Source organism: Acanthopagrus latus, chromosome 19 (genome assembly GCF_904848185.1).
Source record: "Acanthopagrus latus isolate v.2019 chromosome 19, fAcaLat1.1, whole genome shotgun sequence".
Classification (NCBI taxonomy): Eukaryota; Metazoa; Chordata; class Actinopteri; order Spariformes; family Sparidae; genus Acanthopagrus; species Acanthopagrus latus.
In genome coordinates this window covers 10,157,730-10,282,729 of record NC_051057.1, presented here as the reverse complement: position 1 = coordinate 10,282,729, position 125,000 = coordinate 10,157,730, and the positions used below count along the sequence as shown (strand labels likewise).

At 42.3% G+C, this 125,000-nt stretch overlaps 9 protein-coding genes across 38 annotated transcripts in view; 3 read left to right on the top strand and 6 right to left on the bottom strand.

The window, feature by feature from the left end:
- zc2hc1a (zinc finger, C2HC-type containing 1A) overlaps positions 1-6,315 on the bottom strand; it is a 9,997-nt gene extending 3,682 nt beyond the window's left edge. Inside the window, exons 1-6 of one of the 2 annotated variants that reach the window (XM_037078494.1) lie at positions 6,176-6,314; positions 5,453-5,526; positions 4,172-4,288; positions 3,547-3,576; positions 707-848; positions 244-386 (exon numbers count right to left, since the gene is read on the bottom strand). In XM_037078494.1, the coding sequence (XP_036934389.1) occupies positions 244-386; positions 707-848; positions 3,547-3,576; positions 4,172-4,288; positions 5,453-5,526; positions 6,176-6,194 (525 nt within the window). In that variant the 5' untranslated portion in view covers positions 6,195-6,314. Of the gene's footprint in view, positions 1-243; positions 387-706; positions 849-3,546; positions 3,577-4,171; positions 4,289-5,452; positions 5,527-6,175 lie in introns of both variants that reach the window. The other variant, XM_037078495.1, reaches the window with a different exon arrangement.
- Positions 6,316-8,082: 1,767 nt separating this feature from the next.
- Positions 8,083-14,673, top strand: pkia (cAMP-dependent protein kinase inhibitor alpha). 2 transcript variants are annotated; one of them, XM_037078496.1, is made up of 3 exons: positions 8,083-8,197; positions 10,506-10,705; positions 11,139-14,673. In XM_037078496.1, the coding sequence occupies exons 2-3, from the start codon at positions 10,555-10,557 to the stop codon at positions 11,213-11,215; spliced, it is 228 nt and encodes a 75-aa protein (XP_036934391.1). In that variant the 5' UTR covers positions 8,083-8,197; positions 10,506-10,554; the 3' UTR covers positions 11,216-14,673. The 2 variants fall into 2 exon arrangements, with proteins under 2 accessions (XP_036934391.1, XP_036934392.1); XM_037078497.1 differs by having other exon boundaries at positions 8,087-8,197; positions 10,528-10,705.
- Positions 14,568-20,015, bottom strand: bco1 (beta-carotene oxygenase 1). The gene is made up of 11 exons (XM_037078493.1): positions 19,861-20,015; positions 19,632-19,760; positions 19,348-19,477; positions 18,845-18,992; positions 18,591-18,741; positions 18,071-18,291; positions 17,698-17,949; positions 17,504-17,609; positions 16,929-17,023; positions 15,190-15,301; positions 14,568-15,038 (listed from the first exon to the last, which is right to left on the bottom strand). The coding sequence occupies exons 1-11, from the start codon at positions 19,922-19,924 to the stop codon at positions 14,890-14,892; spliced, it is 1,557 nt and encodes a 518-aa protein (XP_036934388.1). The 5' UTR covers positions 19,925-20,015; the 3' UTR covers positions 14,568-14,889.
- A 4,255-nt stretch (positions 20,016-24,270) lies between these two features.
- On the bottom strand, positions 24,271-41,299 carry LOC119008582 (TLC domain-containing protein 4-B-like). Its single transcript, XM_037079042.1, has 7 exons — positions 40,886-41,299; positions 37,495-37,664; positions 35,407-35,496; positions 34,964-35,022; positions 34,685-34,779; positions 28,090-28,163; positions 24,271-27,754 (listed from the first exon to the last, which is right to left on the bottom strand). Exons 2-7 carry the CDS (start codon positions 37,647-37,649, stop codon positions 27,436-27,438), a joined length of 792 nt encoding a protein of 263 aa, XP_036934937.1. The 5' UTR covers positions 37,650-37,664; positions 40,886-41,299; the 3' UTR covers positions 24,271-27,435.
- Positions 41,300-44,569: 3,270 nt separating this feature from the next.
- On the bottom strand, positions 44,570-86,000 carry phldb2b (pleckstrin homology-like domain, family B, member 2b). Of its 8 annotated transcripts, XM_037079322.1 has the most exons (26): positions 85,765-86,000; positions 76,762-76,818; positions 76,467-76,590; positions 74,485-74,583; positions 73,682-73,765; positions 66,016-66,135; positions 63,239-63,423; positions 61,690-62,931; positions 58,385-58,765; positions 57,459-57,620; positions 57,182-57,319; positions 55,869-55,997; positions 54,418-54,573; positions 54,069-54,179; positions 53,866-53,940; positions 53,602-53,742; positions 53,082-53,234; positions 52,727-52,927; positions 52,240-52,383; positions 51,921-52,020; positions 50,153-50,291; positions 47,357-47,447; positions 46,991-47,137; positions 46,402-46,621; positions 46,146-46,231; positions 44,570-46,054 (listed from the first exon to the last, which is right to left on the bottom strand). In XM_037079322.1, exons 1-26 carry the CDS (start codon positions 85,795-85,797, stop codon positions 45,914-45,916), a joined length of 4,659 nt encoding a protein of 1,552 aa, XP_036935217.1. In that variant the 5' UTR covers positions 85,798-86,000; the 3' UTR covers positions 44,570-45,913. The 8 variants fall into 8 exon arrangements, with proteins under 8 accessions (XP_036935217.1, XP_036935219.1, XP_036935218.1 ...); XM_037079324.1 differs by lacking the exon at positions 53,602-53,742 and having other exon boundaries at positions 85,765-85,999; XM_037079323.1 differs by lacking the exon at positions 55,869-55,997 and having other exon boundaries at positions 85,765-85,999.
- A 4,380-nt stretch (positions 86,001-90,380) lies between these two features.
- plcxd2 (phosphatidylinositol-specific phospholipase C, X domain containing 2) lies at positions 90,381-98,355 on the bottom strand. Of its 3 annotated transcripts, none has more exons than XM_037079270.1 (8): positions 98,284-98,355; positions 96,746-96,882; positions 96,441-96,560; positions 95,799-95,852; positions 95,533-95,688; positions 94,313-94,423; positions 93,938-94,068; positions 90,381-91,905 (listed from the first exon to the last, which is right to left on the bottom strand). In XM_037079270.1, the coding sequence occupies exons 2-8, from the start codon at positions 96,794-96,796 to the stop codon at positions 91,746-91,748; spliced, it is 783 nt and encodes a 260-aa protein (XP_036935165.1). In that variant the 5' UTR covers positions 96,797-96,882; positions 98,284-98,355; the 3' UTR covers positions 90,381-91,745. The 3 variants fall into 3 exon arrangements, with proteins under 3 accessions (XP_036935165.1, XP_036935164.1, XP_036935163.1); XM_037079269.1 differs by lacking the exon at positions 98,284-98,355 and adding an exon at positions 97,984-98,129; XM_037079268.1 differs by lacking the exon at positions 98,284-98,355 and adding an exon at positions 97,111-97,836.
- A 139-nt stretch (positions 98,356-98,494) lies between these two features.
- Positions 98,495-116,096, top strand: mak (male germ cell-associated kinase). Of its 12 annotated transcripts, none has more exons than XM_037079249.1 (17): positions 98,495-98,651; positions 100,432-100,855; positions 102,304-102,358; positions 102,683-102,804; positions 103,894-103,976; positions 104,372-104,504; positions 104,683-104,854; positions 105,048-105,215; positions 105,808-106,122; positions 106,373-106,587; positions 106,929-107,068; positions 107,211-107,357; positions 108,513-108,599; positions 109,298-109,417; positions 109,714-109,806; positions 110,082-110,257; positions 116,080-116,096. In XM_037079249.1, exons 2-16 carry the CDS (start codon positions 100,752-100,754, stop codon positions 110,240-110,242), a joined length of 2,115 nt encoding a protein of 704 aa, XP_036935144.1. In that variant the 5' UTR covers positions 98,495-98,651; positions 100,432-100,751; the 3' UTR covers positions 110,243-110,257; positions 116,080-116,096. The 12 variants fall into 12 exon arrangements, with proteins under 12 accessions (XP_036935144.1, XP_036935143.1, XP_036935149.1 ...); XM_037079248.1 differs by lacking the exon at positions 116,080-116,096 and adding an exon at positions 110,446-110,920; XM_037079254.1 differs by lacking the exon at positions 116,080-116,096 and adding an exon at positions 101,665-101,812 and having other exon boundaries at positions 110,082-110,920.
- On the bottom strand, positions 110,962-112,737 carry tmem14ca (transmembrane protein 14Ca). Of its 2 annotated transcripts, none has more exons than XM_037079272.1 (5): positions 112,608-112,737; positions 112,029-112,113; positions 111,501-111,602; positions 111,287-111,374; positions 110,962-111,169 (listed from the first exon to the last, which is right to left on the bottom strand). In XM_037079272.1, the coding sequence occupies exons 2-5, from the start codon at positions 112,102-112,104 to the stop codon at positions 111,112-111,114; spliced, it is 324 nt and encodes a 107-aa protein (XP_036935167.1). In that variant the 5' UTR covers positions 112,105-112,113; positions 112,608-112,737; the 3' UTR covers positions 110,962-111,111. The 2 variants fall into 2 exon arrangements, with proteins under 2 accessions (XP_036935167.1, XP_036935166.1); XM_037079271.1 differs by lacking the exon at positions 112,608-112,737 and adding an exon at positions 112,218-112,516.
- A 92-nt stretch (positions 116,097-116,188) lies between the features above and the next one.
- tfap2a (transcription factor AP-2 alpha) overlaps positions 116,189-125,000 on the top strand; it is a 15,536-nt gene continuing 6,724 nt past the window's right edge. The window contains exons 1-3 of one of the 7 annotated variants that reach the window (XM_037079266.1): positions 116,189-116,346; positions 121,430-121,849; positions 123,271-123,322. In XM_037079266.1, the coding sequence (XP_036935161.1) occupies positions 116,314-116,346; positions 121,430-121,849; positions 123,271-123,322 (505 nt within the window). In that variant the 5' untranslated portion in view covers positions 116,189-116,313. Of the gene's footprint in view, positions 116,347-118,087; positions 118,279-119,111; positions 119,727-120,087; positions 120,779-121,429; positions 121,865-123,270; positions 123,323-125,000 lie in introns of those variants that run through there. The other 6 variants (XM_037079263.1, XM_037079264.1, XM_037079261.1 and 3 more) reach the window with 6 other exon arrangements.

Below are 125,000 nucleotides of genomic sequence, written 5' to 3'. Positions count from 1 at the left end.
TACAAACGAAAATGGAAAGAAACCTTAGCCAATATAAAAATGTACCCTTACATGGCACACTGGGAAATTGCTAATGGCAATTGTCTTCAACAAAGTCAACTCAAGTCATTCCAAAAAACACAAGTTGTCTCCTAGTGTAAACATACCATTGCCACCTGTGCATGTGTGTACCTGTGTGCACGTGTGTACCTGTGTGCACGTGTGTACCTGTGTGCACGTGTGTACCTGTGTGCACGTGTGTACCTGTGTGCGAGCAGGTTGCTTTTTCGTATCTCCCGTCTTGCCCTTGTTGGGCATACGGGCATGCTGTTCCTGGCAAAACTTGATGTGTCTGTCAGCCGCATTCTCGTTGAACCTCCGCTGACAGTACGGGCACTGGACATAATCTAGAGACAAAACAGGTGGTGAGAAAATATATTGGGATTTGCATCTACTTTAAAACCGCTACAGTGGCACAGATCCTGCATATAGACAATTGGAAGTTGTGTTGCATTAGGAAAATGTGACTATTTTTTGTATTTTTCTTTTCTCTTACAACTGTAAACATTAATATTTCTGTTAGGATTCCACATTCTGAGGGAATACCATTCACTTGGTCAATAATGTTTTCTACTTTTACTTACTTAACTGTGGCCCTTGTTAACAGCTGTTTTTTTGCAAATATATACAATATTTGAATACACTCTCTACAGGAGCTAGCCATTACCTGGGTCATAAGTAGGAGGAGGAGGTGGGGGTAGTGGTCCTCCATCCTTAATGACCTGACTGACTACCTTTGCAGCCCGGATGGTAGCGATGAAGTCCTCATGTTTCTTGCGCCAGTTGGAAGGTTTCTTAGGAGGTTCTGCCTGGCAGGAGGTAACACAGAGTAGAAGACCTGTTACACCAGCCTGTTTTTTTTTTTTTTAAACAAATTTTCGACAGCTGTTGCTGCTCTCACTAACGCCATTCATGCTGCCTTTTTTAAAAGCAGGATGCTTGTGCTAATATTCCGCCACTTTGTTACTTATGAAAGAATGAATTAATGAGTGTGCGATTTCGTTCCGCTTCTGATCCATCAGCAGATGCAGTAACAGTGCTGAAGCAGAGGTGAGCCGACTCGTGTGAAAGTAAGCTGGCAAGCCGGTCTGATGCCATACAGTCTGACAAATAAACAGATCCTTCACTTATGAAATAAAAGAGAAATGTTGCAGAACCAGACAACAGTAATGTGGTAGCGGTCCAGATCTTTCCTGGCCAAATCTTCAGTGAATGTCTCCCCAAAAAGAAAGATCCTTCTCAACGACTGAGAGCCAGACAGGGACCCTTATAGGGTGCTGAAGTTACCCCCTTCTGGAGTCCCTCATGGGGCCTTACTTTAGAAAAAATACATAAGGTACTGAATGGAGAAAAAAATGTGCCATGAACTACTCTACACATATGATGTCTTTCAATTTAAGAGATATATTTTTCAGGTCAAGAAATTTGCAGTTTGATAAATAAAGTAAAATACCATCTAGTTTTGTGTTATACCACTTGTCTTGCTCAACACCAACACGGCAGCCGACATATTACAATAATTTTGGTCATATTGACAACTGCAGTTACATGAAGGATAGTCAGTTTTGTGAGTTTATAATATACAGGACCAGCTCTACAATAAGTTACAGGTTTTGGTGATCATTCAATGAGACTGTTGTCTTTGTAGTCTGGGAATCGCCTTTTAAAAACCACAAAGATCAACTGAGGTAACTTCCCCTCTCAGTGTATCTAAACTCCAAATCATTGTTATTTATTTTCTTATTTCTCTATTATTATGGCCTGGAAATTCCTGTTATTTAAGTCATTGCTTCATAACTAATTAACTGTATTTCTATCAAGACTTGATATGTTGAAAGAAAAAAAAAGACAAAAACAAAACAAGCCCCCTGTCTTTCCATGGTTGCAGTCTGTGTGTTATCTAAAGCTGATGACTTCTGACAGAATTAGTTCACTGGATGTCTGCTGAGCTGCTCCTGTGGCAACATGATAACCCTGCTTACTTCCTACTTCCTGCAATATACGGTTACAGTCTTCAGTTTGGTCACTGCAACTATTTGTCTGACAAACACATATCGTTTTGAGTGTTATAAACCTTATTTACTTGATTCCCTCTAACCACACACTATCTACTGTATATTCCTCATTCTCCAAGTCCTTGACTGCATGCTGCGCTACATACCTATACATACACAGAATATCACATCCTAATGATGTGGTACGGAGAGTGTCACAAAACAAGTTGATGTATGTTCTGTGTATGCCTCCAGTGAGGGGATAAAGGGAGTGTGCTGCAGTTACTTGAAGCCAAGAAAAAGAAAGATTATATCTATTTTTCTGCTTGCATCTTCTTAGGAGGGAATTCCAGTATTGTTAAAGCAGATATCCTCAGCTGCCAGCAGTCAGATCCACCAGACTCCATTTACAGAAACAGTAACTTTATCACAAAGCAAAATAAAACTCACCAAAACCATGCTTGTTCATCTTCCCACAGTTCCAACAATCACCAACTCTGGTTTGGCTCAAATTATGGTGTTAGACATGAAAACACTGGGAGAGGTGCGGACGTCAGAGAACCAGCAGGGCAAAAGCCAGAATATTTTCCTATCTAACACCGAGGATTAAGGGCTGATTTTGACCATATTAGAGCTGATTGTGAAAACAGTGTAAAGAAGAACTAAGACATTTTTTCTGAGGTGTTTTGTTATAAATGGAGTCTGGTGGATTTGGTTAAATAGGAACTGTTGGTTAAACAAAAAGGATCTTATTCTTCAACAAAAAGGTCCGACTGTGAGGGAATCCTTTCTGTAACTGTGTCAGACACTCAGAATAACAGTCTGAGCCTGTCAGTGGCAAAAAAGGCACTAATTTGGTAATTTGGTGTTTAAAATTGCCCTCATTGCATTGCTGCCATTGCAGCCAGTGTAGCGACCGCTGGCTGAGGCGATCACCTTGACCAATTCCAAAACTTTTGCATGTTAGTCATTTTCATATTAAAATATATGAACATAGGTCCCAGTTTTAAAATTACACTAATCAACGTTCAACAACTGCCTGGCAAGAACTTCGAAGTGGGCACAAAAGGATGAGCAAGTCTTGGCTACTCAGAGTCACCTGCTGTGTGCTGTGAGATTTCTTGACAACCCCTATGAAGGTGGTGCCATAAATAAATCTCTGATTTTAAGAGGAATTGCCAAAGAGTAAGAGAGTCTACGATAGGTTCAAAAGAATCTGTGAAGCTTTCAATGACAGACAGTGGTGAGAGAAAATGAATATATAATAGGGAATAACTACTTATTGTTAGTTGTGTATTATAGGAAGATAAGGAAAACAAACACAGCTTCAGTGACTTTTAAACTACTACCACCTCTCCACCCTATTTTAGCCAATGTTTCAAGCAAGGGAACTCAGTATTTATAAAGCCAGAAACAGTGAATGAGTGCCTCTTGGGCATCAGCGGTTTAACTGTGCCAACTAATCATGTATACAGAAAGAAAGGACAAATGAAAAAAAGACGAATCAACTTACTTTTTTTTCTGAAGAAGATGAACTTTGTGACTGAAATACAATTAAGAGTGTTTTACATTTGAGAATAATCTGCCAACACAGAACACTAAATGACCTAAATGGAACAGCAAAGATTAAAAACATGAGCTGTTCACCACAGTAATGATCATAGGCTTGGGTAAATTTCAACAGCTGATTCTTTTCTGGGTTCCAGTGATTTAGGTTGAAATTAATTACAGCTACTGTTCAGATTATAATGCCATACATATGGCAGCAGCTCTGCTGTTCTGACCTGTGTGCCCAAAAAATCTAATAGTTCTAAAATGCACTGTCCAAAGCATTACTGTAAGTATTTCTGTGTAGATATGTATGTGAATAGATGAATGGATTAATGGCTTTAGATTACAGGTGGATGGGCTATTTTTATCATGAAAGTGAAAGCACCATAAGTGTATAAAATTGTTGAGTGACAACAATGTTTTGGATAACATGTAAAATTCAGCTTAAATTCATCAGATCTTCCAACAGAATAACCAGACTGACATGTATGTCTTTGAGCAGTTGTTTTCCTCCCATTAATAGTCAAATTTAACTCTCTTGGAATTATAAGTTTGATTTCCAACCCCCTTTTAAGTTGAAGTCCTACCTTTGGTTTGATAGGCTTGAGCGTGGGGATGTCCGTTCCCTCGGCTCTCTGTCTACTGGAATCAAAAACTTTCCTCCTTTTGGTCGCTGACTTTTGGCAAATTTTAGTATGCTTCTCCTGTAAAAAGAGCAAAACCATATGCAATGCACAAGGACTGTACTCCATACATCTTATTTCATTCCCCATGCTCTGGAAACACATGCCATCATCCAACTGCCATTATCGTGGCTGTCATTTACATTCAATCACATTTCAAAAATATTGTTTTTGAAAAGGGCAGATAGCATAACAAACACAATTTCTGTGACATCAGCTGCAAAGTAACGAGTGCAAACATTTCTTTCAACTGAAATCTAACTGAGAAACTACTTTCAGCATTCCACTGAATGTTGCATCTCACGGTTTCAAACCTCTAAATGTAGACAAAAGTACACATCCCCACATAATATACAGACGCTAACAAAGAAATCCATCTAGCCATAGTCAGCTAATGAGTACTTATATAAAATCATTAGTGTGTGTATTTGCATTACTATAAAACAATGTGTTCCAGTTACTGAAATCAATGTAGCTTTGATGTGGCAAATCCCAACGGTGCATTACATTTAGTCATGTTAAAACAGTGAAGTTGTGATGATGGGGAATACATTGTTTATAATAAAAACAAACATTATAATTGTTTTTTATCCATCTGTAAAAATGACTACATAGGCAACCCCTTGTACAAAATGTGTTACTCCATTATCAATCAATTATAAACAAGTCAACAGTGCATATCCTATCTTGTTGTTATAAGAGGCTTCGTTGAACTTGCTTCAAAATGCACACACAAACCCAGCAGTTGTTTTCAGTTTCATACCCTGGTGATAGATTCTAGTTTATAGCAACCATTATCTACAGTCTGCATTCCCAGGTATAGATTTAAGAACACATTCCAGTCCAACAGCATGTCCTTCAAATAAGACAGTCTAAAATCTTTCACAGATTTGTTAACCCCCCCCCAACCAACCCCACCCCTTATAAAGAGCCCATCACAATGCCCTACTGGCTATTTTGATTTTAGTTAATGACACAAGCAAACAGCTGATATCTTGTCAGCTGACAGTAACTGTGGAAAATGCTGCCACCACAGCAACCCTTCAACAGTTTTAGTTGAACTGAATCATCTTCAAAATGCCTCTGCTCATACAGCCCTGTACATTTCTTCTGGTTACTTCTTCATACCTTCATATCTCAATTAATATGTTGGAAACGACAGAAGAGAGCTTATATTCTTTTTACCAGGACTTTGGGGAAGAAAGATCTGTTACAGATGTGGCATTGAAGCAGATCCTCAGCAGGAGGAGCCTCGCCTTCTGCAATAATAAGACATTAAATCTGATATTAGTGAAGGAGGTTAAAAGTCACGGAAAACAGAAAAGTCGGCATTGAGCTGACTACTCCTGTCACACTGACACATCTGTCGTGTTTAGTCAAACATGCATGGAACAATGCTCTCATGAACTAACGTTATGTTTGGGGCATTGTTGGGACAATGGCCTTACGTTAATATCATAAAATTAATTCATTTTACTCGAATTCCATCAATAAATCCCAATTGCTTGAAACCCGCAAGTTAGTCAACAGAGTGCGAGCTAATTTTACACGTTGAAATACTAGTGTCGACAGTACTATTCAGAACAATTTGTATCCAACTGTGCCCTGCCGTCCTAACGTTAAGCTAAATCATGATCATTCGTTAGCAGCATGCTAACACTGGATAGCTCCTGTGGCTAACGCAGAGATCACACCCATACAGTCAGCGGCTAGCTTCATCCTTGGCCCTGACGTTTCCTAGCATTACTTAAGCTAAATCCCAAACAAAAAGGGAGGTCGCTGTCAAAAACTGGCAAGCTGAAACAGTACATGATTCCGCCAACTTGCAAGGACAAATACAGAGAGGTTGTGAGCCCGACGTGTCTACAAAACAGCTCAAATGAACGCCTGGACGGTTGTTTCTCTCACCTTCAAATTCTTCCATCATTAGGTTATCTCTTGTTTGATGCTGCTGCTGTTGTTACAGGCGGCCAAACATGACCGAGGAAGTGAGAGCATTCATCGCTGTGCACTTCCGGCTTCGTAAGAACACAAAGGGGAAGGTCTGAAATTGTGTGGCATTTCCTCTTTTCCTATAAAAAAAAAATAAAACAAAATAAATATGACGCTACCCATGGTATGCAACAATATGTAGGCTCTCTGACAGTGTTGTGACAAGTACACACGTTGCTTGGCAGGTTTCTTCTGTACGTACGCAATCTTGCCAAGTTTTATGTTATATGCTTTATATTACGAGCAGTTTCTCACGCGTTTCCCTCATTTAATGCATCAGCTCGATGCTATGCTATATAATTAACGATTCGCGTTCTGTTTGTAGGCTCCTGTATTCATGCGACGTTATAATTCAGGTCTAACAGACAGTGGGTTTCGTAGGCTGGAATTAAAAGGGGTTTATCTTGACATTACTGATCTTTGGCAACCAATAGCAACGTGATTGTCTGATGCCGCTTCATGTGCTAACATCCGAGCATTTCATTGGTTGTTACTGAGCCGATCGTGTCAGTGCAGTGTGTGCTTTGGACAGTGGTGGGGCATGGGAGGCAACCCCTGTCTCTCCTATTCTCCAAATATGACCAATAAGGACATCACCTTTGCCATTTTTATATTAATAAGCACATCATTTTATGGAAATCTAGTCAATTTAGGTGATCCAAGGGTCCAACAAGTAGTGAAATAAATTGAAAAATAAGTAACAGCCTATCACATCCAGATAAAAACGAGTAATTATTTATGATTTTCCTGATGAAACAGAAAACACACCCATTGTGTCCTACTTATGATGGTATTATTCAGCTTTGCAAAGTCAGTATGTATACTTTCCGCACACATTACAATGTGAGACCAATTGAATTAAGCCTTTTTCTCACTTTACTTTAAATTGTTACTTTCTTTTTCAAATTTGACAGTAATTCAACTGGAGTGTGCCCCCTTGTTGCCTTTGTTTGCCCAAACAGTAGCTGAGAGGAAGTTCCCAGTTTGGCATATTGAGCACATGTGTCTTCTCAATGGAGTAATTCAGAGCCAGATGCTACGAGACCACAGTGAATGTGGGAATAGATAGCCTCTTTGCCTTCATCACAACACGATCACTGTTCTCACACTGACTGTAATCTCTCTCTCTCTCTCTCTCTCTCTCTCTCTCTCTCTCTCACACACACACACACACACACACACACACACACACACACACACACACACACACACACACATACACACACACACACACACACAAACACACAAACAAACAGAGAAGACATATACAACAACTGCCCTGTCTGTTCATCTGACCTTTTAGCTTTCATTGAAAATTGTTAGGGTAGTATTCCTTCTGGGTTTATCTGAATGAGGAAACTTCTTTTAGAGCTTCTTCTTTTCTCCAACCACATGATTGGTAGCTTTATGATAATAAAATCATAAAAGCCATCATCTTATGTATTCGTATCCAGCACTACATTTTCTGGGTATAACTGCAACATACTGTATATTATATATATATATATATATATATATATATATATATATATATATATATATATATATATATATATATATATATATATATATATATATATATATATATATATATATATATATATATTTATTTATTTATTTATTTATTGATTTATCTTATATATATTTATTATTATTATTTTCATCAATAAATATATTGATTTATATTATCAGAATAGATAAATCAACAACTGAATAAGCACTTAATTAATTTCAAATGCTGACACAAGCCTCACACTATTACTCCACAAATAAGGGCTTTATTTTGAAATGTGTACCCGGAAGCTGTAGTGGGCTATACTGGCGTTAGCTTGACGTTGGTAAATCCTCTTTCGTGAGTGGAACGGGGAATACCGAAGTGCCATTCAAGCTGATGTGATTGACCCCTGCGAAAATACGGAAGCCCTTTAACCCAAACAGGTACCCTGCTGATTAATATAATAACGGTAGGACTTGTCTGGTGGTATCATTTCTGTGCAACGATAATGATTTCCATGCAGGCTGCGTTTACTGGCACTGACTGAGCTCTGTGGGGGTCTGTCAAGACAGAGAGGGAGAGAGAGAGAGAGGCATGCAGGATGGCTGTTGATTTGTTATTGCAATTAGTGTGAACACGTTGATCCTCCTGCACCATTAATGGCATGTCTTAAAGAAGAGGATTATCAGAGGACTCCACTGCAGACGACTATACACTCGCTCTTAATGGTTGATAAATGCAAGAGGACATCAATTATTAAGACTATTCTTTCATAAAGGTTTTCAATGGATTAATGACAGCGCATACAGGCACAAGGCAAGGGCATTTGATAAATTGTTTATATAATCCTGTTATAATCCTATAGCCCATAGATTTAATAGGATGCTGTAGAAATCACACAAATCACAACAGTCAGTCACATAAATTGTTTTGAAGTATTGTTAATATTATATTTAAGAATATTTTTTGTACTCTTTCTAAATGGATGTGAGGGAGTTTTCTGTGTGTGTGTGTGTGTGTGTGTGTGTGTGTGTGTGTGTGTGTGTGTGTGTGTGTGTGTGTGTGTGTGTGTGAGAAACAGAGAGGGTGTTGGGCATCCTTCCCAGTTACGCCCAGGCCACCTAGAATAACACTGGCGTAAGTTCACTGGACTCCATTCCTGCACTCCTCTCACCACTGCCACACTCATCGCTAATTTTCTGTTTGGCAGCACTACAAATCGAATGGTTGCAGAGCAGGAGCGGCTTAGTTTGTTTTTCTTTTCACTTTTTAGCTATTGACAGAGAGGGCAGAGCCCCCTGGCCTGTATTATTCGGCGATGTGATCATTTGTTTGCTTGCAGTCTGTGTGCTAGATGTTTTGTTGTTTAGGCCAGCTGAGCTCTGGTTCCCACATGGGAGCAAAGCCACAAGGGCAGCTCAAGCATGCCTCTACAAGAGCAGGACATGTACTCACACATGCACACACACAGTGACACAAACATGCACACACGCACAGCTGATGTTCCACATCATGGGTGCAACAGTGTGACTAAATTATGTGAACAGTTAAATGAGTATTTCATAGAATATGAGCACAGGAAACGCATGTCAAGAATCGTCCTGTCATTTTCAGTTGCAAATGTTAAACATTAAAGATTTTGTGCTTCATGTCTGTTGACACATGACTTGGAGTGCTTGTAAGGGCACTTATCATGCAGATCTTCATAATATTTTCAATCCCAGCAACACATTATTGACGATGACTCAGCATCACTGTTGGACTCCGAGGTAATAACACACATTCCACGTTTTCATATTCCAAAACAGTCATCTCGTGTCTCTGTTCCCCCACGGTGAGTGCGTGGACAACATCTGTTGGGTCTTGCCCGTCTTGACACCATTTTGAGAATGACAGCTGAGTGGGAGTGTGCTCGGATGATGACAGAGCAGGAGTCCAAAAATAGCCATGGTCAATCACAGTTTGCACGGCTCTGGAAATAACCACAGATGCATGTGGGAGCTGAGGTCATTGAAAACGTTTTGTTTTTTTTGTTTTTTTACAAATTTCCCTGTAAATTCCCACAAATTTAGACTTCGAAGTTTCAGGGAGACTTGTTTTTCTTTGTAGTCTTCTACATGATACAATTGCACATATTCAAAATGGATAAAGCTCAAGAAAAAAAAATCTGACTGATGGATTTTAATTAGTGAAAATAGGGCAGGGAAGCCAGAACCTGTTCAGTGCTGAAGGGCAGATTGATACAGGGCGTTAAATGTCAACAGACGGGTTTCACCTAAATCTCTGCAGCAACACAGCTCTGATCACGCTCCATGCTTGCTCCAAGTGGGATGACATTTGAATACAGCACTGTCCTCCCTTGTGCCATAATTACCCCTCTGAGTGTGTGCTTTTTGGCTACTGTATTGCACCAGTTCAAGAACACCCTCAATTGTGCTTTCATTCCGTTGCCCAGTTGTCCTCCTGCAGTATTTTGTTTCTTCCGTGTCACTGGTGTCGCCTGTACCCTAGACTGAGATTAAAATAGATTAATCGGGGATTAGGTCATAAGATAAGAGGAGGGAGGGATGTATTGAATGAGTGCATGTGTCACTTTCTTCACGTCAACACAAACCGCGGATGCATCCATGTGCGCGAAGCTGCCCCGGACAAGCCGCTCAAATTCTCAGCGTCTCTGCTATTCTCCTCAAAAGAAAATGGGGCGAGTGTGCTCATTTGTGCCCTTGTGTGTCTGCGCGCACTTGTGGTAAGTGTGCGCCGCTGTGTGTTCCAGGCCCTGCTATGGTGAGCCGCGTTAGCGATGACGGATGTGGAGGCGACCTATGAGGACTTCATCGCCTCTCGACGGTCCGGCCGCAGGAACGCCATCCATGACATCCAAGCAGCCGCTGGAGGGCAGGGGCCAGCCGACCTGTCGCAGAGCCTGGCGCAGCTCAACATCAACAAGTCAGGTGAGGGGCCTCAAGGTAATCACAGCACATGCTTTCACAGTGTCCACGGCAAACAGCTAAATATTGCCTGGTGTGTACATCTATGTATTAAGTCAAAAAAATGTCCTTGATGGCCACCGAGGGAGAAAGGGTATACTGAAAATGAAAGCTGAACTTCACTCATAAATGTGCTTTCCTTGATATCACTTCACTTCGCTGTCCAGAGTCGTGTACGTGCACTAAAAGGAGACTTGTTTTTTATAAACTGATATCTTTATTTCTCTAAAAAAAAGTCTGGGAACCATTAGTTTATGAATCTTCTTCTTCTACCTTGGTGACTTCCGTCCCTGCCGTCTTCCGGGTGACCTGCTCACTGAATCAACCGTCCACTTTTGCATCGCTGACTTGGTACTTGCGCATTAATCTGACTGTTTGCCTCTCTCTTTTATGTCAGGTGATGAGAGCGAAGATGCCGAGAAGAGCCAGGACTCTCCAGCTGAAGAAAAGGAGACTCAAGCTGAGGGCAGCTGAGCAGCGACGGGCTGCTGACATTTGGGAACTCAAACAGCCCCTTCTTCTCGTCCACCTGATCCCTGAGTGCTAGGCCTCTCTGTCTGGCCGGGTAAATCTAATCACTGTGAACAGACACAGCAAAATCCTCTCCTGCCACCATCCAGCCATCAGGAAGTGATCCCTATGGCAACCACAGCGCAGTTTCCCTTCTGCACTTGGGGTTGTTCCAGTTTCCTTAAAAAGCCTCCTTTTCTCACTGCCTTCCCGTCATGGCTGCTGATGCGGGATTGGATGTGATGCACGACAAACGCAGCGTGACGTCAACAACCACAACCAGCCTTGTGTGACTGACAGTGGTCCTGAGAGGAGTGGAGGGAAAAGAGGCCGCTCAGGGTTTTTGGGGCAAGCTTAAGTGTATCCACTGAATTAAAATTTTGTCTCACCCCCCCACCACCTTCGCCTTGAATCAATCTCCACTGATGTGGCTGAAACTCTTCCAGGGAACTGGGGACAGTGATTGGATACCTACTCTTCCTCTGCTCCTCTTACATCACTCAGTGCTCACTTTTTTTCAGTATCCCCTTTGGATCTCGCTCTATCCATCTATTGGACTTTGTGTGAGCTTGCTGGACATTATCTCACAACTGCACCCGAGTGTTTTTAACGTGACGCTGAACATCTGGGTGGAGGGTGGCGTTGTGTGTTTTGTTCATACTGTCAGGTGACATATGGCAGATTTGCTTGGTACTGCTTAATTTACGACATGAACATTTTGCAAGTTTGTATGCAGTGAGTCACTGAATTAATGAGTTAAACCTTCATTATGAGGTTGATATTGTAGTTATTCAGGAACTAAATCTGTTTGGTTATATTATTGTATATCATATTTAAAGGTGCAATATGTAAAACGTTAAGTTCAGAACATTCAAAAATGAATTTTAATCAACAGAATGATCTCTATATGTTGTGTAGAAGAGATATCTGCTGAGGTTCACATGCTAACCAACTAGCCATGGGTCTGAAAACCTATTTCTCCCGCTGGCCCAAATCTCCTGTACAAGCGGTGTAAACACCCACACTCCTGTCATGGGCCAGCTAGCTGCACGGCTAACTGAGCTAATGAGCTAACAAGCTACAGACATGGATGCATAAAATAAAGACAAGATACTCTGGTGACATGTTGCCCCTGTTTGAGTGGGGGATGAATTCAAGGTGGCCATTTTTTATTTATTAATTCTATTTTTTTTTTTTTTTTACATATTTCACCTTTAAAAATTCCACTTGTCTGCAGCTGGCTGGGAAGTCTTGAGCCTTAGTAGAGTGTGATGGAGAGATGGACGCTGGAGTGTGTATGTGTATGTGTGTGTGCGTGTATGAGGATATGGTTCAAATGTGGTTTACAGTGGATATTGAGATAAATGATTGATTCCCTGCTGGAAATTAGGAAAGTTACGGGACTGATTGTGCTCAAATACATTAGTGTGTTATTTATCATGTATTTGTGATATTTGTTTATATTAGAGGTATGTTTAATACCTCTCTGTGTTACGGGGTGTCCGTGAGAATGATGCTGGGATTGTGCAGACTGCTCATGACTTTTGCATTTCCCCTTTCTCTCGTCAGTCAACCTTTTATTTTTACACCCCCCCCTCTACTGTGATGGTTGCTATAATACACTGCCTGTTCCTGTTGTACCAGTCAAATTTATGGAAATGATCTCTAAAACTGGGACAACCTGGGATTCATATAACACTGGCACAATGGTGCATTGAAAGTAAAGGTGTCGTGGGCTTTTTCTACATTGTATTTAGAGGTCCAGAGGAGCTCATACACTGAATCAGGTATCAGTGTGATTTAATGACCGGCACTGTTGCACTGCAGGCACCTAGAGCTCCCACGATCACGTTGTATCTTCCACGTTGTTACAGCTCATTCATGTGTCATGTCACCCTGTTGTCAGTGACTTTACTATACAATGCCCCCATACTAAGTTTTGTAACCTTTGTAAGTGTTGATGTGCAATTAAACCTCACCTGTGAGAAATGGTATCGAGTCAGGACATGCATGGTGTTCTGTGGACAGAGGAGAGGGCTGAGTAAGATCATTGTCTCCCTCTAGTGGAAATGTTCCACTAAATGTTAGTATCTATTTACTGATAGTTAATAGGTCATTCCTGCTCTATACTGTTGGATGGGATGTATATTGTAAATGTTGACCCATGTGATAGGATTGGTACTCTACAATCACAGCTTACTAGTTAAAGTATAACTAGTACAAAACAAGCTATTTACCCATTAAGAGGCACAATGAGGATAACTCACTTCCTAGTATGTAGGGCAGCCTCACTGGCCTTACATCATTCCTTAGCTACTGGAAGGGAGACTTTGAGGGCGCTTTATCTGAATCAGAATCAGGTTTATTGCAACATGGAATTTGACCCACTGTTCTGGTGCACAACAGTAAACATCCCACAATGCAAAATTGCTCTGGCAGGGTCACAAGCCATCTAACCCACCTGCACTCTACCCATCTGTGTCACGTGGGCTCAGTTTTAGTGGAGTTGTCCTTTAAGGAATCCAGCCATTCTCAATTTCGTCATTTACCTCTAAATAATGTAAAATGAGTATCGTCTCCAACGTGGAACGGAGAAGATAGGGACAGCTATGGTCATACAGCTGACTGAGATATGGCAGTGTCATGGGCTATATGTGTCCCGTGGTCTGGCTACCAGATCTGGACTTTGAATCAATTGCTCACTGCCAAATGTAAGTAGGTTGTGTGGCTTGTCACTAGGCCAGAGCAAGTTTTGCCATGTGGGAGAGCGAGTTAAAAATTTGGGATTGATAAAATGAAAAAACAAGTAAAGAATTCAAAACTGACAGTTAAGTATGATCGAAGAAATACATACAATATACCTAATCTCCACTACTGTGATCTGACTGCACCACTGATATTTTCACATCTGTAGGGAGCACATGAAGAACACATTATTCTAATCATTCTATACATCTGTTTTTATTAAGCCTTTCCTGATTAAAATAGATACTGTGAAGTATAGGCCTATGTAATGTAACTGATAGTATAGTGCATGTGCGTAGTTGTACAGGCCTTCATCACAAAGCTCACAAAGCTGCAATGTGCCAAAGATAAAGCAGGAGCAGATCAAATGGACTTTGCATAAGAGTGAACTTACTTATATATACAGGCTAAGAGTGATAAGACATGTGTTCACGTGCTTAGCCAACAGATGATAAAATGTACTGATAGACTCACTTACAGAAAATAACTATGATTGCTTAACTTAACTTCTTTATCTTAACTTCTTTTGAGTCACCCTAACTCAAGAACTCGAATACATCTTCAGCTTGAATTTCTTTTCTTTCTTTTTTTTTAATGAAAAGGAGGTGCACAGGTACAATAATGACCAAAGCAGTACAATAGAATAATGGAGACTACATGACAGTAATATATATATACAAGCATAAGCAACATTTTGATCCATACGAAATCAATAAATCTGCACGTGTCTTAATAAACATCTCAAGAAAAATCTGTTACTGTTCACTATGAAAGAGACGGGGAGACATGCATGAATCCACGCACGCCCTCATTGCGCTTTTGTTTAAACTTATTCAAACAGTGTCACGTGCCAGACAGCACAGTTTTTTGGGAGGGTGTTGCGGACACGCTGGCTAATTTCCTTGTGGGATGAAAAATCCATGCACGCCATTTTGCAGCTCAGCATTAATGTATGCTCGTCCTACTTCTTTAAATGTTCTGCCGTCAAGAACCACGATGAAACCGGGCTTGCCTGGGTTGACAACTGTTGCGAGAACCACACCTGCAAATAGAAAAGGACAAGGTGTTATCATTAAAGATGTAATCAATCAGTGGGGGGGTCTTATCTTTTAAGCCCGGTATCCCTGAGAGTTTGTACCCTGGCTGATATATAGTATCGTACATGCACCACGCACATCACACAGTATTCTCACCATCGTCCTCTGACTCTCCATTTGGTCTGGGGATGAACACAGGCTCTGATGGCCAGCAGTTTTCCTCACTCCAGTAAACCCTTTCCTTGGTTTCTGTGTCCAACTTTGCAACCTACAATAACCAAAAAGTTAGAAATGTTTTAACTTAGATTGTACAAACAGGTCATAACAAAGCATTAAGGGTCCCATCTTGTAGAAAGTGAGTTTTCCATGTCTGTTTGCTTGTATAGCAGGTGGCATATAAAACACTTTATAGGTTTCATCATGCTCAGTCCATGACAGCACAGCCTCATTCAGAAGCTGTCAAGACTTCTGTAAGGTTCTTATGTCCCAACTAAACAGTCATCACCCTCTGCCATGCCCCAGAACAGTTGCAAAAACACCAACAGAGCTGATGCAAAAGATGGTAGGTGCTGCCTGCTCAGGCACGTGAGAGCTGACCAATCAAAACAGGCTGAGCTTTTCAGAAAGGGGGCCTTAAAGAGACAGCAACGTTTAGACAAATTAGTCTTTTTAACAGTAAGGCATGTAAAGATTATCGAGCAGCTGATCAAAGTAAAAACTCATAAAAAAAACTCTTTTCCTTGTATTAGGTTGGCTGGCTTTAGTCAAAGTGTTGGGTCAGCGTCACTGATCATTTAGTAACCAAGGAATTCTTATTCAGCAGGAACCCTGTGCTTCCCAGTACCACTTAAAGTTATCAATCAATATAAGCTGTAGGTCTTTGAAAAGACACACACACACACACACACACACACACAGGCACAGGAATAACAAGCAGACTCCACACTTTGCTAAATTTAATCATCAAATGACTGCAGTTTTACTTTTTCAGCACATTTAAGTCATATTCATGTTCCTCATTCTTGCGGTCGAAAGGAGATGTATAATAAGTAGTGGGTGACATTATTGTGTCACTAATGTCACAAATTTAAGTTCTTATAGCAAATGTTTGTTGGGAATAAAGTCATTTATTGATTACATTTAATTTGTTGTTGAGGAAACGAACAATAAACGTGCTCTAGGTCAAGTCTGACGTAAATGTGCAAGGTCTCATCTTCCTGAAGGAAATCCTAGCAATAACTTTCCTCAGCATGATGTTTACCTTTTCCTTTTGGTCATCCTGCCTTTTATTCACCTGGGTATAAAACTGTGTAAAGCCAACATCTAATCACCATTAAAAATTTCAAAGCTCTCTTATGTTCTCGGGATTCTGCGTCAAGCGGGAATGATAAACAAAATCGAATTGTTTAAACCAAGACGTTTCCTTTTTCCTTCCTCTTTGCGGACACTTAGCATCTGGACCGGATGCCGTGAGATGCAGAGGAAGCTCTCTTTCAAAGTAAAAGAGCTTTGTTGCTCAAAGTCTGACTTAACTTATCGCTTCTTTGAATTGTTTCAGATCCCTAAATGTATAAGTGCACCCCATGGAAAGGATGTGTGGGTATTAGAGCCAGAGCCATAAAATGCATTGTTGGTGCAATTAGTGATTCAGACATTAACAAAGTGTCCTTCTGTTTTGCCAAGTGGTAATTCTCAGTTCTGCAATTTGCTTCCTACCTCTTAAAAAAAAAAACAATGCAACCAGGAACATCTGTTTCCCAATTGCCCTGCATCTGAACTATCTGCTCTTCAACAGTCTGCACGTTCCGGGTTTCTCGTGGCTAACAACCATAATGAGACTGTCAGAAATCACAAGAGGGATGTTCCCACTAATTTAACACAATAGGTAATGTTACCATTTGTGACAACGCAGAGTCCTCCACACCGCTTCCGTAGACAAACCGGTGCTTCTTGCCGTTGAAGTCATAATTTATTCTGGGTAATTCGAAACCTGGTGGAAATGTTTTAAAAAGACAGAATTTTGTATGTGCACAAACAAATCAAATACTCTTAAAAAGTGCAATGTTGGTTGAAAATAAAATTATTGACAGAATAATATCCATGTATTGTATTGCACATCATGTTAGCATGCTCACCAGCTAGCCACAACCTGTTCCTGGTAGCTGCACGGCTAAATGAGCTAACTAGTTCTCCTACAGTTGGTGGGAGTTAGCATTTAACCACAATATGCTGAGTCCTCTTTGTTTTGAGTGTGAATATCAGTTTATACGTCTGTGAATGTAGCTGGTCTTTGCTTGTTAGCTGAGTTAGCCAGGCAGCTAGCTGGACCTCCAAGGGAGTGTTGAAATTAACCCCACTTACACAAGAGTTTTGGACCGGTGGAAGAGAGAGGTTTTCAGGCCTGTGGCCAGCTGGTTAGCATGCTAACTTCAGAAGATATGTCTTCCTGTTAGAGTAGCAGTGGTTTTACCTTCACAGAGCACCTCGGCCTGGCACAGCAGTTTGCCTTCTTTCTCCTTCACAGCACTGGCTGTTGTGTATTTGAGTTTCACCAGGTCCTCTCCAACAGCAATGCCCTACAGACAAAAAGGAAGTGTTAAGCATTAAAGGAGACATCTTCTTGAATTTCAAGATGAATAAATTGATTAAAATAAAAAATCCTACCTTGTCTGAGTGGATGGGAAGCGCAAATCTTTTGTAGCCTGGTTTAGAGTAGGCATCGTCGTGTGTGTTTGTATTCAATTTGCTCAGGAAGAACATATCGTAAAGGCCTTTATCTTTGTAGGCGATGACATCGAAGACCACATGACCGTCATCCTCGTATGCGTTCACGTGATGGTAGACGACCATTGATCCAGTGTAGTACTTTGTCTCGACCTCTTTGCCTGTCCTTCTGTCTATCAGGTGGATCAGTGTCTGTAAAAGAAACAGAACATTTAGATGACGGCACAGCGTGACACTAGGAGAGGAAATTAAAATCTACAGTCCATCATACTGGTAGACTCAGAAACAGACACAGACAGCAGTGATCCCTCACACTTTCATCGGGGCAGTATTTCATGCAGCTCGCCCAGTTGACACCCCTCATGTACGCAGTGGCCATCTTGAGGATGTCCAGTTTCAAAGGCTGCTCGATGAAGACGAAGTAGTTGTCAGTCATGCCGAAGCTGTGGTAGTAGCTGGGCGTGAGCAGCGAGCGGCAGGGAATGGAGCAGACCACCTCTGCATTCTTCAGCACAGGCACATTCTTGCCTTTGTCTGAAGGTTTAAAGCAAACAACAACAGAAGACATCAGTTAAAGACAAAGACACCTATTTTGTCAAAACATTTTATCAATATTTTTTAAAAAATGCATCAAAAGTTTCAGTTAATCATTTGCACAGGGCATTCGAACCCTCTATAAGAAACTCTGACTATTTAATACCCAAAAGGTAATGTGACATGTGTCGGTATCTGAAAGTAAACAGTTATGAAGATGCATTTAAATATTTCTGTTCACTTTCACAGAATGAACTAATCGACCCAGGCACATGAGCCTCCTGTGCTGGGGTTCATACCTTTCTCTGCAACAGCAGGGACTTTGAACAGCAGGTATTTCGTCTTGCCCTTCTCTGCTATTGAAGTTCCCATGTTGTAAGCATTGCCCTCTTTGTCATAGTGTGGATGGGATGAAGCCAAGTTTACCGGCAGGTACTTCAAGTAGTCCACCTGTGTGAAACAATTCAGCAACTTGTGAGTTCTTAAATGAAAATGTTTCATTTGAACCAGGTGTCAATAGGGAGATCAGTTCAAGAGCGGCAGACGACGTTACCTTGTCCTGAGTTTCTAGGGTCACAGGATCAATTTTGCGGATGTAGTTGGTTTCAGAGGTGGCAAAATAGTCGTTCCCGTATTTGATGAAATTGCTTGCCCCGTTATCGGTGAAGTCAGGCACCGTGTGGTTGAGAAAGGTTATAGCCCTGAGAAGAAGACAGTTTTAGGAACGATCAAGCAGCCTGACTTCCTCACAGTCGGAGTCCCCTGGAAATGTGTGGGTCGTTTGCAAAGCCACAGCAGTCAGGAAGGTGAACAGCAGGGGCGTTTCTCCATCACAAAAGACTAATTATGCTAATACTGGAACACCTAGAAGAGCTTTTTGCAATGTTAATTGACTAACACTATTTATTTCTTGTAAAGTGGTGTCATTCAAGTATCACAACTAAATAAGCTGACACTACTACAGTAGTTAAATAAGAGGAATAAAACAATCTTAAATAACATATATTAATATATAATATAAAAGAGCTGGTCTGATTAAATTAAGAGCACGCATACTTGAAAATGAAGTTCTTGCTTGGGTCTGGGTATGCCATTGTCCCCATCTCCGACACCACTATCCTGTTTGCAGCCATGTTAGCCTTATAGGTGTCACTTCTAAGAAATCTGCTCCTGTGGGTCACTTCACCTGTAAAGACAAATAAAACTCTTTAAATTTCTACGTATAAGTTGTCTTTTTCAACAAGCTCTGCTCACTGACACTGTTACAGACCCGCTGTTAAACTAACAGTCAGTTTCCTTATTTTGGGAGAAAAGTTAGAGGTTAGAAATACAAAACCAACCGTCTTTGAAGTTGAAGCTGTGCATGATGGCCATCCCATCGAACCAGTGATCGTAGCTGGTGTCCCCGACTGAAAAGATGCCGGGGCCGTTACGCAGCAGTGTGCCTTGTAGCCAGCGAGGAATATTCCCTGTGTGAGAAGAAACACAGAAAAAAAAACATAAAACACACAGCTATGTCACCAAGACAGTGCATTTTCTTGTTCATTCAACAGTTAAAACTCAACCTACCTTTTACATCTGCCTTAGAGGGCTCCGGCCTCTCCTCTGCGTTCTTGGAAAAGTCCATGGTCATGTATGCAGACCAAGTAGTGAGGAACAAGCAGAGGTGTCTGAATAAATACTGCAGGCCGACAACAGTGGAAACCACTCCCCTTAAAGTTCCACTGTGTCTTAGAGAGGGAAGGGGGAGGGTAAGAGGGTTGTTAGAATCTTATCTCTCATATTAACATATCTCTCTGAGCATAGAGGTGACTGTTCTCTGTGACGATCTCACTGAAAATATGCAGCCCAGCTCAGTTCAGAGAAAAAGGTTCAACTTTGAAAGCGTACTCTGAGTCAACTACCGACTGATAATTTCTTATCCGTTCCGAGGTTACTTGGAAATTTCATTTATTCAGAATAGGAAAACTGACTTTTCCCCCCAAGATCATGTTTTGTATGAGCCATCTTATGAAAAATGGGATCAGCCTCCCCCTGTTCTCCTACACCACGCTACAAATCTGACATCATTCTGAGCAAAGGACAACATGTGAGATTCATCAAACTGGTCCTGAGTGATGGTGGTGAACGTATTGTTTTGCCCCAGAAAAGTGCAGAGCTTCTACCAGCCTCCATGAATTTACATGTGCATGGCAACAGAAAAAATGTGTTCTATCTCATATCAAACCACATCTGTAATACATGCTGGTCTGATTTAAGGGGCTACATGGCTTAACGCCACCATCTGTACTTTCTCTTATGTGTTTCGTTTAAGTTTTTTGCTTTCTACTTTTCAGATTTAATTGCTTTTCATTGGGGCACTTGTTAGCAAAATTCATGGTTCCAGTTACCACAGCAAGTCGTCCAGGTCCTGAAGCAGCAAAACAGCCCCAGACCATCACACTACCACCACCATATTTTACTTTTGGTATGATGTTCTTTTTCTGAAATGCTTTGTTACTTTTACATTAGATGTAAAACTTTTGTCTTGTCAGTAGTATTTTCCCAAAAGACGTAGGGATCATCAAGATGTTTTCTGGCAAAAGTGAGACAAGCCTTTATGTTCTTTTTGCTCAGCAGCGGTTTTCATCTTGGAACTCTGCTATGCACGCCATTTTTGACCAATCTCTTTCTTATGGTGGAGTCATGAACACTGACCTTAACTAAGGCAAGTGAGGCCTGCAGTTCTTTGGATGTGGTTGTGGGGTCTTTTGTGACCTGTTGGATGAGTCGTCGCTGCGCTCTTGGGGTAATTTTGGCAGGCCGGCCACTCCTGGGAAGGTTCACCACTGTCCCATGTTTTCGCCATTTGTGGATAGTGGGTCTCACTGGATAGACTGATAGATCTCAGTCACTTCCTTTCTCATTTGTTCCTGATAGCTTTCGAGGATCCTTTGGTCTACTTCATTTTGTCAGATGTGTCCTATTCAAGTGATTTTTTTGACTGAGAACAGGTGATCAGCAATCAGGACTTGGTGTGACTAGAGAAATTGAACTCGGCTGTGACAAACCACAGTTATGTTTGAACAGGGGGGCAAACACTTTTTCACACAGGGCCATGTTGGTTTGGATTTTTTTCCCACTTAATAATAAAAACCTTAATTTAAAAACTGCATTTTGTCTTTTCTTGTGTTATCTTTGTCTTATATTTAAACTTGTTTGATGATCTGAAACATTTAAGTGTGACAAACATGCAAACAAATTAAGAATTCAGGAAGGGGGCCAACAATTTTTCACACCACTGTACATTGTCAAATTCAACCTTTGAACATTTGAACCATTTTTGCTTTGTGTTTACCTCTTCCAGCACCTTTGGCTTCTCTGACTACATTTCATAATGTGCAATTCACTTTTATTGATGTGTATCAGTTTCTTGAGTTGAGTAACACTGCCTAGATATAGTGTTATTGAATAGCCTGGTTATACACAGCATGAAAACAAAAAATTGGAACTGATTAGAGTCACATTCCTGCCAGGAGTTTCATTGTGAGTTCATTCTGATCTTAGATCTTAAGCAGTTTCTGCTAATTGAGGTTTAAATGTTACTTTAACTTACATCACTGGATAGCATCCTAACCGAATGTAACCCTCTGCTTTTTAATCCTTCGCTATCAAGAACAGGTTTTATTGTGCTGAGTTATTTTTCTAGGAAGGATGTGCGATGTTAGCGTAGCAGTGCTGGGGTTGAGTCTGTTTGTTCCCCAGAATAGCAGGCATAACCTTGACGCAAGTGTACCTGTCCTGAGATGGCCGGAGGCAATTTGCAGGTTACGTCTTACCTCTTATCTATCGGTGCTCAGCGCTGCTCTGATGGTCCAGTTTTCTTATCAACGCCAAACAAGTTCCATGAAATCATCCTCAAGCCCTGACAATAGCAGCAGCACTTTGCAGAACTCAGATCTCCACCCACTCAACCATCAAGACATGACACTTGTGAGAATTTCACTAAAGATTAATTTCTTCTATGTCATTAACAACTTGTTACACAAGGGATGCTCCCCTTATTTATGAGTGCTGCAGTGGCATGTTGCTTCAAAACTTTACTGAGATTGTTTGAAATATTAATTGATACCTGACTGCTGCAATGGGAGCGGTTCAGTCCCAGATATGTCCCTCTTGGGCTTGCTGAAAAAGTTACGGCCCTGTCTTATTCCACAATCAAGAGTTATGTCCACTGACAACTTTTTCAGCTTGAGATCAACAGGGTAAACATAATCCCTAGTGGAGGGAAACATATAGTGTGGTGCCATAAAGTGTTAACAGATAATATTTCAATTAAAGGTTGAATGGGTACAATAAAACAGTGTCTAATAAAATGACCTCTCTTTGTGTGTGTGTGTGTGTGTGTGTGTGTGTGTTAAAGGGAGCCTTTAAGACAACAGCGCCCTTCAACCAGAATGAGATGTTCAGTCCCCCGCAGAGAGCATGCATCTGCTCTGATAATAGTTTTGTACTTTGATCACTCTGAGGAGCCAGACCGTCATGAAAGTCATGAAAAGTTACCTTCTCATTATAGAGTATTTGAAAGTCAATTTGAAAAAGGGCCCGGCTGTCTGTGACCGACAATCAGATCACTGGATCCAAAGTCCCCTGCTGCAGTTAAATAACCACAGCATGCACTCAGTAACACCAGAGAAAAGTTACTGTCCTACTGGATGCATTGCTAGATCTGCTGTAGTTTCGTCGTAGCCACGGCTTGGATTTTTACCACATTATTCACACTATTCCCGACTAATATCGTGGCGGTTAAAATGTATTAACAAGATGAATGTTAAAGTGACTCAGTCAAGTGAAAAAAAGGCTGTTACATTTCAGCATTAAAATGTAAGATTTTTTTGAGTACTTCTGAATGTGTATAAACTTCATCCACATTTCTAAGGCGACACATAAAGAAAGCACTGAATCACAAAAAAAAAAAAAATGAAAAAATGAGAAGGCACAAAATAATGTTGTGTATTTGCAGTAAAATATAATGAAATAAAACCTGAAATACGACACTGTGGTGGGCAGGTGCACGCTAATGATAAAGTGAAACAACTGTAATGTCGACTAGATTATGGACATGTGAGAAGTCAAGTCAGGGGATATCTGTGTCAAAACATGTCAGACTGATACGCTGTAAAGCTCCAGCAGGGCAGAACAGTGTGTGTCTGGGGTTTGGGACTTCCTCCACTGTGTCCAAGGACTGTGTTTGGCTTGCAACCTGTTCATCAATAAAGATTCAATCTTCTTCTGAGTGTTTATTTTCCTGTGTTGAGAGAATCCATACATGATAACACTGCCCTCTAGTGGCTAATGTAAGGCTGTTACGGTAATGACAAAAACTCATGCTGCTCTCTTTTTCTTTTACATAACTGGTTAACTGTGACGAAAATGAAATCACTGCTGACCATTTTCAGGCTTGCGCTCCTCCACTCAGCGCTTCCACACATATCTGCGGGCAGGAAATGTGAGCAGCTGGAATGCAAGCCAATTATTGAAACATTCAAAACATCCAAAAAACACCTCCACTGACTGAAAGTTGAACTTGTTAACTGAAATCAGGGAGCAAACTGTGCCACTGTTTGACAAAACTGAACTGGTTACAGTGTGTAGCCATGGAAGTTTTGTCTGTTGTCAGCCGAAGCATTTCACTGTAAGCTTAATATACTTTACTCTTCTGGACAACTTGGAAAATGAATACACCTTGTGAAAACAATGTAACCATGTAAAGTGGGCATAGAGACTTTGTGTTAGGAGGTGCTTTATTGCTCCTGGTGACTTGACAAGTGTTGTAAAATAGAAAAGGAGCCAGAGTCAGTGCAAATATGAAACTGTAGCCATTAATGACATTGTAATGATTAGATGTTGAGGTCATGGCAGCATGAAGAAATCCACACCTAAAACAACAAAGGCTGATTGAAGGAGCGAGACAAGTCAGAGCCCGAATGACGGCCGTCACGTGAGTTAATTTGGCATTTATTGTAAAGAACAAATGTAAATGTAAATGACAAATATTTGCTCTTCTCCATTACATTCATAGAATGTCACTTAACACTCCACCGACTCACATCGCTCCACCATACAACATTCAGAACAGAAACACCAACAGCAGTTTAACTATCTGACAGCAGCAGTGCGCGCTCTCCGTTACCTCAGCATCTGCGTTGTTGTATGTCTGCCTCTTTTGGATTAATAAATTAAAGACAATGGTACGCATATAATGCAGAATGCTCGTACTGTGGCAAACTGTGTTGATTAGTATTCAAGTATTCCCTTACCGATTATTTCTGTGCTGGATATTATACTATTATCTGCCTTGTGATGTTGTCACCACATCGTCGTCAACATCATCATCATCTGCGGGTTACATTATGTGGCATAGTACAAGAATAACGTTTATGTAGTAAACATTATGTACATGTACTAAGAAAAAGAAAACGGAGAACAAAATCTACCTTGCAAATGTATATGCTTTTTTTTTTTTGTTTACAGTGCAATCCCCATGCAATACCACATGCAATTATAGAGGGTGCATGAAGAAGAATATTGACCATGCATGACCTTGTCACACAGAGCCTCCCCCCTGGTTCTACCAGAAGTGGCCTGCCGTCCTGAGACCCTCACATGATTTCCATTTAACTCCAGTGAAATATTACATCAATACAATATAACATCCTGACTCTTTTCTAAGGTGTGAGAGAGTGATATCCACATGTAATGTAGATGACATGCGCCCATGTCAAGTCTGCCCTGTGTCAAGCATCCTGCCTGCAGTCCAAGGTGTGGCTGAAAGCAACCTTTCACTCTGACCAGAACACACTGGGCTGAGCAGTGACTAGCCACGGCATAAATGCGAACAGAGTCCGTCTAAACCATCAAATCAAGTTGGCACTGTTGTATGCAAATGCTCATGGGTTTAAAAATGGAAGTAATGGCTTAAGCACCGGCACAAACACATAAATCTTTGACATTTTAAAGCCATAACAAAAACAAAAGCACTAAAATCAACCAGCCTTAGAAAGCCTCTCGCTTTTACATTTGAAACTGATCTATCACAGAGGCCAAACTACCACGTTAGACAGGCATCAGACATGGAAAAAAACACACTAAGTAAATCACCAAATAATGACACATTTTTCAGTACAGTGAGGAGTTTCAACAAAATATTCACTGTGCAATCATTTGTTTGTTTTTCTTTAAAAAGGCAACAGAATCAAACGCTGAACATAGAAAGGCGCACCCTCACAAACTAGCCATCCCCCGTTTCCGTTTCATAAATCATTTGACAGAAGCTTTTGATGTACAGCTCAGAAAGGTACATTTAGAATGAAAATTCAAGTACATGTTTCATAAACCATAAATGAATCGTGACTTGACTAAATTTGATCAAGTGATATATTTGTCTTTAAAAACCTCTGAACGTTTAGATCAACGTGACTGCGTTGCCATGTCCGCAGCATCCTCACATCCGTCTGATGAATAAATATGGGAGAGCGCTCCGTTTACCAGCTGGCTGGAAATCAAACGTAATATGAGACGGAATCTGTCACAAAGTTCTGAAACAGGTAGAGTGTTTCGAACAGATATTCAACTATTACCATCTGAAACACTGATTATTATCTTTGATTTGACATGAGGCTCAAACCTGCAGGAACACGCCCGTTCTGTTTTCAGAATGAAAGCACTCAAAACGTGTGCTGAATTGAACTGCCTGGCTAAAATTCCTTCACTGAAAACACACATAGCAGCATGAAGCTGGTTGGCAAACGTTGCCCAGGGGTAATATTCGACAGTTTGTGACTGAAAAGAAATGGAGATATCGTGGATATTCTTTGAACCCAAGGTCAACAGCTCTCCCACCGACCCTGTATAAATACACATTTCAAAGCAGCTGCTCTTTCTCCGCACTCTGGATCGGAAAGGTTTTCCTATGACGACTTCAGGTCGCTTTCACCCCTGAACATGCATTGCACAATGTGAAATAAATATAATGCTGGCTCCCATCAAACAGCATCAACAAGACATCTCTGACAATTTTCCCCATCCTGTGAGATATCAGGCTGTATACACATCAACTTACGAGGGGACTTAAAAAGCTATTGCCATCTGTCGCCTTGATATTTCTGTGAGGAAAATTGACGTTCTTGCATTGTTTAATCGCAGCGGACACACAGCATTGACATTCAGTTTCCCTTTTAGCGTGTCTAAGGTACTCTGTACACAAGTCTCCTTTTCATTAAAGACAGTTCAATAGTTTGTATCTGTATGAATCTATTTTGCCTCGACGCCAGCAAGACAAAAGAAAAAGGACTACATACAGCGTACTGATGCCCGTTCAACCCTACGTTACCTAAGTTAATCATTCAAATGCAAAGTAAACCAAGAATCGCAATATTCTGATTAAAGTCTCAAAAGGCTGGCTTTTTAAATGAACCTCTTAACTGAATGACAGTGGGTGAGTGTTGAACTGATTTATCTGCACTTGTTCGTCTCTGTGATTGCACTTAACGTAATCTCCTCTTCTGTCAATCAATCCCTGCAAATTATAACTCAAGATCTACTGAGGAAAAAGAGACCCTCTCCTCAACAGGCATGTGACAATGATTTTATGGCACTGACCATCAATGAATCACTGAATGCTTTCGAGGTCTTTGCTGCGTCACCCACGTCATATTTCATCACGTTTCATTCCAGGACCCAGTCGACAGTAATAATAGAATAAAAAAACATTTCAAAGTCTTTTGTTGAGCACTACGTACGTAAAGAAAGGTAAACTTTTTGACAATTTGTGGTTGGGCTAACAGTCCATTGTCCCAGGACGACCTCTTTTGTGTAGTGATAAATTGTTCGAGAGAAAAATAACTGGCCATGCACACAGAGTATTGCTAAGAGGTCATTTCATGGCTTAGGCATGGCCTGTTAAACAGTCCATCTGTACGTCTCAGTGACTGTGCCCGCGTTCAAAAACAATTTCTCAATTTTCCCTCATTACATTCGGTCCTGTGATATCACTCGTCCCACGTGTGACTGGCGACTGTCCGAGCTGCTGCTCGCCAACGCACTGAGAGTGACATCATGTTGTCTCTGTCGTGGCATTTCCTCACCACTGACACCCTGGTTCCCTTAATCCGTCTTCCCATTCTCCTGAGGTGTGGCGACTTTGCTCCGGCGTGCCGAGCGCAGCACTTTGTAGCAGCCGCGGGCAATCTTATGCATCCACATGATGTTCATGACGTCCAAGCAGATACTGGAGCAGATCCAGGCCACGCGGCCACCCCAGGGTACCAGGTAGAAGGCTTCAGTGCCGTAGACCGCGTACATACGACTGTAGTAGACTGGCATGACAGCGATGCGGACCATGAAAAAAACGACTGCCATGGCAACGCCGTTTGCCATGTTGGGCCGGGAGGACTTGGGGTAGCCCAGTACCTCAAAGAACCAGCTGAAACACAAAACATAGTTAAGAAACAGAGTCTAGCAGCAATAAAGGAAAAGCTGAGGAGAATCATGAGTAACTTGACACTTGAAAGCTGTTACGTGACTGTTCTCTAAGGTGCATTCAACTTCAGCGTTATCAAGATAAATGGCTTAAAATAATCTCCCAGAACCAGTTTAACACAAAGAGAACATGCAACAAGCGGTGGATTCATCACGTGATTAAAATGCCTAACAATCAGCACACATTCTGACATATAATCTTAAGAAATGCTGTAAACTGAGCTGCAACCCTGAATGTAAAGACCCTTAGCCCGGCTCATCCGTAAAGCAGGTACGTACCGCTGGTTCACACATGGTGTAGAAAACTCAGCAAGCAGACGGAAGTTAGCAAAATAAGGCAACATTCCTTGGCCCTGGAAGAACAAGGTAAGAACAGGAAGACCACAAAACATGAAAGGGACAAAAACAAGACACCAAGTCATTTAGATCGGCCTGCTCCTTGGAGTAACTCAGTAACTAAGGTACAGCATGTCTACAATTCAAAGCATCTTCAGACATAACTAAATCACATTTCATTTTTCAAGAAATGCTTTTACAGTGTGGGGAATTCAGGTCTAAAATTAGATTAGGTCCTCACCAAATATAGACCTATTTGGCAGATTTAACAAAAGAGCCCTCTCCTCAAGGGCACACAATTATTCCTTCATGTTTTGTGTGCCAAAATTAGCCCGGCCGTTAATACGACATCGTAATGATTCATTCTCTTCATTTATCGGGGGCAGAGACTCATCCTCACCATGGGAAGAGCATAAAGAGCTGGTGATGTGTAAAAGAGCAGGTGTATTGCCTTAGAACATTTGAGAAGCCATTTGTTCACCTTTAAGGCTTGTTGACACATTTGACTTTAAATCAAAGGGGTTCATCCCGTGGGGGGGCCACTGAACTAATCAGTTGGATTATCTGATATATTGTGTGCTGAAATTTTGGCTTGAGTATTGCACACAACCCTCTTCATACTCTGAAGACCATAGCTATCCACAGGAAACTTAATGAAAACTAAACTTTAGATTTTTTAAGCTTAAGTATTTTGTAACAGAACGAAGTGTGACTATTTACAAAAACCTCAATAAATCCTGCTCGGGGAACCGAGTATCAACCTCAAATGTAATGTGGCTACATGACCTGTAACTCTCAGCGAAAGCACTTTCTGTATAACACAGGTATGTTCAGACTTTATATCTATTCAGGTAACATTTTCAATCTTATGTTGTGACAATGCTGTGATCACAGTTTGGTTAGGTTTAGACAAATAAATTACATCTTGGTAAAGATAGGAAAACTTTGGGCTCCAATTGGAATGTCTTAAAGAAGTCACATTATGTAAATTTCCATGTTCATGTTTTTATTTGGGGGTCCTTGTAGATTAGGTGTCCATACTTTCATTTTCAAGAGGCTCATTATTTTTCCCATATGGTGCATTGCTTCCCAATCTTTTCACACTGTGTCTTGAACACTCCATTTTAGCTGTGGAGTGGGACATCTCATGTCTGTTCAATCTTTGATGAGAGCTGCACACGCACATTACAAGGGCAGGATGTAGCCAATCAGAGGCAGAGTAGGGCGGGGAATGCCAAGCAAGGTGGTGTGATCCAAAGACTTATAATTGATCCAAAACAACACCACTTCAGCTGTATATATTTTATAAAATACATAGATATACATGTTTATATAACACCTGTTACATAGTGATGGACACATGCAAGGGTTGTAAAGGCTTGACACCAAACCAGGCGGTTCAGGCAGAGCAGGAGCAGTGTTTTCTGTGGGAGAGAGTAACTCTCTTTGGCGTGGACTTTGGGCTTTTTCACTTAGCAGACCTTTTACATTCATCGAAATGCTCCGTAACACAGTGCATGACAGGCAAAACCTCAAAAAGCATAATGTGACCTCTTTAAGACATTGTGTAAATGATTATAAACAGGTATAAAGGTGCAAATACGTGGTTTTCTTCCTGTTTAAAAACTATAAACTGCTGAACGTCAGGTGCCCTGATGCAATTTGAACATATGCAGGCTTGCGAATTGCGTAAACTGCCAACATTTTATCCTGGCAACTCCTGACAAGGCAGGCATCTGGTGAGACAGACACTAAATGGCTTTGCCTCACATTAGGTGTCTGAATATTATAGTAAATTGGCAAAAAATATCTTATCTCATCTACCTCATAAAAACAAAACAAAAACACAAGAGGCGACATGCAAAAATGTCCCATAACATGGAGCATTTTTGCAGTTATTAATATAATAATCACTTCACCCAAGTGTTAAGGTAATAATCCCAGATGCATCCTTACAACAGACCATATACACACTATTGCTATCTCACACTTTGAAGAAAACCATACTGTTAGACAATTTACTACAGCAAGGTAATTGAGCAGATACCAACACAGCACAGGCTTATACATACTGTACAACCATACATACATTCAGCCAGCCGCTATTTAAAGGGGCAATCAAAAGCCATGCAGAATAAAAAGCACAGTGTCTAACTGCAAGACCAGTAATTGTTTAGGAGATCGGGGCCTGAACACCATGTTGTTTTGGGTGTGAGATCACCTTCAGAAGGTTTTATCCACCTTGAAGTCGGAGCTAAATCATAGATGCTTCATTAATGTGACTAACAAGAATCAGTAATGCTACCTGGTCAGTTAAACATAAAAACCACCGATAGTAGTTTTGGACCCGGACAGAAGCCACTTTGGAGCCTTTAAGTGATCCTACGACAAGATAAGCAGCCATGGCTTTGTTTCAATTCTGCTTTACAAAACAGCACTTCATTCAGCTAAATACAGTGAAGAGGATCTTAAGACCGGGGCGGAGTGGCAATCAGGACAATTGGGAGTTTTCCCAGTCGGCCAGCCAGACGATGAATTTGCGCGAACTGGTCAACAGATTATTCGTGTCATGGTTACCCTGCACACTATCTTAAGCTTTTCTTTACTATCTTTATCCTATTTTTCTAATTCAGGCGTAACAGATCTTTCATGGTCACAAATTAAAAAAAAGAAAAAAAAGACCTGCGATTTAACTCGTTTGTTTGCTCTTAAATCGACGTAGAATGGAGCAAAGCCTCCTGGGAATGGGAAATGTGTTTATCCAGAGCCTATCGCTCTGCATTTGTCCAGTGAACCGATTGCAGGTCAAGTCTATTTACATAAATGTAGGGGGATAAATGAGTGGCCCCTCTTTTTGAAAGTTGAGGGATTTGCATTGTTGCTTGTTGAATGGAGGGCAAGAAGAGAAAGGAGAAGAAGACGCCGATGCTGGAGGGGGATGCATCAAAGTGCTTGAAAATTAAGGATTTATTCCAAAATCAAGCGTCAACGAGTGCTGCAGGCGATTTGACAGATTTCATATTTCCGTTAAGTAGTTCCCAAATGTGCAGACTTGCCTGGCGTTAGAACAGATGTAGGAATTCCACTTAAAGAAACATGACATCATCTGGGTCTTTATCCAAATTAAAAAAAATAGATTTAATATTTTAAATTGAATTGGCGATACGGTCAGAATTTTCCCGGTGGATTTCTGCACCTGCATTAGACCAAGACGTTTTCAGGACTCCCCATCTTAAACACTGGTGACCTGGCCAGCCTTTGCTAAATCAGCTTTGAACATCAAGCACTCAGACTGAAATAATGATGTCAAAATTGCCATTAGCCAAATGAATTTCAATTAAGTGCACTCTGAATAATAGCCTTACAGAGACTGAGTGCTTGGATGCTTATCTTAATTTTAGGTGCAAAATTAGATAGTTTGACTTGTGTGTTTGAAAACTGATCTTGTGTTTAAGCCCAGACCGTATGAATTCAGAACTGAAGTCAAACCCACAAATTAAGAAACAAATCACAATATTCAACTATATTCCACAATAATTCAAGGTTATTTGGTTAGTGGCCTGACTTTCTTTTTTTACAGCATGTGAGAGCAAGACTTACCGTCAGAGCTGAAACAAGAGCTGGTCATTGTAAAATACTTACTATGTGACACAAACAGGGCACATCTGCATTTCACTGTTTCTACCATGTGATGGGAACCTTACACCTAGCATGAGCATGCTAGTACCCCTAGGAACTGGTAAGTCCATACTGTGACTGGGCATCGTATCTGCTCAGTGCAACACAACAGCAATAGCAGCAGACAAGACAGGAATAAGGAAGTTCCCCATCTAGATCGAGACCTGCTCTGGGTTTTTTTTTTTTTTTTTTGAAAAAAAAAAAAAAAATGACACACAACCCTTTTTTGGTAGTTTTTGCATGACACAACCCGACTTGATGTTGGTAGTTTTTGCATGTAAGGTTTGAAGAAGGGGCTATTTATGTTAAAAGTCAGCAGAGGACACAGAGACAGACAGACAGATATATTAGAAGAAAAGAAAAAAAAAGAAAGAAAAGATGCAACCACGATTGGAAGCATATAAGAAGCAACACTTACGACACTGAGAAGAAAGCATGCATCTAGTATTTACACAGCAGTTATTACATTACGCTTCCATTCTTTTATTTGATTAAGCTATACTTGACGGTTAAAAAACACACACAAGACAGATTACTATTCTGTTATAAAAAAATAATCAGACACTGACTTGTACACTGTTTTCACCATGACATTAGTGACTGACTAATCATTAATCAAAACGTGGCAACAGGCTCATGAAATTAAGCTGATTTGCATTTATATCCTAAATAATAAATCAAATTCTTAATTCGGCTGCGTGCCTCAGTGTTTAATACCAAGTTGGCAGAATTCATTGTGTATTTGACATGAATACCTCCACATAAAACACACTCAACACATTAACTAATAAAGAGACTTTGACAAAATACGACAGAATTTGACTGGGTACAAGACCAAATCAAAATGAAAATGACACCAAGGGTTCGCCAATTTGATCGGTTTCACCTCAAAATGTGATGTGGCTACGTCTTATTCCTACCACGCGAGGGGAGGGAGGGGGGGGCTGGGGGACTAATGAGGAGCAACCATTCTGTTATCCCACATGAAGTTCACATCTAGTCTGAGGAAACAGTCGTGAGTGTCCAGTAACAGTATGGCCTACTTCGTCTCGTTTACCTAACAGTGTTCGATACAGGTGCTTGCTCTGGTTCTCTTGCTGACAGGCTGGATTTACAGTCAGTTATAAACCATAGCTTATTTACAAGGATGTGACACTGCTTTAATCTTGTCCTTTTTTGTTTCAGACACAGAAAGGTGGACCTCGTTAACAAAGCAATGAAGACAGACATAATAATGGATGCCAACATGATTTTGTGTCACATTAAAAAGGAGAAAAAAAAAGAAAAAAAAAACCAAATCCGTAAATCCAGCCAGTAACGGGGGTGTAGATGGGGTAAAATGAAAATTGCTGTTGAACTAAACGTCCAAAGTGCTTTACAGCTGTTTGCCAAGATTGTGTAATAATTTGCCAGAGTATTGGCATATCAGTGGGAAGCATTTAAAAAAAAAAAAAAAATCCAAAATCCAAAATTAGTTTCAGTATGGGGACTCAGAGGCAGAGCAGCGCACACTGTATGTCCTTCAGCATTTTCTTTCTTTATAGAAAATACAGAACATGTGTTGAAGGGAACTCTCCGTACGTTTGCTTAACTAAAATAAATCTGACTTTGAGGACAGTAACAACAGTAAGTCCCATCAACAAGCGCCTGGCTATCTGGCGATGCACCTGGGCTCGTGTGGTTGACATTATCTGAGCAGCTTTGTGTAGTTTTTTTTTTTTTCTCTCGTCGGTCGGGACAAGTGTGAGGAGGAGAAAGAGGAGGCAAAACTAGAATTTGGCACAAAAACAGACAGGTGGAAGGTACTGTAGATAGGCAGGTGAGTAATTAGAACTGTTTGTTGGCATGCACAGTGACAAGAACAAAAGGAACCCTGTCTGTGTAGAAGTGCCAGCATGCACACAGTGGTTACAGTTAGGCATTCAGCTGCGCTAAGCTTGGAGAGGTTCAGCTTACGTCGGATTCACACAACACCGAAGGGGGTCAGTAGAACAAACAGAAAGCACAGAAACTGTAAGGGCAAAGGTGAGGGGGGGAGGGCAGGGGGGTCGTCAGCCAGTACCATCATTGAGCATTCCATGCAAAAAATACCATAGTCATTCATTTCTATAGTAATTATCCACAGATCCTGGCGACCTAGAGGGTTTCAGATCAAACCAAGAGTGAACAGCACTGCCCAAAGACACCGAGTACATACAAAGATAAAGGCCAACTGTATTCTAGCGGTGCAGCAATAAGCAATGAGTCACTAATTTGTTGCGAAATTAGAATGGGGCCATACCACAGGTGATTTTTGCAAAAGTGATACACGACACCAACGCAGCTTTCAAACCTAGAGGCTGAGTTGGCGTCTTCAGCAGGTCGGTGGTGGCGGGGCCTTTGCACGGAAGCTCTAAACCTAAACAACACACTTACTTGGAACCTATGTTAACCATGGTTGTTCCTGCAGCCTTGACCACACCATGGTGACTTTTAAAACAATACGATACTTACACATGTAGATGACGCTGAACCTGGGCAGGCAAACAATGACACCTGCTCGAATGTACAATCTTTTATGGACGCTGATCACTGTAACTCACTAAATGCATCTTCTTTTGCCGCTTTTACTGAGAGCATTCAACCCAAAAAGAGTGGATTTTAAAACACCCATAAGGTTTCCTTCCACGCTGTGTTTGCTGACCTTGCCTTGTGCATATTTACCTCGCCTACAGTATATAGGAGCAGCATGGCTGCGTGGGGACGGTCAAGGACACTTGTTTAAAAAAAAACTCAACTTGACAGGACACAGCTGTTCACCCTTGGTTGTCTCCTTCCCATCTTGCCTGCACGTTCTGCTATTGGACAATAGGGCACTCACCAGTACATAGTAGTAAGCATACAACGCTGCCAGATGGTGAACTACAAAAAACTTGTCGCCTATCGCCTTCCAATAGTAAAATATTAGCAGCAGATCTGGAAAACAAAAGCACAGAGGAAAAGGGAGATAACACGTTATTGCCGCAATCAAAACAATTAAAAGCACAAATAAGAAGGTCAGAGTGTCCTGAATCAAAGTAGTCACCCTAGCATCAAGATAACATGCATGTTCTTTTGGCCTCACTTCCACAAACATCACTTGTGTGTGTGCTTCCCTTACCAGATATGAGGTAGCCTGTTGTGATGGCAACATTAGTCTTCACCAGTGTAGGATCCCCCCTGTTGAAAAATAAATAAAGCACATTTGGTTTGACTGGGTTTGTTTGATTAAATTCTAAAGTCCATTAGTGTAGGTGTTGAAGGTCTCTGACGTCGGCAATGAGAGCTGGGATCAAAAGGGAAACTCAGGCAGGAAGCGGAGCGCGTCCGAGGTAGCGGGGGAATTCACATCCGCGTCAAGATGACGCTCAGGGCCACATGTGCCGAAATGTGTCCCAAAATTGGCCAAATGCACTCGTCACTATCCTCCATCTACCATTTAGCATTTATCATTATCTGCCTTGGAATTAATCCTAAATTAGACTTGTTAGACTGTATACAATGGACCAAAAGCACTCAAAGTAAAAAGGTTAAAAAAAACATGCGTTGTAGCCGAGCTCTCACCAGACGGGGTCTTCATTGACGGCATCGTCGAACAGCAAGATGTGGAGGCAGAAGATTCCCACCAGCAGCGCGTGAAACGTCGACACCGTCCTGAAATGAAAAACAAAAAAACAAACAGCCCGTGACGATCTGTTCCCGTCATGTAACGGCAGATGCTGACACGCGTCAGAGATTTTTCTGTACGATAAGCATGCTAAAAAAGGACTGGAGAACATTTATCTTTATTCATGAAAAGTGCCTTGGAGCCGCTCTGGATTTTTAGCCCTCGCAGTGAATCAACTGATTGCCTGTCAGGGAGGCACACAGATTCAGACCAATTAGACTAAGAGATTAAACACTGCTGAAGGGTCAGGCAGAGCGGCGCAGAGTCCCAGTCAGTCATTAAGGCAGCGAGACAGTCCAACAGTTCTCAGCGATCAGTCAGGAGGACAGAGTGACAGCCACACCGACTGTAAGACTGTTCAAATGGGATCTGTGAAGTCACCGGCCTCGACGGGAAGTTCCCCCACCACCCCCCCGCCCCCCCGCAGCCTGGATCCATCTCCACCAATCATCGGTTTTCATTTGCTCATAAACCATGCGACCATTTCAATTTCACAAGCGCTCTCATGAGTAATAAAAAGGAATATAAGAGAGAATTAAAATGAGTGATTGATGCTAGTTGGACCGGGCTGGATCTCTCCGAACACTCCGCGCCCACTGGACATCCAACGGCCTTCAATCTACGCTAGAGCTTTCACCGTTCCCCGCGGTGCTTAAAGATCACAGCAGCCTGCCTGTCTGTCTGTCTGTCCCTGTCCCCGACGACACAAAACACACACTCCGTCGTTCTGTTCCCGATCTAGTTGTTCTCGCCAATGTCTGCACTATTCCCACAGCAAGCTCGCAGATGACAGCAGATGACACTTGTTGTCTGATCAAACGGTCTAGTCATCGGCACGAACATGGCGGCCCTGAAGAGTCCCCGCTCGTCTGTTCGTTTTGACTGATGAACTGTGATGACAAGACGTAAAGTTGATTAAATGAGACAAGGGTAATGTGACTGTTAAAGGAAGAGGTGAGTTAACTTGACTTTTTATAAGCGTACCGTCGTTGCAGATTGACATGAGAAGTATCCTGCACAAGGCGCAATCAGAGGGGAAGCAAATAAATCGAATCATTTGCTAAAAAACTGTGATATCATCACTGTTACAACTTTAAACTGGGGATCTCTTTTATACTGATCGGACTGTTTGTGCTACATGATGTCAGATGAAACTGTGAACATGAAAAATGATGCCATACTAAAGAGGAACGACCGCAGCCGGCACGAAAATGGGGTCGTGAACAACATGCTGATATGAAGTGGCGACGAAGGCCGACTGTTGCCTCTGTCCCAGACAAAAACCTGCACTTGAACACACCGCAAAGACCACAGCTGATGGCCAACAAACTCATATGTATAATAACTCTCCATGCCACCAGGTAACGATAGTCTGTAGTCGTTATTCGAAGTTTTTTCTTCTTATTAACTGATTTGCTTAACTGAGCTGAGGGATTTCGCTCTCAGACGGGCTCTGGACTACGTTCAATCAAGCCAAAAAGCCACAGACAAGGCCGACAAGGATCCGGACACGCTTCAACAACGAGGGACATAGACGCTCACCTCCAACCCTGACAATGGCGGACAGCCGACTGTCGGCCAGCTGTGTCAGGGCCAGAGAACAACTCCGTATTTTTGTTTATAGATGAACAGTTTTCAGGGGTCGAGGATCTGTAAAAACGGTGTAAAAAAGGTTCTACTATGTTGGTCAGAGACACAGCACTTCTTGTATGTTGAGATGATAAAAAGGCTTGAAAAGAAAAAAACAACAATCCATTCAGTTTCCAGCATGCTGCCGGCATAAACATTGCAAAATACACAGCACAACCGACTAGTGAGTCAGATACTAGTGTCACAGGAAATATGTGGGCCGACTGTCGGCGCGTATCTTTGGAACCAGCTGAAACAATTCCCCTCTGGGCACCACCAGCGTCACACTCGCCGCTGTACATAAGCATGTGGCAAGATTCAGACTCGTCGCGAAGCGCGAGTTCACTTCAGGTCACCTTGAGTTCCATTCCACCTTCTGCTTGTCGCTGAGGCCGAGGAAGCCGGGGCTGATGCGCGTGGACATCCAGGGGCTGACTTTGTGGAAGAGCCACTGGAAGGTGAGGAAGCTGGTCACCGAGATGGCGAGGATAAGCTGGCTGAATGGGTCCATGGCCACCCAACCCCACTGCGAGAGGACGGAGAGAGGGAAGGGAAGAGGTTAGAAAAGAAGACTGGGGAAGTTAACCAACAATCCTGCAAAAACTCAGAACCACATTAACGAAGGCGCACGGACAGATTTATGAACGCATTTTGTGATTTATACACAGATGACTGCACAAAAATACTACTCAATGCACAAAAATATACAGAAATAGTTGTTTTTTATTTGTTGAACCTGCATTTACAAATCTCAGCGCAGTTCTGTGAGGGTTTTCATGAGACTTCCTGCCGCAGCTTGACGCTTTTGTCAACCGATGCATTGACTGAGATGCGACGCGCAAGAAGAGAATTTCATTATCGCACGCCATGCGGTCACACTCAGACGGGTGCCTCGATGCACGCGTTCACAACCTTTCAGCCAATCAAAACGAAGCCCCGGCTAGCTGTCAGCTGCGCTCTGATCCACTGGGCGGACGACTGCGAGGCTAGCCAGCACGATGGCTGAGGAAGGAGGAAAGAGCTACAATGGGCACTTCAAATGTGTTTTTTTATTTAGTCACCCATCATAATTTCCTTTCATTTGAGCCAATCACATGAGCGTGGATTCAGTCTACTCTGCAATTACAACACAAAGTCAAGGATTCCATATTCCCTTGGTATCGCTTGACACTTTCACTTACCGGACCAGCTGGTGTCGTCGCTATCTGGCGTCCTCTGACAGCAACTACGATCCGTCAGGAAGAAACACACCTGCCACCAACGGCTCAGTCAATTTTTAACTCCACTGCTTGAGGGGCGCTACAAATTGCAAGGAGTTTTTTTTTTTTACAAAACCCTGTAAACCTATCACTTCATGGGTCTACACGACAGAGGAAATGAGGCTCATGTGTCAAGTGTGTTTGCCGGGACTAGTCACTGTGGTTTCAGCTCACACAGCTTCTAAAAAAACCACACACACACCTACTTTCCCAGGAAGCTCTGCAGCAAAAACCGTTATCTATCATATCTGTGCTCACCACAGAGACCCAGTCAACTGCAACGGGAGAATGTGCTTTTCCCCCCTCCCTGTGTTTACTTCTGTTAAGTTGGTCCAGTTTGTGCTTGATTTAACGACGACGCTACACGTTGATTTATTGCACAGCTATAATAAAAAGGCGAACATCTCGGTTACTTTTTTCTTTCTATTTTAAGGGGTTGTGGGAGACTGGTGCCACAGCTCCGCCGCTAGAGCATCCCAAACGGGCACAGGTCAGCCCTGTGTTGGAAAACGAAAGTGGAACATGGGCGCGCGGTATGAGGGGTGATCAGTGTGGGATGGCTCGATAAAATCCATTTCATATATGTGCACAATATAATCCCACATCTAGGCCTGTGACGCGTGGCACAGCCCTGTTCCCCAAAAAAAAAAAAAAAAATCCATTTGTCATATCAATATTAATTACGACTGAAAAAGTGAGCGTTCTCTGGGAGGCGGGAGGAGAACCTAAATGATCGGCTCTGTGCGCACGTGGGCACGCTGCCAGTAAATGTATGTCAGAGACAGGGGCTCGCTGCAGCGCACGCCGCTTAACTGTTTTATGAGTTATTTGCATGTCGGCCTGATTTGACTCTGTAAGAGGCCAATTCAGTTCGCTTTAACCGCATATTTACATCTCCAGAGTGACGTGCCGGTCTCCCGGCGCATGCACACAAAAGCTACACAGTCCCCGGAGCTGTGGCCTTGGTGATTTTATACCTTGCCTTTGTTCCTCTGTTGCGCCACAGAAATGCTTGAGGACAGAAACAGCGCACTTCACTGAGGCACTGTAGCCAAGAAAGAGTCACCGGGGAACAAAAAGGCCAATTCTACAGAGTCCTGTCCTGTGATGCATTAGTGGGCAGTGAGCACCACTACTTTAATGTAGCATGCTGAAAGGCAAAAAGACTTTCTGTGAGTGGAGGGACACTCAAAGAGAGTCCATACCATGACTTTGACTGGCGTGATCGCCAGGGGCTGCCTTTAGCCATTCTTACAATGCACAGTGTGGGACTGTTTTAGGTATACACACACACACACACACACACACACACACACATACGTTTGCTTGCTGTTCGAGCCATGACGGACCCTGTTGTCAAGGGCAAATGGTTACAAAGGTCGACTTAAGGATACAGACAGGAAACAGCTGAAGCATAAATGAGAACACTACTGCTCGCATGAAAATCAAGACACTCGTCGAGTTGGGTGCATTTCTTCTTGCAGAATTTCAAACACTTCATAGTAAAACAACACATTTCGGCCACGGTTCTTATGAGTTGTGTAAGTCAAACTGAGGGCTGAATGGGAGGTGACTACACGGGTGTAGGGGAAACCACAGAGCAAGAGGTAGAAGATAACAACCTGCTTACACACTTCCTGGCAAACCTGTTAAGCTTTAAGAAGCCTGGCCATTATAGATCTGTGCTGATAAAAGCGAAACTTTGGCTCCAGCCAAAACGCGTGCTATTATTCTGAAAAAACAAAACAAAACAAAACAAAAAAGCACACAAGACATTTCTCATGAGGCATACAAGCAGATGCCAGCCTGTAAAAAGTAAATCACAATATGGAAAAGGTTGAGCTCTAACTCCAGTGTGATCCAGGGCCCCACTGATTTATCACAGTCCCAGCCACTCAGACAGAGAGCAGCATGTTTGGGCCCGCCTTAAGGATAGGCCTGGTCTTAATATTTTTTTTTTCCCTGGGAAGTGGAGTCCATTTCCACAGAGCCGGGCTAGAAACAGGTTTCTTCCTGGAAGACTGTTTTGAAATCCCATGTTTCCATAGCCAGTGGCGCGTTAGGTTAAAAATGCGCTTGCGTAAAACGGGTGGACCTCTTTTTTGTTGTTGTTGTTGTTTTTGTTTATACGCCGAAGAACGAAACAGACACCCTCCCCGGGGGGAAAAAGAACAACAACAACAACAACAACAAAAACCCCAACAACTTCGCTGTGTGCATCACCGGACAGCGTTTTCAGAGATGCTCCGCCGAGGCAAACATGTCACCGACCGAGCACCAGGAGGAATACGGTGTATCACGGGGCGCGCGCAAGGCCAGTTCACGCCGCAGTGCTTAGCCAGCTGCTGTGAAATGTGTTGAAGGGAGAGGAGAGGAAAGGAAAGGAAAGGGGGAGGGGGTCAAAAAATAAAAAAATAAATAACACTGGCCTGCTCGTGTGTGTGTGTGTGAACGCAGAAGACGATCTAAGCTCCCGGATCGCACTCACCTTATGACTTTCATTAAGATGATTTGCCTCCTCACTCCCTCAGCTGGCTCTGGTTTGCAGGGGTCGCTCGCGACGCCGCGTACGTTGAGCCGGAGCCACGGCCATGTCGAGTCATTTTTGGATAAACAAGAAGACAGCCCGCCTCTTGCTTTGCTTTGCTTTGCTTGCTTGCTTACTCAACACACACACACACACACGCTAACAAGTTGTGGGGGATGCAGCGGGGCTGGAGCTCGGTGCCTGTGCCAGCTGCTTTGCAGCGTTTGCCGTGAATCCCATCCAACGCCGAATAACGTGCATAATTGCAGCGGTGCGGATCGTGCAGCTCGACGCTCGATTACAGGAATGATGGAGAGAGAGAGGGCTGTTGTTGTTGGTGTGTGAGCTCTCTCTCTCTCTCTCTCTCTCTCTCTCTCTCTCTTTCTCTTTCTCTTTCTCTCCCCCCCTCTCTTTCCTATAGGGCTCAAATTACAGCTGAATTCTTAAAGACACACACACAAACTCTCTCTCTCTCTCTCTCTCTCTCTCTCTCTCTCTCTCTCTCTCTCTCTCTCTCACACACACACACACACACACACACACACACACACACACACACACACACACATGCACAGTGGTGGTCTGCCCAAGAACACTCGCCGTGTCTATTTATAGCCGAGGCTTGTTGAACTGATCGGGCTAAATCAGAGAAGATAGCCCAGTGAGCCAGGCACACTGCAGCCCCAACCGGTCTCACAGTCTGTATGAATGAATCTCCCCCGTCCCCTTCTTTGCCTTATTCCCATTTATTATTTGTTTTTGCCATATGTAATATGTGTCTCATACACACGTACACACTCTGCACAGTTTATTCTCCCAGATGCACAAGATTATTAGGCTACTATAAGAAGCTGTGAGTGAGCATCAGAGGCTGTAAACATGCTCACTGGGTTCAGTCAAAGGGATTTAAATAGAACAAATAAGATGGCAGAAATGAAGATATAAATGACAGTAAGTAGCTGCAGCACGGTGCTTGGCCCTTCCTCGGATAGTGCAGTGTCCATCCATGAACACTCCCAGGAGGCAGATGATGGATCAAATGACCAGTGGCTACACTATAAAATTACATCTCCTATAAATCGAATGAGCGAGGCCAGTGTATTTGCAGCACAGAGATGTAAATCATTATGAGCTGATTTGCTCGTGTGCAGACTAAATCTGCGAGGCCTCGTGTAAACCAAAAGTGACTGTTATTGGTCTCTTTCATTGTGGGCAATGTGGGCGCCAGGTTTTGTAAAAGGAAGAAGAATGCGTGGAATGAAAATAAAAAAGGTATCTTTTGTTGTTGGATGTGTCCAACAGTGTTACATGTGTCCAGTGCAGACCGGTGGACTGCTTTTCAAATCCTGGTGCCTACATTTCCCACAAGGCAGCTTAGACAGTGGGTGACATCACTGGAGGTTATATTCATCAGATAACACGCAGCCTTCTCAGGAGCCACAAAAGACTTATACAACTTTGTTTTACTGCCATGACTTGCAGGGTCACTCCCCAACACCTGTGAATACAGTTTAATGTGTAAAACTGGTGGAGTTACCCTTTAACCTTGAGTTCCTCACTCCTGGCATGCATTGCTCTGGCAGCTGTGCAAGCAAGAGTCAACATACAGCACATTGATTGCTTGAAGCATTTGTTGACAGTCTAAACTTCAAAATAAAAGCTTACCATACATAACCATCACATACAATTTAATTCATTACATTTCTTTTTCCCGATACATCCAACTAGTGACTAACTGTACTGGGTCTGTTGAGCTGAGAAAAAGGTTAGTCATGGCCAACAGTGAGAGAGGGGGAGAAACAGGAGCACTGTGACTGTCTGAAGCATTTGTTTGAGACCTCACTGTCATCGGACCAACCAGGAAATCTAGCGTTCACACAAGCAATATAAAGTAGCTGATGCAAATATGATCTTCAGTAAGGGTGTAAGCGAATGAACTCTACGTTCAGTGTGTGGCGGAGGACTCCTAACACGTTTGCACTTGCGAGCCGCACTGGGAAAAGTTGCAACAAACACTCGCTTGTCACTTCGACCGCCCCCCTCCGTGCTATTCTGTGCTCGGAATGCATTCTGGGTAACATGTGAGCTCTTCAGAGCAGTCAGAGGAGGAACCCTCTGCACGGCACGACACGATTTTCAATGAATAAAAACTGCATGAGGTCTATCATTAATGAATTATGAAAGCGTGGTAGTTACAAGTGTTATGCGGATATTATTTGTACGTTGACTTGGATAATCTCTGAGATTTGGGGTCTAATTTCTTTTACGTTTATGTTTGTATTACAAGCGGTCCCTTGTTGTTAATACAACTTTAATTACATTTCGCTGTGGTTTATATGTGGATGTAGCCACGGCTCCCCACCCTTCCTTTCTCAAATACATATTTTATTTACTAAAACCGCAAGGCATGATGGGATTTACCAGCCAGCACAAGAATCCGCCCAATCTGAGGAGGAGTCTTTTTATTTTTATTTTTTTATCGTGTGTCTTTGTCATTCGCGTCATTGAAACATCCAACCGTGTCAGTGAATGACGTTGCACATATACAGTAGCACTGTGCGACAGTTTGCACAGGTTGTACTGTGACATCTGAGGCGGCTGACAGTACTCACTTCTGCCACGCAGCGGCGCCACATCTCCATGTTGTTGTTGTGTTGCCGCACATGTTTACAGGCCTGGCATAGACATATAAAGAAGTGTCTATTACTTCAGGGTCTTTGTGGTTGTACAGCATGTGACAGAATGATTCAAAACACAGACATTATGAAAGGTAAAATATATTTTTATTGTTCATATGGAAATACAAAATTAAGATACATGCATTGGTAATGGCATAAATACAGTAGGATCAACATAAAACAATTATTATATATATATAAAAAAAAGATAAGCTCATGGAGGCCACTGTAACAGTTCATTTTGTTGTAGTAAAACAACCATGTGCTTCTACATTTTAAAAAAAAAACAGATCATTTTGATTTACTGTACTGAACAAAGAGGTCAAAGCAAAGAAAACCACATATACATTATATCGCATAAACACGTAGGTACTTTGGTCAATAAAACAAAACTAAAAACAAGATGATACATGCACTGATCAGTGGACTGAATTATTCAGACGTGGTATGGATATACAAAATAAAAGCAGCTTTAGTGATGGTCAGTACTAAATTAGTGGTAATACGAGCAATACAATGAAAGCTAGTGGACCAAAGCAGCACAATAATCAGTCAGTTTTGGTGACGAAAGGCCTCTTACGTGAGCGTGTGTACCATAGAGTTTTTTTTTCCTCTTGACACCTTAAAAGAAAACTTAATCCTCTTTCTCATAAACCACCAAGGACCACATTAGTGTTCACTCACCACAGACAGACAGTTTGGTATTTAGAACATAGATAAACGTAGCTCTTAAAAATATAGATATATGCATGTCAAAATACTGTCGCGCAAAATATGATATAAAAGGCACGGACAGGAGTTTTGGAACTGATAATAGAACATTACTGTCAGAGCTATTTTAAAACTAACAGCTTAAAGACAAAATGTACAAATATCACGATTCTGTGCCTTCAGCCATGTTTCCTCGTGCTTACTTCACTCCGGACACTGACCATGTCCTAGCAGTTGTGAGCCTGAGGTGACACCATTGTAAAACCAGACCAGCAAAACCTTTTTAAAAAATGACTGATAAATCACTGATCATGGAGTGTATTATTACACCGCATTAAAAGATTTACATGACGGGTGTGGCTTGGCTTATTAGCGTCAATCACCATGTAAGAATAGCACCTTGGAGCGTATGCACGCAAAACAGGCACTTCTTCGGCACTTATGTGTCTAAATTCACACGTGATCATTGGATGCATGCATGCACATCCATGCACACACTTAAGACCTGAGAATGCCACAGTAACGATACAGGAAATTGCAACCCGGATTCCAAAAAAAGTTGGGACGCTGTGTACCTGAATAAAAACAGAATGCAGTCATTTACAAACTCTTGCTTTACAAAAAAGTGTTCCCAAACCCATGTAGCTATATCCTTTATACAATCATGTGTTTCACAAAGTGGATGCCCCTTTCATAACCAATCTTAATACTATCCCGTGCTACCAGTCAACCTGTTTATCTGTCAAATCAGGTGTTTTTTTATTTGAGTATACTGTGTTGGGATTATTTTCAGTTTCAGAGTAAATTTCAAAAAGGATTTGAAAATGATCACATCCTGTTAGAGTTTTTACACAGCATTTCTTGGAATCGGATTGTAAATGAAGATGGAAAAAAAGAGAAAGAAAATAGAAAATTAAAATGTTTTGCCTAACTAACTACTAAATTAATAATATACATTATTATTATGTACACAGGAAATGGTCGAAAATTAAACCCATCGCAAATTGACCACAAATTCATTCATGACATGTATAAACTGTTTAGGCTTTGTATGCCAATTCAACCCAACTACTGATTCACTCTTAGGTATTCTTAGTTGATGTTTATGATGACATAGAAAGAGTTCCCCCCACATAAAACAATCATTTGTGAAAAAGCTCCTCATGTCTAGAGGTGAGCAGCTGGATCGCGATCTGCTCTTCTCTCTGTTCACATAAAATTAAAGTCAAGTAAACATTTTTTTTAAAAAACATTAAAGTCCTTTTACACTTGAGCAAAACCCATGAGTTGCACCAGGGCTCACTCCAGAGCACAGTGGTGCACCATAGCATGCTTCAGATCTTTTCAATTGACAATTTTGCATGAATGAGCCATGTGTGATTGTTAAACCTGCCCCTCTTGCAAATGACGCAGATAAATGGTTGCAAAGTTATATAAAAGCTGCTGTCCCTAAACAACAGGAACTATGTTCATTCTTCAGCATTGATGGCGATAACATCCCACCAGACATTAAAAAAGTCCAAAGAGAAAGAAGGAATAGAAAAATGTAGTCTTTAGAGCCGCAAAGAATTGAAGCACGGAGGCAATTCCTGCCCCTTCACTACACCATGAACTGGGTGTAGCCCTCAGCACCTGTGACGATCACATCCATCCAGATCCTCATGGCCTCAGGAGAAGGAGCAACCATGTAGTAGACCCTGTCATGAGTCTTCACACTGAAGGTCAGGGACGGGTTTGGGCTCTGAGGAGACAAAAGGAGGAATTTCATCAATGAGGATACTCGGCTTGAAGATAATAAAATCATACTTTCAAGACAGGAGTTGTTGACATGCCTTATGTGCATTCTTCAAGTGATCATAATACACTTCTTCAATTGCTTGGAAGTAGATGACTCCTTTCAGCTTGGCTTCATGCTTATCTGCAGAAGATATAACAGATGTTATTTATACAAATGTGTTTAAATGTACCGCTGTATGTTCTCTTTCATCTATATTCATTAATACGTATCTTAAATAGACGTATAACATAGGAAATACACATTAAATAATCTTATATATAGACGCATGTTTGCAGTTTCTAAAGCCCCACCTGCATAGTAGGAGAGTGTGCGTCGGTTGCGGTCGAAGACAAACCAGCGCTTCTTCCAGGTTTTGATTTTGCCTCCCATTTTGACCAAGTAGCCACGGCACGTCTTTTCAGAGATGGACAAATGGAAGCATGTGTCTGTGCTGTGGCCCGCCGACTCAATGTGAGCCCGCAAGTCGAAGTCGTCCTTTCGCACAGGCAGGTACCGTGTCAGTGGCCGGGACTGGAGAGAACAAAAAGAGCGAACGGGTTCACTGAAGAGGGAATGTATTTATAATTTCTTCTGTGTTTATATAATCATGCAGATGTATATCATATGTTAAAATAGATTCAAGATTCTTTCTTCAGCTGCCAACATTTGATGGAGCAGGCAGGAGAACAAAGGTTGATGGATGAAGCTTACACATGGAACAGTCAGCACAGTCATGATGGAAACCATGCAGGAAAGTGTGCATGGAACATACACAAATTAGCTACAGGAACAAGATGAAGTGCTTTTGGCAAAAAAGTGAAAGGTGACATAAAGTTCAAATTTTTTCCCAATAAAAATTACATGTTTTTGTTGGGAGAAAGATTTTTTTTCCTGTCCTACCTGTGCCCTCTGTTTTTCGCGCAGTTTCACTTCGCGCTCGATGAGTTTCTGACGTCTGCTCGTCTCTTCCTGTAGCCTCTTCTCCAGCTCCTCCCTTCTTCTCCGCTCGTCCTCCAGCGCCTGCTTTCGCATGTCCATCTCTCGCTCCTAAAGGATTAATGGAAATTGTTGCAAAGTTTTAAAACACACACTCATAGAAATGTGGAAATTGTTATGAATTGCCAACTGTCTTTGCTAAATTTGTGTCTCTGCTACTTTATGTCTGGGGATTCATCACATCATTCATTCTTTTATACATTTGTTCTGTTAATAAACTGTGGGAAAAAAAGATAAATCACTGTGATTATGATTTCATTTTGTAGAGACCTTGTGTTCGAGGAGACTTCTCTTCTCCATCTGGGCTTCCCTCAGCAGACGCTCCATCTCCTCTAGCTTGGCCACATTTGAAGTACTGGCACTGCAGAGCACAAGCACACACAACACACATCAGGAAAAATAAAAGAGGCAGAAACCATTCTTCTTTTGCGAAGAGACCCACTTGGCACACAGTTTTGGAAACAAACAACATATCATCTCTCATGTGGCTGAGCTTCAAATACATGGAAAATGCAATAAAAGTGAGCAGCTGCCAAGTTAATCAATTAAACCTGCCACACCGGCAGCTAGCATGACGAACTGAATTCAGTCTGACTCTTCCATGTGTTTTTCAGGTGTTACATCTTCTATGTATGGGAGTTATTGCTGAGGTGGTGGAGTAAATAGTCTAAAATCAATCTATCTTTGAGAAACAAGCCTCTCATGAGTGTTAAGTGTAAAGAGAGAAGATATGCACACAGTCCTGGCTTTAAGTCTTCTGTTTAGCATTCCAACAAAAAGGCTACACTCTCCTGAGGATACTGCTAATTGTACACTGTTTATGTCTGTGTGTGCACTGAATCAAAGAGGAAATACATTAGGAAAGGAAGCCAAAATAAGGATTGGGCCATCTCTCTTTCCTCCCTCTCTGCTGTATCACTGCCTGTCTTCAGTGTGAGCAGCAGCTCTAGTTAAACTTCAGGTCTCCCAGACAGCAGATGGTCTACACATGATATGCATTCTTGACTGACATCACATGGACGGGACCTGGATATGGATATGTTTGTCATGTTTTCTTTTTAATTTTCTCGCTCAGTTTTCCTTTCTATCGTTCCCCTTGAAATCCCTGCACACACAGACAAAAATTCTCTCTTATCCGGAGCCAGGAGGAAATGGATACCCAATGTTGATCTGAGATGATGTCACAACATTGTTAAGATGAATGGTACACATTAGACTCAGTCTAAACAAATCAGGAAGGAAAAGGGGTGCGCGAGAAAGAGGTACGGTACCCCGGGTAATCATAAGGAGAAAAAAAAAAGGATTGGGGGGAGGATATGAAAAGATGAAAAAAAAGAGAGAAAACAGAGTGGAAATGATTTCCCGCTCTCTGGTCATTCTTGCTGTTTTAATTTGCCTCTTTCATATAAAATCACACCCCAACTCTCACTCCATATTCTGCCATGTTTTTAAACAGAATATTATCAGTTTACATACTAGTGGTCTGGATGTAAATATTTTTGCAGGTAGGTAGCAAGTTCATTGTCACTGTCATTATAAAAGCCCCAAGCAGAGATGGAAAACATCATGCCATCCAACTTAACAGGTGGATATCCTAACAGATCATCATCGATAAGCTGACTGATTAGTTCTCATAATTAAATCTGTTAATCTTTTTGTACCCCAATTTCCCAGAGTCCAAGGGCACGTCATGCAATTCATTCATTTGTCCAACCAAAAGTCCAAAACCCAAAGACTACTAATTTACCATTATAAATAAAAAGAAAAGAAGCAAATCCTCACAATTAAGATGCTGGAATCGGCAAATATTTGACCTTTTTGCTTGAAAACCCTTTTGAAACATTTAAGTAATTATCAAATTAGTTTAAAACAAATTTTTCTCTCGATGGACTCATTGAGTAATTGCAGAATCACTTCAGCTCTAATTGAGACTCCAGCTAATCTTGCACCACACTCACATTAGATTACTAACATGAACATTATTCCAGCCTAGCTCCAACCTCACTCAAACATCCATCCTCTCTGCCATTATCTTACCTCAATCGATGAGAGGGAATCGCACTCATAGTCATTGTAGACCAGCCCAGCGCAAAATTTCTATTCACGTTTTAATTAAGAGGAACTTTACTGATCTTTGGCAAACACTTGTGTCTCCTGAAAACAGGACACATTGCTCACAAGATGACAAAATCCAGCTCCATCATAAAACTATGTTTGTCCTGCACTGATCCAGCTTCCACCACAGACGTCTTCCAATAAAATCTGAGTCGGTACAACACAATCCAACTGGATCCATACTGAGGATCAGAAAGGCAGTCTGTTTCCAGGAAAACTTGCACTGCAGAGGTCAATCTGCAAATGGTTTGGGACTGCAGAAACAAGACCATACCATTCAGAGAAACAAGAGGAGGGGAGACAAAAGACAGATGCAACCACTGGAAAAAGGGGAAAAGTAAAGTGAGCACACATGGTTTCAGTCTGGATGGGGGGGTGGACCCCCAAACGTACCTCTGCACTCTCACCGCTTTGCTCAGTTCATCTGAACCTGAGGGGATTGACTGTGAACACACGCACTCACATGCACACAAGCACACACGTCTTCCGTAACCTGACCCTTACAACACTAATCAACAGTCCCCCTTAACTCATATAACACACACACACACAGTTCTACACATCTCATTCTCCAAGGAGGGAGCATGAAAGGCGGGAAACCTCCACACACTTTTTACATTAAGTCACTTTCTACTCTCTTTGTTTGCCCCTCCACATCCCCTTCCTTTCAGTCAAAGTTTCATATCATGAACACAAAGGGACCGTTGTGTGTTTTTGAGTTGTCCGTCTCCTGTCACATTTAAACTTTTCAACCTGTCTTTAATTTGATGTTTTCACTGTCTGTCAGTTTTTCTCCCACTCCAAATAATCCAAAGGAGTGGTGAAAGAAGCACTGAGTAATTGTCCTACACATAAATTTCACATGGAAATATTCAAGCTAAACAAATGTTTTACTCAAGTCAGAAATAAAAAAAAAACACAAGTGTAGATGCAAATGCTTGCGGTGCTTACCTGGAGACATTGTCAGGTGAGCAAGCAGAGACACTGGTTTCAATGGAGTCAGTGCTGTCCACACTCATTGTGTCAAAGGCCTGGTCACGGTAATCGAGGTAGACGTTGGTCTGGGAGGCTGCTCTGGAGCCGGGCTGACCTAAAAACACAAGCACACACAGAAAGAGAATAGAGCTTCAGTAGCGACTAACGTTACTTCTTCTCATCCACAAGTGCACAGGTTTGTTGTACCTGTCTGTGTTTCTCCATCTGGGACAACAGTTTGCCCAGGTGGCTTCAGTTTTGGATCACAAACCCCCGCCACTGTGAAATGCTCTTACACGCCAAGTGAAAAATAATTCCACACCGTCTCTCGTTAAAAACGTGTCCAAATAGTAATGCTTTCAAATAACTGTCCACAAAATGAGTTCACGTAGCACAACAAAGTCCAAAGATGTCCTCAGAAGTAGAGGGAAGTAGAATGTCGACAAAATTGCAGGGCAGATACTTAAAAGAGAGACTTAACTGAGCCTCTGGGTACAGGAAGAAACACACAAAAAACCCTGATACCATCTGCCCCATGCAGCAGACCCACCCATCTGATGAGCCAGATCAAGGGACCAAAGGGACTGAGGGACCAGATACACGTGCCAGTGTCCGGGAAAACTAAAGTGCTATCACAACACAAGGCGCACAATTTTCAAAATACTGGGATCAACTGTTTAAAAGTGCAACAGTTGGATATGAAAGTCTACACATAAGTGATTACACTTAATTTTTTCATTCAAAAATACCACAAATGGAAAAAAGGCTGAGCATCCTTGAAATAAATCCATCCTTCATCTTTCAGCTAAATCTACATTCAAAACCAGATATCAGCGAAGACCCAAATAGAGGGAAAAAAGATCAGAGTCTGTGCCGAGGAAAGAGCAGATTTCTTAATGATAGAAATAGGTTTTTGCCGTTTGTGATAGGAAACTGAAAATAATTTACTTGTGAGTGGCTTTTTTCGGAACAATACTATTCCAACTAACAGACTAGTTTTCAACTTTTACACTCAAACCTGCACATCTCCTAAATACTCACACACACAAATACACACAGTACATACACTCTACAGCATTTGATGGAGCAGCCCTGCTCTACTTACATTCCTCCACTATCTGTACTACCAGATAAACAAATGAGAAATTTTGTAATCCAACACAACACAACAAGGTACTCACACATGCGTGCACACACACACACACACACACACACACACAGGTGCAACCTCTAATGAGAATAGATGTTAGCTTCAGGGTTCCCACGCCCTCTTAAACATCAATTACATTTACTGTCCAGGTCCAGTTCCCTTAAATTTAAAGACCCAACACTGCTTAGTTTAAGGATCTAATCTAGGTGAATTACTGACAACACTGAGAATTTTTAGATTGAGAAACAGCAGAAGCTTTACAGAAGCTCACAAACAACTATTAAAAAGACATTAAGAGGCTTGAATGTGTGAACTGCGCTGTGCTACAGTGATGGCAGGAAACTGTGGGAGACACACATGCAGACAGCAGAATGTGACCTATTTACTAATGTTAAGTAAATACAATATCATAAGAACTTTCAATGATCCATGTCTATTTTCAAAAAGGACTTGATTTTATTTCTTTTTTTTTATTTTTTTTTTTACCTCAAATTAAATGTATTTCATTGATTTCAATGACCCATACAAACCTGTAGCAAATGAGGTGTATTTTCATGTTACAGTCCAGAGATGAGTGTGAGTGTGTGTTTGTACCTTTATGCAAACGTCGAGGTTCAGTGTCCTTGTTGGATAAGGAGAACATTCTTGGAAGAATGCTGCCACAACTTGAGCTCTGTACCAGTGGCTGATGGGACTGTAAACGACCAAAAAGAGACCAAATCATTTTACTCTCAAGTTTTAATAATTAAAAGAAATACTATAACGTAATTTTTTAAACTGAAGCAATGTATACTATTAATATAATATTTATAATATACAATACAATTCAATGTCTAGACCAACAATAGTATCACATTCAATCATTTGGATTGATTTGTGTCACTCATTAAAATGACCGTCTACGTGTGTGTACCTTGTTTGGGAAGCTGCGCCCCAGTGTTGCACACATGAAGTGAGGGGTCATGGCAGGTGTGGTTTTCTTCCTGGGTAATGTGTCACTTAGATGGGAGCCACCATCTCTGTCAGACCTCCTCCTCTCTTCCAGCAAGCGGAATTGCTGAATAAACACAAACATGCCAAAACAGGGTCAAAAGATATAGACGGTTAATTGATTATTCACTACATAAATTCAGCAAAACTATCCAATTAATTTGGAAGTCACATAACACTGCCCGACTTCTTTAAGGAAAATGTAATGAGTTGACGTGCCTATCGATTTTGACTTTACATTTAGATTAGTCACATAAGTCGATATTTATTTATTATTTATTCTAATTAACACAGTCAATAAAAGCAACTGTGTGAAATGTGTATCTGGATTCTACATAATGTGTTTGTCACATAAAAATAAACACGCACATAGTTGCACACACAAACAGGCACACACACACACACATTACCTGCCTCTGTCGGTGATGGTGTTTTTTGACAGGAAGGGGAGGTGGGGGAGAGTCAGGCAGAGGAGAAGGGTCTCGATATGACACCATGTTCTCTGGCCAATGCACAGAGGGTGCTTTGGGGAGGGGGCGGGGATTTAGATGAGAGGAAGAAGAAGAGGAGGAAGAGGAGTGACAGTCGGCAGGTGAAGAAGAATGACAGAGCTTAAAAAAGAAAGAAAGGAACACTGTCAGAAAAAAGAAATAGTGCAGGACGAAGGAGGGAAAAGGAGAGAAAATAAAAAAACACTCTTTCTCACACACATACACTGTTGCTAAACTACACACGCAATCCCTTAACGCCACTATACAAACACACCTCATCCTCTGGTGGTTTGGGTTTGTCGCCGTCAGGGGAGGGGTTTGTCTCGGACTCGGGAGAGGCATTGGCCAGGGTGGGGTGAGAGGTGGGTTTAGGCTCCCCTCTAAGCTGTGAGTAAAGCTCATTGATTTCACTGACTGTGACATAGCCCTGGAAAAGTATCATGTGGAGAAATAGAGGGGAGAGAAGGGGTGAGGCATAGCATGAGGTGATTCAGCCATACAAAGATGTTATGACAAACTTGAGAATTAGTTGTTAGAATGATGGCACATCTGGTGATTTTAAAAGTTTCAAAGCAAAAACAGTCTTCACATATACACAAGTTACTTAGACAGTGCACTTTTATCATTCCGTGAGTTAAGTAAACAGGACAATAGACATTCTTAAAACAACAATAAACTGAAGAGGAGAGGAGGAATGAAGGATAGGAAGGAAGGGTGAGATGGATTTGAAACAGACTACCTGGACAAAGAGGAAAACAGAAATGGGATGTATTAGTAAAAAAAGACAAGAGTACCTCAGCATTTTTGAGGGAAATAGAGGAAAAGAAGGAGGAGAGGGCGCACAAGTTGACTGGAGGAGGAGAAATTGTGGTGGAGGCGGAGTCACGCCAACAATCGTGTAAAGAGTGACATACATCAGCCAGAGAGGCCGTATCCTAGTAAGCAGAGAAGGAAACCCCAGCGATTAAGTATGATGAAAATCCTGCCCACGTCAGTCTGATGGAGTTCAAAGAGGACAGCGCTGATCTTCCTCCCTGACAGCTGTCAATCAAACCTACCTCTCTTAGCGTGAAACCCCGTCCACCAGTGAGTTCAGCATATTTTCTTTCCAGCATGGTGAGGTTTTCTTTCTCCTAAGGAGATACAAAAGAAACAAATGAAACACAATACTAAACATTTTAATTATTCTCTTATGTCAGCTGTGTACACAGAAGCAAGGTTGGCCACATGCACAAACATGCAAATGTGGGCATCTTCGTACCCTTTGCAGCATTGCCTCAAGGTTGCTCCTCTCCTTCAGGAAGCTCTCTTTCTCCCGCTGAGCCTGCTGGGTAATCTGTGCTGCCTGCTTCTTGAGAGTCATGAGTCGCTCCTGTAGAAAATGCAAAACAAGCTTTCAACATATTTCTGGCTCACTTAAAGATCCCATGAATAACACTAGTGCAAAAGCTACTGAGAAAATAACGTTGACATCCTTTCCAACCATTTTAAGTAGAGATTCAACTGAAGTAGAAGATAAAACAGGTTTTGTTTCACCATAATACCTCTTAATACCTCTCAGGCTGCACATGTATGCACTGTATGCAACACATACTGCTCCAGACCATTACCTTGCGAGTGACAGTGCTCCGCTGGTAGTCTGCGATCTCCCGGAGAAGCTGCTGTGTGTGGGTCTCCTTTTCCTCGTCCTGTCTGCTCTCTCGCTCCAGCTGCTGGAACTCCAGGTCCTCAAAACGCTTTGTCTCCATCTCAAGCACCTCACAGTCCTGACAAACAAACACAGGAATACAAGAAACAATGCCCAGGTAAACGAGCAGGACCAAGGAATACATGTGTAGATGATACATTCATCTACACATACTTTTTGCAGTTCATACATTTCAGAAACATGCATGATGCAGACATGGAGGTGAGAAAATACCAGTAGACCAGAAGATTTGTACTCAGAGCATACACAGGGATTGAACTGCAGTTAAATACATGCAAATGTATTAACTTGACAAAACATTAAGATTTACATAAAAATTACAGAGTAAAATATTAGGTTATTTGGTTCAGACATATGGTGATTGATGCTGCATTGATCAATTAATTAAACAGACAAACAAACAATAGACAACATGTAACAGATAATGTGTACATGCAAGTGTTCATTAACAACCTGCAAATTATTTCTGGTATGGCGACAATAACATTGTAAAAATTCAGAAATATGCAAGCAATTCTGTATCAAAAGACACGTGGTCATCCCAGAATACACCGACATAGACAAAGCATACCAGACACACACTCCCCTGACGTTTCGACACCCCTTAAACATCATGCGGACTGTTACACCAAAGCATAACCAGAGTCTGAATAAACATGCAACATGTTGCATTTTGTAAGCTGTCCCCCAAAATACAGATGATTTAAGTGTTTCCTCTTCAAGAAATAAACATAATGTTTTGTTGGACGATACCAGCGCACCCAGAGAACCCATGCATGTTAGGTTAACTTGAGTCTCTGAACTGCCTGTGGGTGTGGTTTTGAGTAAATAGCTGTCTATCTCAACATGGCAGTGCTGAAATACAACAGGCTCAATCATTCTGATGAAATTAAGAGATGTGCAGACATAGAAAAGAGTTAGACAGAGACACGAGAGAACATGAACCAGGTAAAGATCAAAGGTGGAAAAGGGGCAGAGAGCTCAGGAAAGAAAATGTGGTCACATGCAAATCCAATTATACGAGCATCATTTGTCTCTTTCTATGTCAGTCTCTTCATGTTTATGTGAACACCTGTCTTCATATATTGATTGTTTTGATTGTCAGTGTTAATATGTGCACATATATCTGCATTAGTTCTAGATTTCTCTCTGCAGTATACTAAGTATACTTGCTTCTAGGCTTGTCTACATGTTGCATTTAGTCATCATGGATTCATTGGTTTACACACTCAAGTAAATACTGTATCTTCCTGTGTCTGTGAAGTATGACTGAGTGAGAGTATGTGTGTGTGTGTGTGTGTGTGTGTGTGTGTGTGTGTGAGTGAGTGTGTGGGTGGGTGTGTGTGTACTGACCCTGGCCAGCTGCTCCTGCAGGGGCTCCTTGGTGGCCTCAGGGCAGCTGTCCAGCTGGGAGCGCTGCTCACACACAATCTGAGCCAACCTCTCTACTCTGCCCCTCTCTGCCTGCAGCAACTCACACGCCTGGCATACACACATGTGCATACACATAGACGCACATACATGCCCGCAGAAACACGCAGGTACACGTTTGTTTGTGTGTACATACAACGGACACAGGCACACACACACAGGACAGAACAAAGAGAGGATGGCAGCGTTAGTGGGACTGGGGTGCCACAGTTAGTCACTACGGCGACCAGTAAGATTAGCATGGAGGGAGGGGGAGGAGACAAAGCTGGGGAAAATATTTGATCAAACAGGGATGGAAAACTGGGGAGGAGAATTAAGTAGAAATGGAGGCATGAAGGTTGTTTAAATGAGTTAATCCCCTTGCCTTTCGTCTGTTTAGAAATGATTGAGGGTTTGATGAGAAGGGATGGTCAAGTAGATTAATGGTCCTCTCTAAAAGTAACACAACAAATACAGACACCCAAAATCTGTGCAAGCACTCAACTTTTTTCAACATTCAGGGCAACACTTAACAATCTGATTGTTCTGTCTTTCTCTCCCTCTGTTTCATTCAATATCATGACGCAGTTTTATCATATACACTCCAGATGAGGACAAAGTGTGCACACGCCAACACACAACAAATTCAGTCTATTTATCCACTTACATTTTCCACCCTGTCGATGATACCATATATTGGTTTAAATATAAACACATACACACACACTTTCCTACAACCACGGTTCTCCCACAGGAGTGTGTGTAAGATAGGATCACTTGGTGACCGCTGTACCCCGAGCAGTATTAACAGATATATATTTGGACCAGAGACAGCATGAGAAGGATTAACACCTACCAGTTAGTCACATGACCCCTAAATGTTTGACAGTCTCAGAGCAGCGTATGCATTTTCAATGCCCCATGCTACCATACACCTTTGGAGGGGAAATGCATGTTGCTGGTCAAACCCAGTGTTTATGTCTCAAGAGTATATGGTAACGCAACACAGTATAATTCCCCTCTCTTCCCTATATCAAAATAATTTCCCAGCCCCTCAGCAAAGAAACTCAAACAATTTGCAGAAGATGCATCATAAAGCCTCTTGGTCTGTGAATGAATGCTCTCTGCATTTCAAGTGTCCTCTCATCTTTTAACCCACAAGTATGTTAAGTGTCAGTCGCTGTGACATCATGAATCCCTGTGAGGCTTCCCTCACACTCTCATTGTTTATCACCGAAGCGGAGCCTGTTGAATACCTTATCTTTTTCCTGTTGGGACTTGGTCTCTAGGTCAGCCATCTTGTTGTGAAGTGCTTCAAGAGCATCTTTTTCCTGTTGGAGAGCAGCAACCTCTGACTCCATCTCAGCCTCCACCAGAGCTTGCTCAACCTCCACCTTAAAACAAATACACACAACATTTACATACTTTTATCAAAACCTATATATAACACTACTAAATATTGTCTGATTTTCATCTAGAATATCATTAAGACTTTGACATATTTGTTGCAGCTTGTGTCTGTCCTCTCTTTACCTCTCGGGCAGATTCCTCCACTTGATTGTCCAGCTCTTTGATCTTTTGCTCCACCTCCTCCATGTTGTTCAGCACCTGGATTCTCTCTTCTTCCACACGCCTCACTTCCTCCTCCGAAGCCCTTACTTCCTGTCCACGACGACGAGCTGCATCATCTAAAGCCTGGTAACAATGTCATCGAAACAGATAATCACAGATTGAACCACTGTTAAGATGTAGTTGAAGCTTATACTGGAGACTCACTTCCATCATTTGTTCCCTGCTAGACATTCTTATCGAAAAAAAAATATCAATATCTTCTATTCTAGCCTCCTAATATGTGTATGCAAATCTCTGTTATTTTACACTGACAAATCATAAGCAGACACACCCACACACACGAACAGCAGCTGTTGATTCTAAATGGTAACACTTGCCTGCACTAATCTAATAAATGGGCTGTAAATATCTCCCATCTGTGTATGTGAAGGATGTGTATATCCCTGTCACTCTCATATTTTGCAAAAATAACAGGGAGCATAAACACTTCGCACATTAATCCTGATTAATCTTTTAAGAAGCTGACTAAATTCAAAAGGTGCTACTATATGAGTCTTGAACTCTTTTCATTCAAGAGATGTGTATGATGCTCATTTCAACTGTTTACTATGCAGGATTTCCTAATGATAAATACAATGATAAATGTGTTGTGTTTGGGACATTTCTGGACATCTGACATTCTGGAGAGATATGTAATTATTGAGCCTCATTCCCAGGTTACTAAAGTCGATTCTTTGGATAGCCCAATGCACTGTTATTTGACAACCTAGGAATTAGACTCAACACTCATCTATCTTTTTCCAGAACTACTTATTGTAGCTGGTGTAGTAACTAACAGCGACAGCAAAACACAAAACATGTGACATTAGCAGAGCACTCTTTTGTACCTCATTGGTCCTCTGTGTACGTGGAGACGGTGAGGGGGCGAAGCTTCGCAGACTGACAGCAGGTGATTCTGCCCTGTTATCTCGGTGGCCGCTGCTGCGCCTCCGTCGTACCTGTAGATCGTCATCGTAGTAACCATTCTCTGATCCGGGAGAGGCCATGTGACCATTCCCCATTGTTCCATTGATGGCCGAAGAGTCCGAAAAGACGGATGGTGTGTCGTCATCGTCGTCGTCATTCAGTTGAAGTTTCTCGAGCTCCTGGTTGATCTTCTGGAGATCTGCCACAGCTGAAGTGGGACTTGTGGCCATGCCATCTCCATCTCTGTCAGCCCGGCCCAGCTCTGAACACAGGGACAGGATGGTCTCCAGCCGCTGTCGCTCCTGTGGTAAGCGCACATGCATAGGAACACACACATACATGTATGAGTTACAGCATGTAGAGGTGGCATTCTTTATACTGTTTTCTTGAGCAAGATGTTTAAAAAGCGCAGTAATTTAGGTTGTATATATAACATTATAAGGCAATAAAATATTAAACAGACCACAAACAGATCATTCACACTACCTATTCAAACACCTATTTCATATTTATTCTATCATTTTATGTGTATTTTTTCCAGTTGGTTAAAATAATTGCACAAATCAAATGTTGTGTTATCTTCCATACTAGAGTGAAATGAACACAACAGCTCAGCTAGAATTATTTCTTTCCATCATAAAATCAAGTTTCCAACGCTCAGGTTACCTGAGGAAGCATTGCAGAAGTCAATCCCTCGAGTTAAAATGTCCTTGTGCTAAAATACTCTCTGTACCATCCTCTCTTGTGTGGAATGTACATGCTCTAGGTTAGATACCATTTGAGTAATCTCAAAAGAACATTTTCTTCTCACTAAAAATCCCTGGAGCAAGAGAGCCCCTTTCCACAGTTCTGCCTGCCCGATCACAGCTATATGGAGAGCTACGGTGGCCACAGAGAGTCAAAATACCCTCTCACAGATTCAGCAGTAACTTCTCTGGAGTGAAAGGTATGTAAGCTGCACAGCAAGCCTGTGTAAGTAATATTAGAGAGGGAGAGGAGGGACAGAGGTGTGTATGTGTTTGTGTGTGTGAGTGAGAAAGAGAGGGAGCAAGCTAATGAGAAGGCGGACAGCTGTCAACTATGATCGGAGGTGTGCACTAGAACAGGCCAGGACTTCAAACGCAGGAATGTGTCCGTGTACTGCCACTGTGGAAACAAGACACTTTCCAGGGAATTGTGATCCAGGAAGGAATCTGAACCAGGTGAAGTTTGGACTACAAAAGTCTCGAGACAGTAAACTGCCCATTTAGGAAAAGCCTCAGAGAATGACACATAGAATATTTTGCCTATTATTTCAGCTATCAAATATAATGCAGCATAATCTAGGCAGGGGGAAATCTCTTTATTCTGAAATGATATAAAAAAAGCATCTATCTATCTATATAAATGAATAAATAAATAAATACATAAAAAAATCAATGGAATCATCTTTTGTATATGTGTGAATAAAAACAAACATACACGCCGCATTTAAGTGTGTAATTTGAACCAGAGGCTGAGGCAAATCAGGCCTGTGTCGGTTTGTCACCTTGTGCTATTCTAATAGACACAAGCCTCTGTGGAGCCCTTATGGTAATCAGCTGTCAACTAGAGAGAGACAGATGGAGAAAGAGACAGGGTGAAGGAGACAAAAGACACATCGAAGAAGAAACGTGAGAGAGAAAGAGAGACAACCATGAAAAGACAGTAAAACAGTGGAAGGGAGTGTGAGGAAATAGAAGAGAGTAAACCAGTAGGGTAATAAGAGCTGGTACTTTGGCCTGACACATTCTGACTTCTCCACCTCTATAACTATGACTTCTCGGTCTCTTATAAGTAGCAACCATTACAGCTGCAGATTCAAACTGTTTATTTATAGTAAAAGAGACTTGCAAACACGGATTGGTGGAATATAATAACCAACACACCAAACCCCACCAAATGCATCTAAACTGTTAATCCTAAAGTAAATATGTAATGGGTAATCTCTGCTATTTTTTTAATTTATCTTCTTTTTGTTGCTGGAAACATCCCTAAATAGCTGTTTATGCACACAACTCACAGCATCTTGGCAGAGTGAGACTACATATTTCCTGTACTACCACTAGAGGGCAGGCAAGGTTAAGACAAGATTTTCCAGAACTTGCTCAAGGATTTAGGAGATACTGCTAGTGACTAACTCATTAAGTCCAGCTCAAAGCAGTTCATAGTTTTATCATGTATTATTCAGAACTATTATTCATAAAATGTACAATCAATCACTGTGACAATTAATTATAGACGCTTAAATCAATGTTTGACTGAGCAATAAAAACAATACAAACAATTAAAAAATGTTGTAAATCAAACCACATCAAATGCAACACTATGTGGGTTAAATCAATCTTCAGTGTTGAGTAACTGGATTGGCTCTCTGAACAAAGCAGGAGAGGCAGGTCCACAATATTCCACTTTGCAAATGTAACTGCAATCCAAAATATGTGGAGGCTAGCTGAGCGCCACAGTGAAGCTTGGGAAACAGTTTGGTTTGTACATCATCCAGAAAACTATTTCTCACAGTTACACCACCAGTTCAATTTGCAGAACATGGCTGCGTGATAAAGAGAAAAATAAAGAGAGAAGGATTGTGGGATTATGAGTCCAGTCGTCATTATATGTTGAGCATCTGTATGTTTGTCCACCTGCTATGCTATGAGTCTGCTCTCTAATCTTCTTGGTCTCCGTAACCAGCATCTGACTGATGTGTTCTGTGGCTTCTCAGTGGCCTGTACCGCACTGGGCGGACCTCCAGATGACTGACATAAACACATAGCACACTTACACAAACACACACTATCCAAGCACGGGGTTAAGAATAGTCCTGTTAGTACGGGCTAACTGCCAGAGCCATCTGTTTAATGGTGAACCTCACTTTCACTGTGTGAGTGTGAGGCATTCCTTAACTCATTCCATTTCTTGTATGTACTTATGTAATTGCATGTCTATGCAAAAGAACAGCAAAAACCTATATCCCTGTCTGCTTTCAATCATCTGAACAGCGACCAAAAGTTAACTTGTCCATATTCTGCATATTTAACTAATTTACACACAACACCATGGAATGCATTCAGTATGCAGGTTATGTATACAGTGTCATTTGATATAAATGACAATATGTTGCTATAACTTAAAAAAGCTGATGCTGGAGACATACAGGATAATTGCTGTCCTCTGTTTAACCCCCATGTGCAAACACACTAAAACTCACCAGTCTCTCCACCTCCTGCTCACGGAGTCTCTCCTCTTTTTGGCGGTGGTGGTAGTCGGTCAGCTCCTCCTTCCCACTCAGTGAGCTGATACTCCCCCTTCTTTCCCTGAAACCCCCCGGTGGGGTCACTCCTGCCTTTCCAAATGACTGCCTCCTTTCCCCCAGCCCCATCCCAGGTTCCAGCCCTGCCTTCCCAAATGAAGACCTCCTTTCTCCAAGTCCGAGCCCTGGGGCAGCAGTGAGTTCCAGGCCGACTCCTCGCCTCTCCTTCTCCCCTAAATACAGCTCCATTCCCGGGGAGACTCCACGGCCAGCCTGCCGTTCCATTTCTGGGGGGCTGGAACTCGTGGAGCTGATGGAGCCCACGGAGCTAGTGGAGGTCAGGCTGAGTTTTTTGGCGACACGGGGTGAAGAGGGGCCTCCTGCCCTGGATGGGATGGTCACATCAGGTGGGGCAGTTGTGGAAGAGATGGAGGGCGTAGTGGGGGGCAAGTTCTTAGGGGTGGAGAGGGAGATGGACAGAACACCTTCTCCCTGGGTTGTGGCCTGGATTTGATTCCTGTTGGAGGAGAGCTGGCTGGAGTTGCTGGAGTTACTGGAGTTGTGGTTGAGGTCAGGGCTGGCATTCTGGCTGTTGTAATGATCTTTGCTATATTTGTAACCCCCAGCAATGTCGGATCGCCGCGGGGGCAGTGTAGACAAACTCAGGACACCGTTGTTGTTGTCACGGGGAGATGGAGAAGGGCAGAGGCGCGGCAGAGAGCGGCTGTGCCCTCCTCCTGTCAGCCCACTCAGCGAGCCTGCTGAGTATTTCCTGGTTCGACTGCTGGGCAATGGCTCTTGGTTGCCAAAGCTACGGCGGCCAAGGCGGGGGCTTGATGGCATGCTGGCAGCACCTCCAGCTGAGGGAGCGCGGGATGAGGAGGAGGGAGGGGGGAGAGAGAGGAGGTAGCTACTGCTACCATCGACGGAAACAGAGGAGCCTCCACCATTCCACGTGGACAGTAAAGAAGAGGAGCCTGGGTTGTGCATCCGTCGGCTATCACTAAAGTTGTCCTGGTTGCGACCGGTGGAGATGCGGGAGGACAGAGAAGAGGAGGGGTCAGATCGTCGTCCAGGGGAAAGAGGGGGAGCAGATTTCAAAGACATGGGCGGACGGTCTGTGCCATAGAAACGCCGTGCCTGTTCCTGGTAGGCTGACGAGGATGTGGCAGGACTCGTGATAGGCGTGGTTGGTGGAGACTGAGAATGGACAAAAACATATTTCACCATCAATTACTTATATGTGTTATGCTATCATCATGCAATATAAAATATAACAGAGGTAGATATGTGACAGAAACAAGAGCATTGAGTAAATCTGGTGTTGTCAGTTGAACACTGCAGTAGCCCCAGATAATGGGTAGACCCTGGTTAGCTGTGTTTGGTTTTGTGGATAATAAGTAACTCTGATTAGCCCTGTTGAGCCCAGGATAAACATTCAAGCTAACAATACTGACTCTGCAACCCTTGTTAGAGCGGAATAATAAATCTTAAAATGATGGCTGACCTGTGTCACACTGAAGTAGGAGGGGTTGGCATTCCCGTTGGCTCTAAGACTGTTCTCCAGGGCAATCTTCTTGCGCTGCAGGGTATCCATCAAGTCCCGGAGCTCAGAGGCTGATCGCATGCCCCGAGCACTGCTGGTGCCGCCCACCACTGCATGGCTATAGTCGCTGCTAAACTTCAGGTAGTCTGGAGATGGGAGAGAAAAAAAAATGGGGCAGAAAAAAAAATGATAATTTTGGAAAGTGCAGACACACAAATACAGGTGAACATTAAGACAAACAGTGAAATATACAATATATACGGGGAAACAAATATGGAGTAAGATGAACGGTCATATTATGATTAATCTATCAGATATTGTGATCGTAAAATGAGTCACGATTTTAGTGTATATGATAATAATGCATTTAGTTTTACATAAAAAATATCATTATGTAATTCAGTGCAATATGGGTGTATGAATAGATGGCTAGGTATTACATTACATCTTTAAAGTTTTCAAATCAGCAGGAAAAGAAGGGAAAAGAAGCAAGTAAGGGAAGGGTGAAAAGTCATCAATGGTGGCAGATGAGAGAGAGGGAAAAGTTGTGTATGTACCTGAAGCTGCAGCTATTCATACATTAGGTAATTGGCAGGACAAACCCAACCAATGCAATCCACAACTGGCGGCAAATCACCAAGAATAGGTTTCAGCTCACACACAATCACACACTGCTTGCAAATACAGTCTCACACAAAACCATCCATTAGATCCAAGACAAACATTTTAACTCCAATTCTAGCTCAGCTCCTCAGAGTAGGATTTGGGGAAATGAAAAAGACCACATGATATTCTGGAATACCCTCAAGAGGCCCCCCGCCCTCTCTAAAGCCTTTATTTAAAGCCGTTTCAGCAGTAAGGGGGTCTCTTTTCCAAACCTCAACTGAGTCAGGTTTGACTTCCTTCCTGCTAAATCTTACCAAAACAAATGACCCAGAACTATTTTTACTTGGTTAAATATTGCTGAGGTTAGCAGCACTCTTTTTGACAAATAGCACTGGTTCCTTTCTGTGCAGGATTGCCCCCAAAAAAGCCTCCCCAAACGTTATCCTGTTATTTAAAATACAGGTAAAAACACCAGCAATGTGGGAGAAACATGCCCAGTTTTTTTTTGTAATTCATCTGTGGCTTTATGTGGAAAGGAAAGCTATTACAATGTTCCAGCTTAGACCACCCAGTGTTTAACTGTCAAACACACCCACACACACGCACAAAAGCTTTCCTATAACTGACAACTGTGGGCCTGCCTGAGAGAAGCACACACATGCGTACATTTGCCAAGAGTGTACATGTGTGCTAAAGAATATAAGCAGAAGAGAGAATATTCAGCTACACATTATAAAAGTAAGTAGAGTAGCTAGCTGAACATAAGCCTGTGTAAGTAAATGTCAAACCTTACATGGTGGAGAGAAATGGGGCAGAAAATTAAAGACATCATAAGATCCAGAAGCACTCACACAGACACACACATGCAGGGTGTTTGTGTCCATACATGGGCAGATTTATACCGTAGGCTTGGCGTGCTCTGACTATTCTCTTCTATGCCCAGCTCCTTTCCCTTTGTGCTGGAGTCCTTACTTTAGGTGCGTGTTTCAGAGTGTGAGTGTTGGCAATCAGGAGCATAACGGTAAAGATTTTGGCTGCCTGTTATGGAGAGTTTGCTGAGTGTGTGTGTGTGTATGCGAGAGATGAAAGTTATTTCTACAAAAACATCCGAGAGCTGGAAAAGAGAGGAGTGCATACCTTACATATAGGAGTTTAAAGAGCAAGTACTCCACTCACTATGACACACACACACACACACACACACACCTTGCTCAGAGCCCGATCAATCTCAAAGAAGACTCCAGCTGTATCACCAAGGCACCAGATGACAAAAACATTCCATTATGCTTCAAGTTTAAGCTTTAACATGTGTGTGACAGTGAGAACGTATGTTTAGGAAAGATATACGAGAGGCCTGAAAGAATTACCTGCCCCCAACCTCCACTTCATTCTCTCTGACACACACTCAAGACTAACACCCAAATCTCACACACCTGTCTGGGCCATGTTATCTACTAGTAACTTTACCCTGAGATCCCCATCAGGGGATAGGAGCAAATATTTTTACCGGACAGATGTTAGGGGAATAGGCTGATGAAGAATTATAGAAGGGGAATACGTGAAAAGCAGAAAGAGCAGGGAGGGAGGTAGAATAGAAGGTGGTAATGTGGCAGAACAAACGCAGAGAGGAGGAACAAAGAGAAAAGGGATCAAGTGCAGTTCAGGGGTCAGGAAAGGGGTTGACCACCACACAATGTGTGAGTGTGTGTGTGTCTCAAGGTCCCAACACCTTTTTCAAAGTCAAATTTGAGCATTTTCGGGGTGCATTTTCAAGCTTTTCGTCAACTTACATAAGAGGTAAGTTTACATTTTTATATACATATTTCTCTCAATAAGATTATTTAACTTCATCACGTTGATCCAATGTTATTGTGCTCTAAACAATCACATTCATGCTTTGTGAAATCTCATGCTTCAGAATGTGTGACCTGTAAGTAGACTTGACATCCTATACAATGTGCCTGAGCCAGCACAAATCCAATTTATTCTGAAGGTAATGCAGTTACAATTTCAAGCCGTTTCAAGCACACATCACCAAAAATGTAATCACTTTTCAAATGCTGAAAACACCACATTAAACTGAAGCATTTTCAAGGATTCCCAGCCACCAACAGAAACCCATTTGTGTGTACCTGTGTTGTAGGCCAAAGCGGACACGGGGCTCTTTTGAGGAAGCATGCTCTTCATTCTGCTGGCCTCCTCAGGATGGTTAAACCGGAAGAAATAGGACTTACCCAGACACAGGGAATAACCTGGAGAGAAAACACACATAGAATGTAGCATGAGGAGAGTAGTACAGTACTACTGTACTGATCAAAATGTCACTGTAAGAAGTAATCCTTGGCATTTGTGCGAGTGCAACACAAACATCAGAAAAAAACTAGTCCATGTGGGCATACATATTAGGAATAGATCATAACTATTGTGTGAAGAGGCAATCGTAAGTACAGTATTTAATCACAGCCAGACACACACTTGCACAGGCTAGTGCACAGCCAGGCCACAGTGTTTGCTCTGGCCATCAATTAGGCTGAGAGGGCCAGGTATTAAACAAGATGTCAGGGTCACAACCTCTGTAATACACACAGCCAGCCACAGCTGTCCAAATACCTCAGAAGGGAGAGAGAGACAGCAGTGCTGCTGCTGACACACACACACACAGGACATCTGATGCAGGAAAAGAAATAAAAACACCACACTGATGCACATTTTGAGAACCGGATGGAAAGCCAGGAGAGCCCCTCTAATTTTTCTGCCTTACTGAAGTGTAATGTCTTTGCTCTCTCCATCAGGCAGAAGGTTCAGATAAGCATTACAGTTAACCCCCCACAATGTTAGCATGTGTGTAAAAGGCTAAAAAAGCACCTCTTTAATAGCGCTATTACAGCTCCATCAGATTCCTTGGACCTGAAGTCAGACAGAACCACTGAGGCAAGAGGGGGGATAGCGAGAGGGCGAATGGAAAAAGACTAAATGGAAAAATGTCAAAACTGTTTTTCTTTCTTTTCCCTTCTCTCTAATTCACATCTCTTTTGCCCTTTTCTTGCTCAATCTTCACCTAAAGTCCCATTTCACAAACATCTCCACTTAAAAGTCGCTTTAATAGCCAAATTGGAGATTATGGTTGATTTTAAAGAGGTGTCATACCTGTCTAGACATTGCTTTAGAGTGCCTAGAGAGCAGAGGGTTTTTTTGCCTTCAAAGCTGTAATTTCTCAGCATGGAGGGGGGGCCGGAGTGAGGCTGTGAGGTGGAGTGAACACCACACACATGAAAACAGTGTAAGAAATGTTTAGTCTACACAGCTGGACTTTGAACTTCTCAAATATATACTCATGTAAACACTATCTTTCAGATTTTGGTGCAAACTGTGAAGCCGTGGCATCATGACAGAGAGATCAAAAGTTATGTGTAAAAGGAGAGAAATACACAAACACACACACACACGGGTCAAAATGAAGGCAAGCATGAGCAAGAGCTAATAATATGTGTTCCTCTTTGCCAGACATGAGTAATGTGTGTGTATGTCTTCAAAAGGGTGTGCATACTGTATCTCTGTGTAGAGGGACATGTCTTATAACAGTGTCTGTCTAATGACTCACAGTAACACTTGGTATTTAGCACAACAGCAAACACAAAGGCATGTGCACACACACACACTTTGCAAGCAGCAGTCAGCTCTTGTAAAAATCTAATTTCCTACCCTCAATAGCCTCACCATGTGCCACCTTTAAAGTGGAGGGTAAAGTGTGTCGGCCTGATTTGTTCACAGCACCCGCCCCCGCCCTTCTTTCTAATTTCCTCTCAGGGCTCCTCATGCAGCTAACAAATAACTACGAGCTAATCCTCTCCTCCTTCCCATCTTCACCGTAAACAAACACACGCACAGTGTGTGCATTTGTGAAGGAGAAACGCCTTTTCCAGAAGGGATGCGAAAAAAGGAAAGAAGGATTGAGAAATGTAGAACCTGCGTTTTAAGAGATACAATCTGGTGATTTAACTTCCACTGGCTCAGTTATTACAGTTCTAAAGAAAAGGACTAACCTCTTCCTGACCCTGACTCCTTAAATCCGTCTGTGATACAAATACAGGCACAGCATCCTCCACATCCCATCAGAAATGTCTAATCTTAACTGCTTGCACACAGACTAAATTTATGGTAAGTCTGCTGTCCTAAATACGTGCACACAAACACATGCCCACTCCCCACATAACAAAAACGTTTAATTTCATTCACGTGTTTACCAGCAAATTGAGTTAGCCTCCCATGTTGAAGGTCTACCCCCCCAACACACACGCACACATATGGACAGACCCTATCCAACAACAACAAAGCTGGAAATTAGTCTGTATATACATTTATAGGATAATTTAAAGTTTGCCATCTACAAAGTCAGACCTCAGAGCCTTTGAGGACACAGATGTACGAGCCTGTATCATGTCTGGAGCCAATTTCTGTTCCCATGTAGATCTGAGCGAACCAAACTACACTCTTACCACAATGTTATGGAAGAGGAAACTCAAAACTGTTTCTTTATTTGGTTAGCATAAGTGGAGGAATTGCCAAATTGAGAACGTTAGGTTAGTATGAAAAATAAACCAATTACAAGGATCCCATGTCGATGAAACACACATATCTGCTAAGTGGTCAGGTTTTGAGAAGTAATCACAATCCAGAACAGTCAGGAAAAAGAGTCCTCATCTGTCTTTATCAACATGTCTTAATTAATTAACTGGTTGCCTTCAAATTGTTGCTTTGATCCCTTAAATATGCTAGGTACTGGTAGCTGAATTTACTCATTCATGAAAAGATGCATACACACACACATCCCAGTGGGAGTGTAAATTGGCCTCAAAAACCACAAATTACCCTCTCTGGGGCACAAGGGTCCAGCAGTCACATCATAAAAAAAACAGACTGGTCTTTCTCAAGGGAGTCGGTGCAGATTGTTTCAGTCATTCGCACACTTTCTCTCTATATCATACACACAGGAACAAACACACACACACACACATTCAGATTAGAGATGCAGTGTTTCCTCTGTAGTAGATCTGTAGCAGCGGTGGCAGGGCATAATTCTTGGTATATGTTCATGGTCCATGTCTGTTCAAGCACCAAAAGTGATTGCAGGAACACTATTTATATTTAGCCATTTGATCATGAATTAAACATTTAAATATATATTTTCCCATTTTAGCGTGCTGCAGTTGTAATGTCCTCACTATATCAGTCCACCACCCCTGAATGGATATAGAGGAAACAGCGTGATGCACAGTATTGGATTTTTTTCAGCCAATACAGACAACAGATAATTACCTGCTTCTCATGGCCTGCACCATTGAAATAACCAATAACTTCATAATTCTGTTCCTAACTTGTAGTTTGAGCACACATAAGGATAAGAAAGGCTAAGATGTAGTGAGCAAAGACAGATAATATTCCACAGCACTATGATGATCTGTTCAGAACCTTTGTAGAACATTATACAAAAATAATACCCAGACTAAATGTAATGGATACACCCCCACCTACTGTATCCAGGTGTACAGATGCAGCACTTGTGGAACTTCTGTTTTGTGCTCGAAGCCAGTCGTAAATTTATCTCAGCAAACTCCATTTCTAAAATAACATTAGCTACTGTTGCCATGCTGTTCCACAATTCACATGCATTATACAACTTAAACTAATCGTCTACAGGCTTGCACAAGCAACAGAGAGGTCTCACGTTTCACTTCACTTTGCCATCCACGCACATATGGCCAATAAAAAAAGTGATTAACATATGTAAGACAAATTGTAAAAGTTGTTACAGAGTCCCTTTGAGTCAATGAGAGCAATTTGGCTTTGTATTATTGTCTCCATTTATGAGCTATGATTTCCCAACACAATAAATAACTTATGCAATTCCTATAATTTATCAGCCCAATATATACCATGCCTCACTAATCCATATGCAAAAGCTGGCTCCAGACCATAAGCTCAGTCAATAGATATCTGCGCTACACTCTATAAATCAAACCTCATCCACAAAGAATCACTACATGAACCCCCACCCCACTTCTCTCAAGTGAAGGTTTGCAAGCCTGGGGACAACAATGGTCAAACACTGTTAACAAGCTCTAATCTACAGGGAAGAAAGGAAAGAAAGCTTAAAACAAACACCATATAAACTGATCACAAAGGACATATGTCTCACTTCTCTGGTTTATAGTGTAAGATTTTTTTCTGAGCCCAAATGTGCTGGAGGCAGGCAGAAGAGAGGCTTGTGAACACAATAACATCCAGGACAATGAAGCAGGTTTTGTGGCCAGGTGTCAGGTATCCTGCCCACTGTGCCTGTCCTCATAGCCATGGGCTGCTTCTTTTTGTCTCGTGCAATCACACCAGTCTGTGAACTTGACAGCAAAATGTGTGACCCTGAGGCATGCACACCAGGGTTATTTACATCTAAAAAGGTGCAGGCAATATGCTAAAACAAACAGGCTGTGCTGGAACGCCTACACCATTTGGCTGCATGTAAGAATGTAACTTTCACCACTCGGTGGCTTGGACTGCATTGAGAGGCAGCACTGATTTCACATCTGCTCTCCTGCTGACACTAAGTCATGTGGAGCTTCAGTTTTCTACTATTTAAAGAAAAAAAAAAAAAAAAAGCAAAGAGGCTAGGTCAGTTCAGTGATATCAGCCCAGTGCATTTGCATTGTTGACTGATCTATAGTGACAGATGGTACTTCATTAGTATTTCTGGTGGACCCCATTGCAGCCGATTAGAGGGGTTTTAGGTTTTTAAAGGAAACTCAATATCAGTTGCAAAATGCTGTTTATGTAAGAACAAAAAAATAATCATAAAAATTGCCCTATCTGGTCATTTAAATGTCAGATACAACAAAGCTTCAAATACCGGGAGGCAGATATACCGATTGACGGAGATAACTACCAAATCCACGATTGGGAACATTGTCCAAACTGTTCAATGAGCATGTGACCTACGTTGTGCTCATGAAACACACTAGAGAGGTGGGGGTCACCGGTTTAGAGGTGAATCGGCCATCACTAGCATCACAGAGAAGAGGGAAATAAAGAAAGAGAGACAGACAGGATGGAGTTCACCAAACACAGTCATATATGTCAGCGTTACACACTGTCTGGGGAAGTTAAATACAACTCTAATGTTACTTTTGTCAGAAAAGCTAGCTTAACAAATAAAAAAAAAAACATCCGTCACAAACCTTTTGAGTCCCATTCAGTGAGCACGTATCACGACTTCAGCTTCTTCTTCTTAACGTCTGACAAATTATCATGACAAGAACTCGGGCTACAAAAGTCACCTAAAACCAAAAATTGAAAAAAATAAAAAATAAAAAAAAAATACTACTATTTATCTAGCTCCGCTTCTGCCAGTGTCTGTGTTGTTGTTTTCTTTCCTCCTCCTCCTCAGTGGGAAGCCTCCTCTCCCGTCTTCACTCCGTGTGGAAGAAAGTTGCTTGAATTACCATCCACAAGTCTGAGTGCCGGACTGTACCAACTGCCGGTAAAAAGGGGCGAAAATGGGCAACATTTACGACGGCGAACGATTCGGTTACTGTCAAGAAACATAAAGCCGCTACTAACGGTTTAGGACTTGACAAAAGTAAGGAAAACAGAAAAAACACACGTGCGACTAATCAAAAAACAAATGTAAACCAACCGCGCTGACCCGCGTCACCCCTATCTGCAGATGGTAGGTTCAAAGTCTATTAGACAGTGAGGTATTTGGTAGACGCCCCCTAAGCTTTTCTTTGTCTACCTACCTATTTTCCTTCCCTTTTCTTTGAAATGTTTTGGACCAGTGAAACCCCAAACCAGTAGGAATATAGGGGCTGAACTGAAAACCTGGTGAAACTGGTGATTTCATTATATTGAAATGACAACCTAATTCATTTAGGAGGCATTTAAATTGATGTCTGAGACAAAACAAAAATAGAAAAGGGGAAGGAAGGGGATTTGAGGTATGCCAGACAGACTGGCCTGCTGAAGACAACGTAGAAGACTTTCTAAAGGAAATAAGTCAGTGTAAAGCAAATAAAAAAATCTATGGTACTTTGCCCCCTCAGTTTAAATCAGGGGCAGTCTGTCTGGCTGCTTCTTTCAGATGCTTTGTCATCTGCAACGCACCATGAACCCTCTTACAGCTACTTTGTCTTTTTATCTTGTTTGCTGAGGTGTATGTGATAGAGAAAGAGAGGGAGAGTGCTTGTAGTGGCTGTGTTTTGTTTGGCAGCAGGATTTGCATTTGCTTCAGACTGGTGTGAATGCCGGGACATGGAGTTTTACACGCAGACTCCATTAAAATGCAAACTGAAGAGCAGGGTTAGTTCTTCTTTGTAAGAAGAAGAATGAATGAGAGAGCCTGCAGTGCCTATACTGCTGGTTTTCTCATGTTCGCTCTTGTTGCCACACAATGATTTATACTGTCATCATAGCTGTTATTACACTGTATGAACACATCACTATTCAACAAGTGACTTCCATCTGTTCTGGTGAGCTAACAGTGATGCTGATGTGATTCCAGGTCAGGCTCAAAAGTCCCAAATACAGAACAGATCACTTCCTAAACATAGCTAATCATCTCCAGGCTGCCTTACAGTGTGTGTGTGTGTGTGTGTGCGTGTATATGTGTCTGTGTGTCTGTGTGGTTAGACTAACTCAACCCAGAGCATCCGAGGCCAGTGGATATTCTTGAAAGATGTTCACTCTCTCTCGCTTTCTCTCCATAATTTTCCAAACCATGCCCTTTTGACTTTTTTTTTTTTTTTTTTAGCCCCTTTTGGTCTTTCACTCCTTCTCTCCACCCCTGCTGCTTCACAATGTCCTGACCTCGTGTGTGTAGACACAACCAAACGCGGTCAATATTTGAATCAGCCAGGCACAGCTGGAAGATAAATAGGCCTGTCAATATTTAACTCAAAATGGCCAGGCCACACGGGGCTCAATGAAAGGGAGAAAAGCGTACACAGAGAAAGTTGGAGCCATGGAGAAGGAAAAGCCGCTCTTGCAGAGGAAGGAGCACCAAGTGGAAATTGTTACATAAGTCAAAAACAGAGAAACTGGGAGAGCTCTGCAAATGAAAAGCGGAATTTGAGAGAAGGGAGAAGAAAAGAGAGGAGGCACAGACAGGAGATAAACAGATCAAGGTACTGGCAGACAGAGAGCAGACAGGCACGTGGACAAGGGTGGACAGGAAGATAAGAAAGGAGAGACAGTTTTGGGAGGCTACGCTGTTTGTATCTAACTTTAATTCCATGAGTAGTGTATCCTCTGCTGTTGCTGGAAGCTGTGACTCACTTGCAGCTCGGTGTTCCAAACCACTACGAATTAAACCGAACCAGAGCACTACATCATTGAAAACACATACACAAACATGTGGAAGTGCTCATAAACACACACACACGCACACAGACATACACAGACCTGTGCATTTCATGCGAAAATACACACAAACATACTGCGCACCCTGTTGTTTCTATGGAAAACGTCAGCACAATGTTAACTGTACCCATATGACTCATACACACACTGAAAGGAATGCAAGTTAACCAAACCACAAACTAACCACTCTCTGTCTCTCTCTCTCTTTCTCACACACACACACACACACACACACACACACACACACACACACACACACACACACACACACACACAACTGACTTATGAAATTCTGAAAATATGCTCACTCCATGCAATTAAGTCAACGTTCATTCCACTTCTTTTATCGACCAGTAGGTGGCAATGTATCAAAGCTTGTGTGTGTCTTACCCTGTGTGAGTGGTGTGGGCACAGTGACCTGCACTCCATCCAGACTGCAGAGGTGATCACAGGGGTCCAGGGTCACCACCCCTCCTGTGTCGTAGGTAATGGTGACAAAGTATAGGATCAGTATACCCTTACAATTTGCTACATCATCACTTAAAGGAAAAGAGTCTCCCTATTCAAAGAGCTAATTAACTACAAAATAGATTTTAATCACAACATTCACATAGAACCGTGCTATTTCCGTCACCAGTACAAGGCTCTAGTCTGGATGCTCAGAGTAGTAATTACATGTGCTGAATCACACAGGAACAAAAACAACCTCAAGAGCGTAATCAATCACTCAGCTTCTCTCGGCCCCTTCAAAGATCATTTTCTATCGTTCACACAATACACTGACAGTGCACCGGAAGATTTCCAGCTTAATAGACCGGTTCCATATTTATCTCTAAACTTTGTTTTGATTGAAACAACTGAAAGATTAATATAGTAATTCTAACTGATTCTGTTGACATTTTGTGATAATAATTCTAAGAAAACAAAAGACTTATTACATACTGATGAAATCTGGCAGATCCACTCTGTTGGAGTTTTGAAAAATGATTTCAAATATTGTAATCTCACTTCGCCGGCAGATTTGCTACCAGTGGAATTTATGTTACTTTTGGCTAGATTATACACCAAACTAAGGTTAAAAGCCTTGGTGATTAAAGGAACACTTCAGCGCTAAAAGGGTGAGAACTGAACTGTTAACTCAGAAGCTTCCCAATATTAAGTATTCATTGTGTAGAAAGTGAACTGACATCAACCTTCATTGAAGATGAGACAGTGCTCTGCCTCGATGCCAGGCCCCTGGATGGTGATGTCTTGCGGAACGGGCGCATCTTCTCGGCCTATGCGGGTCACCCCTGTAACGTCAAGCAATACATATGTGATCATCATTAAAAAGAAAAATGTAATAAATATATTCGACCAAACACTGACCCACATGTCGCCGTGGAAACCTTTTAAACTGTCTGTTTGAACCATATGTGTGGTCTATGATCCACACTTTAAAGGGCAGCTCGAGTAATATGAATTCTAACTGGTCTTTCTTCTTCAGTAGACACATTGTGAGGAAAAACAGACCCTCAGTTCTGCTAAAATGGCTCGTACACATTGTTGGCATTCCTCACGGAAAGACACGCCAAGCTGGAAGATTGTGAAAGCGCGTGGAAATGTGTTACGGTCTATGCAACGAATAGTAATAGTCATAACTATAACAGGCGTCCGGGCTGCTTTGAAAAAATCCATCCGTCGGCCCAAATGCTTACCTCTCAGTTTAATGCCATCCACTGTGTTATTCTGTAAAACACGGTGTTCACAAGTGGTTAAAATCACTTGTATCCCTGAAGGAGAAACTAACCACTTTGTCTGCAATTTGTTATACTGGCTATAGCCTAATTTAAAAAGCAAATAAATCCATCCAGTTAAAGGGCAGTACATTTGTTTCACTGCACTGCTCTCATGGCCGAGAGGAGGCAAAACAAAAAAGTGTCTGTCTTTCTGCATAATGAGATCTCTGTGATCCACACGGGACATGTTAACTCTGCAAGTGTGTGCGAGAGTCGCCAGTGTTCTTTTCCCGCGAAAGGACACATACTCACCGACTTTCACCGCTTTTAATCTGATGTCAGTCCGTTTGTATTAGTATTCCATCTACTGTCTGCGGGCTATTGAATTTTAATCAGCTGTACAAGCATGTCTAACTTTATCGTGTTGTAAATCTTAATATCTTTGCTGCCATTCCTTCGCTATCATGTGTTTGGCCAACTAAGTGGAATAATAATAAAGCTATGGCTCCTGTGGTTTGCTGATGTGATGAATGTATGTGTGTGTGCATGTGTGTGTGTGTGTGTATGAGAGAGAGTTACTGAAGGAGAAGGACACCTGTGGGTGGCTGATGATAGAGAAACTATAAATAATAACTATAAATACACTGCCAATATGTCACCATAATCATCCTGTGTATGTCCGCAGTCACATTCAGTGGATTATTTACGCCGGTGTTTTGCTTGATGCAATTTGTTGAATGAAAAAAACATCTTGAACTGATCTGAAAACTGCTTCTCCAAGGAATAGTGTCGATTTCAGTTTCGTTTTAATGGTATTGGTGCTCTCTCTTTGTTGCAGTAGACAGTATCATGAGACCGTGCTTTGTGAGTGGTCATTCCCGTTTTATAGCTGTTTGGGTTGGCGCAGTGTTGTCCTCATTTTTTTGTAGGGATAACTCTGCAGCCAGTCCTTGCATTAGCCAATAAGTGGAATTCGTTCAACCCCCGACAACAATAAAAATAAATAACCAACAATTTTGGATGTAGTCACTTGTATGAATATGTTTTCAGTCCGAAGGAGTCTTGTGGGAGGAAGTAATGTTGGCTCCTTGTCTTGACTCTACTGCGACCAAGCCTAGAGTATCACTTTCCCCTATCACGCGCCTCCACCTCTCCAGTAACCATGGAAATGAAGCCATGGGTGGGAGGGTGGGGAAGTAGAGCGGGAAAAGGAGGGGGAAACAAAGCAATCAGGGAGGAGACTGCAAAGAACTGCTTTCAACACAGGTGACAGTTTTACATGACCTGAGAGAAATTACATCCTTGATCCTGGGCGTTGGGAAGTCAGGGAAAGATGAATAGTGACTGTATGACCTGGTAATCCTAACCCATGGAATACCTGTGTATGTGTGTGTGTGTGTGTGTGTGTGTGTGTGTGTGTGTGTGTGTGTGTGTGTGTGTGTATGCGCGAGCGTTACCTTCTTTCAGTGGCAGCAGGGTGATTGCCACACTCAGCCTCCCGCTGCCCAGGCTCACCAGATGTGGAGTGGCAGTCTGGACCTTCAGCCCCTTCCCTGTGTCGATCAGGTCCAGAGGCGGAGACTGCAAGCATTGGTCAGAGTTGAAAGGTCATTTTCACACACAGTCTATTTTATATCAGTATATTATTCATAGTGGTAAATCTAGAAAAAGCTGAACCTTGAATGTTGAATTGTTTTGGATTCATATGGCCAACTACCTTTAAATAAAGACTTTTGGAATAAGACCTCTCACCTTGGGTTCAATTGGAGACATCTGATCCGACTCTGGTTGGAACATCATCTCAGAGTCCTGCAGTTAAGATGGAGAGAAGCGAAATGCACCTCAGAACACACACATAATAATGTACTTTAAATGAACTGATTGTATTTTATGTTCTGTTTTTTGTCCTTATTTAATAAAAGCTAAATATGTTAAAAAAACAACAACAAAAAAAACAGACTAATGACATTGCCAGGTACACACATATGAGACTACGCCTCATATGTATAGCTACACTCAAACACCAAACACACCCACATAAACACCAACAAACGCATGCAAAGAAAAAAAAAAAAAAGATCAACTGTGCATTGCATGCCCAGCTGCTGCCACATGAGAGGAACTCTCCGTGTGAAAGTGTTCCAAGGGGAAAATACCACTTGGGAGTGGGAGGAACTGATAGGAATGTTCCATGAAAACAGAGTTCCCACGAGTTGTTGGTAATGAATGCACTGCCTGGTGCTTTGAAAGTGTGTGCACGCGTGTTTTTCAGCAGAGCCAAATGACAGCAGTTGACAGCGGTCAACATCAGTTGCATGATATGCATGGGGGGGGGGGGACTGTAAAGCCCAACAAGGCAGTGTGATGGTGATTTTGGGCTTGGAAAAAATAGACTGACTTAACTCGACTTGTATGTCCAACATTTTGGTCCAGAGTAATCCTGAATAGACGTCAAGATAGTATCTTGACGTCTATTCAGGATTACACAGAAATTAGACATTCATGGCACCAAGATGATGGTTCCTAATATTTTGATAGCCCCTCTGACCTCTCATCTAGTGCAACCATAGGGCCAAATGTAAGAGTTGATGAAGTTCACTGAGTTCATTCATGCTTCCCAGAGGAGACTTTGGAGACTCCATCAGCGCTCCTCTTGTACCATTGGTCAAATGTCAAAGGTATGTCATAATGTTAATAGTAGATTGTGCTGATTACATTCCTGCTCCCAAAGAAATTAAACTATTTGGTTTAGCATTTAGCATTAGCATTAAGCGTCTATCTCAGGACATAAAGTGAAAAGTAAAAGTTAACGGTGGTAATACAACTTTCAGCCTCTAGGGTTCCCTAGAGAGGATTTGATGAGGTGACCATACACTTTTTAAAACATGGACATATACATTGTGAAATTACCTAAGGGTTTCTGAAGAGCCATTGTTATGATCAATGGGGCGTCTCCGGCAGCTGTTATACCTCTACATCCTGTCAGTGCCTGGCTCAGCTTACTCACGGCTCATGGAAAAATGGGCAAAGAGGTGGAACATGGGTTGAGCTCAATTGAGCCGAAAGACCTCTGGTTGTGGATAGTTAGCTCAATAGCTCGCATTAAAACGTCCAACCTCAGAGCTGAAATAAACATGTTTACAGCCTCCAGCCATGTTTATTTCAGCTGTAAAGTTGGACACTTTGCTATGGGGGTCTATGGGGGATTGACTCGCTTTTAAAGCCGCCCTCAAGTGGCCATTAGAGGAGCTGCAGCTTTTGGCACTTCAATTTTCAGACCCAGAAAGTTGCAGCTTGGTGATAACTTGGATCTTCCTAGTTGACAGTGGAGTCCAAGATAGAGATAAAAAAAATCAAGTCAAAATCTTTAAAGGGCGGGAATAAGCAGGAAGCGATGAGAAACTACAAAGAGTAACGAGCACGATAACAGGCGGTGAAATCAAAACTGCTTTAAAGATGCCTGTGTGTTTGAGTAAACACACTCAGATCCAGTGCCAAGGACAACCCCTGCACTACCCTACAATTCAATACAGGAAAAACAGTCTCGCTTGTATTTACGTGTGCACACACACACTCACAGACACAAACACATGCACACACACCCAGCTGGATGAGTGAAATGCTTCTCACTAAAGCAGAGATGATTACAGTATTTGGGAAACCACCTCAACCACATTTCCCTTTCCACATTCTGTCATCTCCTTCCTCTCTTCCTCCTCTCTCTTTTTGTTATACCCCCCTTCCTCTATGTTATCCCGTTATAATCCTGTAATCATGATCCACCTCACACAGTTTTTTACCACAAAGATCGTATTTGTTTTTCAATACTTTTCCCGTCCTTCCTATGCCTCTAAAAAGCTCACTTGTGCTCTTTCAACTGTTTTCCAGCTCTCCAACCTCGTTGTCTTCTCTTCTTCCCTCTCTTCCCCATCTTTCTTTCATTTCTCCTTTCCCATCCTTCTGCCTTCTTCAGTCTCACTCTCCTCTATTTTCATTTCTTCCTCAAGTCACAAGCAGAGGAAGCGCAAATCAAAGCCAGCCCATTTCCTCATATACCATTTCCTCAAATTCAGCGCCAGCTTCCTCTCTGAGGTCACTTCCTTTACAGCTTTAACACCCTTACTGCCTTTAAACTCTCTCTCTCTCTCTCTCTCTCTCTCTCTCGCTCTCTCTCTCTCTCACACACACACACACACACAAACACACACACACACTTGCTATTCTTTGCAATTCAGTCACCCCTGTAACCCCTATGAGCACACAAACATCCACAAATAAAGTCACGCATCAGCTCTTTTTGTTATCACATGTAGATATGAGGCCCCACATTCCTGTTGATTTTTTTTCAACACTAGTGTAGACAAAGCAAACACACACTATATGATGACAACATCAGATGGACAAATGCAAAGGTGCTCCAGGGCCCAGAGGGAAAAAAGGAGGTCATAGTCTAAGTTCAGAGCTGAGAAGGATTGCTTTGAGTTTAATCACAAGACTGTTCTCTTTCTCACCCCGCTTTCTTCCTGTATGTCCTCTCCCACCTCCTTGGCTCTCCCTTCCACCATACAAAAACATAGTTTCTTTTTTATTTACTGATTGTTTCTTCTCATTGTCTCTTTCTCCATAGCCCCCACCCCCCACCCCCCTTCTTCTTCTTCTTTCAGCAGGTGAGCTCCAGTCTGGGCAGGCCAAGACAGGTCTTTGGCCTTGTTGTGCTCCAGTTTAAGCAGAGCAGTGAGCTGTGTCAACCCCCCCGTCTAGATTTTCAGATTTCAGCTCTGGTATCCTGAGGGGTCTACACAATCGGCAAGCATCAAAACTGATGCTATCAGGGCCACTGGACTAAAGTGCTAAAGTATGAGATTACTGGATAGTCTAGATAGGTTTGCAATTTTAGAGAAAGTATAAAGACGTGCTACTATTTTCCTAGCCTTCATGGCTGCTCTCTTCAATATCCCAATATTTATAGAGGATGGAATGAATATGAACGGGCTCTCTTGTTGTGGCTAACCCACTGAGAATTATCACTTAACTCTGCGATACACCTCAGCTCCATGGAGGCTTTTTGCATCTTTCAGCTCACTGACATCAGGCAGAGCCACATAGTTTTTAAGGAGTTGGTGGAGACCAAAACTGAGCTAAAAGAGAGTGAATACTAAACTTACATTCATCAGGTGGCCAGAAACAGGACTCGAATGAACGCTCATAATGCTCTGCGTTATGTGTAAATAGGTAATGTGTGCTAACATGCTCATAATAGCAACTGTAAAAGGTAATGACGTAACATCTTAAAATTGTATTTGAAGTTCGTGGGATTGCCAAATCCAGCAAAGCAGTTTTTGAACGGCATATCCCGGACAACTGTGGATTTCAATCAGGCAGATTGGCATCCAATAATAGCATTTTAGCATGCTAAAATGTATGGAGACTGTATATAATTAAATTTAAAAAGGAGAAAAGAGTACTGATCTTCTTTTTATTTCAGTTTTTTTTACAATAATGCTATTGATTGCTCAACATGGTCTACACAGAGGTGTTATCATGGAGGACATTATGATACAGCAACAATCTGATCCATTTCTTTATAGAAGATTCTACTAATTTTACTTGAACCACATGAAAACGTCACTGAGGACGTCACTTTTTCCACTGCAGACAGTGGAGTCTGATGTGTGAATATTATGTAATGAGTAATTATTACAAGGTTCTGCTGTTAACCCGCAAAGAGCCAAGACTGAACTGTCGCCCAACAATAAATCTAAATACAAAAATAGACAAAACTCTTCACTTCTGTCACTGGGCAGTCTGGGAAATATACAGTAGGTGATCAAAATGAGGCAGACCAAGGGAGAGAGGGGAAGTACACTTCAGCATTTCACCACAAACTAACTCCTGAAATGGAATGATATGAAAGAGTGGGACAATTTTCAGAGGTATTTATTTTTCCCTTTTATGGGAAAGTTGACCAATGGAACGATAACCCTCGTGGGCAGGCCTGTAACACTGATTCCAAATCTGTTGCCCTAAACCTGTTGTCCTAAGCCCTTTCAATAATTGAAGATTAGCTGAAACAATGTCATAAAAACACAATAGGACACAAGAAAAAGAAAAGCACAGGCACTACAATCTCTCTTTGATCCCATCTGTAGAACAGCTGAGTCCCCCGAAAAATGCCCAGTTTTCACTGCATCTGGAGCCAGACGTGGAGCTACAGGGAAGGAGAGGAGAACATGAGACAAAGAGTGATGGAAGATGGAGAGAGGACTCATAAAACCAGGACATGTCCTGCCTTCGTTCTCTGACTTTTTGATCTCATCCTTTTGTTTTCTTCATCCTCGCTTTTCTTCCCTCTGTCGAGTCCCTTTGTCCTCTTTTCTGTATTTCCTCTGCATCTGTTTTGTCTTTCTCTCTGTTCCAATTACCCTCTACATTATTGTTTCTGTCTGTTTCTGTTGCAGTCTGCATTCTCAAAGCCATATGTCCAACGGCTTAAAATGCAGCTGGTTTGGAACAGATTTTGTTGGTGCTAGCTGGGATGGTTACACCACTTGCATATGTCCATTTTGATGCAATAAAACCTGGATTAAATCCTCAATATGGATTTTTCCAAATTAACATTCAGAAGCCGCTCATTTGCAATGCTTGAGATGTTCTTTAAGATATAAAAATTTTAAGATAACATGTGACAGACATTATCTGGGTTGTCCTTTTTTACTTTTAACGCAGATATTTAATATTGGCCATCTGCTTCTTAAGCACATGTGGCAGCTTTATTAAAATATCTTCCACTGCCCTTAGGCTAGAGAACATTTCCAGGCATGCGGCTCCTCAAAATGATATGAACTGTGGTATTAACCAACCAATGTAGATAACGGTGGGGAAAAATGATGCACCAAGCTGTGTTTAAGGTGACTACTGAGCTGACAGTAGACTTGATACAGAAGTAAAATTTGGCTAGTTCCATGCAAAAAAGCCACTTTGGCAAATACAGCTGAGCACCACGAGTTCCTTGTGCTGGGGTGTGTGCAAATTTACTGGCCTGGTCCATTTCTTTGGACAGTGATAGGCTGGAATTGCTGTGTTTGAATATGTTTTTATTTCCCGTTCCAGTTGCATATATTTCCATCTATATGCATCTCCTAATGAAACAGTTTCCACGCTGGTTTGATAAGCCTTGACCATGTTTTGTTTGCGTACAAAATATGTGCTTGTAGAGGATTCATTAATTAATATCAATTTAGTTAATGCACTTGCATTTTACAAGTCTGCAAACCATGGATGCATTCAAATATGCATCCGTGACTGACTGTCATGTCATGAGGTGGGCTGGATGGTGGTGGCGTTGCTGGTGCCGGCTGCCAGGCCAGAAAGTTTGAAGTGGTGTTTCAACATTTGTGAGTGTGAGATGCCAGGACAATTTCCAGCCATGTTTTGTTGAGATGGAGCCAGGTGAGCTAACCCTAACCAACTACTTTTTGAGCCCAAACCAAACCAGACCGTCAGGACAGCAACGTCGCAACATAAAATTGAAAACTGAACCCAAAGAAATGTAAAGTTACAGCATAAAGAACTGACTGAAGAAACCTTCAATCTGTCTTCGCCTCGCCGTTCTCCTCTCTTCTTCATTATCTCTCTCTTTCTCCATCCCTCTGTCTCTCACTAACACCCCCTCCCCTTACATTCCAGCATCACCCTCTCCTCCTCCCACCTGACAAAGCCAGCATTGTGTCCCAGATGCTGTTTAATATGGAGTCCCTCTCTCTGTGTCCCTCTTATAGAGCAATTCATATGGCTAAATGGGGTTATCTTCCTCCCTTCCCTTCACCACGCTGTGTCCAATAAAGTCTCCAACAGAGCTTTAAATTAGTTTAATACACGCTTTAAGGATGCACACACACACACACACACACACACACACACACACACACACACACACACACACACACACACACATACACACCACAGGCTTCACCATTTCCACACACACATGCAGGGCTGTGCTTTTGGACATACAGCTCTTCTCTGTCACTGGTCTACATAAGAAACCCGGGTGTATGTGCGTCTTGTGTGTGTTTTGCTGAACACTCTGCAAGCTGATTAACACAGCTTGACCTTGAAAAAACCTTCACTCAAACACAACAAGCATCCACCGGCATTGTTCTCCAACTCCAACTCTCTCACACTCCTGTTCTCGCTTTTTTTTTTTCTTTTTTCCATTTACCGAAATGCAAGATCCTCGCAGGAAAGAAAGTCTATTGTTATTGCAGCTGACTCAAAGTTGGAGGAAATCTAAGTTGAATTTCTATCTAGGGTGTGTGTGTCTTTTCGGAAAAGCCCAGATTACCTTCACCGCCAGATGCAGGGGATCAACTGATGTTTGGGTTTCTGAGGGGCCGGATATGACAGGGAGACAAGGAGGGACGGTGAATTGTTCGAGGGACACAAAACCCACATTAGAAAAACATAGCTCACATGGGTTAACTGAGCTGTGGCTGCTGGATAGACAAGAACAGAGGAAGGCAGAGAGATGGACTTTGAGATAACAAGAGAGACTAACGGAGCGTGTGGGGGGGAAACAGGAGACAAAAGAAAAGGAAATGGATAAAAACGCAGACTCAAGAATCCAGAGATGAAGTAAAAGAGATTAATGTTGGACTGAAAGAAAAAAAAGTTCCCCACCACTGGCCTCAAAACAAAATGTGATCCTATACTGCACCAGAGACAGAGCCAGACTTCTTCTTCTTTTTACCTTTTTCAGCTGACATATACCTGGTGAACACATAAACAGTACTCCCTCTGGAGGAAAAGCAGAAATGGATATCTTGGCAACAAGAGCAGAGACAAAATTAACTTCTGCACAGAGAAAAAAAACACCCTTATCTAAATCTACGTGTATGCTCACATACCGCGTATCATAATGTTTTCGTTCTGGTATGAGTCTAGCAGCTGATAACAGTTTTGGTGTCCTTGTGACAGAACAGTTGCGTCCTCCTGGTTTCCACATCATGACACGGGCCAAGTTGACAGGCGGAATGGTTTTGACATTAGCTTAGCATTCTGATGGAGGTACTGCTGTCGCGAAACCAGGAAAATGCTTTTTTTCTCTCTGTTTGCGGGGAAGCAACATGTTGTGCTTCAATTAAATCACAGGAATGATTATGCAGATTCCAATTCTGAGTCATGGAATAATTTAGGTGCACTGGCTTGACTCATACCACAGATACTCTCTAAGTTTGTGTCAAATGAGGGATGAAGCTCGTTCTCCTTCACACACCTACATACAATATCCTACCACAAAGAGTCAACCAACGCAATCCTCTGATTTGTCTTCAAATAGGCCATATAACATCCCTGTGGTGCGCACTACTGGTGTACTTTAAATCCAACAACGTTCAAATGCTCAAAAACTGTTGTCATAACTGATTACTGGAGAATAATTATGTCAAGATAAGTCCTTGATTTAGTAAATATTCCCAAACTATATTCGAGTTGACTTAATTCAATCATTTGTTTTATCTCAGCTAACGGTGACGTGCCTCGCTGTCTCTACTAAAGGACGCAAAACAAAGATTCCTTTCACAACGCGGTGAAGAAATCTGGGCTCTCTGAAGCTTTGTGAATTCATTGTCAGTTTGGCTCCTTCACTTTACTTTATTTGACTTGCTGCCATCTTGAAAAACCTTGCCCAACACTGTGACGCTGATGGTGTTAAGACACTGTGTCCCTTTGTGCACACAGAAGCTATAATCTGGATTTCGTTATTTACTTGGAAACATTGATCCACCTGGAAACACACTGATAGAACTTTGCAGTTTATTTTGGGTCAGAGGTGGAAGAGGTATTCAGATCTTTAACTAAATACTGGAATGTAAATGTAGATTTTTACATTGATATCATGTTTTTGGATACATATTACTGGTGCATGAGGTTGCAGGCTACAGCTAACAATGTTAGGCAGGTAGTTTTATCTACAGCAGAGCATCATTTTCTATAAGATCACCATAAGTTTGGTGTGTGTGCCGACCTGTGAGAACCATGTACCTCTAGAAAGTCAACTTCTAAATGAAAAACGATTGAAAAACGGCCCGCTTTCATGCATTTTCCAGCTCATCCTAAGTAGTTCATTCACTTTACGATCATTTTCAGCTCATCATCAACTATTCAATTTTTTAAATGACCAAATTTGGAGATACCACGGCTTTCACTGAGCGGTATGACACAGAGTGATCTGAGAAAATCAGTATCAGCTGTCAGACAAGTGTAGCAGATTAAAGAAAAAAGAACAATACTTCATACTCTCTGAACTGTGGAGGAGTAGAGGTACAAAGTTTCTTAAAATGGAAATATTCAAGTACCTGGAATGGGGATATCTTGGGTCAAATTGGCAATGTTATGATAAACAGAATAAAGTGATAAAATTCAATAATAAATATGGAAATATTCCAATATAACTTACAGTATAATGCACCTTTGCTTAACAGGGGGTTTTGGTTGGGTGGCCCAGAATCAAACAGAACTGTCTGTGTTTCATTCAGTGAGAAAGAAAGCCCTGGAATTAAAGTCGGATCAGATTGAGCTTATCGTTAAACAGCTCACTTGAGAAACAAACACGGCAAAGAACAGCCTGAGCTGCGGATTTAAACACCGCTCCAGACTTCAAGCAAACGTCCCTGGTCGAGCAGCGCGTAAAAGGAACATGTTCGAGCTGTCACAGAGCTGTCCACGAAGCCGAGCGCAAGACAGAAAGGTGCTCACCATTAGAGAAGCGGGACAGGCCACTTCTGTCATCGTGCAGGAGACAGGACGCTCTTACGATCCTACAAATCCCGGAAATCTTCTGACACTTCTCCCCTGTGCGGCATGTGGGCGCCTGGGTATAAGACTTATAACCCTCTGACACATTCACACACGCACAAACAGACAGACGCACACAGACGTTAAAAAAAAAAGAAGAAAAAAAAAAAAGAAAAAAGCCGGCGGCTCCAGCCAATCGCGACGTGCGGAGGAATGTGGCAACAGCTGGAAGTGGAGCTGGAGACTGGATGAGGGGAGGGAGGCTCTCTCTCTCTCTCTCTCTCTCTCTCTCTCTCTCTCTCTCTCTCTCTCTCTCTCACACACACACACACACACACACACACACACACACACACAAGGCCTAATGCGCAGGTGGGAACAGACCACCCTACACTTGACCCCTCGTTCTAAACGAGAGGTGAAGCCTTTAGGGTGGCAAAGAGAGGGAGAAAATGGGAGAGGGGGACAAAAAAAAAAAAAAATAAGAGAAAGAGAGCATTCTTTTCAGGCCCACTTGGCAGCAGTGATAAGACACCAGATAAGAGGCATGTTCAGCTAATGATATTACAACAGGAATGCAGACAAGTCTCCATTCACAGGACGCGACCCAGTCCTGACACTGTAGGACTGGAATTAATGGGTTTATGGAGAGAGACAAACTGGGAAGAGTTATATAATGCAGCACAACTGGGACTAAGTCATGGTGTCTGAAATTGAGCATTAAGCTTCCATTGTGAGAAAAGAAAAAAAACCCCTGTGATGATATTCAAAGGGTATATGTAGCTGTATTAGGTGGTTAAAGGATAAGTTCACCCAAAAAATGAATATTCTTTGATGGCAGGCGAGTGCTTGCCAGTGCCTGCACAAACAAGTACAAATGTCACTGTTAGAGCCACACTTTACAAGTACACTGGGATGATTGATAAATGGGTAGTTAAACTCACAGCCAACAGTTGTTTTGTAGTAAACAGGATTTGATGAAAACTCTACCCACTCGAGAGGGATATGCTCCAACAGACAGCCTAAACAACCTACACATGAAAACACAACTATTTACCAGGATGGCAATTCATAACTTTATTCCATCATGCATAGCCTTTATATTTCTACGGGATGAGCTATTTCTGTAATTATATCCTACAGCGTACCTCGGAGCCCCAGGGGCAACTTGACAGGCCCAGCGTGAACACACCAATTTGCCCACCGGAGTGTGAAGTTGATTAGTTATACAGGAAAACAAATCAAGATTCTTACACCGTTTCTGTGCTTCCACCATGAAAACATACCGCAGTATTTATATATGCCCGAGATAACTTATCCTTAAAAAATGTTGCTCCTTCTAATGCTGTACGTGTAGAACTGTGGGTATCTGTGCAACGTGCTGAGCAGCTCTTCGCATGAGTTATGTGCACCATCTGAAAAAATCTCAGCTACATGCGTGTACGGTCATGCATCAGTCTGAAGACATGGCGAAGGCGCGAGTGGATGGCAGCGGTTTCTGCACCGGTGGGTTATTTGGCGGAGGTTCTCCAAAGCTCATAACAGAGGCTGCACACAACAACAACACGCATTGTGCAGAGCTATAAAAAAACAGCCTTGTTCATGCATAGTTTTGTTTAGGCTATGCACACTGAGCGCAACTGAAGACTACTGCATGATGTCTTCTTCTAGAAAATGATATATGACACTTGAAAAATGGTCCTCTTGTGAGGACTGAGGTCGGGGGGATGTAGCCATGCTCATAAAAGCACATGCAAACACATGCATATCCATGGCAGCAGGATTATCTTATCTCTCGGGCACCGCAAGGATCTCCTTGTGGATAAACAGGAAGACAGCTTGTGCACTTTCTCCACAGCTCCTCGGCTCTCCGCGACGCCCGGTGTGTGTGGTTATCTACCAGCCAAGCTAGTCAGTGAAGGTTTTGAAGCGGGGAATCTTCGACTCGCATCAAGATCGCAAAGCCAGCTGTCTATATTTTGTTATCATAAGGATAAACATTCAAGCTCGGGAGGAATGGAAAATGAGATGACATGCATTAGAGGCCAGACCCGTGACGGAATAAGCTGATCGAATGCCGTCCATTACGATACATTTGTTTTTATCATTACCGTCAACCGATGCAACCAACAGGTCCTTATCTGGGGGTTTTTGTGGTTGTTTTGGGTCTTGACTCGACATTTACAGACGCATCACTGGAGCCAAAAGCCTTCAGAAGAAAACCGCTGAATGTTATCGGGATAATTTCCCCTGAAAATCATCTGGCTGTTCCCTTCAACTTCCTTTCTTGTCAAACGTTTCCAGGAGCTATAAAGCTATTATGTCGCAATGGGTTGCTTGCTAGCATGAGAGCACTGCCAAGCTCTCCCAATGACATCATCCCGGAGAGCCCGTGGGGTTTTTTGAGAGTGTCTGACAGCATTCCCCGGGCGAATTCCTCTACTCCCATGTGATCCCAGGAGGCTGAGCGGGAACTCTGGGGCTGTTTGGAGAGGGATCCCACCCGGTGTAAGGAGGAGATTCTCGGACATGAAAGACAAACCCTGCATCTTACTCTTTCTAATGGGTTTCTAATGGCCTAATTTTTTACGGGTTTAACGTAATCTTTCCAGACTACTTCAGAGCAATAACCAGTGAAACAGTATCCGAACCAGTTGACGCCAACGCTCCCTGACAGCTCATTTAATCTCTGGAGATCATGACTGTTGTAGGGCTTTGAGGATTCTAGGTGTTAAAACTATGAACGCACGCGTTTTTGGTAACATCTTAATGACAGATAATTGGAGGACACTGACACCGATTGTGGTTTACAGGTAAGCAAGGTGCTCTTTCATCTGTTCTGCAGTGGTCTGGTGCAGTGCCTCTACACGCTTTCTCACCCCTCATCATTCTTGCAGGGGCAGGACAGTCATAAGGTACAGTGTAATGTGTTTTTACAGCTGTTTCAATGCCGTAGTCATCATGGTCTAAAAGAGAGCACTAACTAAGCTCTTTCTAATGGATGTTGTTGACCTGGACGACTTTGGTCACTGACATCACCTAACACCAGGGATATAGCCGTGGTTAGATGAACACAAACTCAGTTTACTCACAAGTGTGTTTGCAGAAGAGCAGCAGTGATAAGTGGTTTTCCGAGACGTTGCACATCTTTATTTACCACCAGCACACCACGCAGGCGAAGCACAAGTGTGTGCGAGGCGACAGTCCCGCCAATGAAATGTCAAAACATGTTTTCCCTTATTAGAGACTGGAAACTGCAGCATGTGTTTTGGCTGTGATGCAGCCAAGTGAAGTCTGCCTCTGATTTATGTAGCAAAAAAAAAAAAAAAAGAACAAAGCTGCATGGACCATTTGATATAACTGAGGAGGGGCGTGACGTGTTGAAGCAAGGGGGCGAGAAATCACAAAGGTTTAAAAAAAATTAAAGCGCAGTCATGGATCTATTTAGAGTGCGGTGACCGACAGGAGCAAAAATAGTTTTAGAGAGCTGTGTGTTAATATTTGCCACATCTTTCTGCAGGGAGCGTTTGAGGAATATTAACAGAATCTTAGCTGCCACAAATGCAGCTTTATGACTTTTTACAAGCTTGCTGACGTCTGGCGAGAGAGCACGCTTGTCCTGTTGTCTTCTCCCTCGAAACCTGGGAAGCCAAGGGGGATTCAGTGGAGAGAGAGTGAGAGAGAGGGAGAGAGGGAGAGGGAGGACCAATCCAAACAACAAAGGAATGCTCTCCATCACTCGGAGCTCCTGCTCTCCGCTCTCCCATTTGCCTGCTGTGGTATGCGTAATTACTCGACAATTAAAGTGCCTGTAACTGTGAGTGTGTGCTTGGTGACCACGCTCAGCCATGTCAACAATGCGGCCTGGATGGAACAGTCAATTTCACACAAGTGAGTCAAAGGCAGAGGGCAGAGTTGATATGAAAAGAAAACATTGTTACTCTACTGAAGGGGAAAAAAAAAATAATAATCAGCTGTTCCGATAACTCTTCTTCTCCATTTTGAACTTTCTCCTTCTTTCCTCTCCGCTGTGTAAATCACTTCTGCCGTCCCACTCGTTCCCTACTCTGACCGCAGGAATGCAGCAGCGACTGTCACTGCACTACTGTCTGTTATGCATAGTAATCAGTGGGTCCATGAGGCACACACACACACACACACGCAAACACACAAACAGGAACACACACAGATGCAGAGTTTAAAGAGTCGGTGCAGACTTGACACATGCCACACGTGGTCATATACTCTACCCTGAACGCTCTTCTGTACATTCCCACACATGCTTTTTACTGCTTTCTATTTCTGAACAACAATGTCAGTGAAAAAATACTGAGCAAAAATACTGTGAACACAAACATTCATAGACATGTAAATGTATGGTTATGTGTGTTTTATGACATTTGTGACACATATTTGGCTTTCACTCTGCAATTTCCTCCTAAAGGTGCCACTGTTTTTAAACTATACAACCAAGCTATGAGTACAGAGACAGTGTTGGCACAGTGGGCTCCTCTTCCATGCCTCTTGACTTTGCTTAAGATAGAAACAAAAATACTGCAACCCTACTATTATTGGAATGAGTTTTAAAAAAAAAACCCAGATTTCGCTCATTTAGCACATTTTTTTAGCACAAGCTCTTAAATTCTTTTACAAAATATTGCATTTATTAGGAGTCTGTACACCAAAGATTTGTCCCAATCACCTTTCTTTATAATATCTATTGTGTAGGCAAGTTCCAACGAAGGCAGTACCTAAAATACCTGTACAGTACATGAAGAATTTCACAAAGCAAAAGGTACAAAAATAGCTAGCTTTAACTATAATTTTAAAAACAACCTGTGTTGTGATCAGAACACTGAAAAACAAAAGGATAACATTTGTCACAGCTGATGTTGAAACCATAGAAGTTAATCTCTGGGACTGTGGCGGCTGTGACTGACCTGTGCTGAATTGTAATTAGACAGCAGTATGTGATATATTTCCAGATTTCACCCACACTTGAACGTAGGAAAAGGAATCCAGAAATGAAGCCATCCATGGCTGTGGGATGACTGATGTGACCTTATGATGATTATGGTAAAACAAAAATGCCACTGGGCATTCCCTGTGGTCTGTGATCTCAGCTGCAGCTTCTTTCCGTCTTTTTTAATGTTGTGCATGATGCTGCGGCTGACAGACTGAGTCAGTTGATGAGTTCCCATAACTATGAACTTTCAGAGCAGGAATGCTCAACGTATGTCCAGTTGACAAGGGCATCTGGCCTACATGAGAGTGCTAGGAGGCCCACCAACCCTTTTCTCATTAACAGTTAAAATAAATTGATTGATGGTTTGACCCATTCATACATTTAGTGTAAATCTCTACACCTACCCTCACTGACCTAGACAGCAGAAGGTGGCTAAACATAGCTATTGTTTAATAACCTTTGAACTGCTAATCCTAATGTGCTTTAAAACTTATGCGAAGTGGAGTTCCTCAGCTTGGTATTAAACGTCTTGTTTGGGCATTAAGGGGCTCCATAACGATCATGATGATGTCATCACGTGCTGTAGCACTCATCTAGAAAACTCACTTAGTTTTCTTCTTCTGGGCCATCACTGAAAAACCCCATGGATAATTTCATGATTAATGCCCGGAACCTGCTTAGGAAAGATGTGGACAAAAGTTCACGTGGAAGTCTTGAACACTCAAATACACCTTTTTCAATTAAAAAATCTAAACTTCCCGTGGTTCTGTCTGAGCTCACAGTATAATGAATTCATGTTATAAATCATTATCAAACCAAACTTCATAGAATGCTTTTCAGAAACAAATTCCCAGTACCCCAGCATTACGTAACAACTATAACCCAACAACGGGGGAAAAATCTACCAGTCCGAACTCCCTCCTCCTCCTCCATCCTGCAGGTCAGCACACTGCAAGTGCTGTTGTGCCGACATGTGTCATCTTGCTTTGTGTCCCTGTTCAGACAACAGCAGGTTGTTCAGTTTGATGACGATGTTGGCAAAGTCTGTGAGGTCCACAAAGTCAGAGGTGATGATGTTGACCCCGTCCACCCCCGGCCTCTGGGCCTCGACCCAGGACATGATGGTTGGCAGGTTTCTGGAACCAAAAGGGAAGAGTTTGTATTAGATGGCGAAACGAACATCCTGTTACTTACATTTGAATTGAAACTGATTCCCTGACCTCGCAAGGGATATGTCCCGAGCCAAGTTTCTGTCTCTGTGAGGTTTATGGTTATGGCTATAACGTTGCTAAAGTCTGCTCAGATGTTCCTTGGCTGAATATCAAGCTATCAACCAAATTTCATGAAAAGATGCTGATAAGGATTTTAGATACAGCATCGTGATGTTGGAGAAAACAGATCCGACTGAAGAAAAGTGAAAGGGAGTGATGTTTGTGTCTGTCTGTCAGTGGTCGACTGGCTCGCCAGTATTGTCTCAAAATCACTGCTTTGCATTCAAAACACTTTCTGTTTTTGGTTCTCGGCACAGACGCACACACATGCAGGCAAACACACACGCCACGACTCTGTCGCCGTATCACTTCTAACACCCTAAAATTCTCCACTACGCTTGAGCCGCCAGCAGAACAAAACCAGGAAGTCAGAATGTTTAGCCAGTGGTGATAAACAATCCCATTTCCTTGGAAGTGCAAAATTAGGCCACCTCCTGTCTCGCCAGAGCGTCCCTTCATGAGTTTTATACGCCAGTGACGGTGGCTGTTTCTAGCATGTAAGGGCTTGGTGGGTATGTACTCTAAGTCAGGATTTCCTCTGTCAATTTCCACTTCAATCTTAGGCTCAACGAGCGAGATGGCTGCTAACGTTTGTGCAAATAATTTAGTCCTTTCTTAGGAAGTAAGATCTCTTATCTGTGAGATGAAATGTGTTTCTGTTTGATCCCCTATAGTTTGGATATGGATAAAGAGGATTAAAGCTAGGGGTGGTTGTGGCTCAGCAGGTAGAGCAGGTTGGCTAGTAATCGGAAGGTCGCTGGTTCAAATCCCAGCTCTCCCGGGCTGATGATAGATGGATTAAAGCTAATCCTTACTGTAATCAAGTAAAGTGATAGAATATTGTCATAAAGATGCATGCATGTTGTAGTTTGTTAAGTTATACATATTTGAACACACTCACCCACATTGGACAACATTCTCATAGGTATATGTGTGTTATGATGTTGTGTAGCTGCGTATGGGGTTATTCTGTAGCACCGTGGTGTTACTTGCATGTGATTTAACGAAGGTAAACACACACTGCACTGTAGCACGGCACAGCTTATTCATGGTTTTCCAATTTATCTAAAGGTCCAGTGTGTAGGATTTAGTGGCATCTAGTGGCATGGTTGCAGATTGCAACCAACTGAATACTCCTCATCTCATCCTCACCTACGGTGGCAACTAACAAAAAGGCCCACTCATGAGCCAGTGCTTGGTTTGTCTGTTGTGGGCTACCACAGAAGCATGACAGATAGGAATAGGACACACACCCTTTGTAGAAATTAAAGGCTCATTCTAAAGTTATAAAACACAATAATTCTTAGTTTCAGGTGATCATACTTTAATTAAGCACAATAATGATTGTTAGATTACATATTTTTCAATAGATCCTCATAAATCTTGAACACTGGATGTTAAATATACTGAAGAAGTTTTTCGTACAGTATAGATAAGCTGTGCACAACAAATACTCTAGGAATTGCTTGTAAAAATTCAGAGCTAAATGAAAGAGAAGGATTCATTAAAATGGCTTATTTCTATTACATGCCCTGTTTTGGTCTTACTGAGCATTCAGCGCTGACATGAAAACAGGTCCCCAAATTCTCCTTTTCCCCTGTCATGGCCATGTGCAAACCTGGCAACCCTGCAGACATCTACTGCATTTACTGTACTGCCCTCTACTGGTCTCAGGTTCGAGAGTTGAGCACGAAAGTAGAGGACGAGATTTGAAGATGCAGGAGCACATGCACTCTCACTATTTTGACAAAAGCAAGTTGTACGAAAAAACTAATGTTTTAAAACCAGCAAACACATTTGCCATACCAATTATCTAATTTTATCCATATATCTAAAATACCCCACCACACCCTCCTCAGACAAAACCTCCCCAAAACACCCATATTTAGTCACTGACCTCTCCACCAGGTAGCTACGTAGCCCCCAGACCAGGCCCTTGGCCACTGTGTTGACCCTGGGTGTGAGGATGGCCTGAGACACATGGAAGGAGCCCTGCTTAGCTCTTTGCTTCAGTGTACTTTCCAGGAACTAGACAGGAGAATGTCAAACAAAAACACAACAGTCTAATGTAAATCACCCCTTCATGTGAGATCTTTGGAGACATAACTTTGTAAATAAGATGTCTCAGATAGAAAGAGCAAAGCGGTGAAAGGAAAAGCAAGGACAAGATGCATAAAGAAACAGTGATAATGAAATGAAGCGAATTAGATGAAAGACATGTGTGCGCGTTCTGGTAAATTGTTATCACAGCCAGGGTTTGAACGTTTCTGACCTGTAGGAGCTTGTTAGGCTCGGTGGTGTTGGCCCAGGGTGCAGGGATCTTGTTGCCAGGCCACATGACGGAGATGCCCTGAGCTGTTGGATGATGGTAGAACACAATCACCTGAGGAGCGAAGAATAATGAAAGTTGTGAGTAGGTATGTTCAAAAGGCTAAAGAATGAAAGCTCACTGTAGAATCATCCACAGCCCAGCATTAACAGCATTGTCTCATTGGAAACACAGACCTGAATATCCCAATGGAGCAACTGTGACAATTTTGTTTAAATTTTATAAACACTTTTGATTCGTCTACTCTTTTTCACAGTGATTCAGCAGTGAAACAATGAGAGTAGTGACTGGGCTTCAGTGCACTCTACACAGTCTCTCCCTCTCTCTCCTTCTCCCTTGCCAACTAAGCCAGTCACAGATTAGGGTCATAGGAACAGGAATTCAACTGATAGTATTGACACAGGCAGGCACCTACAACCATCCCGACATGACATTAAGATGCATGTCAGCATGGCTTTCTCCTTTCTATATATGTAATATATCACAATATATATACCTTATTACTTTTCTACCTTTTATTTTTTTATGTTCCTTTTAATATATTGCATTGCTTTATACCCTGCAAAATAATCTCTTACAGATCGTATAAGAACAATAATTGTCTTGGAAATTGTGAAAAAATGAAGACTGTGTGAGACCTGTGCAGGATAAGGATAAGGGTGCGATAAGAAATGTAAAGGAAGGGCAGAGTGAGAATGAGAGAGACAGTTCAAGCAAAGGGAGAGAAATATGACGGAAAGAGAAAAGGAAAGTGCGAGAAAACAAAGCGTAAAAGGTAAACGCCACGAAAGGAGGGAGGCGGCTCGGTGTTAATGGGATGATGCTCACCACTAATTCCTGTCCAGGAGAGTCACAGGCGACAGGGATTACCTGACCACAGGAGTTAAGTGGGCCTTCGGATAAACTCACACCTGCATTGCTTTTACTCGCCCGTGTGTGCTGTATGTATATGCACATATGCTGCATAATCAATAGACAGCATTCCCTAGATGCTGATTATAATCTTTTATCTCCTGCAAAGACTATAAAATCCAGGTGGAAATAGCTTTCTCTGGAATGATTAAGGAGTTTTTATTGATCAGAGATCACTGGAGTCTCTAAAAATGGGTTTGATGAGCAGTGCTCTAGGTTAGTCCACTTTCCCCCGTGCGTTCTGATGTCACCTGATATTTCTTGGCCCAGAGGTAATCCAGAGTGATGGCCTCCACTGCACAGTTGTGACAAAGCTTGCTGCCAAACACCTCCTGGAGCATGGTGATGAGGTGCACATGATGCTCCGGGCCCATTGCATAGTGGTGGTTGAAGTCTAGAAACACTATCTAAATCAATCAAACATCCAAATCATTCCGTGAGTGGGACAAAAAGATCCATCTATAATAACACTAACTATTTGTTAAAAAAACCCCAAAAAATCCAAATGGCGTCCCACCTCTTTCCTGTGTCTGCTTAAGAAGGAGTTTATTTCTAACAAGCCGTCCTGAACCTTCGGAGGAGAACAGATGGAGAAGTTGGAGGTCATTTGTACTGATGCAAAAAGGCTACTTCTCACAGTCTTAGTCAGGATTTTAAAGCGCCAAATGCCTCACCGACGAGTGGAATTCAAAACACCATTACAATGCGGCCATGAAATAGCTCACGACACGTGCAGTCAAAAACTGTGTCATACAGGGAACAGGAGCATGTCAGGATGACCCATTTCAGAGGAGGGATGTTTACAACCAAACTCACAACCTTTGATCCCTGTGCACGGCCACCTCCACCCCATGACTAACAAACAGCATCAGCCGGGGACTAACAGCACAATACTGAGAAAACAAGACCACTGTTCAAGTTCCTGCTGTTATACGAGACAAATTAAACTAGAAACAGCTGAATGCGCTGAAGTATTTGAAGCAACGTTTTGATCATTTCAGGACAAGAGACATCGGATCTAGAAAGAGAAGAACATTCACCGGTGATGTCAGATTGTAGCAGCAGGTTGTAATACATGATGATAAAGTACAGAGAGGCATGCACAGTGGCCACAGTGATAAGCGTTTAAACGTCAGAGAATATTTACTCCACTGCTCACCTTGTGGCCGAACAGGCCGTGGATGAAGTAGATCTCATTTCCAGCCTCGCCTGGTTTGGAGGAGACCCTGAGATCAAAGTAGCGGATTCCTGCATCCAACTGCTCTTTAAATGTCAGATTCTAGGAACACACACATTGTGTATTATACATCACACCTGGCAACACAATGCAACACATCTGTTATTGTGTGAAATGCACATACATCAAAAATCTGCCCAGAATATGTCATTACAAACGTGATCTATAAACTGCCTGGCTCCCCAGATGGTGGGGGTTTGGACACGGCACGGATCTGAGCTCAGTACCTGGGTCATGGACCACTTCACCATGACTTTCTTGGCCACGACGCTGAACATGGTGGCCAGGTACTTCACAAATGGCTTCTGGTCGGGGCCCACAGGAGCATTCACGTCCACCCAGTAGGTAAAAGAATCGTGAGAACCTGGAAGAAAGAGGATGGTGATGACAAGTGAAAAAAGAAAGAAAGAGCTGATCTGTATGTATATAGCCTATTTTATTTGATAACATGTTCAATATATGGCGGTATCAATATCACATTCTTCCCAGAATTGTAAATCTGCTATCCTTTCAGGGGTATAAATCCAGGTGTGACGGACAGATGAATGCGCAGCGGAGAGGCCAAACATCTTTACGCACGACGTCCTCTCACCTGGCACGGCGAGGTGCTTGAGGGGCATGGCACTGAGCTTGGGGGGGAGCGAGCCCATCCAGTCTGCATTGACATTGCCGATCCCCGCCGGTCGGGTCTTCATGTCAGAAACAGCCTGTCGGCAAACCGCCCCCCTCAGGAAACCGCCCTCTGGTGCAGACGCAGTCCCGGTGCCAGATTCCCGTGCGCTCCCAGCAGGCAAAAACTACCACGGATCATCCTGTAACGTCGCTGTTGATCTTTATAAAAGACAGGTTCAAAAGGCCTTCCGACTACCAGATCGAGCGTGACCCGTTTCCTCGCCCGGTTACCGGCGGGTTACTGCACGGCGTCGCGGTGCGCTGCGCTCCAACCGACATCCATCGACAAGACCGGCGAGTGACTAACGACGCTGATAATCCTCTTAGAGCACAATTCCACTTGTTATCTCCCCCTTCTGCTGCTTCTTGGCTTAACCTGCCTCGTGTGTGTGTGTGTGTGTGAGAGAGGACCACCCACTGGACACACGCAAACACACGCACAAAAATAACAGGGTCGTCTCAAAGTGGTCTTAATAGCACGTTTGTCGTGCTTCACAGTCAGCAAAACGTGACGTGTAGACTGTACGGATGAATGCCTATGCAGCACTAATCAGCTCATGTGAATCATCTCATCCATGTGATGGAATGACACAACTATCTGTCAGTGCTCTCCAACAGGCTGATTCTCAAACTCCTGTGTGTTCAATCAGGCGCACTGATAAACCCTATTGGTGAGTTCATCACTTTTGTTACGCACGTTGCAACTGCTGTATATACCTGAGCTCCCTGTTACACATATTCACTTATATTAAATCATATTATAATATTCAAGTAACTTTTTGTTTTTCAGTACCTGAGATGTGTGTGTGTCTCCACAGCTGGCTCTTTGTGAATATATATAAAAAAGCACAGCTTCATAGCTCCATCTACCGGTGCAACACGTGAACTGCCACTGTTTCCAAAGAGGTTGTAAAGTACAGAGGTCACACTCCGTCACTTTTTTGTCATCCTGAACAAGTTGTGGATACTGTGGGAACAAATGACAGATACCTACGTACCTGCCGAACTATTTATAGAAAATGTAATTCAGAATTTGCTGTATTATAGAATATTAGCAAAATAGAATAAAGAAGAAATAATGAATAAATCTCACTTGCAGCTGTAGTTCTCGCTTCATGTAGTTCAATTTATTGATTTAATAATATAGGAACATGTTTATGGAGCTAAAATAACAGAATACACTACTTCTGTCAATCGTCAAATTAATTTATCAAAATCAACCTCAGTTGAATGCAGGTTTTAGACTTCCGCACTCCCACAAAGCATTGCGCTCGCACGCACCGCTTGTCACCTGGCAGGCGTCGCGTTTTTTTGTGTACGTTTCCATGGGAAGCAGTTACACACACACACACACACACACACGCCTCTGGGTTCAGATATTACGCGAGTTTTATCGGAACAAACGTCGTGCTGTCAGCTGGCACAGACAGAAGACGAGGAAAGGAGCTACACACCTAAATGGTGAGTTTAAAAGTTTAAGAGAAAGACGGGGGGGAGGGTGAAACAGGTCTGGACTGGACGAACATGGCTGAGGAGCTGAACTGTCAAAGCTGACATGTCAACAGCAAATGTTTCTCTGTCCCATCTCACTTTTCTGATAAACTGCACCGTGTGTTTAACAGAGGCTAAGCTACTTCACCAAAACTGTTATTTTTGCAGTTAGGTTCGTCAGTCACTGTTTGCGTTTCATGGATATATCCTGCTGTGTGCTGAATGTGTGTGACAGTAGACTTATGGGAAACAGAGTTTACATTTACATAAATTATGATGATGAATTCATCTTACTTTGTCTCCCCCCCACTGTCAGGTTAGTGTCCACGTGTGTTTTCAATAAAATTAACCTTGGGTGGCTTCCTAATGTCATGTGGCCTGGCTACATCTTAATTCCCTTTAAATCCCTCCACAACAGATTGCCATATGTGAAAGCTGAGAGCAGGCCAGCAGTCCGCTGGCCGGCCTCTCCACTTGTCCCGTTGCTTATTGTTTCAGCGAGACTTCAGTCAAAAAGGGTTTTGTTTAGAGAAGTCATTTCTACTTTGCAGGAGAGGGGAAGAAAAGAGGAGTCTATAAACAGTTTGCAGAAAGGATGGCAAATCTTTAAACATTTACATATTTGTAATTGTGCTGATGAATCGCTCATTAAGTCAGAGTCGCAGAGCTGGAAATTGTCTTTGGATGGGAACTCCTGGCCCCATTCGGTGATATAAACACTAAGCTCATTTTGTTTAGCGGCCCTTGGCTTACCTGCACCTAAATACAGCAGGTCAACACTCAATGATACAGATTCTACTGACTCACCACACGCATGGAAATAGCTGACGCCAGCTCACACTCCAAAAGGTTAGGCTTTCATTTCTCATTATTTGCAAGCTCAGGTCTTTGACAGTGCGCCACATTGAACTGAATGAGATTTTACCCTTAAAGATGATGGAATATAATGTCTGGAATACATTTGGATACTGTTATTGCATTGGTTTTACCGTTGAAACTCTGAATTTGTGAAAGCTATATATTGATTCATATTCAATTACTGGAATGTTATGATCTGTGTTTTTTGGGCCATTCTTTCTCTGGGTCTTCCAGAAACTGCACAAGCTCTGGACAACTCAACATTAATCCTCCATGCAAAAGGATAAAGCTTAAAAGGTTTCAGGAGGGCTTCCCAGTTTACGCTGTTGTCTCTATTAGACATGAGCATGATGTGAAATAAATGTTGATCTGACACAGTATAATTTAGGAAAACAGTTAGAGCAGCATGTCGTAATCTTAAACAAAACGGTGGACAGCCATATTTTTAGGAAGACCAAGTATACCAGTTTCACCTAAGTCTGACAACTGCTTTGTTTTTGTTGCTATCATTTCTTAAAAAGTCCTGAATGTACAACATAATAATGTGATGGCTGTGGCCTGTGTCAGATCCTCTTGCCAGGCAGGTAGTGGATGCCGGTCAGCATGATGGTGATGTAACATCCTATTTACATCCCTGTAGGCCTAATCTGCCTAAGGCTGGCTGTGTCATCTCCCTTGGGTGGTCATGTTGGAGCCTCCTACTAGTGAGACACACACCTAATCCTCCTCACGGACGAAAAAAACAAGAAGTGGTCCTCGCTTACATTTGTTTTCAGATCTCTTAGAAATCTTTTGGGGGGTTTTGAGGATCGGGTAAAGCTTCAAAAGGCTGTCCGATTTATTGTATTTATAGTCGCTGCTGCTGATCTGCATGTCTTTTCTGTCACTGAAGGATTGCAAAGGCACAGTGTCAACTGTTGGCTGACCTACATCACCAGGATCCAACCTTTCCAACAAGGGATCAGGCGCTGCAAGATGAGTTTTGAACTTAAAGAATCGGTGAGCGTCGTCACATACTGGCCGGCTGACAATATTTCCTCCTGGGTAAAGAAGGACTGAATTCTTCCTGAGAGGCTGGTGCAACGAGGACGTCTCTCCAGCAGAAGGGGACAGGAAATGGGAGAGATAATTGATTGATGAATCAGCGTTGTGTTCCCAAAACTCTTTTTATAAATAAGGAAAGTTAACAAGCTGATGAAACCGTCTTGAGAGATGATGAATCGTTACACCACCCTGAGACAGCTGGGTGATGGCACCTATGGCAGTGTGCTTATGGGGAGAAGCAACGAATCTGGAGAATTGGTAGCTATAAAGAGGTGAGGATATGGATTTTTTTTTTTTTACTTGTTTTGTCTGAATATTTAAAATGTTGCATCTCATTGTTAGAGTATGGCAAAACCGACATATAGATTTTGTGATATAGCTTAAATGTCGTCTTGTCTAGTTTTAAAGTCTGATTTACATTAAATTAAGGTTATACAATTCCATGAACCTATAGTGTTGACTGTTTTAGTTAACGACATTCGTGGTTATTAAACTATATCAACTTATCAACAATCAAAATCTCTCAAACATGGCTTTCAAACACTTGACAGATGTAGCAAGGGTAGGCATTTTACAGTTTAAAAATAACTTTAGTGTCTAAAATGACACTAAAATAGCGCACTGATGTCAAACATTGGGAATTTAATACATATGAATTACCCAAGCATCTTTTACTGCATTTAAATCTTTCTCAAAAATTGTTTTCCTACCTGCCCACATCGGACAGCATGTACAGTTGTACACGATACTGATATATCTATGATCCGTATGATCGATATGTTGGCCTGACTTGCACCAATAATAATCCCCAAAATATCATCTCATTATTAGGGCAAGAAAATATAAAAATGCTATAATATAAAAGTATTGTATACAAATGTTGTGATTATTCTATTATTATATTCTACTACAGAGAGTATGTCATGTCTTTTAGGGTCCATTGTGTGGTATTGGGTGGCATCTAGTGGTTGCACTGGATAAAGATCATACTAATAAACAAAAGAAAATATAGGCCAAAGGCTCCTGGTTTCCGGCCATCACCAGGGCAAACAAACTAGCTTACACGCCTTTGTTTCAGCAGCATGGCAGCAGGGCTCAATAATAGATGAGAAACCGGGGAGATGCGTCCACTGGTTGATCATTTGGTTACCATGCAAGACAATACATGCGGTGACGGTGAAAGGGAGTGAAAGTACAAGGAGTGTGTCGGGTTGCTGACATTGTTGAAGGTACGACTGAAAACTGGCAACAGCCCAGAGAGGAGAAACAGATATGTGCAAGTTCTGTAATTCTTACATAATTCCAGATGGAGGGAGACGTAATGCTGATCAGAGAAGATAAGTCATCCTAGACGTGTTCCATATACCAGCACGTAGCAGCACACACTGTGATAAAACTTAGGATGGAATACATTGTCTGAGTAATGATATATGTTACTTGATTCAAGTAGGAAAAATCATGATCTAGTTTAGAGTATGAACTTACTTCATTTTCGAATCCAAAGCTTTGGCTGCTTTTGTTCTTCCGATGAAATGAACTGAAATTCGAGACGCCTCATGAAAACTGAATTATTGATGGAGACATACAAAGGAATTTTGCAAAGATAGGAACTCTACTGTATGTCAGAGTTAACATATAAGGCCTGTCTTCTATTCTTTGGTTGATGCAAGTATGATCCTTGCTCCAAATCAATGTGCTGTTTTGATTTTTTTGTTTGCAGAATGAAGAGGAAGTTTTATTCATGGGAAGAATGTATGAACCTGAGAGAGGTGAAGGTAAGGAGGGCGATACTACGGGCAGGTTATGGGACATTTTTCTGCAGCAGAACTTCTAGTAATTGGCAACAGCAAGAGGCATGAGATGAGAATCAAGTCAAATTTTCCTTGAGAAGTGATGCTGTGTGATTTAAGCAACAATGTGCACCTTATAATTATGTCTCTTACAAACTGAAGCTAACTGCCTGATCAGTATTCCTGCTCTCTTGTACTGCCTGATTCATAATTGCAAACATTTAACATCATTGTATGACAGTTCTATGTTTATCTCAGTTATAAACCTGCTATTACATTCCTACTTTTTCCCATAATTTGTCACACCAGTCACTGAAGAAGCTGAACCATGCAAATGTGGTGAAGCTGAAGGAAGTAATCAGGGAGAATGATCACCTCTACTTTGTCTTTGAGTATATGAAGGAGAACCTCTACCAGCTTATGAAGGACAGGTGAGAAGATTAATGTTCAACAATGCAAATGTTCATACAAGGTGTATTACACTGTAGTCTAGTTTGGCCATTACCACAACACAAAGTTTACAGATGTTATCATCTGGACAGGAGCCTTCCTGTTGAAGCTTGAAACATGGCCAGATTAGAAACATGATATTCTGATAGAATTTGAATGATCTGATTGGATCCAATGGTTTTCAGTGAATCACATTTCTGTCACCATGCTCTCAAGATGTTGCACTTGCCCTGCTTTTGGCTCTCCCTTACACCCAGCTGCCATTGAAAAACACCACCTCTGGGGGAAGCTCTAATGTTTTTGCTAGTTTACAAACCCCAGGTGTGTTCACTGCACTTGCTTCACCTGGGAAAGACATAAAGCAGACAAGTCCAGGAAACGCCAATGTTTTTCAGCCAGTCAGTTTAGTGACTATATGTGTGCCTTGTTTTTCTAGAATAATATTCCATTTAGTGTATGAGTAGAAAGACCAAACATACTGCTGTTTATGTAATCGATGCTAACATTAGCAGGCTCATGAGAGTTCTATCAATTCTATGTTTACAGAAAAAAGTTGTTCCCTGAATCAGCTATACGAAACATAAGCTTTCAGATTTTACAAGGCCTGTCATTTATTCACAAACACGGTAGGTGTGCCGTGTTCCCTTCAAGCCTTGGAACTGAATGATAGTGGTTGCATGCTGCAAGATTCATTTAATGATTATTCAAGTCTAATAAGAAAACTGTAAAGTTGTGAAAGATGGAATATTGCAACCAAAGTCAGATGACTTGAAATGAATCTTGTAGTCTGTGAACCTTTCATGTCTGCCTCATCTACTGTAACTCCTTTTCTGAATTTCTATAATTAACAGATGTGTGGATGCTTCATATGTAGGGATGCATGTTTTAAAAATCTTACAGGAACTCAATCATACATTTGGCATGTTTAAATGCACAGAACCCACCCAGGCTTCCACACATTCAGAATGCATGTCCTCTCCAGGTCTTCTGCTTATTTTAACTGCTTTTCTTTCATTTCTCTTTTACCTCACTTTCCTTACTTTCCTGTCTCTTCTTTGCTCTGCTGCTAGAGAGAACAAGATGTTCTCAGAGAATGAAATTAGGAACATCCTGTTTCAAGTGCTATCTGGGTTGGTTTTTGTACATAAGCATGGTAAGAGGCCCTACTCTATCATTCTACTTAAAAGTTGCATGACTTTCCAGTTGTTGGTTGGAGTGTGTTTGATATTGTAAAAAGTCTTTCTTCCTGTGTGCCTACTAGGTGTAGTTATTAGATATGGTACATTATTTTATAATAACTTTATATCTCTAAGCCTTTTTATACTGTATATACAGATATGTTTGAATTTAATTTCACTAAAAAAAAAAAAAAAAGATGAAGTTGGTTGTTTTTGAAGTCTTTTCATCACGTTACATTCAAGCCGTATCTACAAATAGCTTCTTATGCAACTATTTTTAATTAGCATAATACATTTTAGGAAAATATAATGCCACCATTCAGAGTCCCCATCAAAAGCTGGCTTGAGCTTGGTATTAACCTCTCCACAGGTTTCTTTCATCGAGACATGAAGCCAGAGAATCTCCTGTGCATGGGCCCAGAGCTGGTCAAAATAGCAGATTTCGGACTGGCCAGAGAGATCCGCTCGAAACCTCCTTACACAGACTACGTATCAACGAGATGGTGAGAGCACTAGCCAGGCATCAGTAGCCATCTAAAACACAGAAGAACACCTATGCATCATTAAGAATGTGCTTGATTGCTTGTGAGTTCAAGCAGAAGAGAGCTTTCGCAAAATTCACAATATAGTGAACACAGTATAGTGTATAGATTTCTATATTTGAGTGTGTTCTCTGTCCAGGTACCGAGCTCCAGAAGTCCTGCTCAGGTCGTCTACCTACAGCTCTCCTATTGACTTGTGGGCCGTGGGCTGCATCATGGCAGAACTCTACACTCTCAGACCTCTTTTCCCTGGGAACAGTGAGGTGGACGAGATCTTTAAGATCTGTCAAGTCCTGGGCACTGTCAAAAAGGTGCGAAGGAACTGAATGTGAAAAGGTGGAAATGATTTAACTTCAGTCATTAGAGAGGGTTGTATCTGTTATTGTCCAAACTTGTCATGTGCTGAAATAAATTGAAATGAAATCCTCAATGATCTGATAATTTAAAGAAAATCTGTTGACCTGAACACAGTAATGAATAACCATGTCATTGTCTGTCCCCTAGACGGATTGGCCAGAGGGTTACCAACTGGCTTCTGCTATGAACTTCCGCTTCCCCCAGTGTGTGCCGACCCACCTGAAGACCCTCATCCCTAATGCCAGCAATGAAGCAATTGCCCTGATGAGGGACCTGCTGCAGTGGGACCCCAAGAAAAGACCGACTGCTGTACAGGTAGGCAAGATTGAGCCTCACGGTGGGTTTTAAAAATCTGAAGTCAAGGCTGGCACTACCTTTCCTGAGAGAAGCAATGTCCATGACAGTGTAGCACTCACCACTACATTCATTTTTAAAGTTAGCTGTGGTGCAAAGATTACATTATAATTCTATTATTAAATTTAGTAGTGCTTCATTCCCTTTGCCACTGATAAATGTTCTACCTCTGCTGGTGTGCTCTGTTTCATACGTGTTATGTACCGCATCACCAGGTAGTAAGATATAATTTACACCCAGGTGAGAGGGATGAATCACCCTTTGAGCCCTGTGTAGGAAACACCTTCTCAGCATGGGTGACAATGCTTTTCCATCCTCTGCTTACACAACTCCCAGGGTGCGATGCACATCTGTTTGGAGTTTGGATTAATTCAACATATGTACATACTCATTAAAAATCTGTAATTATTTGAACGGAGTAAAAAAAGATTTGAACTTATACAGGGTAAAAATTCCTTGACTCCAGTGTTACGGAGTATATATGGTGAATAGAGAAAGTACAAGAGAAAGTTTCCTGAATAATAATCTGCATTCCTGTCTTCTCCCTCTTTAGTCTCTACGTTACCCATACTTTCAGGTGGGCCAGATCTTAGGGCCTCGACCTCAGAGCCAGGAGGTAAAGAAGGTCCAGACCAGGCCTCAGGCCCAGAAGCAGGCCTCAGAGTCCAAAATTGAACCCCAGCAGTCTTCCTCTGATTCCAAAGCGTCTGCATCCTCCTCTAGAAATCAGCATCAGCATCAGCATCAGCATCAGCATCAACATCAGCATCAACATCAGCATCAACATCAGCATCAACATCAACATCAGCCTCTTCAGCAGATCCCCCTTCCTCAGACTGAGAGTAAACCAGCAGGCCTCAGCCATGCAGTGAGTGTCTTTATACAAATCAGACCCTTTTTTATTGTATTTATTATTTATCATGCAGGAAGGCCATCTTTACCATACACACACACACACACACACACACACACACAGATATATATATATATATATATATATATGAAGGAGTTCGACTGTTAAAACAATAAAAGTAGCAGAAAGCTAGAGTTAAGTTAGTAAGACAGATTTGATCAATTATAACTGTTTGTGTGGGTGGCTGTTGCATTGTCTTCTGCAGAAGGTAACATCGCTAGGCAGTGAGAACACAGTTGGTGGTGGTGGTGGTGGGATGGGGGCACTGAAGAGTGGCCGTCGTCGCTGGGGCCAGACGGTGGCCAAGACCACAGACAGCTGGGAGGAATCTGACCCCTCGGAAACCGCCGCATCCAACTCCAAGAAACCCAGCCTGGGGAACGCAGAGGAGGAGAGGAGCCTGAAGGAGCACCTCCCACAGTAAGTGCTGCAATGTCTGAACAGAAATGGATTGGCAATTTGACAGAGATTTAAGCATTGAGACTGAAGTTTTAGTTTTTTTTACTGCATTGCAGTGTACTAAAAATGTGGTTTAAATGTAGCCGTCTCAGGCATGATGCATTATTTAAGTTGACTCCGTTATTTGAGTCATGAAGCGTTTTATCACTGTCAGTTTATAAAATCATTTGTGAATGTACATGCAGTGTTTCTGATGTCTGTCTCAGGGCATCAACAGGAGTGGGATAAACAGTCAAGACATTGTATGATTTTTTTTTTTTTTTATTGGCACAGTCCTTTGAGTGTTTGGTTTCTCTTTTCAGGCCTAAGGAGCAGAAACCCCTGTACTCCTTCAGCACAGTTACTAAGTTACCCAACAATGTTAAGATTGGCCAAATCGACTCCAATCTCCCAGGATCTGCTGCACGGCAACACTATCTGAGCCAATCACGATACTTGCCAGGTAACATTACCAGGTGTATAAACAATCAAAACATCAAGTATTATCAAAAAGGCATTGGATCGTTCATAAAATTGCAACATGGTGATTTTTTTGTATTTTGTACTCTTGATTTTTGATCACAGATTTTCTCTGATTGCTTTAGGGTTGATCAGCAAGAATCCGACTTCTTCTGGAGATAAGGAGATGAGTGGTATGACGCTGCGTGACCTGTGGGAGAACTCCTCCAACACTGTAAACAAACCACTAGCTCCTATTGGAGGCGGATTATCTGTCGCCAGAGCCAACGCAGGTGAGGACTGATGTCTAATGAAGAGGTGGTAAGAGGTTTGATAGAGTGCGAAGTCGGTGGACGGAGTTAAGGTTTCCCGATTTCACTTTGTTAAATCTTTCAAATTTAGTTTTCTCCACGATGTAAGATACCAACTGTGCTTTCTGTCAACAGCTGTTAGAGTTCCGATAATGTAAAAGGGGAAATGATTAGTTGTGTTTTAGGATATTAATGGAAATGACTCTGCGATTAACAGAGATCCCAAACGACATCCAAAAGCAATTTGTCATAAAGAAAAAACAAAAAGACGAAAGCAAGTGTCCTGTTATACTAACTATACTAGTTGTTGTGTTTTTATTTTTTAGTGAATAATTAACTCTTTCTCAGAGTTTCTTTTACCCATTTCTGAACCATTGTACCCACTGCTGATTTACACCAGTTTCCGAATTGCACATAAAAATTTGCAGACTTGTAGTTTCCGAAGAAAACAAAACTCCTCCAGCTGCCCAGCAAAAATTCCATCTTCTTAAAAGTGTATACCAGCACGTTATACTGTATTTGGCAACAAAATTAGACAATAACCTGCTTATCCAGAGATACAAGCCATGGCAACGGTGTGTCTCGCCGTGCAGTGGAAACCTGGCGACTGTCAGTGTCACCCACTGTTACATAATATGACCTGTCCTCTTCTACGGGACGCACATGCTAATGATGCAGCTAATGCCTCCTGATCAGTAGTTATGGGGCCGTCGACCAGAGCCTTGGTAGGAGCGAGCCTAAGCGTCTGCGACTTTAGAGATGGGACACCTCTATAAATCATTTGTCATGTAGACAGACACACAATATGGGCCCCCGCTGTGCTCCCTCCTTCTGTCTCTTTCTTTCACCTTGTCTCCCTCTCTCCATTTCTTATTCATGAGATTAAGACCGTCGGTGTAAGATCAAGTGTTTCTTAAATGGCCCTCAGCTGCACCCCCCTGCTCATTTGTCCCAGCACTCACACCCACGTTTGTTTTGATACCACTCACCTGTTACTCATGAATACAACTTTTTTTTTTTTTTTTTGAAGCTATTATTGTCCTCTTAATTTTCTAATCCATTTCTCTGTTTTCTCTTTTTCCTTCGTCTCTGATTGCTTGCTTGCATGTTTCTTCTGCTTTTTTGCTGTGAGCCTAGAAGAGAATGCCTCGAAATCTGAGGAAAGCCCTCCGGAGAAAACTGTTGTTAAAGAAAGAATACTGGAGAAAATTGATCTCTCCAAAGGTATTTCATTTAGATGGCTCCATGTGGACAGTTTGGTTTTGTTTAACGGTTTTGAGCAATGACGTACGTTTAGATATCTCCGACTCCTCCGCTCTAAGTTGCTTGCTAAAGCTCTTTTATGTGTAAACGTTGTGGCTGTAGTTAGTGTGGCTGCCTCATGTATTCAACTAGCAACTTAACATGTGAAAGAGTACCCGCTGCTAAAGGCTCTGCAGGAGACAAGGGTACAAATACACAGTTTAGGCAGAGAACTAAGGACTCCAGTTGCTAAATAGATGGTAAATTGCACTACAACCACAACATCTTCACGAGGGAACAATGAGGCTTTTCACTAATTATACTGATAACCATCTGTGGCTGCTGCTGGAGCAGACCGATGGTGTCGCCGGGAAAGTTGAATGACTTCAATCACTTGATCTTAGTCGTCTGTTTGGGCCCTCAGTAGCTGTTGCATATGCAGCAACCACACACACAAATAATTAGAAACAATAAAGCTGAGTGTGAGAACTTCTATTGGGTGTGTTGATGTAAGTTTTCTTCATTTGTGTGTTTTTGTGTCTTTAAAAGGCGCACATTGTCTTCACTTTTATCACATAGCTACAAGCCCATTCTGGTTGGGTATCTTGAGGGCGTAGCAGTTAAACACATTACAAAATAAATGGTAAACATAATAAACTATGTATGCCTTCTCTTTTTAGGGAACTTTGTGAGCACCAAATACAACCTCTCCAGTGCCTACATGCCCTCATTCCAAAAGAAAGAGGTGGGCTCGGTGGGACAGAGGATCCAGCTTGCCCCTCTGGCCGGCCAGCACACAAGTAAGATTTTATTCCCTCTATGTAAAGCCCAGAGTAATTAAGATCACCGATAGCCTCCTCACATCCCCACTTACCCTGCTCAAAAAGCTGCACTTATCACCGAAATCTTCATCTTCACTTAACACAGTTTTCATGCCCGGTCAGAATCACCGCTCTCTTGTATGGTCATCCCACGCTCAACCGTTCGTGCTCCCCAAGTCTCTTTTCCTCTCTTCTGTTCATTTTCTGACTTGCAATATTTCCATCCAAGCTCTTATCTCACTGGACCTGTCTCTTCTCTTTCTTCACTCTTTCAGTCAATCTTTCCTCTCCCGATAATAAAAAAGACAAATCAAAATCCGCAAAGGCCAAGCCCGTATCCAGCTCGTCTTTGAGTGAAGCTAATGAAGGTATTGGCATTTTCTAATAGTCGTTATAAGGGTTGTTATTTATTATTTTTTTATGATCATGCTTGAGTTGTGTGTTCATATTTTAGAGATGAAAAGCTATCTTTCTGTATTGTTTTCCTTGATCATTGCTTTCTGTCTTACAATACCAGTTTTATCTTGATTCTCGGCATTCTGCATCATGTACAAATAAAGCTCTTCATAAAAACAGATACATGGCTGTATACGTATAGATGTATTGGAGATGGATTAACAGCCTGACTGGCATGTTCCTCCAGATTACGAGGGTTGGAAGAGGAGGGCAGACAGGGCTCAGATGAAGGGGAGCAGCTACTCAGCCTTGGGGAAAACCTCTGGGAATCTCCTGACCAGAGCTCCTGCCGCACAGCCGGTCCACGGCAGGGTGGACTGGACGTCCAAATATGGTGGAAATCGGTAGATCAGAAAGGAGATGGTACGAAGTGTGTATGAACTGTGTTTCCTAGTGGTACGTGTCACTGACTGAGGACATTAATCCCAGACTGAGTTTTAACCTCTCTCAAAGTCTATGTTCCCTGAAAATAATGACAAGGACCAATATTAAGGTAGGTTGTAGTAAGGTCACAAATGATGTAGTACATGACGACGTGTCATCCTTTTTAGGAGATGTTTTTATGCCACAATTGGATAGTTTTCTTCCTGGAGAGCCTGAGACAAGTAGGATGCTACTGTGAATGTGCAAGGAGTCTCTGTGTTTTGATGACTGTTGCCATGATGCTGAACCAAGATTCTGTCTGCAAGACAATCCCACTGTGTTCCTGAAGGAACCAGTGTGAGCCAATTAGTGTTCCGAGATTCAGATTTAAGTGTAGTTTTTTTTTTTTTACTTTAGTTTTTAATGTCAAGTATTGTTTTCCTGATGATAGTCATTCATTAACCCCTCCTCAGATGCATTAATCCTTGTGCTTTTGTTCGACATAGGTCAGTCATAAAAGAACAAACATCTGTGTAATGTCTATAAAATGGATTACTTCTACTTATTCTGATGATGTAGGACAACTGCACTCCTCTTTGTATTATGCAATGAAATAACTGAACATTTTGTAAGCATTTTATACCAATAAATACATGAAGGTTGTTACTGCATTCATTCATTCAGAAAAAACAAGACAAACATTCATATAAACAAGGTACTATATTTCATCCTTAAATATACAAGTTTTTTTTTTTTTTACAAAATCATTGATTAATGTTCAACAGTGAATGACGAACGTTGACAAGAAGCTCCTGAAACAGAAGATGGGCGCTCACTTCACAGTCTTCACTCCATTATGACTCCTGGGGTTTCTGGAGCAATGCCAGGCTGAGCTTTCCCACCATCAGGAGACTGGGACAGAACAGTAATATCAGACTTCATGCACAGCATGTGCATCAAGATAGGAATGGCGGTTCTTGACCTTAGAAAGACTTTGAGAAGCTTTAAAGTATGACAGTTTGGTTATACCTTGCTCCAGCCATCAAGCCTGCTGGCATGAACTTCCTGGATCCGTAGAACCTCTTTCCCATGACGCCGGTCAGTGCTCCTGATGTAGCTGCAGGACACCAAGAAAATGTGAACCCAAGAGACAAATTACTGTCCTAATTAAGAAACACTTTACCCAGTGTATCCCCATGCAAACGCATTGACAGCAAGCACAGTACAGTCTGAGTATACCAACCGAGGGACACCCAGATATTATTGGGGTCGTTGGAGATCTGGTAGGCGCCGAAGCCTGCGAGGCCGCCGAAGAGAAGCCCGGCAGCGAGAGAGGGGACACTGCCTGGAAGAAGTGAAACACAGCAGGTCAGCACCACCAAGCCCACAAGAATGAGGAGCATACAGATTTGTGAGAGTGACATTTAAGGTTAAAAGTGCAGAAGTGCAGTTTTTTTTTTTTTAATGGCGTGAATATTCAGCATATTATTAATGGATGTAATTGTTAGCTTCAGCCCAATAAGAAGGCCAATGATGTCAATTCGAAAAACTAAGATCGTCATTCAAATTCTACTTACTGAAGATTACCACAGGGGATGAGTTTATTTGCGATGCAGTGACGCTTAAAGAAAATCAAACAGGAAAAATACAATACAAAACAAAAACACCACAGCAATATCCTCATGATCTCAACACATTTGAACTAGCTGAAGATTGCAGGTGCCTTGACGTCATAACCTTACACCTCTCCCACACCTAACACAACACATACCTGCTTTCACATAGCCAATGGCTCCCCCGGATGCGATGAGGGCTGCGTATCCATACCCGACCCAATCCACAGACATGTTGAACACCTGTCGGGGTCACAGCGTGTGAGTGCGCAACAAAGTCAACGTGTGCTACAGCAGAGTCCCATACAACCCACACAGCCTCCTGTCGTGGACTTAACATTACTTACAGGTGGGAAAAAACGAGAAGGGCTGCCTGGCTGCTGCGGCACAGAGCTGTTACAGAAAACTAGCTGAGGCAACAGAAGATACAGAAACATTTTCCCGCCGTCACAAAGCTCGTCTCGTCTGTTTTTGACAATATATCGTTGCATGGTGGCCACACTGCGGGGGGCGTGTGTGTGTCTGGTGTCTTAGATAAGACTAACTGATGGCAGGAGCCTTATTAGCATGAGCACGACTAGCATCACAACACACGCAGGGAGCTTTAAGCACCTACTGCTGCACTCGTATACTCGAGTTAAGGAGATAAACGACATTGTCTGAATAAGAGTTACAGCTCTGAACGTCTAAAACTCTAAAATGTGAAACCGTGACGTACAAACGTAGCAACATACAACCTTGCTCTGTCAGTTTGTCCTCTGTCACTAGCGACGGCAGCTTGTTCCTCACCGGGCAGAGATTACTGGCGCACACGCTATAGGCGGCGAGGTGCCCGATGGGAAATGTAGGCGCCGATGCTTTGGGAGCAAGGTGCTGCGTTCTTGGGAGGCGGAATTTCTTCAAATATCATAATTACAATTAGTACATAATAGTAGCAAATAAAGCAAGGAATCAAGGGGGGATAAAAAGCGTTATTGTTTTTAATTCAGAAAAGAAAAAGTTTACCAATATGTGCACGTCTGCTCTAAATGCAGACAACAGAGCAGATTCCACGTGTTCTTATTCTTATTTATACATTATATGATTCTAATACTGTTTATATACATATTTAAAAAGGATACATTTAATTATAAAACGGAACTCTTTTGTTTTGTGTGTACGTTTGATAATTAATTTCAACATGTGTGTTAGTCATTCTATTTTTGACACACTCCCTAAAACTGGTTAAGTGCCCTTAAGCAAAGCATCCCCGTCTCCCATTCCCATCAGCAGAAAAAAAGAAAGTCATTTGCTTCTCATCTATGACAGCTTCTGTCGCTTGGAGATGAACGACCAGTGGTGACAATGAACCCTGTTAAGCAAAAAGTCATCATCAGCGCCCACCTGCAAACTCCAGAGCCACGACATGGCTCTGAGATTCAGTCTCAATTTACTGATCGGCCTTTAAACACATCCGGGACCAGACGCCAGAGTGGGCACTGGATTTATTTTATACGACCACAAGATGGCACCACAGGATCAGATTAAGCTGTTTTAAGACGCGCTGACGGTTCTTAAAACTTTAACTTGGCTTTATTTCATTTCATTATTTTGTTGTTGTTGTTGTTGTTTTGCTTCACGAACAGAAACAGTCTGCACAGAAGCAGGAGGAGGATACACAGAGGCTCACCTCTCGCTGCATCCGAATAAGTGATCTCAGCTTTCAGACGTTATTTCATTACCGTGAAAATGATCGGGTTTAGTTTTCCAAAGTGTGATTAAAGTTTATGGGAAAGTAAAGAGGGGTAAAAGTCAAAAAGCGAGGCTGAAATGAGACGTCTAATTGTGTAATGGTCAAATGATAAACAAACCTGACACTCTCCTCGATTTCGACCCGAGGGCCAGATATTTTTATTTGCCAGATTTCCACATGGCACCTCTGAACACCTGCTTTGTCGACCGGAGTCGGTTTGGCCGTTTCACTTTGAGGAATTCTCGCAGCTCACACGCTCTCATTTGGTTTTAATTACCTGCAATATTGTCTCAAACCCACCGGCGGCGCGTCCTGACGCTCATCCTGAAGGAAGGTGGCGCTAGAACACAAGTTATCACTCTTTGCAGCGCCGCGTTTTCATATGGGCCTGAAACCCCTCTGCTCGCTCAACAGACACCACTGTCATGAATATCACGCAGCCACACGGGGCTTCTGCTCCCTCGGCGGTGACGGGATGGTCACTGTCCTCAGCGGTCAGACGCGTCCAGCTGGTGCGAGTCTGCAGACAGGAATCAAAAAACAAAAAAAAGGAGGCCTCTCTTCAATGATGATTGTCCAACTTCTCCGTAAGTTGTGGGCCGAGGAATAACCCCCTCCCCTCACCGATCAATATTAGAAAAAACAACAAGGAAAAGCTTCCTTGAATGTTTCACAGCATTTTTGGCAAAGACAGCCTCCGTGCGTAAATTACGCACCGAGGTGTTTGTGTCTCAGCAAATTCACTTTTCGACCAGTGCCACACACAACACTCCCACCAAATTAATAATAATAATAATAATAATAATAATAATAATAATAATAATAATAATAATAATAATAATAATAATGTATTTTCTCCACACTGAGCGGCTGCATAAATGGCCTGAGGTGCAGCCGTTGCCGACGCCTATTAAAGAGAGCTCGCAGTTTTAGGGAGCTGAACGCTGCCCGGAGGCCCGGTGCTCTGGTGGAAGTGGTTGAAACCAAGCCCTAGACAAACAGGCTGGATATTCAAAAGGGACCCCGCTCTTGTCTGAGAGAAACCCACTCTCAGACAGCTCTGCTTTAAAAACTTACTCCTCCCTTAGTGCGCAGAGCCCCAAACAATATTTCTGATCCCCCATCACCATCCACCACCTCCCTCTCCTTTGTCCAGTCCTGGTGAGGTCTGTATAGCTGCAGGTATTGTGTGTGCAGTTAAAACGCGTCCGCCTTTGAAGTCAAAAAACATGAAGGCTTGTTTTAAATATTAACAGCGGGAAGAAAATCTATAGATTCAGTGTGGAATTATGCAAAACAAACAAATAATAATAAAAAAAGAGAAACAGAAGTAGGGGAGGATTTATTGGAGGAAATGCAAAACGGAGAGTCGAAAGTTTGCCCAGTATTCTGAGTGCATTAAAGCGCACATGTATATTAAGTGTATGATATAATATTAAGTGTGTGGTGCAGTGACGGAACCACGCAGCGCAGCTGTGTGTGCCGCGTCAGGAACTTAGAAGAGGAGAAACGAGGGTTCAAACTAGAGATTTGACCATTATCACCTCTTTGAGCGCACGTGTTGCTCTCTCTCTCTCTCTCTCTCTCTCTCTCTCTCTCTCTCTCTCTCTCTCTCTCTCTCTCTCTGTGTGTGTGTGTGTGTGTGTGTGTGTGTGTGTGTGTGTGTGAGAGGGAGAGCTCATTCGCTCCTGGCCGGAGGGGTCTACATAAGTATGTATTAGAAATAAACAGTGGATAAATAAATAATGAGCCTCACAATAGTGGGGTAGCTCTCTGAGTAGAAGTAATGATGTTGGCAGTTAACCTTCAAGTTTTTTCTTTCTTCCTTTCTCTCTCTCTCTTTTTTTTTTTAACTTGACACACTTTCACTGGAGAATTCGTGTTGTGGTTTTTGTTGTGTTTCGTAAAAGGCAAAAAAGTGAAGAAGAAAAAACAAAAACAAAGAATATATGGAAAGGTTCACTGGCCCACAGGAGGAGCAGATATTTGTTGAAGACGAACAGATTATTAAACAATTTAGGTTTTGCTCCTTCATTTTAAAGAAGGGATATTATCTTGTTGTAATAATGACATGTTGGCCAGAACTGTGGCATGACAGCTCACCTGTCTGCTGGTGTGCACAGTAACACTTCTCTCACTTGTTATACACAGCTAATTATTTTTGATGTTAATTCATCTGATGCACATAATTCGCCACTCTATTATATATGTTTTATATATGTTATACGATTATAAATACAATTACCTGCAAATATAATTACTGTTGGATAGTCTTTATTTATATCAATGGCTGTGGTGAGTGCTGGATGCTTTATCTTCTTCAAATAAGCGAGAAAAATAAAATGTTTTTTTTTCTTCTGTTTGTTCATTCTCATCATCTTTCTTGGATTAAAATCTCATCTCACTGACATTATAGACCAAACTGTGGCATCTCAGGCCTCTATTTCGCTTCTTTATTTTATTTTTTCCCCTCCCAGGTAGTCTCTGCCGTTTTCTCGTCCACGCCCGGAGCAGTGCGCATGCGTCACCAGGTGGCCCCACACCGTTTTTATGGCCAGGTGAGGCGATCCGGTCCAGGTAAAGAGTAAAAGGTTTTACTCTGGGACCGAAGGCTCGATGAGATAGGACACGGCATCGGGATCGACCACGAAGAAGAAAACCTACCCCCCCCCACTCCCCACGGCAAAAAAAAAGGCAGCAGAAGACAAAGAATGTCAATTATGGGCAAAATGGGGGAATGGCAGGTACGTGCTGCTTACTTTAAGACAAAGAGACGGCTGTGGAGAAAGAAAGAACAAAACATAATCCTTGAAAAACTGTCAAAGTGTCGACTTGTTGTGGGGATGAGGCTGCACAGGCGCCGTGCAGATCTTTGGTTGAGGGGAGCTTGTGGAGGGACTCCTGCGTTAAAGCGTGTGGATTTTTACGCGTCAGGAGATCACACGGGAGAAGTTGAGGATATTTTATTTGGGGGGGGGGGGGGAGTCTGCGGTGATGCGAGCTTACATGTCAGATCGTGCACCTCGGTGTTTTGAAACGAGGAGGTTGTTGTAATCACGGGCAGTCCGGATCCATACAGATGTGTCTGATCATAGACGTGAAGTGATGTGGCGTTAAAAAAAAACCACAACAGAAAACGCAGCTTTTGTTGCGCCTTTAAAGTAAGAAAAAAAAAAAAAACCTTCTACATGTAATTCGCGGTGACTGTATTTATATTTGCTCCTTTTTAAACTCATGAGCATCCCAGCCTGACTTTCTCCACAGTCTCACTGCATGGGATGGTCTGCGCTCCTCTGACAAACTGGCCTTGTTTTGTGAGCAGTGGGTGATTTAAGAGACGATCTTTGCAGAAACTAACACTTTTAGTTTCAGCCGTCAGTCACACATAACCCCCAGAAAACACACACACACACACACACACACACACACACACACACGCACACACACGCCGCATGCATACATGCAGCTGTCATTGTCAGCCAGTATCATCGCTCCATTCTCATTAATAACAACCGCTCTAGAAAAAAAAACAAAACAAAACAGGGCACTCCACCAAAAATGGTAATCCAGGAAAAAAAAAAATGTGAAGGGGGGGGCGAGAGGGGCCAACGCCTTAAAGAGCTGGCGACCTGTCTGCTGACCCACGACCTGCTGAGGTGAAGGCTCGGCCGGCGTCAGGGCAGAGCCGGGCCCTCACCGCCGCTCATTCAGATGAAACAAGGCCATGTTGTTGTGTTAATTATTTACATTCCGCCCCCCCCCACTACACCCACCCACCTCCAAAAGCCCCCTACGCCCTCACAGGTAGCCGGTGGACCTGTAGAGCCGCTTCCAATGGCTCACCTTTTTACCATAACACTGAGAGAATAGCCTCTCAAGGTCCCCACTCTCAATGGGATTAAAATAACAGTTTGGGAGTTTAAAAAAGAAGAAAAAAGAAAAAAATCAAGGGTGGTGGGTGAAAAGAAGAAGAAATAGTGTGTGACAGGGTCGTATTTACATAGGCATGCTGGTTTCGCGCACGATTCAATACAAACAGTTTAAAAAAAAAAAAGTTATTTCCGAGCTATTTTGTATTTCTTTTGGTAAGAATTAAAATCGCAGTCGTTCGTTATAAAGGTGCTGTGTATTCCTGTAGCAATTCGCCCCAAAAAAGAGAGAGCGTCCCAGGTGCACGGTGGAGGAAAAAAAAAAAAAAGTCCCCACGCTTGACTCTGTAACCCTCCCGTCAACAAACACACCCGAGTGAACAGTAGAAATTATAAGCATGTGCAGCGTCTTGCTGCTTTAGTCTTTTTTACCTGTGCGCTGCTGTCCATTGGTGTTGTGCTTTTTTTTTTTTTTTTTTTGCATGTGTGCGTGTGTGTGTATGTGTGTGTGTGTGGAGCAGATGGGGGGAATCAAACGGCTGTTGATATGCTAATGAGGCCCTGTGCCAGTGTTATTACAGAGCTGCTCCAGCCCTTCACTTCCACCATTAGAGGGAGACCTCAGAGCGCAAGACAGACAGGCAGCCCACAGCTTCAATAAAAAGTAGTTTTTTTCTGAGCGGGGGAGCACAATTCAGTGAGTGAAAACAAGAAACTAAGGGCGATACCTACACTCAATATCCACCCCAGCAACCCATGAAAATGCTTTGGAAATTAACTGATAACATTAAATATGAAGATTGCGAGGTAAGGGGCTTCCTCTTTCTGATTTGTTCTAATTTTTGATTTCATTTTCTTGAAGGAAGAACAAAAAAGACAAAAAAAAAAATGAAAGTACTGCTCAGATAATTATTTTTTTTTTTAAGGGATGTGATGTATTGTCATTCTTCTGACAGCTGTTAGTGAACACGTGTGGCTCCACTGCAGGACGAGCGGGTCCAAGTCTTATTTTAAATGTCATCTCTGAGAGCTTCTTCTTCTTTGTTGGTGTATTTATTTTGTAGAGAGAAATTAGAGGATAATCATAATGCATTATTTTTTTTTAAAAAATGGCAACACTTCCAACATCAGTAATAATAATAATGATAATTATTAACATTATTACAGAGCACTCAGGTAACAACAGCTGTGTTTAATATTTATATATATTAGATACAAATGTGAATATAGTTGCATGAGTGAAATCACACCTGTGGTTTATTTATTTCTCTGTAAATTCACATTTAAAAAAAAAATTGCAGTCACATTTTAAATGACACGTGAAAATTTTTTTAAAAAGACGACGGTGCTCACTTACCACGCGTTTAATTAAAAATACATATTTGAACTGAATGGCAGACGCAAGCGCTCACACAGCCGCCTTCACTGGCGGCTTGGACATTTCATCCTTCAATTTTTAATATCTCTGCAATTTGAGCTCGTCAGATTGTGCCTGTGCGTGTGTGTGTGTGTGTGTGTGTGTGTGGACTGCATACACGCAGTGACTGTTGTTATGGACACAGGCAAAGTTTTGGCAGTAATATCAGGGACTTGTTTGAGAGTGGAGAAGCCAGTCGGACGTGTTTCTGTTCTTTTTTTTTTTTTTTTTCGTCCGAGTCCTGGGACGATAGGGACGGCCCGGGAACAGGAAAACAAAAAACAAACCAAACAAAAAAAAAAAAAAGCTGTCCACCTCCGTGTTGTAGTTGTGGTGCTTGTTTTAATTTACAAGGCTAATGCTCGGCCCCCCTCTCTTGTTGGCGTTCGACGCGAGGAAATGAAAAATTCGCAATCGAAATCCGGTCACAGCCCCGCTGTTTCGTAATATTTTCTTGCCCTTTTTTCTTTTTTTAAAAAATGCGTGATTGAGCAGGAAGGGGAGTGGAGTTGTTTGAGCCGCGCGTAAAAGTTGGTCGGAGCGACGTATCCGAGCGGCCCTCATTCAGACTTTGGGGGATTTTATTTTATCTTGTTTTTTTTTATTTTTTTATTTTTATTTCCCTCCGTCTTTCCGGGTTAAAAGTTAAAAGTTATAGCCGGTGTGACTCTGGGTTCGGAGTCGAGGAGGAACCGGTGGATTAATTCGGCGGAGACAGAGGAGAGGAGGGAGACCCATGGAGGACAGCTCGCTGTCGGAGTCTGAGCTGGAAAACAAAGGGACGAGTGGTAGAAACGAGCCCGCCGCGTCGCCTGCTGGATTTTCACCCAGTTCAGAGGTGCACATTGTTTCCTTCCATGGCTGCTTCCCCTTCTCCTTCTCCTTCTCCTTCATTCCCCTTCTCCTTCTCCTTCGCCTGTCTGCGGTCCACCTCCCTCCATTCCTATGTCTTTCTTTCACTTTTGCGCTTTGGCCCTGGGACCCTTTTAAAATGCCCCCCTCCTCCTCCCCCCCCTCTCTCTGATTCGTCAGACGGGAGTGAATGTCCCTCTTTTTGTCTCTCTCTCTCTCTCCACTCCCTCCACAGTCTCTCACTCCCTCTCTCTCTCTCTCCCTCCCTCCCTCACTCTCTCTCTCTCCCCATCTCTGATTAGATATACTGATTCCTCCTTTCAATGGACGTCATTTAAGCGCAGACTCCTGCCTTGAGTTGCGTCCTCCGCTTCACGCCCGATTTCCGACCATTCTTTTTCCTTATTATTAAGTATTGCTGTAATATTAATAGTCATGAACGCGTTCCATTAGGAGTCCAAGAGGGAGACGAAGAAGCGGCTTCTTTTGCTAATATGAGCTCAAGCGAGGGGACGGCAGCACTGTGATAGAAGCCAAAGGAGAGCAGGGGAGAAAAGAGAGAGGGTTTTTTTTTCTTCTTCTTCCTCCAAGAGAAACTTTTCGACCCAAATCCGCCAGCACCGCCGAATATCTACATTTTTTTCTTAGACCCAGATGAAGGGCAGCGGGGATCTAACCGTTTATTTCTGATGGATTATCGTCCTGCTGCTGCTGTGGCACACATCTGATCGCCGGGGCCATCGCGAGCTTGCAGGAGAGAGAAGAGAAGAGTCTTTTTTCTTCTTCTTCTTCTTCTTCTTCTTCTGCTTCTGTGGGGCTCAACGATTTCTTTTTTGTTGGTTTTGTTTTGCTGGTTGATTTTCTTTTTTTATTTTCGCCTCCCTCAAAAACACGCCAAGTGTTTGTTTGTGCCGAACTGATTAATTTTTTTTTGTGTGTGTGTCGAGTCGCACCGAAAAAAAAGAAAAAAGAAAAGACAAACAGAAAAAGAGAACACAGAAATCCTCTCAGATGTTAGTGCACAGTTTTTCCGCGATGGTAAGTTGCTGGAGCCCTCACCCTGTCAGACACTTCCGAAATTTTTGGTTTTCAACCACATCAGATTTTGTGCTTATTTGTTTTTTTGTTTTGTTTTATGCGTGTGTTCCTTCTCGCTAAATATTGTTTTGTAAAAAAAAGAAAAAAAAATGTTCAAAGATTCTGGGACACCTTTGGGGAGAAAAACGAAAAAACGAGAGAGAGAAAAAAAAAAAAAAAAGCTGAGCTCCTGCGGGGCTCGGGTATTTGTCTGAGGGCATTTCCACCTCCGGAATTTCGATGTTTAATTTGATTATTTACCTTTTGTCGTCTCGTCATCGCGTTAGATTTCATTTTGTTTTTATTTCCAAGACTTCGCGGACGAGCGGTGCTTTGCGCCGAGCTGTCGCCTTTTATTGTCTAAAAGCGACCGGCACGAGTGATCGTGATTTAATCCTCCACACTTGGTCTAATTCCTGTCATCCACTCGGGCCATATTCGCTCAGTGCCCGCAGAGCATCCTGCGGTTAAAACAAAGAAAAGGGGGAACACGCTTCGTTTATAGTTGTGTCTTTTTTTCCCTTTTGGTTTTTTTTTTTCTGTAAATAAATAAAAAAAAAAAAAAATGCATTTCAGCTAAAACACCCTCTCCTCTCTGCTCCTCTCTGCCAGGACCGTCACGACGGGACCAGCAATGGGACAGCCAGGCTACCTCAGCTGGGCGGCGTGGGCCAGAGTCCCTACACGAGCGCCCCTCCGCTCTCCCACACACCGAACTCGGACTTCCAGCCCCCGTACTTCCCCCCGCCCTACCAGCCCATCTACCCGCAGTCTCAGGACCCTTACTCGCACGTCAACGACCCGTACTCCCTCAACTCCCTGCACGCCCAGCCGCAGCCGCAGCACCCGGGCTGGCCGGGCCAGAGGCAGGGTCAGGAGAGCGGCCTGCTGCACCAGCACCGCAGCCTGCCCCACCAGCTGTGCCGGGAGTACCGCAGGGAAGTGCTCCTACCGTCCGGCCACGGCATCGACACGGGACTCTCGGACTCTATCCCTATCCATGGAATACCTCACTCTTTAGAAGACGTTCAGGTGAGGTTTACCTATGTACGTGTCTCCTTTTTATGGGCTTACTCTGATCATAATGAAAGGTTAACGATCCATTCCATCCATAGCTGGTTGGCACTGTTGTTCACCATGCATGCACTTCAAACTGGCATCATCCCACCATCCACGCTAACGAGCTGAATTCTGTTGTTTCACTATTTTAATTGAGTTATTACTGCAATGTGTTCGAGCTGCCTGCCTCCTATTATTACTATTCGTTGTCATATTATTAAGCGTTAGTGAAAAAGTGTTTAATACATATATATATATATTTTTATGAACGCTATTGTTCCATAAACTCCAGAAGGATGAGACGCGTTAAACGGAGTCTCTTATTAACGCAGCCATTCATCTCACTGTGGCACGACTTTTTTTTCTTTCTTTTTTTTGGAGCGTTGCCGTGATGATTGTGAAAGAATCTGCTAAACATTTTTATTTATTTTTTTGCCATCTCTGATTGAATTTATGAAATGTAGTTGTCGCAAATGAACGATTCGACGTGCTTTTGCTGGAGATCAGCACTGCAATCGAATTAAATGAAACAGATTTCAGAAAGAAAGACAGACAGAAAGAAGAAAAAGTAAACAAAGCGCCCTGTGGTCCCACACCGATTTCCCACACGTCCTCTGACTTTATTTGATTTATCAAAATTATAAAAACGGAAACGAAATGAAAAAAAATGGACGAGGCTCGCCGTTTGTCTGCAGCACCGGAACACACACACACACACACACACACACACACACACACACACACACACACACACACACACACGCCGCGTGAGCTCGGTGGTGGAATCGTGTTCAGGTAAAGATGTCATGAGGAACGAGCGCCCAAAAATTGCCAATAACCCCCCTCCTCCCCTCCCCCCCTCAGAGTGTTCTCCCCCCAGTTTTTAATCAGAAACAAACACCAATAATCCTCTAATTAGTTCATAGGCCTTTAATAGGCTGCGCTGCCGTAATTACTATCCAATCTAGATTAGAAGTTTCCTTGTGAGTGGAGCCAATCTGAGGGCGAAATTAGGTCAGGATTATGGGGCGACACAGCTTCGTTATTTAAGTCTGAGATGGTGATCTGCCCTGTAAAACGCGTCCGTCAGCGTGTGAGACCCCGCCGGAAAAAAAATAAAATAAAAAAACACCCGTGGACAATAATAACAGGTATAAATATACAAAGGGGGGCCTCCGAGAGCCTCCATGTTGGGCTGATTGTGTCTTAATTGTGTCGGGCTTTTGTTAGGCGCTCACGCAGCAGCATCTCCCCGGTGTTGCGTTCACGTGCACAGCACCGAGGACTGGTATTTTTCTTTTTCTTTTTCTTTTCTTTTCTTTTTTAAAAAACATTTTTTTAGGTGCCTTTGTGCTAAAATTGTCCCCCCCCCTTTTTTTGCATTTGTGTCACAGCCTGTTGAGGATCAAGGAGTTCACATTCCCGACCAGACTGTAATTAAAAAAGGTAAGCAATTTCCTCCGAGATATCATGCATGTTTCTGCAAGCTGTACGCACACTGCACACACACACACACACACACACACACACACACACTGCACTACTCTCTCTCTCTCTCACACACACACACCATTCAACCATTCTGCTCGAGAGAGCTCGATGCAATGCGGTAATGCCTGACTGATCCTAATACGCGGTAGCCTATTTTTCATTACATGGTTTCCAAGTGCATCAAACTGGCTGCACCTTTTTTTTTTCTTCTTTTTCCCCCCTCTTCTTCCTCTCTCTCTCCCTCACGTCTCTCTCGCTGATGGAATTTACTGTCAGCGTTTCACGGGCAGCGGGGAGAAGATGAGTGGAGCTGGTGGGGCTTTTTTGTAGGCCACCGTGGTATTGATGGTCGAAGATGCCTGGGCCTTACAGACCGGGTCCTGGCTCTTGACTTGGTGAAAGGCAAATAGCTGCAATCAAGACTGCACGGTTAAAAAAAAAAAAAAAAAGTGTTTTAAAATGGAAGCTCAGGCCTGCCTGGTGTGAGCAGGGTGATAGCCTGTCATTTGGAGAGGGAATCAAAACACACACAAGAGAAAAAGAAAAAGAAAAAAAAAACAGTGGAGGTTGTTGGAAGATGATGTTTTATTTCATCCGCTGTGAAAAATCAGGTGATTTATATTATTAAATCAGGACGAGGCCCCATCTTTTTTTTTTTTTTCCCCAAAGCGTTTTGTCTGCTCAAATAAAAGCTCGCTCGATATTACGCGGAGCTTCCTTTTCTTTCCCCTTTCTGTCCTTTCTCCCCCCACATTCTTTCTTTCTTTTTTTTTTTAATGCCCGACTCTGCCTATCTGCGTATCAACATGATAATTGGCTTCTTATATTAGTAATCTCAAGAGTTCGTTTAACTCCTATTGTCTCTATTAGGCTCCCCTGAGCCATTAATGTCACAAGTGATCTATCCAAAGGCGCACAGTCCCCTTTGTCTCCGGTTACTGCACACCAAAACGGTGTAAAGCCCAGTAGTGCTGAGCCACCCCACCACCACCACCACCACCTCCTCCTCCTCCTCGGTGTGGAAATCACACACGGGCGACGGTGTTATGCTGGATACCGAGGATGTGTCAAAATAGGTGGACTTAACCTAAATCTCTGGGTTGGTGTGGTTCTCGCTCGGTGCACAGTCGATCCATAGCGCAAAGAAAAGGGGGGAAATCATGGCTGTAAGGGCGCTGGGATGGAGGAGAGTCTGGCTATCTGCTGCTGTGATCGCATATAGATGCTGAACTGTGTTTAAAAATGTATAGAATAATGGTAAAGATGAGGCGAGTGGAAATATCCTGAATGTTGTAACATCTGGAGTTGAGCGAGCATCAGGCCCCAATATGACTGATTCTAACATACACATGCACACCAACACACTGTTGTTATTATTATTATTATTATTATTATTATTATTATTATTATTATTATTATTATTATTATTACTGCTGCCATGTATAGGCCTCCATTACTCTTTTCTCTGCACACCCTTCCCTGCTGAAAGTGTACACATGTGGTGCTAAACTCCTAAATCCGGGGCCTAAATCCCCCCTTCTCATTTAGTTAAGGCTCTGCATTGCATGAAATTCACTGAGCACGGTCTCTCTCTCTCTCTCTCTCCCTCTCTCTCTGTCTCCCCCCTCCACTC

Coding starts and splice junctions, on each gene's coding strand:
- pkia (XM_037078496.1), top strand. CDS start 10,555: ATGACGGATGTGGAGGCGACCTATGAGGACTTCATCGCCTCTCGACGG. Junction 10,706..11,138: donor GCTCAACATCAACAAGTCAG/GTGAGGGGCCTC, acceptor CTTTTATGTCAG/GTGATGAGAGCGAAGATGCC.
- bco1 (XM_037078493.1), bottom strand. CDS start 19,924: ATGACCATGGACTTTTCCAAGAACGCAGAGGAGAGGCCGGAGCCCTCT. Junction 19,478..19,631: donor CAGCTTCAACTTCAAAGACG/GTTGGTTTTGTA, acceptor TTGTCTTTACAG/GTGAAGTGACCCACAGGAGC. Junction 15,302..16,928: donor ACTCTGCGTTGTCACAAATG/GTAACATTACCT, acceptor TGGTTATTGTAG/GTTGCAAAGTTGGACACAGA.
- LOC119008582 (XM_037079042.1), bottom strand. CDS start 37,649: ATGGACCCATTCAGCCAGCTTATCCTCGCCATCTCGGTGACCAGCTTC. Junction 34,780..34,963: donor AACAGGCTACCTCATATCTG/GTAAGGGAAGCA, acceptor TTTGTTTTCCAG/ATCTGCTGCTAATATTTTAC. Junction 28,164..34,684: donor ATGCTTACTACTATGTACTG/GTGAGTGCCCTA, acceptor TTGTTCTTCCAG/GGCCAAGGAATGTTGCCTTA.
- phldb2b (XM_037079322.1), bottom strand. CDS start 85,797: ATGACAGAAGTGGCCTGTCCCGCTTCTCTAATG. Junction 66,136..73,681: donor GCCCACACCACTCACACAGG/GTAAGACACACA, acceptor TTTTCTCTCCAG/GTTATTCCCTGTGTCTGGGT. Junction 54,180..54,417: donor GGAGCACTGTCACTCGCAAG/GTAATGGTCTGG, acceptor CATTTTCTACAG/GAGCGACTCATGACTCTCAA.
- plcxd2 (XM_037079268.1), bottom strand. CDS start 97,213: ATGAAGACCCGACCGGCGGGGATCGGCAATGTCAATGCAGACTGGATG. Junction 96,883..97,110: donor CAAGCACCTCGCCGTGCCAG/GTGAGAGGACGT, acceptor TCTTTCTTCCAG/GTTCTCACGATTCTTTTACC. Junction 95,853..96,440: donor ACGGCCTGTTCGGCCACAAG/GTGAGCAGTGGA, acceptor TCTCCTCCGAAG/GTTCAGGACGGCTTGTTAGA.
- mak (XM_037079249.1), top strand. CDS start 100,752: ATGATGAATCGTTACACCACCCTGAGACAGCTGGGTGATGGCACCTAT. Junction 102,359..102,682: donor TGAACCTGAGAGAGGTGAAG/GTAAGGAGGGCG, acceptor TTGTCACACCAG/TCACTGAAGAAGCTGAACCA. Junction 108,600..109,297: donor GAAAATTGATCTCTCCAAAG/GTATTTCATTTA, acceptor TTCTCTTTTTAG/GGAACTTTGTGAGCACCAAA.
- tmem14ca (XM_037079271.1), bottom strand. CDS start 112,361: ATGCAACGATATATTGTCAAAAACAGACGAGACGAGCTTTGTGACGGC. Junction 112,114..112,217: donor CTTCTCGTTTTTTCCCACCT/GTAAGTAATGTT, acceptor TGACCCCGACAG/GTGTTCAACATGTCTGTGGA. Junction 111,375..111,500: donor TAATATCTGGGTGTCCCTCG/GTTGGTATACTC, acceptor GGTGTCCTGCAG/CTACATCAGGAGCACTGACC.